Genomic DNA, 144,179 nt, shown 5'->3' with positions numbered 1-144,179 from the left:
AGACGAACTCGGCGTGGACGAGGCGGACGTGACGGGTGAGGGGCTTGAGGCGGCGGAGGCAGAAAACGAGGAGTTCCTTGGACTCGAGGTCGGCGCGGACCCAGGTGCGCGGGGGATGGAGGTAGCTGCGACACTCGGGGCAGTGAACGACGGCACCGTGGCGGGGGAGGCCCTCGGTGATGTCGACGCGGGAGCGGAGGCAGCGCACGCACATGTTGGTCGGGTTGGGGGCCATCGTAACGCCGCAGATGCAGCACAGCACCGTCCCCACCGTCTGTGCCGGCACGAACATCCCCGAAGCTCCCAGCTCCATCGACGACGGCGTCGTCTTCTCTGGGGTTAGGATTAGGGTTAGAATCCAATTCAAGTATTACCCTACAACAACTCCGTATGTACTTCTATAAAAACCCAGAAATCAAAAAGCTTTTAGAATAAAAAAAAAAAAAATCCAAAATCAGGCATCCGATTCTCCTCTCCTTGCTTTTTAACCCAAGATATCAGTCCAACAGAACCTCCGGAAGAAATAAAAAGCTAATAAAACCCCACAATTTAAACTCGACATAAAAAGAAATCAAACCAAACCTTTTCGGATCTCAAATATATACTAATCCCAGTCTAAATCACTGCAGAAAATCAAATAATCGCATCAAATCACATCAAAAACGCAAAAAAAAAAAAAAAAACGAGTTTTCCCTCCTTACATTCAAAATACCACAACCAAAACCAGAACAAAGAGACCCTAGAATGATCCAGCTCCAAAGACGAAGCAGCGCGAAGGTCCCCGCCGGCTTCGAACGGGGATCTGAGATCCGATCCCCTTCCGGCCTCCGCGGCCTCCACTCGGTGTTCCTTCTCTGGGGATCGCTTCCCCAAACGTTTCCCCCAGCTCGGCGCCGTGGAAGCGAGGCGGAGAGGAAGACTGGTCTCGGGAAATTGCGTCCCAGTCGCCGCTAAGAGAGGGAAGAGAGAGAGCATTTTATTATATTATGCGAACCGTCGGATGGAGATCGGATGGATCAAAATCTCGTAGGTCCCATCTCGCACCGGAAAGGGCCCGATTGTTTATATATATATATATATATATATATATATATATATATATATATATATATATATATATATATATATATATGTATGTATGTATGTATGTATATGTATGGGTATGTATGCACCTCGGATTTTTCATATTTTTGAGTGTTTGAATTATTGAATTGTGTCAAAAACTTGTTTACTTTGCATGCTTCTGATGAGCTGAAAAAATAATCTTGGGGACCAATATGAAATGGGCATTACTACCAGGTAGATCAACCCTATCAATGTGCCCTAATGAGATCCCTTTTAGCAGGGATTGATTGTTTATTTTTTCTGCAAAAATTTTACCTTGAGTGGCCTAATCTTGCCATGGACCAACAGGTTTTCTTTTCTATTTTCTGACATTAATGTATCAAGAGATTGCCTTCTTACCACATGTATAATGAACCCAGAATATGAACCTGTACAATTACTGTACGAATTTCTATATTATACAGAAAGTCTTCCAAGTTGTATGTAGTCTGAATTTAAAACTTAATTAGTCTAATCTAAAGATTGGAAGGTGTGATCTTTGAAAGTCGTCTAAGATAATTAGAAGATTATTCTCATTTTCATATAAATTTTCCAGTATTGCAAGTACATGCTGTGCATTTCACCACCCGCCAGCCTTGGGAACCCATGAATTTTACTCTTTTGAATAAACCATTGGCTCATGGAGCTACAGGGAATGATACTGACAGAGAAGGGTAAACTCCGGCCATATTTGTTATGTCCCATTTTTTGATCATCCGCCCAAGCTCACATGGAGTATATTACGCCTTCCAATGGATAAAAGTATGGGTGGATCGACATGTTGTCCCAATGATTGACCGATATATCGGGGAGATAGTTTGGCTAGTAAGATCTTCTACAGAAAATCTAGCTGTCTTCTACGTTCTGGTGATCTATTATCTGTTTTGTTGTTATGAGGCATTTATCTTATTTCTTCTTCTTCCTTATCCTTGCTTAGGGTTTTTATGTGGATCTCATTTTGAAACACATAGCCTGCATTCCAACAACCTGTAGAAATTATCATGCCATCAAACTCAGTTGGCAATTTGCCAGAAAAATTGAGTAAATCATCATCGGAATTTCTCTATCTGTGCTGCATCCAGGTACAACAAGTTTTCTATTGACCTTATGAAGTAACAGAATCTTTGTCTAGCACAAGTAGTTAGGTGCATGATGCTATCCTTCTCTCACATCATAGAATTCAAGGTATTATTTAGAGGGAAGTACCATTGGTGTCGGTTTAATTTTATGACTTTGGATTCTTCTTTGTGAAATAGGTCTAGGATATTCACAGTGATATTAACGTGTGCTCAGCCACTGTCTCTTGTGGGCATTTCCCCTATGTTGCTATTCATCATGCCATGCCCTTTCACCAGTTTATGACAGTAGCCAGCATTCATATGAGTGATGATTTCACATATGTTTTACAAATAACAACATGCATACGTTACATGTCATTGAGGAATAAGATGGCATTTTGATAAATCAAAGTCCAACCCATGTTTCTGTCAGCAACAACCATAGGATTGTCACATTTCAACCCCAATCTCTCAACTATCAAGAGATGCTGTGACCCTGCCTTTATCCTGTAACATTTATGGTCTTAGTGTTAGTGGTAACAATACATTGGTGTAAAATAACGATAGGATGTTTAGCTGTTGCAACTCATACAAACACTTCGCCACCTTTGTTTGCCATCCACCTCTTAAGGCTTTAGAGCTGATAAAGAGGAGGCACTGTCATTTCTTTATTTACTTCACGTGATTTCTGGTCTTGAACTTTCCATAAACACGGGAGATTATCTGGTTGACAATCCCGAGAAAGGTTCCATTCCCAAGCGGTTATTCAATATACCAATATGCTTTCTCAAGCTTATCTCTAGTCAGCAAACTTTCTTCATTGCGTCATTTTATAGTTGGTTGGCATGACAATTAGAGTTTTCTTATTCTTTCCCCCTATTTATCTGCATCCTTGACTTCCTGATCTTCTGTTTTACCCTCTGCAGATTCTTGTCTTCTCCACAATACTGCTTTGTGGTTCCATGTGCCTAACTTTATATTTCTTTTACACTTTAAATGAGTTTGGCAATTGCTAGTGCCACTTGTTATTTGGACCAGATTGATGTAAATTGTTCATTCCTAGAAAGAGCCCGGTGAATAAAGAAAAGTTTGGGCTGCTAGCAAGGACACACAAGTTCACTTAGGAGGTCCTTCAATTCCTCCCTTTTCCTGCAGCTGCTGTTTTTTATGCAGCTTTTATTGTTGCTGGAACTATAAGGTACGGTTCAGCAAGAAATACATCTCATGATGAAATAGGGGTTAAAGACAAAGCAATTGTGCATGATGAACCTACTACACAAGAAGTACACTGTAAACTTGGTTAAATTTGTCCTTTCAGATTGACCCTTATTTGTGACATCTTTGATATTTTATGTTGAGTAGCTGGTAGGCTGTTACTTTTGTGGATGGGATAAAATAGATGGAATTCAACTTGGGAAAATGTTCTGAAAGAAGTATTACCAACTAGTTTCTAGGAACCTGTTTGGTTATGCACCTGTTTGCTAAAGCCTGTCCCCACCAATTGTGAATCAAACCTGTCCAATAACAGTGCAAGTCCTTCTAAGTTATGGGTCTTTTGGAAAGTTTTTCACTTCTGTCAGATCATTATTGTAATTTAATTGGCAGTCTTTGACATCATGAAGCATCGTCTGACAAAGCCAAGGAGTTTCTGATGGCAAGTGACATCAAGATCTCATTTATAGGGATGAACTGAAATGGAGACAGAGCTTGAAGCCCTTTGGCTTTAGGGAGATTTCCAAACATTTGATCTTTTTACTTGTTGGGGGATGCCCACCGACCGACCGACCGACTGTCGGAGGGCCCGACCGACTGGCGGTCCGACCGACCGACCGACCGTCGGTGGCCCGACCGACCGACTGACAGCCCAACCGCCTCCGACGGACGACTCCGACTGGCCGATAGACCGACCGATAGTCGGTCGGGGCGACCGACTGACGGATGCCATCAGCGGTTGACTACCGGCCATTCTACGGCCCATCGCCGGCTGGGGGTATGTCGGGCGTAACCATCCCGACCGACTGAACCCGGGGGTCTGATGGCCGACTTACATGATGCTCGCCGACCAATGGAGGGACCCGACACCACTCAGCTGGCTACCGACTTTGGGTCGGTCGGCTCCTCCAACCACCGTACAGCCGCCAGACGTTGTCAGCTCTGACACGAACATGCGGCTGTACGGTGGTTGGAGGAGCCGACCGACCCAAAGTCGGTAGCCAGCTGAGTGGTGTCGGGTCCCTCCATTGGTCGGCGAGCATCATGTAAGTCGGCCATCAGACCCCCGGGTTCAGTCGGTCGGGATGAGGAAGGCAGAAGTGTCGAAGCCCTTGGACCAAGGGAAGCTGGCTCCCAACTGGGAAGGACCCTACAAGGTTGCTGATACCTTCGGGCCGAGAGCCTATCGGCTGGAGTCCCTCGAGGGGAAGCCCATTTCCCGGACTTGGAACGCCGACAACTTGAAGCTGTATTACCAGTGAATTTTGTAATTCGATAGTCGGAATACGAGTTCAGTTTGAAATCTCGGAGTCTTAAGATCTTCGACTAGTGATCGGCGCTCAGCCACAACGTATCGACGTGAACCGAGCACCGACGACGCATCGGACTCTTGCGAGCACCGACGCATCTACAATAACAGGAGTTGACACTCCTTCGACGACTCGTCGGACCTTCACAAGGGCCGACGGACTCTTACAAACGGGAGTTACACTCCTCCGGCTTTCGGCAACACATCCGTCCAAAGGCCGGTGCAGCTGTTGCGACGGGAGTTCATACTCCTTCTACGGTCAAATTTTCGGGCAGAATCCATCGGCCGACAGACCGATCGAGCCCCGACCGGAGAAAGGCTAAAAGCCCACGCGACTATTGTCGCGACTTCCGACCAGGCTACGGCCGGTCGAGGGATATTCGGCTTACCACCGTCTATCACACGACGCGACCTTAGTCGCGCCCACGACTTGCCGACCGACCTACGGCCGGCTGAACGACATTCGGCTTGCCACCGTCTGTCAAAAGACATAGAACCCGACGCAAGAGCATGGGAACCCGACTTACTATCGTTCCCCCGACACTGCGCCGGACGACGATCAACTAAATGCATCTACGAAAGTCCGGCTACTGAACCTTCGCCAGGTTCGGTCGGCTCCCGACTCAATAGATGCACCCGACCGACGACTTCGACTATTGGAAGCCGACCTAAAGTCGGGACCCATTCTACTTTCGGGGCTGCGCAAGCTGTCGGAGTCCTACCGACTCACGTGAGTTAGTGGCTTGCTTAAGTTAGCGACTAAAGTTCGACATCACAGCTATAGTCGGCATTACAAACAGGAAGAAAGAAGAAAAAAGTTTCATTCATTGATAAAAAGAAATTACAAAGTCGGGTCGAAGCCCGATTACATGTATTTTCAGAAAACGAAAAGTAAAGACAGTCGGCAGGACCGATCATCCGTCCTAGTCGATCTCTTCGACCGACGGAGGATCGACGTCTCGGCCATAAGCGGCGCTGGGTCGGCCGCCGAAGGATGGGCTTCGGTCGGCAAAGGAACTTCGGTCGGCACCTGCTCCGGGACGGCCTCCTCCACCACGATGACGCCTCCCGACGGCTGGTCGGCCATCTCTTTCGTTCCTTCTCCTTCGACCCCTTCCTCCTCGGCTAGCGGCGGGATGATGCAGCTGACGTCCAACTCCGGGTACAAGGCGTGGACGGCATCCCGACCGTCCTCGAACCTGACCCGGTATGAGGCGAAGCCCGATTCGAGCATCTCCTCCCGGTATCGATCGGAGGACCGGAAGTCCTCCACCGCCCGATCGGCCGACACTCTCGCCGACATTGCCTCGTCCTCAGCACGGGCGAGCTCCTGCTTCGCCGACTCCACCTCGGCCTTAGCCATTTCGGCGTCGACCTGGGCGATGGACAGCTCCTCTTCGGCTTCAGCGAGCTTCTCCAGGCTGACCCGAAGTTGCTCGCGTTCCCCTTGAAGTTCGGCAGTTGCACCGTCTCGTTCACGCCGAAGGCGACGCACGGCCCGACCTTGGTGCTTGGCCTCCTTCTTGGCCGACCTGAGTTCGGACTCAAGCCGGGAGACCTCGTCGATTAACTTAGCCTCCCGGTCGGCCGACTGCTGGAGTTGGTCGGCCAACATTGCTCTCTCAGCCTCGGCCGCCGCCGACTTCTCCTTGAAGGCTGCCCGAACGTTGCCGAACCTTCGGTACCCGGCCTCAAGTTCGGACATTGTGAAGATCAGCTGCCGATGAAAAAAAGCTTCGTCAGAATCGCATGACAAGGAAAATTTCTAAGTTAAAGGAAAAGGTGATGCGAAGCTTACCTCAACCATCGTCGGGTAGAACCGCGACAGCATCTCGGCCACCTGCCGAGACCGCAGCGATTCTACGTCGGCTGGGAGGAGGATCCCTTGGCACAACCTCCTCGCAAGGTTGTGGTCGGCCAACGCCGACGCACCCTCGGGGTAGTATGCGCTGGGAGGCATAGAACGGCTCCCCGACCTATCCTCCTCCGCGGGCTCCATCGGGGCTTTCCCCCGATCAGCTGCCCTGACCGACGGGACTGGCAGTGACGGCACGCTGGAGTTCGACCCGGCGCCCCCCGTTGCGCCAGCGGACGCCGCCGGATGATGTTCGATTTCCCGAACGACATCCGGCTCCACCTGCACCGGCGAAGCCGCCGATATTTCTTCGGCCGCCTCCTCAGTCGGCCTCTCCTCAGCTTGGACCGTCGGAGCCACGAGGGCTATGACCGGCTCCGACTGGTCGGTCGCCGACGCCTCGATGGTTGGCGGAGCTGGGGTTGGTTTCTTTGCAGGGCGCGAAGGGCCGGCCCCCGATGCTGGCCTCTTCCTCTTGGCGAACTGCCGAATCTCGGCATCCGTCGGCCTCATCCTCGGTGGTATCCCTGCAATACCGACAAGAGAGTTAAAGGCTGGACCAAAAGCCGACCAAAAGATGAACAAAAAGAAAGGCCGGAGGATCGGGCGATACCTATTCGGGGGACCAGACTCAAGCCAGCGTCATAGAGAGCTTGTTCGGTAACAAGCTCCCTCTGCTTCAGTACCGACATGTCCTTCAGTCGGTGGAAGTCCTCCCGGTCGTCCGCATCCACCCGACTGTTGTCGTTGGCCTCGGTTCGGAGTATACCCCAACGAGAAGGAAAGCCCCAAGAAGAAGAGGAGGAAACAAAGAAAAACTGGTTCTTCCATCCATGAATGGACGACGGAAGACCAGTTATGAAAGCGAGACCCTTCCGGGGGTTGAAGAGCCACCACTCTCAGGCTTTAGGGTGGGGTCGGAGCACAAAGAAGGCCCGGAAGAGTGAAACGCGGGGGTTGGTCGGCAAGAGCTGACACAACAGCGCGAAAGAAATGATTAAACGAACAGAGTTCGGCGCCAGTTGCACCGGACAGAGTCCGTAGTAATCAAGTAGATTCCGGACAAACTCCGGAATCGGAAGTCGAAGACCCGCGCGAAGGTCTTCAACGTACAGCGCCAGATCGCCAGGCGGAGGGTTGTTGACCCGACCGTCGGCCCCTGGAGCGGAGAGCCGAAACTGCTCCGAGATGCGATAGTGCTCCCGAAGCTGATCGACATTCGGCCCCGAAAGCGAGGAGGCCTCATCTTCCGGAGCCGATCGGGAGTCGTCGGTCGGGTTCCCCAACCGAGCTCCCTGAGTCGGTTTCCTGGTCATTATGCAGGGACCGAAAGAGAAGAAAGGAAGGAAGAAAGAGAAGGGGGGACCACGAACCAGATGGACCCTCCCGAAGCGAAGAAGAGCTCTGCCCGCGACGACTGAGAAATCGCCCGGACAGAGTTTCCCCCAGCGAAATGTTGCAAATGTGGGTCAGGGGTCCGGGAGGTCCTATATATATAGGGCCGACCGACGGCCGAGATCCTTCCGCGCCGACCGAAGACCTGCAGATGCGCGACGCGTGGCGCCTGCTGGTTGGCGGAGAATTCGGCGCGCCCCACCCCGGGACGGCCGCACCGCCCGCATTAAATGCCAGAGGGGACGCCGGCCAACCACCGCAACACGCGGCACGCGGGGAGTGGCTCCGCATTCACGCGCCCGCGCCGATTCGCGTTCCCGATGGGACGCCCGACAATGCCCCGTTCTCCCGCGATCGGCGCCGAATATCCGATCGACTGACGCCGTATCGTCCGGCGCCTGATCTTCTGGCACCGACGCAACGTCTGGCGATGACGGGACGTGGCATCTGACACCTGACGCCGACGTGACCTCTGACATCGACTAGACGTCCGGATCGCTGGACATTCATGAGGCGTCTGACATCGGATCATCCGGCGGTACGGTCGGATCTACATGTGCGACAAATCCACTCCCAGTCGTCCGGGATCGCTGCCCGAATGGAAGCATCGGCCTGCTCACCGCCCGACTTAGGAGTGGAGGGGGGCAACTGTTGGGGGATGCCCACCGACCGACCGACCGACTGTCGGAGGGCCCGACCGACTGGCGGCCCGACCGACCGACCGACCGTCGGTGGCCCGACCGACCGACTGACGGCCCAACCGCCTCCGACGGACGACTCCGACTGGCCGATAGACCGACCGATAGTCGGTCGGGGCGACCGATAGTCGGTCGGGGCGACCGACTGACGGATGCCATCAGCGGTTGACTACCGGCCATTCTACGGCCCATCGCCGGCCGGGGGTATGTCGGGCGTAACCATCCCGACCGACTGAACCCGGGGGTCTGATGGCCGACTTACATGATGCTCGCCGACCAATGGAGGGACCCGACACCACTCAGCTGGCTACCGACTTTGGGTCGGTCGGCTCCTCCAACCACCGTACAGCCGCCAGACGTTGTCAGCTCTGACACGAACATGCGGCGCAGTTACCTAGGGACATGGTCCCGCCGAGAGCCGGGTCAATCCTGGTGATTGGACGGCCACACGGCGACATGACATTTTTACGGCGACTCTGACAGTCCACAGTGAGTTGACAGTTCCTCACTTGTCCGCGCCATTAATGACGGCGCCATACCTAGCTCCACTATATATACCGGGGAAGGCAACAGTGCAAAGGAGGGATCCGTCCGTCTCTCCCACTCACGCAGGCTCGCTCCTCCCTCTCTCTCTCTCTTTCTCAGAGCTTTCTGTCTGCATTTCACTGTTGCCCAGTCACCTCTCTGACTTGACCGTCAGAGGGTCCCCGCCGGAGCCGCCTCCGGTCAGTGCGGACTTCCTTTTGCAGGTGCACGCTTTCCGACGATCGGACGACGAGGCGATTGGCCGCAACATTACTCATCATCATAATATCCTTAATTAAAAAAGCACTAATTTACGTTAATAATAAAGGTATACGTAGAGTTTATTTAAGCTTAAATTATTGCAAAATGTACTTTGCTTCTTATTGAAACTTTTTAAGATTTGTGTGCTTTTTTTCTACGTTCCATTTTCTTCATGCAACAATGGGTGTATTAACTGACTGATGTAAGACTTCAATGAAGAAGAGGTCCTGGACAAAAAACAATCTTGATGCTCTTTGTTTTCCAATCTGTACCCATCATTCCATCCCAGAAGCTTTTTCCAAATTCGCATTTAAGCTCCTAATGAGTTCGTCATATCAGAAGGATTGTGAATTGATAAACATACAAAGACTATTGTCACAAAAAGAATAGCACTATATATATATGTGGAATGTCGGATCCTCCGATACCACCCTTACCCTATATATACGCAACCCATGACCACACATGAACACACAGCATTTTGCATTCTTGTCATTGAAGTATTTTTGAAGACATGTTCATTGTTTTTTGAATGGTGCAATTATGAAAGTATTTCCTATTTTATTGGATGAACATCATAATCCTTTCCCAGTGTTGTCAGTAATATCAATATGCCTCCTCCATTAAGTTCCATCTTTATCCTAATATGGAATTTTCTTTTTTCAATCTTAAACCAGTTTATAATATGCTTGCTGATCTTGGCAGTTGGGTTCTCAAAACAACAAGCATTTTGTATACTTGAAAGTGAATCATTGGTTCATGTGCTTGAATCATTTTATGGATATTGCGTCTCCCCAACCGCTGCACCATTCTTATGTATGATGTGTGTGTTTTATTACCTGAAATACTTGATGCTGATATTGACATTGCTATTATGTATTGAATTATCTTGTTTCATTTGCAATTTTCGTGCACCTTGTCACTTGAGATTATTGTTAGCTTATATGAAACAGATCGTGGTGTAGCATTTTTTTATATGTATATGCAGTGATAATTCTAAAGGTGGAAGTGGTGGTCTTCTTGTAGGCTTCCTTTTAGGTGGAGCAATGTTTGGAACACTGGCATATATTTTTGCTCAACATGTACTTATCTCTTTTGTAGAATTTACTTCATGGATTTGTTTGAGAATCTCATGTTTGATTGGTATTGCACATGGATATGATCCTCAGCACATTCCCTTTCTTTCTTTTCTTTTTTTTTATTGATATTAGCACATTCCAATGTTATATGACAATTTCCACTACACGCTGCTTCTCCCACCCATGCTAGAACACTAGTACGCATGTAATACAACTTTTCTTTCATCTTGCTTGTTCATGATATGTTCAAGCTCTTGCCCCCATCCTAGTGTTTAAAATGCTTCGATATGCATCCTGACATGTTTCTCATGACCTCCTATTATAAAGGTACTAGCTACTGTGCAGGAAATGCATGTTCTCAGGTCTTGAATGTTTCTTGATGTTTTTGGTGCTTGTAAAATAGTTTCCTACTGGAATATACTATTCAAAGTTTCAAAACGTAGTTATTTAATATTGTCATGCACTGCAGCATGATTTTAGATCATGTTTACTAATAATTAGGTCCGTCAAACCTAGCTTTTTTTTTTTTTTTGCTCTCTCTATTTAGGACAGCCTGATCACAAAGCGCTATTTATCCCACAGATTAGAAGATCAATGCTAAACGAAGATGAATATGCTTTTGAAAGATGAAGCATCTTATATATTATGATGATGGCCTTGACGTGAATAACCATCTGTATTCTATTGTGCATTTAATAGTCAGGTGGTATTTTTTGTTCCTAATAGAATTCTCATATGTGGACTTTAAAGCAGAGAACTCAATCAAATGCTGAATAATAAGATAAGCCGGCTGAATTCTCCAATCGGCTATTTTTCTTCACGTTTGAGGGGTTTGAGATGTGTGAATAACGTGGCAACAGAATTGCTGAAGCTGAATCAGTAGAAGCAATAATGTAGAATCTGCAGTGTGGTTCATAAAGTCTTTTATATTGTGTCTCCATTCATTATGGCTATTTCTATCTTCTATTGATAATAAAAATATGCACCTAAGTACTTTTACATGTTGCATAGCTTGGATTTATAAATTCTGCAGCTGTTTTAGAGCCATGACATTGTTCTACTATAAGCCTGTTTTCTTCATCTTATGACCGCCAGGTGGATTCCTATATATATGCATGTACATACTTGCATACATATGCATATGAGGAAATCAGACAGCTGATTCCTCCAAAGAATGGCATTTCTTTTCTTGCAAATTAAATCTTGGGTATCAATTGAAATATCTCAATAAAAGTTCTTGATTGTTATATGTGAAACTAAAAAGATCTTATTGAAAGAAATAAAAAAAGGAACACCAAAACAGAAATAGTAGCTTAAGACCCACTATGTAGGCGACTCTATGTATATATAGGTACACACATACATATGCATATGAGGAAATCAGACACCTGATTCCTCAAAACAATGGCATTTCCTTTCTTGCAAATTAAATTTTGGGTATCAATTAAAATATCTTAATGAAAGTTCTTGATTGTTATATGTGAAACTGCAAAGATCGTATTGAAAGAAATAAAAAAAAAAACGGAAATCATAGCTTAAGACCCAGCATGTAACGTTCTAAACAAATCATGAAGCTTTGCTGGTACCACCACCACCACCACCACAAGAGGCCTCCCCTAAACAAAGGCATCGTACAGACACCATACGAAGGTTGAATCCCCATGAAAGTAACTTGACCTGCAAAAAGTAACTCAAAACACCTTCCAAGCCAGCTTTTTCAGCTAGTAAATTTGAAGCCAAACAAAATTAAGCAGAGCATGCATTATTTTGATCTAAGCGCAGGCATCGCTAGACCAACAAGACTGATCTGAGAATTGGGTTCTCTGTGGCCAGAAACCTGTGCACGGCGCGCATCACTCTTGTAGCTCAAACATGCAAATACCATGCAAGCTAGTACTACATGGTCTAGATGCCTCGCTGACAATTTTAGCTCATCAACTGCTGTGTCTAACAGACATTCCGTGAATGAAAAGAAATTTTCTAAACATGAAAGTCCTTTTTAAACTTATACTATCAATATCGTTAAACAACAGTCGAATTATCGATCATCCATCGGTGAATTGAATGTCGATCAATAATCGTAATAGAGTTTGTCGGACTTAGTTTGTATATTTTTTAGATATTTGATAGGCGGTGATAAGTCGAATATTCTTCAACTGACTGTTGTCAAGTCGGTGTATTTCCTAGTCGATCGGGATCGAGTTGGCATAATATTTCGCTTAGCTAAAACTAAGTCGGCATGAGTAGTCATTTAATTTAAGTTGATTTTTATAATGAAAAACTGAGATATAGTCGCTACAAGCTGACCGATTATTTATTGATACTGTTATTCAACTTAAGTTAATTTTTACAGTAAAAAATCGAGATATAGTCGGTAAAAATTGATTGATTATTTATCAGTTTGATGTCATTTTGTAGATAACTTGTAGATGACTAAAACTTTAACGATTCTAAATCCCAATATTTCATTCCGAATATATCGTATATATGAATAATTTTATTGACAGAGTATCTTCAAATTATCAGCATTTCAAGTCTGAGAAATAATCGTTCCATCGAGAGTTTCTAGCCGATATGTACCTGGATGAAGTGTCTCGGTTATCTTATAAGGTCTTTCCCGGTTTGGAGATAATTTTTTTTGATCCAGAGACTTTGAAACTTCTGTTTTTCTTAGGACCAGATCTTCTGGACGAAAGACCTTCGGCTTGATCTTTGTATTATAATATCGGACTATTCTTTGTCGATATGCTGCCATCCGAACTTGAGCTTGCTGTCGGACTTTCGAAAATAAGTTTAGATTTGCTCTTCGACATTCAGAATTGCTCGACTCATTATATTATTCAATTTTTACTGATAGCAATCCGATCTCAAATGAAATCATTGCCTCAGTTTCATAGGCTAGGTTGAATGATGATTCTCCTGTCGGTATACGAAGAGTTGTCCGATATGTCTATAAGATCGGATATAATTCTTTCATCCAGAGACTGTTAGCTTCATTCAGTTTGGACTTGAAACCGTGTAGGATTGTTCGGTTTGTTACTTCCACTTCACCGTTGGATTGTGGATGACCAACTAAGGTGAGCTTGTGCGTAATATGAAATTTCGCATAAAACTCTTTGAAATTCTGATTGTCGAATTATCGATCATTATCGATGATGATGGTGTGTGGTAGACCAAATTTTTATATGATGGACTTCTGAATAAAGTCTTCCATTTTACTTTCAGTGATTTGCACCAAGAGTTCAGCTTCTACCTATTTAGTGAAGTAATCAATGGCAACCACTATAAATTTTTTCTGACCAAATGCCGGAGGGAAAGGATCAAGTACGTCGATTCTCCATTATGAGAAGGATCATGGTACAATAATCGATGTCAGTTGGCTGGTTGGTTGATGTTGTATATTAGTATATTTCTGATATGGTTCACATCTTCGAACAAGTTCAACTGCATCTTTCTTCATGGTGGGCCAATAATATTCTTGTCGCAAGATTTTATAAGCCAATAATTTGTCCCCCAAGTGATTTTCATAAATTTTTTCATGAACTTCTCGGAGCGCATAGTCGGCATTCGTTAATCCCAAGCATTTTAGTAAGAGAAGAGATAATGACCTTTTATAAAGTTATCCATTCATCAAAATATATTACGAGATCATCCACCATACTCGTTTGGCTTCTGAAGGATCTACAGGTAGAGTTTTATTAATCAAATATTGGATGATCGGATCCATCCAGCTTGGCTCGTTATTGATTTGTAGCACTTTTTCGACTTTGTCAATACTTGATTGTTCAAGACATTCAATGAAAGTCCGATCAAGTGAGCTGAATGAAGTAGTTGCGAATCGAGAAAGTACATCAACTCAAGCATTTCTGCTCTTGAAATGTGAGAGATCTCAAAATATTTCAAAGTTGATGTAAGATCTTTTACTTTCTAAAAGTACTTCATCAAAATAGGATCTCGGATTTCAAACTCATCCTTAACATGTCCGATAATCTACTGTGAATCGATGAAGACCTTCAAGTTGTTAATATCAAATATTTTGATAATCTTCAAGCCGACTAAAAGTGCTTCATACTCAATTTGATAATTCAAAGTTTTAAAATTAAATCGAAGAGCATATTCGGTTACAATCCCTTCAAAATCGGTAAGGATGAGACTGGCTCTACTGCCTTGTGCATTGGATGCTCCATCAATATATAGCATCTATACTGATGCTAAGTCGGTCTCAGGAGTTTCAATCTGCTTCGAATTATTGTCGAGTTTATCTTTAAGATTATTATCGAATATAGTACACTTGACGACAAAGTTGACCAAAACTTATACCTTCATTGACGGTCGTGGATAATATTGAATATCAAACTCATCGAGTTTTATGGTCCATTTTATCATTCGACCTGAAGTATCAGGTCGGTATAGAATTATCTTCAATGATTGATCTATCAAAATAATTATTGGATGTGCCTAGAAGTATGGATAAAGTCATTGTGATGATATGATCAAAGCATAGATCATCTTTTCCACTCTTGAATATCTTATTTCATCGTTATGAAGCACCTTACTGGTGTAATAAATCGATCATTGAATTCGATTTTCATCTTTCTGGACGAGTACTGAACTAACTGTCTCTATCGAAGTTGCCAGACAAAGATACAAAGTTTCTCCCACCTTCGATTTTGTAAGTAATGGTGGAGATATCAAATATCTTTTTAGATTCTCAAAGGAATGTCGGCACTCATCTGACCATGAAAAGTCTTTTGCTTGTCTCAAGATCTTGAAGAAGGGTAAACATCTTTCTGCCGATCTTGACGGTTGAGTGCTGCGATCCTTCTATTGAGTTGTTACATCTCTTTCTTGGAGCTTGGATGCTTCATATTGATGATAGCCTTTATTTTCTCATGATTGGCTTCAATTCTTCGTTGTGACACAAAAAATTCAAAAAAATTTTCGAAAGTTACTTCGAATGCATACTTAATCGGATTTAATTTTCATCTGATGTCGTTGAAGTCTGTCAAAGATTTCTTCCAAGTTACGAACATGATCAGAAGTTTGGAAGCTTTTCATCAGCATATCATCAACATAAACTTCCATGTTACATCTAATTTGTGCTTTGAATAGTTTGTTGACCAGCCGTTGATAAGTAACTCCGATATTCTTTAAACCGAATGGTATTACTTTGTAACAATCGATACCTTTATCGGTTATGAAGGCAGTGTGTTCCTCATCTTCGGATGCCATCCAAATCTGATTGTAGCCCGTGAAGGCATCCATAAAGCTTAAAAATCGATATCTCAAAGTCGCATCAACTAGTTGGTCAATCTTTGGTAAGGAGAAACTGTCCTTCGGATAAGCTTTATTTAAATTTGTGTAGTCAATGTAGATTTTTTATTTTTCATTGACTTTTATCACCATCACTATATTGACAAGCCAATCAAGATAATTAGCTTATCTGATGAAGCCAATCGCGAGGAGTTTGTCGACTTCTTCATCGATGACCTTCTACTTTTTAGAAATAAAAGATCTTTTCTTCTGCCTCACTGGTGTAACTTTAGAATCAATATTCAGTCGATGAGTTATTATCTCTGGAGAAATTTCTAACATATCGATTGTCGATCAAGCAAAAATATCGATATTTGCTCTTAGTAGATTCACCAATTGTTGTCGCTCCGAATCAGATAATTACGATCCAATTTGGACTGTCTTCTCATGATCTTCTTCTTTTAATGGGATAGAAATCAGTTGCTCGATTGGTTTTCTTCTTTTTTCATTTTCTCTTTGATCCAACTTATCAACGAATAAAGAGTCTTCAGATTGATTATTCTTTGTACAGACCATGAAGTAAGGTTGAGCAAGTTGTTGATCTCCATGTATTTCTCTGACTCTATTTTTTATTGAGAATCTGACCAATAAATGATATGTTAAAACTATCGCTCTCAAGGTATTAAGTCCAGATCGTCTAAGTATGGTGTTGTAAGTCGAAGGGATTCGGATGACTGTGAATATCAAGAGAATGGTACTTTATTATGGATCTATTTTCCTGATTAGTGGGAGAGTAATTTCTCCTTCCATGATAATTGCATCTCCGATAAAACCAACTAAAGATGTTGGGACTCTTTTGAGTCGATCAGTCGGTAGTCGCATTCGGAAGAAAGTCGAATAAAAAAGAATATTAGTAGAGCTTCTATTATCGACTAAATTTTTTTTTATATCATAGTTTGCTATCGTCATTGAGACGATGATAGCATCATCATGGAAAGTTTGTATTCTTCGAACATCATCTTTTGAAAAAAAGATTACATTATCAAGTCATCGTTTCTTTGCCGACTCTTCTTCAAAAGATGCCCCCCAATCCTTCGGTCGCCCAAAGATCATGTTGATCACTCCTGTCGTCAGTTGATTGTTGATCATTTCCTCAGCTTGTGGGCTGTTGGTCGGTGGGAGATTGAGTCGGACGATCTTATCAGAATTTTTTGAGGTAGCCACGTTGGATCATGACCTCTATTTCGTTCCTAAGTTGAATACATTATTCGGTATCGTGACCGTGATCATGATGAAACTGATAATACTTTTTCTTGTCGCGACTTCTCGATGGCACTTTCATCAGCGAAGGATGTCGAAGATACTCTTCTCCTTCGATCTCCATTAAGATCTGCGTACAGAGAGCAGAAAGAAAAGTATAGAAGTCATACCTACTGCTATAGTTGTTCGGCCTTGAACTTCATCGACGGGGTGAAGCTCCTTTACCAGTTGTTGATCGACTTAGTTCGGTCAGAGCTTCATCTTTCTTTTTTTTTTTCTAACATTTTTCTTCTGTTTGATGCAGATCAGAAGTGCTTTCATCCGTATGAATATACTTGTATGCATACTCCAAGAGTTCAGCATAGGTCCGAGGGAGAGTCTTATCCAGAGAGTAGGTAAATATGGATCCCCTCAGACCTCTTTTTATGGCTGAGATAACCATATCTTCATTGAGATACCTGATCTCAAGCATGGCCGTGTTGAAGCGAGCCACGAAATCTCTCAATGCTCTGTCTCACTTTGCTTGATGGAGAAGAGACTATCTGATGTCCGTGGCACCTTTTGTCTAGTACTGAAATGGGTCACGAAGGAATGCTCGAGCTGTTTGAAAGAATTTAGGCTTCTGGACTGAAGTCCAAAATATCAGGCTCAAGCAACCTTTCGAATAGTTGTCGAAAAGCCAATACATAAGAGGGCATCGATCACCCCCTGGATCATCATGAGAGCCTTATAACTCTCCAAATGATCAATTGGATCAATGGAGCCATCATATGGCTCCATCTGCGGTATCTTGAACCAAGACGGGATCAGCTCATCCAAGATACGTCGAGAGAGAGGTTAGATAATATGGAAGTCAAAGTAGTTGGAGGACCTTCGACTTTCCACTTGAAGTCGGACAAGTTGGCGGTCGATTTTTTTGAATTCACGCTCGTAGTCATCAAGCTGCCGTTGTTGAAAAAATTCGAGGTTAGAATCCTCTGAAAAATTTGAGGATGGAGAAAGAGAAAGTGCACGCGGTCTTTTCTCCTTCTTGATACTATATATATGAGAAGGAGAAGGAGATCGCCGTGAAGGATGAGCAGCGTGATGAGAATGCCAAAAATGCGGTTGCTCGACTCGATGAAAGCATCGAGACGATCATCATTCTGGAGATGAAGAGGATGAGTGCCATGGAGGACGGTGGCTATACCTGAACGATACTGAATAAGCCATCGGCTTCTTCGCCAGCAGCTGCTGCTGTTGCTGTGTCTGTTGTTGTTGAAGGCTGTGTACCACCTCCGTCAACACCTTTATTTGCTGCATTAGGACAGCAATTTATACATCTGTAGTGATTAAGGGATGCGAAGAGCTGGACTCTGTCAATAGAGGTGGAGGAGGGAGATCTTTTCGATGGAAAGATTGTCTTGCAGATTCTGTAGCATGATTTTGAGCTTTGATCTTTGCCATGATTGCTCGTATTCTTCCCTTCCTGATGCGCCAACCTGTTGCGGTCAATCTTCTGTTGCGTCTATTATCAGTGAAGAGCACCTATAAAATGAAGTCCACATTGATCGAAATTATATCCGACAAAAATCCTTCGATGCTTAAGTCAGTGAAAAATAATGAATAGTAGATGAATATTTAGAGAAGCAGAGTTTCAGCTCCAAAGAGTCCTTACCAAATACTGTTCATTTACCTTCTTTTATAGATGAGTTATTGGTAATCGTTTGTAACGATTAGACATGTGGGTTCCGTTTATCTCGGTATTATGCGATCGTGGGATGGGTAGTTATATCCTACCACTGATCATGTTCTGACCATTATGCATTTTTCTGCGTTGATGGTTTCTAATTTATCGACTATATATCGGTAGTCTAAAGATATCGACTGTATGTCGGCAATTGAGGAAGTTCAAATGACCATCGGTCGACAATTCTAATATATCGATGGTCATCAGTCTGAAATCAGTCGAGTCGTCATAGTTCGAGTTTGTCAAGGATGGTTGAGGATAGTCTGAAATCAATCGAGTCGTCATAGTTGAAGTTTGCCAAAAATGGTTGAGGATAGCTGACTATTAGTCGGTCAATCGATTGATAGTCAATAGTTCGTGCTTATCAAACCGATTGAAAGTCGAAATTAGGGAGTAGGCTGAATTGTGCATGTGAACTTTTGCAAGTATCATTTTCACAACCTTCTGGGATGAGTGTAAATATTTTGTTACCCTCCTCTTTTAGGCTTTGGTGGTATCGGCTCACCTTTCTTCCTGAAAATGAATATTTGCTAGGTCGAATGTACCTTTCACTGAAATCTTTCTTGTGTCAATTCGATGTCCATCTTACAAACTTCTGTAAAATAAATTACAAGGTTAGTATGCCCATCACATATTTACAAACTCTTATTTATAGTTTTTTTTTCTTGTTTTACATAAACTATTGCATAAATTATACTAACCTTCTTGGGGTTTGGGGAAATTACAAATTCGCATCCAACATTGAGAAATATATATTCCACTATCTGATTTTTGCTATGTGCATAGCACATAACCCCCTAACCTTATCTTTTTATTAAATAAGCTAATGGAGTCATCGCTTTCTAACCTATTTTAAGTCTTAAGTGGGTCTTAGCCAATTTTAGACAAGGTTAAAAAGATTAAATCATTCAAAGTTAGTTAATATAATCTTAGTTCTTTAAGACTAAGTAGGTCTTTATAAGATATTTTATAACTTGAATAGGTTAGAGAGTGATGATGTCAAATTTATTTAATAAGAAGATAACCATAGAGGGTCATATGTCATACATATAGTAAAAATTAGGTATGTAACACCCGACCCAATTGGGCCCAGAATCAACCCACAGCCCATACAAAAAAAAAAAAAGGGGAAGCAAACGAAGAAGAGTCCCGTTGGGAGTCTTCTTCCACTCAAATACATCGAAAGAGAAGCTGAATCCGAGGGAGATTTGACCTCCCCTCCACCCTATAAAAACCCCCTCTCCTTTCCTCTAAGGTTGGCCACGACGAGCACCGGATTTCTCTTTTTATGTTTCTCGAATTTTTTCGTTGAAGCTGCGGATGTCCTCATCGTGTTCATCTCAAATACTCATCGGAGACCTCACCGTAGTCGGAGGTAAGCCCTTCTCCTCTTTTTCCTCTTCCTTTTTCTCCTTTCTATGGCTTCGTGCACCCTCGTCGGCCGTCGAGATCGTCGAAAAATCCACAAAACATCATGATCCTATTTTGCTCTGTTCGAATGAGCCATCTTCCTCTCTTTTCCGGCCACCGGCATCGCCGTTTGCGGCGTCTCATCCCTAGGATAGGATCCTCATCCTTTTATCTCTCTTTCTTGAAGGTATTGGCCGTCGGTGACTAGCCAATGATCGAAAAATAAAAAAAAAAGTAGTGGTCCCCTATTTTTTCGATCTCTTCTTGATTTCTTGCCGGCCGAACCTTGCCGTCGGCCATCTCTTGCTTCACCGCCGCCTCCACCTGCTGCCGGACCTCCGACGAAGCTGTCGCCCTCATCGGAGCCAAGCTGGAGCCCCCTCATCCGTCCCCTGTTTCAGCCCAAGGGAGGCCGTGGGAAGAAAAAAAAAAGAAAGAAGAAGAAAGAAGAAAAAGAAAAGAAAAAGAGAAAAAGAAAAAGAAAAAGAGAAAAATAAAAATAAATTAAAAAAAAAGAAGAGAGAAAAATTTTTTCTCTCTCCTCTCCCTCCTTTCTCTCTCTTTCCTCTCTCCTCTCTCTATATTTTCTCTCTCTAGATTCTCTCTCTAGACTTTTCTCTCTCTTTATGGATTTTATCTCTCTAGTATCTTTCTCTCTCTGATTTTATCACGAATTCTATGATAAAATTGATATGAAAATATGATGATCTGAGATTGCTTCGAAATTCGTGCAGTAGATTAGATTTCGATCCAATCTTTATTCGAAATTGATAACATCAATCATGGTTAATCCATATTGAGTCACCCTGATATGACCTCTGATGATCTCGACCATGATTGCCTCATCGAAAGGATACGAAGATTCTCTCTCAATTTTCTCTCTCTACTTTCTCTCTCTAAAATTTTCTCTCTTTTCATGGATTCTCTCTCTCTAGAAGTCTTATGGATCAGTGGAGGATCCAGATACTTAGACAAATCTTAATTTTGATTAATCCTGAGAGAGATCCTAGATTTGTGTTATTAGGATTGATTATCGGATAATTTTCTCCATATATGATTTTTATATTTGATTAGGATTATGAAGAGATGATTATCTGCATATGATATCGAGTGAAATATGGTTTGGACTGGCCTTGTCATGTGGAATAGCCTGCCAGGAGCTTATGCCTGGGACAGTCCCCACAGGCTTATATGTGGAAGAATCTGATCCGAGAAAGATCATGAATGATTTGATCCGAGAAAGATCATGGCCACTTTGATCCGAGAAAGATCATGAATATTTCGATCCAAGGAAGATCACAGAAATCGATCCGAATAAAAGATCGTCGCATGATCCTGGTAGTCCAAAGCCAAAGCCAAAAAGAAAAAGATTAAAAACGATGTGATAATAGAAGAAAATAGAAAGATAAGACATGAAACAATCACTGAATAAAATTGTTTCACTTATTAACATATGATAATGCATCTCTTTTGATAAAACAGATAATTTATAAATGTTTGCAGTATTCTGTACAGTGAATATCGGCTTTTATGTGTTATTGCTTATCTTTATTTTCAGATTATATTATTATATTGGTGTGATATGAGAATTTTTATTGGGCTGTAAAGCTCACACTCCTTCATCTTTCTTTTCTTCTCAGAGCTACAAGATGTCCATGGTTGGCTATGGTATGGATTTGTGAGTGAGCGGATGCATAGATAGAGTACCGTTGATACCTGATCAGAAGATTGAAGGAATGTTAATTATAACTATGCAAGTTTTATGAATTATTATTGAAATTAAATATTATAGTTGATAAGATTGTAATGATTTAATTTGGCTTTGCATATTCTTTAGGGCTTGCTCTAAGGAGTGTGCGGCCATCACGTATCCGATCCGGATGTTGGGTTTGGGGTGTGACAAGATAACGAAATATATATTTCCTGAATGTTGAGTAGAAATATGATACTGAAACAGTGGGAGGAGTCGGTGTAATTTACTCGAACCCACTATTGCCACCAAATGACTCAAATTAAGCTGATCGTTGAAACAACCAGGAGGAAGAAGGTGCGGTTGTCAAGTTCAAATTATGGAAACTCACCTATATAACCAGGTCAAAAGAAGGTGCAGCTGTCAACTTCAATCATGTAAACTCACCTTTGGGTGGGCAACCTCCCTTTCATTCAAAAAATCATCTAAACTCACCCCGTGTTCTTTTGGTTGTCATCTTAACTGCATGAGCACATTCCTTGCAATGGACGTGGTGTTTATAAGCGGCACTGCCACAGTGATTATTTCGTTGCTCTTTTTCCCCTTCTCCACAACCACTTCTTTCTTCTCACTTCCAATCATTTGAACCAAAATCAACACGAAGGGAGAAGAGAACTTAAAGGGAAAGAACAGCGCGGCTGCAATTCAATCGATTCATAAACAAGAAAAAGGCATGGATGCTGACTTCTGCGGACGAACATTTTGCTCTTTCCATTAACTGGGTTAAAGAAGAAGGATGGCGTTTGTGTCGAAGATTGATTCGGACAATGGGTTGGTGTGATTTGCTGAGGGTGTTTCACTTGCTAGACATAAGTCGTGCAATTGTATCAAAGGACTTAAATTAGACCATTTCTTTGGTACTTTTCACAGGAACAACTTGACATGGTGTTATGATGTGTGAGTCCACTACAAGATTTTATAAAAACATTAATCGTTGTAATTATGCTGGGATCGATAATACATCAACGAGATCATCGAATTATCAAAAAAAAGTTGAGCTCATTGGATCATTCAATAACTGAACTTAAGATTTTTATTTATATTCTGTTTCTCCAAGTACAATGAGCAGAATTTTTTTTGTAAGCAAAATGATCGGAATTTTCTTAAAAGTCGCCTGGCTAATTTGGATGCAGGTAGCTTTCCCTCTCTTTATTTTTTTTTTAAAAAATAAAATAAATATTTATTCTCGTGGTATTTCTTGGGCAAAGAGTATTGACTTCTTGCCTGATTAGAAAATGAATAATGTGATGTTCTCTAATAATAATGATGATGATGATGATGATGATGATGATAATAATAATAATAATAGTAGTAGTAGTAATAGCAATAGTAAGAATAATAGTAATAAGAGCCACATGAAGCTTCAGATTTTGCTCGAGGACTAATTGTTGATTCCCAGGTCTCTTTGATCTTATTGTTACTTTGTCCAATATTTTTCATACTCTAATTTGCAGATTTTTCTCTTTCCCGGACACGCTACTTTGATTAATAAATATTGGGGGAAGAATTTTATTTCCTCCACCATTCCTCAAAAAATAAAAATTCAGAAAAAGAAAATGAAAATGAAAATCCAAAATGGAAACTAAAAGGGTAACTAAAAAAAGATTGAAGTCCCGGACCAAAAATTTAGATGTGGCTACAGTGACTATTCCTTCCTCTCTCTTAAGAAAGAAAAAGAAGAAGAATTTGCATACTCTGTTGTTGGTCCCATCTATCATGTTTGTAATTGGCGTCTCTTTTTATTTTTTTGGTCCTGATACTCTTTGCTTTTATGGGAGGCAGTTGGTCTCTGTGTTTGTTATTGTTGCGGCCAATCTCCTCGTCGCCTGGTTGCCGGGAACGAGCGCCTGCAAAAGAAAGGAAGTCCACACTGACCGGAGGCGGCTCCAGCGGGGACCCTCCGACGGTCAAGTCAGAGAGATGACTGGGCAACAGTGAAATGAAGACAGAGAGCTCAATCGAGAAAGAGAAAGAGAGAGTTAGAGGGTGCAAGCCTGTTGCTTTCAAGGCCCCTGCACTGTTGCCTTCCCCGATATATATAGTGGAGCGTGGTATGGCGCCGTCATTAATGGCGCGGACAATTGAGGAATTGTCAACTCACTGTAGACTGTCAGAGTCGCCGTGAAAGTGTCACATCGTCGTGGGGCTGTCAAATCACTAGGGTTGACAATGCCCTAGGCGGGACAGCGCCCTTAGGTGGCAGTGCCGCATATTGCTGTCAGGGTTGACAGTCTCTGATGCCGTACGGCGATTGGAGGAGTCGACCGACCCTAGGTCGGCGGCCATCTGTGTGGCGTCGGGCGAAGATTCGGGCCCCTCTGATAATCAGCCGGGCATGCTGCAGGAGTCGGCCATCGGACTTCCCGGTTCAGTCGGTCGGGAGAGTGGGAAAGGCCTGCCCGACCGACATATCCTCAGTCGGTAAAGGGCCGTTAATCGACCGGTGATGGCACCCAATCGGTTGGTCGGTCGGTCTGTCGGTCGGTCGACCGGTCGGTCGGTCGGTTGGTCGGTCGGTCGGGTATGCCCGATCATAAGCCGGTGTGAGCGGGGTCGATCGGTATTCTCCAACAGTTGCCTCCCTCCACTCCAGAGTCGGACGGTGCGCTGGCCGATGCCTTCGTTTGGGCAGCAACGTCGGGCGAAAAGGAGTGGAGTCACCGTGTGCCGAATTCCGACCGTACCGCGGGTTGATATGATGTCGGGCGTCTCATAAATGCCGAGCGATTCGCTGGCGTCGGGTGTCCAGTCGGGGTCAGGTGTCTCGTCCCATCGGCATCAGGTGTCATGTCGGCGTCGGACGTCCTACAGGTGTCGGATGTCCCGCCGGTGTCAGACACCCTGTCGGTGTCAGACGTCTCGTCCCATCGGGAAGGGGAACCGCCGTTCCCACCGTCCCTTCGGGGATACGAAACGTCGCGACCTTTACGCCACGTGGCGTGTGGCCATTGGGACGGGCTTGTTGGAGCGGATGGAGGTGACGTGGCTCGATCTGAAGGTGGGTGCGTCGAACCGTCGGGCCGACTGACGGCCCGGATGATGCCGCGCGGCAAGATCTGGGGAGTCCTCGTCGGTCGTGCCTTCATCTCGACCGTCGGGGGGTACTATATATACAGTGTCGCCCCCATTCAGTTTTTTACCCTCCTCATTTTACTGTCGAGACTCTGCCCGCGTGAGTCCTCGTTCCAGGTACTCTCCCGGTCCTCTTTTCCTTTGTAGTTCCTTCTTCTTCTCCTAAGGGCCATTGTCGTCTTCACCATCTCCTTCGTCTTCTTCCCTGCCATCCGTCTGAATCCATGGCTAGGACGTCTTCACGAGGTGGTCGGTCGGGAGAGCCGACCGACGACACTCGGTCGACCCCGGAGGTGGAGGTTTCTTCACTTTCGGGGCCGAACGTCGATCGGCTCCGGGAGCAGTACCGCATCCCGGGGCAGTTTCGACTGTTCGCCCCCGGCGCCGATGGTCGGGTTAACAGCCCGCCTGAGGGCCAGGTGGCCTTCTACTTGGAGGACCTCCGGGCCGGCCTTCGATTCCCGGTTCCGGAGTTCGTCTGAAATATCCTCGACTATTACGGGCTGTGCCCGGCACAACTCGCGTCGAACTCAGTTCGGCTGATAGTCAGCTTCGCACTTTTGTGTCGGCTTTTGCCGACCGAACCTCGGATCTCCCTTTTTCGAGCCTTCTTCATCCTCCGACCCCATCCTAAAGCCCGAGGGTGGTGGTACTTCGTTCCTCGGAAAGGGCTCTCCTTCATTACTGGTCTTCCGTCGTCCATTCACGGATGGAAGAACCAGTTCTTTTTTGCATCATCTTCTGTTCCTTGGGGGTTCCCTGTTCGTTGGGGGAACCCCCGAACTGAGCCGAACGAGAACAGTCGGGTGGAGGCTGAAGATCGGGAGGACTTCCACCGGCTGAAGGACATCTCGGTGCCGAAGCAGAGCGAGCTTGTCACCGAGCAGGCCCTGTACGACGCCGGCCTTAGCCCGATCCCCCGTCTAGGTCGATTTTTCATTTTTCTTGCCTCATTTTTTTTCTTTTTGTTTTTTCTTTTCGGTACTGACCATCCGTCGTTTTTTTTTTTTTTCCAGACATGCCACCGAGAACACGACTGACGACAGCCGATGTACGCCAGTACGCCGTGAGAAAGAGGCCGGCGCAAGGCGCTGGACCGTCGCAGCCTCCCAAGAGGCCTCATGCGCTCCACCGAGCGAACCGTCCGGGTCGGGGGCGGAGCCAGTCATCGCACTGTCGGCGCCGACAGTGCTCGTCGAAATCCCGTCCGAGGGACCGTCGGGCGAGGGCGCCGCTTCGCCCGAAAGATGGGCTGCTGAGTCCGTAGACGGCGCACCGACCGCCCAGCAGGCGGAGGAAGACCGGGAGGAGGCTCGCGAGCCCGAGCGACCGGCGCCTGCTGCCGTCGCACCGTCGGTCGAGACTCGGTCGGGCTCGAGCCTGCCATCGATTTTCGACATTAGGGCCTGGGCGTCCGACCGAGGGAAGGCCCCCATGGCGTCGGGTGACGAAGGACGGTCGGCTGGCGGAGGATCGACCGACTTCCCGCTCCCCGAAGGCGCGTCAGGCCTGGCCAACCACGACTTGGCCAGGAGACTGTGCCAGGCGCTCCTTCTTCCTGCCGACATCAATGCAATGAAGAACCAGCGTGTCTCCGACATGCTGTCTTCATTTTACCCGATGATGATCCGGGTAAGTTTCTCCTTTCCTTTGCCTTTAACACAGTTTCCTAAGCCTGGTCTCCTGACGGTCGGTCCCGTTTTGTGCAGCTGGTCTTCAACATATCCGAGCTAGAAGCCGGATACCGAAAGTTCGGCGATATGCGCGCGGCTTGGAGAGACAAGGTCGCGGGCCTTGAAGCCGACAAGGTCATCCTGGTCGACCAGCTGCAGCAGTCGGCCGACCGGGAGGGCCGACTTGAGGGGGAGGTCTCCCGACTTTCGGAGGAGGTCTCCCGACTCAATGGAGTCTTGGCGTCGTCGGAGTCGGAGCTACAGTCGGCCAGGGACGACGCGAAGAAGAAGTCCCAGACCGTCCGTCGACTTCGGCATGAACGAGACAGCTTCGCTAAGGAGCTGGAGGCCGACCGCGAGCAGCTCCGAGTAAGTCTCAAAAATCTCGCCAAGGCCGAAGAAGGCTTATCCATCATCCAGGCCGATGCAGACATCGCGAAGGCCGAAGCAGAATCGGTGAGGGAGGCCTTGGGTCGGGCCGTCGAAGACTTTCGGGACTCGGAAGAGTATCGAGAAGAGCTTCTGGAGAGCGGCTTCCTTTCGTACCGGGTCGGGTATGAGGATGCTCGGGAAGCCGTTCGAGGCCTGTACCCGAAACTTGATCTCAGCAGCGTAGTTCTGCCAGAGCCGGAGGCCCCAGCTGCGGAGGAGACGGCCGAGCCAATATCGGAGGGCCTTTCCACCAGGGTGGAAGCCGAAGAAGACGCAGAGCCGGCTACCGAAGATCAGTCGGCCCCGACTGTCGAAGCCAGATCAGATCCGCCGACCGTCCCCCATCGCTACCCAGTGGAGGAGGCCGACTCCGATGATTAGTCGGCTTTGTTTTTCCTTTTTGCTTTTGCTCCGGCTTGTACCCGGGCTTCAGCCCATCTTTGTAAAGCTCATTTTGATCTTTAATGAAACCAAAGTTCTTGGACTTAAACTTTTTTTTTCTCTGCCTGTTTTTCTTTTTTCATGTGTTGTAGAATGCATCCGAACGCGTAAGTCGCTAACCCACATAGGTCGGTTAGGACGTTCGACAACTCGTGCCGCTACGAAGGTAGAACAAGTCCCGACTTTGGGTCAGCCTTCAATGGTCGAGGTCATAAGTCGGGCGTCCTTCCCCCGACCGTGAGTCGGGCACTTTCGTTGAGTCGGAAGCCGACCGACCGCCGGATAAAGGTTCGGTAGTCGGGTCTCTTCCGACGTGTTCAGTCGAATGTCATCGGGCGCATTTAGTCGGGGGAATGCCGATAAGTCGGATCCCGATACCCTTGTGTCGGGTATTTATACCGTGCCAAATGATATACGGTGATAAGTCGAATATCTTCCGGCCGACCGTAGCTCAGTCGGTGAGTTATGAATGCGACTGAGGTCGCATCGTGCGATAGACGGTGGTAAGCCGAATATCCTTCGACCGGCCGTAGCCAGGTCGGTAAGTCGCGAGAGCAGTCGCGTAGGCATTCCGCCTTTCTTTGGTCGGGGCTCAGTCGGTAGGTTAGCCGATTGTCTGGCCCGAAAGTACAACCGTAGAAGGAGTGCCAACTCCCGTCAATATAGATATATCGGTCCTTGTAAGGGTCCGATGTTTCGTCGACCGTCGAAGGAGTGTGACTCCCGTCCATGTAGATATATCGGTCTTCGTGAGAGTCTGATGTATCATCGACCGTCGAAGGAGTGTGACTCCCGTCCGTGTAGATATATCGGCCTTTGTGAGAGTCCGATGTATCATCGGTGATGGTGCCGTCGGTCTCAGGCGGACATCAAGTCCGAGTCGGCACGTCGGGGATCGATCCTGGTGAGCGCCGATCATCAGTCGAAGAGTTAAAACTCCGAGATTTCAAACTGGATTCGCATTCTGAATGAACAAGTACAAAGTTCATTGATGATACAACTTCAGGTTATCGGCGTTCCATGTTCGGGGAATGAGTTTTCCTTCCAGAGTCTCCAGTCGGTAGGCCCTCGGACCATAGGTGTCTGTCACCGTGTAGGGCCCTTCCCAGTTCGGAGCCAGTTTCCCTTGGTCTAGGGGCTTCGAGACCTCTGTCTTTCTCAGGACTAAGTCCCCAGGCCTGAAAAACTTTGATCTGACCTTGGCGTTGTAATACCGGGCTACCTTCTGTCGGTAGGAAGTCATGCGAAGTTGAGCCTCGTTTCGCAGTTCGGGGAGGAGGTCTAAGTCGGCTCTCCGGCAATCAGAGTTGTCCGGCTCTTGATACCGCTCAACCCTTGTAGACGGCAGCCCAACCTCGAGTGGGATCATCGCCTCCGTCCCGTAGGCCAAACCGAAAGGCGACTCCCCGGTCGAGACGTGGGGGGTCGTTCGGTAAGCCCACAGAACAGAGCCCAGCTCGTCGACCCAGAGGCCTTTGGCTTCGTTTAGTCGGGTTTTGAGCCCGTGTAGTATGGTCCGGTTGGTCACCTCGACTTCGCCGTTGGACTGTGGGTGCCCGACCGAAGTCAGTCGGTGCGTAATGTGGAATCTTGCGCAGAAATCTTTGAAATCTTGGTTGTCGAATTGCCGCCCATTATCGGTGATAATGGTGTACGGCAATCCGAACTTGAAGATGATGGATTTTTGGACAAAGTCTTCCATCTTTCGTTCGGTAATCTGCGCCAGGGGCTCGGCCTCCACCCACTTGGTGAAGTAGTCGATGGCGACAACTATAAACTTTCTTTGACCCGACGCCGGAGGGAAAGGACCGAGAATGTCGACCCCCCACTGGGCGAAGGGCCATGGAGCGACGATGGGAGCGATTTGGCTGGCCGGTTGGTGCTGCACGTTGGCGTAATTCTGGCAAGGTTCGCACCTCCGGACCAACTCAGCCGCATCCTTCCTCATGGTGGGCCAGTAGTAACCCTGTCGCAGGACTTTGTAGGCTAGAGACTTGCCCCCCAAGTGATTCCCGCAGATCCCTTCGTGCACTTCTCGGAGAGCATAGTCTGCATCGATCGGTCCCAAGCACCTGAGCAAGGGAAGGGAGAACGACCTTTTGTAGAGTCGGCCATCCATGATCACATATTGGGAGGCCGACCATCGGAGCCTCTTGGCCTCCGTGGGGTCTTCAGGGCCGGTCCCGTCAGTCAGGAACCGGACAATCGGATCCATCCAGCTTGTCGATCTTTGGAAGTGAAAAGCTATCTTTTGGACAGGCCCGATTCAGGTCGGTGTAGTCGATGCAAATCCTCCACTTTTCGTTGGCTTTTTTGACCATGACAATATTGGCGAGCCAATCGAGATACGTGGCTTCTCTGATGAAGCCCGCCTCGAGCAGCTTGTCCACTTCTTCGTCGATGGCCCTCTGTCTTTCGGGAGCAAAGGACCTTTTCTTCTGCCTCACCGGCCTCATCGTCGGGTCGATGTTGAGTCGGTGGGTTATTGTTTTTGGAGGGATGCCCGACATGTCTGCTGCCGACCAGGCAAATATATCGGCGTTGGCCGTTAGCAGCTCCGTCAACCGTCGCCGTTTTGGGCCGGGTAGTTGAGATCCGACCCAGACCTTTCGGTCGAGGTCCTCCGCAATCGGGATTGACACGAGTTGTTCGGCCGGCGAGCCCCGTTCTTCCTCCTCTCGTTGGTCCAGCTTGTCGATCGTCAGGGGGCCCCTCAAGTCGTCGCTCTGAGCGGAGATCTGGAAGCATCGACGAGCGAGCTGTTGGTCTCCGCGCATCTCTCCGATTTCGTTCTCAGTCGAAAATCGGACTAGGAGATGGTACGTCGAGACGATCGCTTTGAGGGCGTTAAGTCCGGGTCTTCCAAGTATGGCGTTGTAGGCCGAAGGCACTTGGACGACCACAAAAGTCAAATGAACCGTGCTTTGTCATGGTTCGGAGCCGACCATCACGGGCAGGGTAACTTCACCCTCCGTTGAGACGGCGTCCCCGGCGAAGCCTATCAAGGGCGTAGAGACCTCCTTGAGCCGGTCGGTAGACAGTCGCATCCGGGAGAAGGTCGAGTAAAACAAAATATTTGTCGAACTTTCATTATCTACAAAAATTCTTTTTACATCATAGTTTGCTATTGTTGCCGAAACAACAACAGCGTCGTCGTGGGAAGTTTGGATGCCCCGGACGTCTTCTTCTGTAAAAGTAATCACGTCGTCCGGGCGCAGCTTCTTCATGGACTCCCCTCCAGCAGACGTCCCTGGGCCAAGCCGTTTGGAAATCATATTGATGGCCCCGGCCGTCGGCTGATTGGTGGTCGCTTCCTCAGTCGGCTGGGGTCGTCGGTCGGCCACAGGTCGTGTCGGCGGGTTCCTCCGAAATTTACCGAGATACCCTCGGCGGATGAGAGCTTCGATCTCATTCTTAAGCTGGATGCATTGCTCGGTATTGTGGCCGTGGCCCCGGTGGAATCGACAGTACTTCCGTCGGTCGAGGCCTTTTGCCTTCAAAGGCGGAGGCCGTCGCAGGTATTCTTCCCCCTCGATCTCCATTAAAATTTGCGCACGGGGAGCAGAGAGAGGAGTGTAGGAGTCATACCTGGGGCGTGCCGGCCTTGGAGTCTGCCGTCGGGGCGACTTTTGGCTCCGTCTTGGTGGCGAGACCCGACCATCGGTCGGGGGCTTGCTAGGTTCAGCGGGGTCCCGACCCTTCCTTCGTTTTTTCTTCGGACCCTTGAACTCGGTCGAGCGTCGGTCGGAGGCCCCTTCATCTGTGCGCATATACTTGTACGCGCGCTCCAGCAATTCGGCATATGTACGGGGGAGGGTCTTGTCCAGGGAGTAGGTGAATCGGGACGCCCTCAACCTCCGTTTCATGGCTGAGATAGCCATGTCTTCGTTGAGGTCTCGGACCTCAAGTGTGGCCGCATTGAATCGCGCCACGAAGTGTCGGAGCGTCTCATTTTCTCTCTGTTTGAGGGAGAAAAGGCTGTCCGATGTTCGCGGCGGCTTCCGGCTGGTGCTGAAGTGAGCCACGAAGGAGTGCTCGAGCTGTCCGAAGGAGTGGATACTTCCCGATCGAAGATCGAAGTACCAGGCCCTGGCAGCTTTGCGGAGTGTGGCGGAGAAGCCGATGCAAAAGAGAGCGTCGGTTGCCCCCTGAATCGTCATGAGAGCTTTATAGCTCTCCAGGTGATCGATTGGGTCGGTGGAGCCATCGTAGGGCTCCACGTGCGGCATCTTGAACCGACTGGAGATCGGTTCGTCGAGAATGAGTCGGGAGAGAGGTTGGGCGGTCTGAAAGTCGACGTCATTCGAAGACTTCTGCCCGTCCACCTGCAACTGCGCAAGCCGACGGTCGATTTTCTCGAATCTACGTTCGTAGTCATCCGTCCGTCGGTGCTGGGAGACCCCAGGAGTGGAGTCTCCGAAAGATTTCGAGAGGGAGGCGGAGGGCGTTCGCGGTCGCTTCTCCTTCCTCGCCCGTTCCAGCAGGGAAGGAGAGAGCTGTCGGGACTGACGAGCATCACGCCGTGGCCGCCCCTCCTCCTCTCCGTGGGAGCGCTGCGGCAGGCGCTCGCACGGAGACGACGGAGATCGGCGCGGGCGTCGGCGGCTGCTCTTGGAGGGCATCGGATGTGCCGCCGGTTGTTGCTGGAGGCTCTTGATCGCATCCGTCAGCACGGTCATCTGCCGTACGATTGCTACGATCTGCGCCTCCGTGGTCACCGCGGGGTGCGGAGAGCTAGGTTCCACCGCGGGGGGTGGCGGAGAGGCCTCTTCCCGACGGGAAGAGCGCCTCACCGACCCTGTGACTCTCGATCGTTGGGCTCTTATCTTTGTCATTAGCAGCTACTGCTTGAGAATGCCTGCGTTCCCCCTACCTGGCGCGCCAATCTGTTGCGGCCAATCCCCTCGTCGCCTGGTCGCCGGGAACGAGCGCCTGCAAAAGAAAGGAAGTCCACACTGACCGGAGGTGGCTCCGGCGGGGACCCTCCGACGGTCAAGTCAGAGAAGTGACTGGGCAACAGTGAAATAAAGACAGAGAGCTCAATCGAGAGAGAGAAAGAGAGAGTTAGAGGGTGCAAGCCTGTTGCTTTCAAGGCCCCTGCACTGTTGCCTTCCCCGATATATATAGTGGAGCGTGGTATGGCGCCGTCATTAATGGCGCGGACAATTGAGGAATTGTCAACTCACTGTAGATTGTCAGAGTCGCCGTGAAAGTGTCACATCGCCGTGGGGCTGTCAAATCACTAGGGTTGACAATGCCCTAGGCGGGACAGCGCTTTTAGGTGGCAGTGCCACATGTTGCTGTCAGGATTGACAGTCTCTGATGCCGTACGGCGATTGGAGGAGTCGACCGACCTTAGGTCGGCGGCCATCTGTGTGGCGTCGGGCGAAGATTCGGGCCCCTCTGATAATCAGCCGGGCATGCTGCAGGAGTCGGCCATCGGACTTTCCGGTTCAGTCGGTCGGGAGAGTGGGAAAGGCCTGCCCGACCGACATATCTTCAGTCGGTAAAGGGCCATTAATCGGCCGGTGATGGCGCCCGATCGGTTGGTCAGTCGGTCGGTCGGTCGGTCGATCGGTCGGTCGGTCGGTTGGTCGGTCGGTCGGGTATGCCCGATCATAAGCCGGTGTGAGCGGGGTCGGTCGGTATTCTCCAACAGTTATATTGTTTATTGCATGGACGTATGGAACATCAGAGGTGTTAAGAACTTTATTACGGAATCTAATTTTCCTCGTTACGGAATCTAATCATGATATCATTTAAAGCTCTTCAAGAAACGAATATGGAGCAGATGAACCTTTCACACTTTAGATTACTGGATGAGTATCCTCGAAAAAGGAAAAATGGACTTCTGGAGGGGGCATGTTTGGTAAATGGTGCGTACTTTGTGGGGAACCTCTTGATGACCACCGTATAGACTACTTCATGAAGAAGTCCTCAATCTGCAGTTTGGAGAATATAAATGATAGAGAGTGTCCGAGCAACGCAATGATGTTGAGTGAAATGGCATCAATTTCCATATATTTGGTATGCTTATGCAACACCGGATTGGTAGGTACTAAACAGCACTTTGATTGTCACGATGAAGTGGGGAAGGCATGCTAATTATAAGTCCCATATCAGCAAGCAAGTATTTTTTCGCTACTAACAACCTTTGCAGTGTTGTCAGCCATGGCTCAATACCCTGCCTCAACACTCTAGGGTGCGACTGTGTCCTATTTCTTAGCGTTCTAAGATATAAGAGTCTCCAAGGAAGGCAAAATAGCCGGTGATAGAGTGGGGATAAGATATAAGAGTTTCCAAGGAAGACAAAATAGCCGGTGATGGAGCGGGGATTATTAACATCACCAGCCAAATCATTGTCCTATATTTAAGCAAATAAGAGGGAAGAAATAAGCTCCAAGTTACGGTGCCATGCTAATAGCGAATAAACTGTAGAATAGTGAGCTATTCTCGGAGAGGCAACTAATTGACTGACCATACGAACAATGTAAGCGATATCCAGTCAAGAATTCATTAGAACAAGCTCCCAATAACCTAAAGATAGCAAGTAGGATTAAGCAAGGGCTCACCATCATCTGGACTAAGCTTCAAGTGAAGCTCGATAGAGGTAAGATAGATCAGTATTTGTCAAGTGAGCACAAGCAATAATATCCTCATTGTACACTCTCTAAGAGAACAGATAATCTCGAGGACTATTTGCAACCTAAAGCCCCAGAAAATAGCAAAGAGAACCAAGATCTTTCATTTCATTGTTGCTGAAGAAAGAAGTAAAATGGTCCAGCTACGGAAGGACGAATGGACAAATATGGCATAATCATGCTCACTTTGTACATTGTACAAAGCCAAATGAGATGATCACGACTTAACTTCTCAAATCTGGCCCAAGAGGCCTGCCTGATCCATATATAGATTGGGGAAGATAGGAAAAATGTTGGGAAGGATGTGAGCTGAGGAGAAAGCATAGTGTAAACCTCCTAATGAAGATCATCATGAAGAAAACCATTTTTTATCTTTGGCAGATACTGACAAAGTACAGCAACTGCAACTTGCGGTCATCTCGGTGTTTTGAGTGAAATTCTCCTTACAGTCAACTTCATACTCCTGAGTAAAGCCATGGGCCACTAAGCATGCCTTGTATCACTTTATCGAACCACGTGAATGAGTCTTCATTTTATAGATCCACTTGCAGGAGATAGGATCTTTCCTAGGAGGAAAGGAACAAGAAATGTCTGTCCGTGCTCAAGAGCTGCCAACTCAACCATAGCTTGCTTCTGTTGAGGAATTTGAATGGCCTCCTACTATGTTTTTGGCCCATGATAACCGTATGGCTGCTAAAAAATATTGAAAATGATAATATCAAAGATGCTCTGGCACATGATGGTTACCAGGGGGATTGTGACACTTAGAAAAATGGAGCAGGATCGTCCACCATAGAGGGGATGAAAGGGCATGTACACTCTAGGAGATGTACATATGTAGGCATAGACATAGGAGGATCATCAACCATAGATGGGATGGCAGGGTGTGCTCACAAGAGAGAGACTACATAAGTACACTAATAAACTGCATGCAACATTTATATGCATCTGCACATCCATGTATGCACACATAAATGTATTTACAAGTTTTTCTTTTCTTGTGTGGTCATGTATGCATCTAATTTTGTGTAGGAGTGCCATAGTTTTGATAAAAAAAGAATTTTGAATATCCAAATAAATGTGAGACACTCTGTTACTTCTTCACTTTACATTGTTTAGGTATATCCACTGATGTATGCATAATTTATTATTAGTTGGACCTGCAGCCTCAAAGCTCAATATAGTCAACAATGCCCTAACTTGATATAGTGTTGAACTTGATGCCCACTGCTGTAAGTTTCATCCTCATGTAAAATATGATGTGGATAAAATTTGATAATAATAGAAGAGCCGGTGAATTACATGAACCATCATTGAGTGCCCGAAGCCTTGGAGGAATGTTCATACATTACAACCTTGGAGCTCTATGCAATACAATATAAAACATAGTAATGAATTGCTCAAAAAATATTTCTTATTGATATAAAGCTGGCGAGAACCAGTGATATATGTAAATTCTCTCTGAAGCATATTCTTTGAGCTGAAAAAGGTACCTGATTTGCTATGAAATACTTCCCAAAGTTTTGATCTTATTTTTTATTTTTCAATTCTTGGGTTGCATTTGAATTTGTTTCTTGGTTCAAAGTGCTTAAATATGAAACTCAGTTTGTATTTCCTCCAAATAGGAAAAGGTTATAAGAAATCCTTCTGGTATATTTGTTCCTGTACAGATCGCCAGTCCCATGTCGCAAGCCAATACATATTATAGTGGGAAGACCAATTGAGATCAAGCAAAATTTGAACCCCTCAAGAGAAGAGGCAAATCTTTGAATGATTTAAGTTCTGATTTTCTAAATATCTGTATTTGTAAATTTGGAAGGCGTACGGCTAGACCTGCTAGTCTATTGGTATTATGTCCTTAGTGTCTATAAACAGATTACTCGATCAAGTTGGCATGCTGTGATCTACAAGGTTTAAGTATTCAATTTATCAGCTAGATCTTTGACAGGATAAGCTAAGAACTGGCCATATTTTAGTACTTTGTTTAGATTCTGACCTTCGCATTGTAGGCCTGACTCAATATTTGTTGGACAAAAGTTCGGTTTCATTGTTATTAATGTGCTGAAATATAGTAATTTATTGAAGCAACTGATTTAACTTGTAATATTATGAAGCAACTCAGATTTGCAAACTTAAGTGTTATCATCAATTTGTGTTGAGCACTAGCAAGATGAATCAGAATGTCTTTATGGCATTTAGAAACTTCTGCCCAATTTTACTCCCCCTGCTGAACAAGGAGGATTAAAAAGAACTAATAGATTCAAAGGAGTCACATGACTGTGTACCACTATTGTTATTCATCGAGATATTTATATCAAATTTATTTTGAGAAAAAAGTATTAGTTGGATTGCATACTTTAAGCCAGAAGCCTATTACTTGCTTAATTCTAAGGTAGTGTTTTTGTCATGTCTCACGTGTCTACTACTGATTAATTCAATTTTCACTTATCTGAAAACAATATCATCACTAGCTTAGGTATCCAGAGTCCGTATCTCCATTAAAAATGACCATTCAGATGTACTAGAGCAACTTTATGCTTAGTTAAAGATGATTCAGTTAATACGCTGGCTTGAGCTGCGTGGTGATAACCCCCCTTCTCCCCTCCTCTTTTGCATTAAAAAAAAAAGAAAAAGAAAAAGAAAAAGCTGGCACGAGCTTGGATAAAATCATAGTCTATGCCAGTGCTAACACCTCATAGTTTCATTATATGTGTTCTCATGTCTTACATGATGGACAATATCGATGCCTTATCTCACCTTTCTCTCGAATTCCTTACAGGTTGCGGAAGTCCATGCCCGCTTTATATCTGCTATGGAGAAATTATTTCTAAGGTATAGAGAGGTTGCAGGACATAATGACACTGAATTAAGAATTGTTTGAGTAATCTTCTTTTCGTTATCTTTGTTAGGGATATTGAAGAGTGACAAAATAAAAAATAAAAATTCTAGATTGTGTTAGAAAATTTACTGCTGTTACGCGTCAATATAATTCACTTGTACGGTGATGCTCTAATTTCCTTTTGTTGCTTGTACTCCTAAGACATGGAGCAATGGAAAAGCAGACTGCACTTTTTTCAAGTGGTCGCTTCTCAGTACAGCAACTCCATTTTATACATGGAAGTTTGACGGTATCGTCTGCTAGAAATTCTTTAGGTTGTTAGTCCCTTACCTTGTCATATCGATATAAATCAGCATTGTTTTTAGGAAGGTTTCCTTTATAATTTATATTCTAGCTGTTCTTCAAACGAACCATTAGGTTGCGCATATCTTCCCACTTTTATAGAAATACAATTTCTAATTCTCAATACTGATGCTATTTACACAGACTGCAGCATCGCGGAACACTCAAAAATGCTGTCCTGTGCTTGTATCAGAATTTTTTAAGCCAATCATGAGTCCCCCTGTATGTTACTAAATCATTTTTGTGGTCAAACCTGTAAGTATGCTATTGTTGCCTATATGTTTATATCGTTTTTAGTTGAGTACCAATCATGGAAAGCACTTAATTTTAGTTTTATAGTCCTTTCAAGGTTCACGTCAACTTGTAAATTCATGGTATTTTATGGTTTTTAGTATATATCATAAATAAATATTCTGACAAATAGATGCCATTTGGGCGAGAGATCGCGTTCGATTCCAATCCCACCTTATGACAGTATAAAATACTTTTACCTAGATGAAAACTGTAAAACTATTTTTTTTAACCATATATGCAAAAACCGAGGCATTAATCATGAGCCATTACTAGGGAAAAAACTGTCGGGATAAATTTAAGAAGATATCGGGACAAGCCAAACCAAGCAAAAATCTGTTAGGTAACTATTATTGATTTACTTCTGCGTCACAAATTTTTCATGATTAACGATTCTATCAATTTTTTAACCGTATGCAAGCTCTAAATATTAAAAGCATCACTTTTCTTTTTCTGATTAAGCTGCAGTAAATCTTCCTTATTTAGTTTCATTATGTGCAAAACGAAATAAAAGTTTGTGCTACATGTTTATGCTTCTTTTTTTTTTGTGAGAAAATGCCAGACGTTTATACCTGATTTGGATCCCTAACATAAATAATTTCTAATTTTTTTATTTTTCTTAGCTGTAAAAAAATTTTTATACTTATTTAAAATTTTTCAAGTTGCAAAAATCTTTAACATTTTCCTTTTGCATAACTGCTATCTTCTTTTCCCCAGCTTTTTAAATTTGCATATCAACCGCCAAATTCCACGTATTACCCCCCTTCCTTTTTTTTTTTTCTTTATAGATACAAGGGAGTACTCATACATTATGAGTATAAATATAATAAAAAAAATAAAAAAAAAATATTTTGAAATGTCTAAGACATCTCGGCCATCTCAATCTATACAATCTATCTAGTATGTTTCGCCACAAAGAAGACAATCTAGTCGGTTGTACTATTGGTTTTGTGGTAGACATATCTGATCTCGATCGAGGAGCATCTCCGTAGAAGATGTCAAATATCATTAAAAAAAAGATGAATATCATCAATCTTTTGCTTTTTTTCACAACCAGTCAATAACCGTAATCGAATCATGCTCGACCACCAACCTCTCTGTCTATAACTGCAGCCTCGCAAACAATATACCAGCCCATACTACTCGCAACTCAGCTGCAGGGATGGTACTGTCTAGGAGATGATACCCACTAGCTACCATTAGTCTAGAGTCAGGATCGCAAACGATGAAGCCAGCACGATCTTTAGGGCCTCTCACACTATCATCAAAATTGATCTCAAAAAAATTCAAGAGTAGAGGCTCCCAAGTAATAAACACCACGTGTTGGTGTCTGAAGAATCCCAAGTGTCTCAAGTAATCGAGGTCAAGTTAGTCGATAACACATCCATAATCTCCCTACTCGGCATCAACGCCCTCTCCAAGATGAATCTCACTGGCTTCCAATATGCCTCAAAGATAGCTCTATTCCTAATAAGCCAAATACGATAAACGATGTATACCGCTCTTATCTCTAAACTCCTGGATAAGTCAGCCTGCAAGCTCCGTCGAAACCCCTTCAAAAAAATATTGAGCTAGCTCCATAGAGGCACCCGCCTCCTGGGAGAAGTGAGAGAACCTTGCCAAAGTCCAAACACGTTGGACCCTAGGCACAGAAACAAGACATTGTCCGGCATCTTATCATTTTTTCATCCCCTCGGATAAGATAAAGGAATGTCTATACCCCTACATATTAGCCTTTCAATTTGTTGGTAAAGCTATAAATATCATTTTTTCTTTGTCCTTCTAAATCAAATATTTTTCCCTGTTCTCTCCCACCTATTTCTTATTTTCCATGGCTTGAGGGAATGATCTAATATTTGGCATGCACTCAGTTGATTATATAAGGCATGAAGATGTACAGTGGTTTTTATTTATAATATTCCCAATTATATCTATATATGTTTTGAAATTAAAGTTTTTAAACGAAAATTCAAGTTCAAGTTGGCTTTCTTTAGTTTTTAATTTTTTTAGTAAATTATTTTTTATTATAAATTACTATTTTTTAGATATAAAATAATAACTAGATGCATGACTTAAATTGCAAACCGATTTGATCCAGTCTTAAACTGTTGCTCTAATATTTTGGATGGGGTCTCCATCATATCTGATTCTCAATCTGACCTCAATAACTCGTTAGGTCTAAATTTTTTTTCTTAATTCTAATCCAATCCAACTGAAGCAACTATGGTTAAGTTTGGATCTAAATCATGACCCAAATATGAAATCAAGTTGAGATGAGGTCAATCATGTCCTGATCTAAATCATCCCATTTGCAACTCTAGCCATCAAAGAATTGTATATGCAACAACCACAAGCAACCTAGTTGCTACATGGATCATCTCCCTTTAGCTTTAGCTGTAGCACTAGCTACGTGCATTGAACTAATTTAAAATTTTACCTTTTCCTCCCCTTTTTTTTTCTACGGCACAAAATTATTCAGAATAAGCCTTGCATTTTAGCATGACATATCAAGGAAATTGGAAAAGTAACCGTATCAAAGCAAATCCGCCAGATTGGCACAACCCAAATCCAATCTATATTTTGTTGGCATCTAAAAAAATAATAATAATAATAAATAAAAAAAAAATCGAGCCTCAACCCCATCCAGTTACCTTCCAACGTGATTATTGTATATAATATTGATTTTATCAATCCCTAGAATATTTTTGAGTCAAATCAGATGAAAGCCAACACACACCATTATTAATATACATAAATTAATTACTTAATTATATCATAAATATCATATATAATAAAACAACAATAAACAATATATATAACAAACATAAGATTCTATCGGCAACTAACTTAGTATAGTAGACAATTACTGATAGAGTAAACTATTGAAATAAATAAATAAATAAAAACTAGTTTCTTATATGCCTGAAGGGTTCTGAAGCATATAGTACAATTAGTTTTGGATCAGAATTTGCTCAGGATTGATGGGAATATAATCATCAAAATTCCATGACATGTACATGCCAATAATTTTCATCAAGGTCAGGACCTCATTAATTTCAGATAGTGCTCGGTTGGGAGCTGGTCTATCTGATCTACTTGCAGCCTGCCTTCCACTTGGTCTAATACGACATTGCTCCACCATTGCCACGTAAATAACCCATGTTCCAAACCCTCACTAATAAAAGGAACCAAATCATACCTAAGCAGTTCCATGTCATGTTTTCTCCACTATTATAACCCAAACACCTTGAGCAGCCTCTCTATCACTCCTATCATAAACATAGTCTATTCTTCTTTTTTTTTTTGGTAAAGACAGATTATTCATCCAAGTTTTGTGTGATCTTTAACATGCATATTTAACTAAAACCCCTCCTTTACCAACAAGAGAGGACAAGAGAAGTTGGTGCTGTGAGCAGGGAAACGAGTGGTTCTGGAAGCAGCGCTCTTAATAAGAGGATGGGAGTAGGTGTAACAATTTTCCTTCAAACATTCTGTCACGCCTCCGATCCGAGATTTTGAATCGAGGGTCATGGCAACCGTCGCATACTCATAGAAAACTCTTCCCATAAGCATGCAAGGCATCTTATCATACTATCCTAAAACAACAGCAAAATAATTAGTCAACAATTAAAATCTAAAATATAATGACCTAAATTTTTTTTTCTTTAATATCTCAATAAATTCAACAACAATTCAAAGGCTTTGCATCAAATTCAATAAGCCTTTCAACCTAAAATAAAAGTACGAAGATTCTGCTTCTGATCACTCTTCTATTCATATCTTGTATCATCTTAATTCCTCAACATCTGTAAAAATAGTAAAATAAGAGGTAATGAGTTAGACAGCCCAGTAAGCAACGATCACTTCTCAACAGATTTCATCAGGCATATAAGTAAATAATCATTTATAGAAAATAAGCATATAGAGTTCATCAATTCGAAATCAATTTCAATTATGCAATATAATTCATGCCAAATTCATTTTTTTTTCGAAATTTCAAGTTTCTTTCAAGATTTCAATTTCTTTTGTTCTTCAATTTCTTTTCGTCAACCATGAGCTATGACCACATTTTTTCTGTGGCAGGATCATAATACCGCGTATCTGCTTGCGGTAGGCTGCGAATCATCTGGCAGCCATATCCTTTGAAACCGCTGGTCTCGCTGGCGGTTTGTCGCTGGTCTCTCTGACGACATGTCGCTGGTCTCGCTGGTGATATAAACCCTCAGGACAATCAATTGCCAACGTACATGTCCCCATTGGCAGGGTCCTTTACATAATCAGGTTGTCAATTCTTATTGTTTCTTATATCATAATTCTTCATAAATCATGTTTCATATTCTAATTTCGATAATAAAACATATAATCATGTAGTATCGAAATCAATCAATATAATGCATCATGAAATCAATATGTTCAATCATGCTACATCATAACATTTCAAATAAGATATTTTCATAACAAAATATCATTCATCCAATTCATGCATCGTTTCACAAATCATGTCAGAAGAATATATTATAATTTACCGATAAATCTAGAAAAAGTGAAACATTACTTATCTCGAACGCATTCCAATAAATCAACATAATTCTATAAATTTTCTTTCAAAAATTTTGTTCGTAGATCATATCGCGATATCCCATGATCAAACATCCACAATCCTATACAAAATCAATTTCAATAATTAGAAAGAATACGAATACCATATTTCAACGGTTTAGATTGGGTCCGATCATCTAATTTCATCTAATTAAAATCTAATTAGGACCTAAACGATCCAAAGTTTGACTATCAGATCAAATCGGATTCGAAGTGATAGGATCGAGGTTTCTTCATCGATTTCATAAAATCAAGTGGAGAGAAAAAATCAGAGGAGAGAGAATTCATGAGGTACAATTCGAATTGATCAGGTGACACAATCCAACATTACGATTGATCTAATATCTCGAGTGGTGAAATCAACATGATCAAATCAAGTCATGACTAAATCGGAATCATGGATGATCAAATCTAAAGATTCATGGTCTGATCAAGATGGGTGCCAGTACGCTGTCAGACAATCATGGATCAGGATTCTTCATTAGAGTCAGATCAGAATTATTAAAAGAAATTTCTTCATTCACTAACCTTTTTAGAGAGAGAATCAATCAAGAGAGAGAATATTTTAGAGAGAGAAAATTTTAGAGAGAGAAAATTTATCTTGAATTCTTCAGACAATATAATTCAACAAATTCGATCGATCAGATCAAATCATGCTAAGATTATCATGTGGATAATTTAATAAAATTATAGAAATTAAAATCTTAAAAATATCTAATCTGATCAAAGTGGGTGTCGGTATACCGTCCGACGATCACAGATCAAAAATCTATCACGAGGATCATTTAAATTCATCATCATTCATCTCAAAATTTTAAAAATCTTAGGAGAGAGAAATAATTTAGAGGAAAGATTCTAGAGAGAGAAAGTAGAGAGAGAAAGTCTAATTCTAGAGAGAGAAAATACTAGTTCAGGCTGAAGAGAGAGAGAAAAGAGAGAGAAACTCTCTTTCTCATATTTTATTATTTATCTCATTATTTATTAATTAATTTTATTTTTCTCTTTCTTCTTTTCTTTCTTTCTCTCTTTTTTTTTTCACGAAAGAGAGAGGAGAGAAAATCCTATTTATTATTATATTATTATTATTTTATTTTTCTTCTTCTTTTTTTTTTCCTTTTTTTTTTCTTTTTTTCTTCTTCTTTCTTCTTCTTCTTTTCTTCTTTCCCGTGGGCTTCTTTTGGACTGAAACAGGGGACCTTGAGGTCCCCTCGTTGGGTGGCCGGCCGGCGGCGCAGCCAGCGTGGGGCGGCCGTCGGCAGGAGGGGGTGACTCGCCGATAAGAAGAGGGCCAAACCGGTGGTCGGCGGTGACCACCGGCGACGGCAAAACGGCAAAAAAAGAAAATTCTTCCGCAACAAAATCCGGCGACTTCGGTCGCCGGCGAGCATGCACATCGGCACGGGAAGGAAGGGGGAGGAGAGAGGAAGGGGAGGAAGCTTACCTCCAACGCCGGCGAGGCTTTTCCAGCGAGAAATTGGATGGCACAAGGACGGGTCTCCATGAGGAAATTTCCGGCGATTGCCGCCGTTTTGCCTCGGGATTCTTTGGTAGGAAAAAGGGAGAAGGGTCTCCCCTTTAAATAGAACCAAAGAAGAGGAGTTTGACTCCTCTCCGGTGAGGTTTCCGACTCCGATTAGGAGCCGGTCAGGAGAAGAAGACTCCCTGCGGGAGTCTTCATCATCTTTTTTTTTTGGTTTGTTTGGGCTGGCTGGGCTATCACATTCTTCCCCTCTAAAAGAAATTTCGTCCTCGAAATTTTTCTTGCTTGAGTCTTCATAGTTTCTTACTTGAATCTCATTCACAAATATTCTAATTCTTGATATAAATTCATTCTTAAATCATTTCATAAGAAAAAATCGGTACATCAAATATCTATCTGAAATGGAACCATTCATTTTCTTATTTATCAAGATCCACGTCTCAAAGATTTTCAATGTTTCAAGATTTCAAAATTATGATCTCATTTCCTGTAAAAATTAATGTTCAATATCTCATGACTCAAATTAAAATCAAATCTATCTCTTGTGAATAGAAAAATATCAATGTCTCTATTCTTGCATAAGAGCTTCATTCATCATCATTCATTCATTTATTTATTTATTTCAAAATATTAGCCACCCTTAATTTTAACCCATCATAAGATACGAAAATATACTTTAATGAATCATTTGATGACATCCTAATCAATCAAAATTCAAAAATATTTTCTCTTATTCGTACTTTCAATGGTTGAAGATTTATCATTTCAATCTCATTCTCGAACTTTTGATATTTTAATTCTCGATACAACTTCATCATTGAGTCATTTCATAAAGATCAATATCACCATTGTTGATTGAATCAATATCACTATTTCTAGTCATCAAAATTTTCTTATTCAAACCCTCAAACTCTTAAATATTCTAATTCTTGAAGTAAATTTTATCATTAAGTCATTCCATAATAAAAATCAATAACTCAAGAATTGATCTAAATCAAAACTATATTTTTCTTATAATCAAAATCAATGTCTCTATTCTAAGTAAGTATATCAATTTTCTTTATCTAAACATTAACAACTCTTAATTAATCGATTTATTATTAAATTATAAATAACTCCAATTCATCTTTTGTAGAACAATCATCAATATCAATAGATAACCTCAATCCTTTTCATTTAGTCAGAGAAATAATAATGATCAAAAGAGTTCTAACTTCAAATTTCATTATACCCTGAAGATAAATATTTGAGCATAATATTCTAAGATCGAAATCATTATTCGATAAACAATCTCCAATTCTTTCTAATAAATAAAGAATTATAAAATTCAATTTTAGAATAGAAAAAATTTTTCTCTAAGTATTCTAAATCTAAAATCAAAAATCAAAGGTCCACTCATCCTAGAATTATGATGCTAAATATTTTTTTGTAGCATAGTAGGTGGAAGCACTACTTTTTAAAAAAAATCACATTAGGATATCCAAAATAACTCAAATAAAATATTATTCTTTCTAATATCAATAAATTTTTTGTATCAAACAATATCATCTATCATAATTCTTTGACTCAAAGAATCAACATTCCTGACTTACTCAAAGTAATCCAGATTACCATGCTTCCGCTGCGCACTCTGATCTAATAATCAAAATTTCTTAAGTTCACAAAAAAGTTTGATCAAATTATTAACCATAATGCACAATACAATTTTATGTCAATCCTTTTGTGATTACTTTCGATCAAGATCTAACTAATCATATCATGATCAATAGATCATCCATCATATTTCAAACTTCATATGTCATAATCTCTTACGATCCTTTTATATATAATCTCAATATTTAACCAAAAATTTTAAATATTTCTCCCACTACAATCATCAAAGATCTACACTATAATGTCCCTGGTGTCTATCCACTTACATCCATTCTATATCTAATTCTATGTTTCATAATTCATCCACTTATGCTCTGATACCACTATAATTGTCACGCCCCCTACCCGAGATTTTGAATCGAGGGTCATAGCAACCGTCGCATACTCATAGAAAACTCTTCCCATAAGCATGCAAGACATCTTATCATACTATCCTAAAACAACAGCGGAATAATTAGTCAACAATTAAAATCTAAAATATAATGACCTAAATTTTTTTTTCTTTAATATCTCAATAAATTCAACAACAATTCAAAGGCTTTGCATCAAATTCAATAAGCCTTTCAACCTAAAATAAAAGTACGAAGATTCTGCTTCTGATCACTCTTCTATTCATATCTTGTATCATCTTAATTCCTCAACATCTGTAAAAATAGTAAAATAAGAGATAATGAGCTAGACAGCCCAGTAAGCAACGATCACTTCTCAACAGATTTCATCAGGCATATAAGTAAATAATCATTTATAGAAAATAAGCATATAGAGTTCATCAATTCGAAATCAATTTCAATTATGCAATATAATTCATGCCAAATTTATTTTTTTTTTGAAATTTCAAGTTTCTTTCAATATTTCAATTTCTTTTGTTCTTCAATTTCTTTTCGTCAACCATGAGCTATGACCATATTTTCCCTGTGGCAGGGTCATAATACCGCGTATCTGCTTGCGGTAGGCTGCGAATCATCTGGCAGCCATATCCTTTGAAACCGCTGGTCTCGCTAGTGGTTTGTCGCTGGTCTCTCTGGCGACATGTCGCTGGTCTCGCTGGCGATATAAACCCTCAGGACAATCAATTGCCAACGTACATGCCCCCATTGGCAGGGTCCTTTACATAGTCAGGTGTCAATTCTTATTATTTCTTATATCATAATTCTTCATAAATCATATTTCATATTCTAATTTCGATAATAAAACATATAATCATGTAGTATCGAAATCAATCAATATAATACATCATGAAATCAATATGTTCAATCATGCTACATCATAACATTTCAAATAAGATATTTTCATAACAAAATACCATTCATCCAATTCATACATCGTTTCACAAATCATGTCAGAAAAATACATTATAATTTGCCGATAAATCTAAAAAAAGTGAAACATTACTTACCTCGAACGCATTCCAATAAATCAACATAATTCTATAAATTTTCTTTCAAAAATTTTGTTCGTAGATCATATCGCGATATCCCATGATCAAACATCCACAATCCTATACAAAATCAATTTCAATAATTAGAAAGAATACGAATACCATATTTCAACGGTTTAGATTGGGTCCGATCATCTAATTTCATCTAATTAAAATCTAATTAGGATCTAAACGATCCAAAGTTTGACTATCAGATCAAATCGGATTCGAAGTGATAGGATCGAGGTTTCTTCATCGATTTCATAAAATCAAGTGGAGAGAGAAAATCAGAGGAGAGAGAATTTATGAGGTACAATTTGAATTGATCAGGTGACACAATCCAACATTACGATTGATCTAATATCTCGAGTGGTGAAATCAACATGATCAAATCAAGTCATGACTAGATCGAGATCATGGATGATCAAATCTAAAGATTCATGGTCTGATCAAGATGGGTGCCAGTACGCTGTCAGACAATTATGGATCAGGATTCTTCATTAGAATCAGATCAGGATTATTAAAAGAAATTTCTTCATTCACTAACCTTTTTAGAGAGAGAATCAATCAAGAGAGAGAATATTTTAGAGAGAGAAAATTCTAGAGAGAGAAAATTTATCTTGAATTCTTCAGACAATATAATTCAACAAATTTGATCGATCAGATCAAATCATGCTAAGATTATCATGTGGATAATTTAATAAAATTATAGAAATTAAAATCTTAAAAATATCTAATCTGATCAAAGTGGGTGTCGGTATACCGTCCGATGATCACAGATCAAAAATCTATCACGAGGATCATTTAAATTCATCATCATTCATCTCAAAATTCTAAAAATCTTAGGAGAGAGAAATAATCTAGAGGAAGGATTCTAGAGAGAGAAAGTAGAGAGAGAAAGTCCAATTCTAGAGAGAGAAAATACTAGTTCAGACTGAAGAGAGAGAGGGAAGAGAGAGAAACTCTCTTTCTCATATTTTATTATTTATCTCATTATTTATTAATTAATTTTATTTTTCTCTTTCTTCTTTTCTTTCTTTCTCTCTCTCTTTTTTTTTCACGAAAGAGAGAGGAGAAAAAATCCTATTTATTATTATATTATTATTATTTTATTTTTCTTCTTCTTTTTCTTTTTTTTTCTTTTTCTTTTTCTTTTCTTTTTTTCTTCTTCTTTCTTCTTCTTCTTTTCTTCTTTCCCGTGGGCTTCTTTTGGGCTGAAACAGGGGACCTTGAGGTCCCCTCGTTGGGTGGCCGGCTGGCGGCGCAGCCGGCGTGGGGCGGCCGTCGGCAGGAGGGGGTGACTCGCCGATAAGAAAAGGGCCAAACCGGTGGTCGGCGATGACCACCGACGACAGCAAAACGGCAAAAAAAAAAATCTTCCGCAACAAAATCCGACGACTTTGGTCGCCGGCGAGCGTGCACATCGGCACAGGAAGGAAGGGGGAGGAGAGAGGAAGGGGAGGAAGCTTACCTCCGACGCCGGCGAGGCTTTTCCGGCGAGAAATTGGATGGCACAAGGACGGGTCTCCGTAAGAAAATTTCCGACGATTGCCGCCGTTTTGCCTCGGGATTCTTTGGTAGGAAAAAGGGAGAAGGGTCTCCCCTTTAAATAGAACCAAAGGAGAGGAGTTTGACTCCTCTCCGGTGAGGTTTTCGACTCCGATTAGGAGCCGGTCGGGAGAAGAAGATGCGGGAGTCTTCATCATTTTTTTTTTTTGGTTTGTTTGGGCTGGCTGGACTACTTCAACCTCTTGATATTCCAGTTTGAAAGTGGGAACATATCACTATGGATTTTGTAACTGGACTACCAAAGACTCCCAGTAAAAATGATGCAGCCTGGGTGATTGTGGACCGATTGACAAAGTCTGCACACTTTCTTCCAATTAGAGTTGGATTTACCTTGGAAAGACTAGCAAAGTTGTATATGAAAGAAATTGTAAGGCTACATGGAATTCCAGTGACCATCGTATCGGATCGAGACACCAGATTTGTATCACAGTTCTGGAAGAGCTTACACAAGGCATTAGGAACAAAATTGAACTTCAGTACAGCTTTTCATCCACAGACTGATGGTCAGTCAGAGAAAACTATTCAGATCTTAGAAGATATGTTGAGAACCTGTATTTTGGATATGAAAAGTTCATGGGATGAGCATCTACCTTTGATTGAGTTCGCTTACAATAACAGTTATCAGGCTAGCATTGGAATGGCACCTTACGAAGCTTTATATGGTAGAAGATGTCGATCACCGATTCACTGGGATGATGTTGGTGAGCGAAGAATATTGGGTCCCGAACTTGTTCAACAAGCAGTCGAGAAGATTCAATTAATTAAAGATCGACTTCGGACAGCACAAAGCAGACAGAAAAGCTATGCAGATAACAGGAGACGAAAATTAGAATTTCAAGTCGGTGACCATGTGTTTCTCAAAGTATCTCCTTCAAAAGGAATCTCAAGATTTGGCATTCGTGGCAAATTGAATCCTAGATATGTGGGTCCGTTTGAGATTTTGGAAAGAATTAGTGAGGTGGCTTATCGACTTGCCTTACCCCCTTCACTTGCAGGAGTACATAATGTTTTTCATGTTTCTATGTTAAAGAAATATTTACCAGATCCAAGTCACATTGTGGAACTTGAACCAGTACAAGCCAGGAAGGATCTAACATATGAAGAATACCCGATACGGATCGTAGACCGTAAAGAACAGGTGCTGAGACGTCGCAACATTTCTTATGTCAAGGTACAGTGGAGTCGACATTCAGAAAGAGAAGCTACTTGGGAGCTAGAGGAAGAAATGAAGCAAAAATATCCCCAGCTTTTCGAGACTACAGGTATGAAAAATTTCGAGGACGAAATTTCTTTTTAGGGGTGAAGAATGTTATAGCCCAAAACCCATTTCAGCCCACAAAAGCCCAAAACGAAAAAAAAAAAAACAGAGTTAAACCGGGAAGAAGACTCCCGGTAGGAGTCTTCTTCTCCGGTGAGACCCAGGCACTTTAGGAGTCCTAGGATTCCTCGAAATCCTAGGACCCTCTATAAGAAGGACTCCCCTCTCCTTAGAATCGATCGATCGGCCTCTTTTCCCTCTCTTTCTCTCCGTTTTTCCCGAAGAAGAGCCGCGGGCACTGTTGGATTTCTCGCCGTGTTTTCTCACCGGTGAGGTCACCAGAGGCCGGGGGTGAGCTTTCTTTTCCTTCTTCTCTTCCTTCCCTTTCTTTTTGTATTTTTGATTGAGGCTGCCGGCGACGAGTGTCGCCGATCTACCGATGGGAAAGAGACTCTGTTTTTGAGTCTCTTTTCCTTGAAATTTTCGACGCCGGCGATCGGAATTGATCGTCGGCCATGTTTCCTCCGTGACCGCCGACCCGAGATTTGAATCGAGGGTCATGGCAACCGCCGCATACTTATAGAATACTTTTTCCATAAGCATGCAAGGCATTTCATCATGATATCTTCACAAACAGTTAAATAAATTTTTCTTTATTCAATAATCAAACCTTGGTTCAAATAACAAATCAAAACTAAGTGTTCAAAAGAAAGTAACTGTCTGACAAAGTCAATACTAAAAACAAAACTAAAAGTCTTGAATCAATTCTGAGAAAAATCCTAAATCAATGAGTTAACTCCATCTCTAATCGCTCTCCCAACCGAAATCCCGCATCATGCTAATTTTCTGGATCTGTAAGAAAAACATAAAACTTATCATGAGCTAAATAGCCCAGTAAGCAGTGTATACCTTTAACTGAATAATCAGACAAATAATACTATGCATAACAAATCAATATGTAATTTCATGAAATCATATTCATACTGTCAATCATATATAAAAGTCAATTCATCATAATTTTCAATTATACTTTTCTTCTTAAATTCATCAATTTCTTAAATTCTTCTTACCAACCATGACTATGACCACATTATCCCTATGGCAGGGTCATAATACTGCGTATCTGCTTGCGGTGGGCTGCGAATCATCTGGCAGCCAAGTCTTTTGGAACCGCTGGTCTAACTGGCGATTTTGTCGCTGGTCTATCTGGCGACATGTCGCTGGTCTCACTGGCGACATAAATCCTCAGGACAGTCAATTGCCAACGTATATGCCCCCATTGGCGGGATCCTCAACACAGTCAGGTTGTCAATTTCATATTGTCTTCCAATTCATATATTATTTTTAAGATAATAAAATTAATTGATATTCGAGTCAAATCAATTATAACATTCTTTGAGATCATATATCATCATAATAATTGCTCAGCAAATAACATCAATCATAAATAATTTTCTACAATTAACTTTCATCATAAATAATTCCAACAATTATTTCAATAAATAATTTCAATCACAAGCATGCATAAATTTATTTAATTCATAATTTACCAGATAAATTCAGTAAAAGTAAACACTACTTACCTCAAAAGAAAGTCCAAACTAGAAATTCTAGGGATCTCGAAAATCCTTCTCAGAACCTGATACGTCAAATATCATATTTTAAATCAAAATTTCATCGAATTAAAAATAACTAAATTATTAAAATCTAATATCCCCACTAGGATCAATTCGTCGACAACATCTCGGTTTTCGAATTAATCCATAGACATCCTAATTTTTTTTTTATTTTTATTGCTAATTTTTTTTAAATTAATTCCATAAATCCTAAAATCTAAAGAGAGAGAGAGAATTTCTCTCTCTCCGCCCCTTCTCTTTTTTTTTTTCTTTTTTTTTTCTTTTCTTCTTTTTCTTTTCCTTTTTCTTCTTTTTCTTCTTCTTCTTCTTCTTCCCGCGCCGGAACAGAGGACTCTTGGTCCTCAGGCTTTGATCGGCCGTTCGGGCCGCGGCCGCCACGGCGGAGGCCGGCGACCGACGGGGCCATGTTTCCTCCGGGCCGCCCCACGCCGGCTGCGTCGCCGGCCGGCCACCCAACGAGGGGACCTCAAGGTCTCCTGTTTCAGCCCAAAAGAAGCCCACGGGAAAGAAGAAAAGAAGAAGAAGAAAGAAGAAGAAAAAAAGAAAAGAAAAAGAAAAAAAAAAGAAAAAGGAAAAAAAAAAGAAGAAGAAAAATAAAATAATAATAATATAATAATAAATAGGATTTTCTCTCCTCTCTCTCTTTCGTGAAAAAAAAAAAGAGAGAGAAAGAAAGAAAAGAAGAAAGAGAAAAATAAAATTATAGAAATTAAAATCTTAAAAATATCTAATCTGATCAAAGTGGGTGTCGGTATACCGTCCGACGATCACAGATCAAAAATCTATCACGAGGATCATTTAAATTCATCATCATTCATCTCAAAATTTTAAAAATCTTAGGAGAGAGAAATAATCTAGAAGAAGGATTCTAGAGAGAGAAAGTAGAGAGAGAAAGTCCAATTCTAAAGAGAGAAAATACTAGTTCAGGCCGAAGGGAGAAAGGGAAGAGAGAGAAACTCTCTTTCTCATATTTTATTATTTATCTCATTATTTATTAATTAATTTTATTTTTCTCTTTCTTCTTTTCTTTCTTTCTCTCTTTTTTTTTTTTAACGAAAGAGAAAGGAGAGAAAATCCTATTTATTATTATATTATTATTATTTTATTTTTTTCTTCTTTTTCTTTTTTTTTCCTTTTTCTTTTCTTTTTCTTTTTCTTTTCTTTTTTTCTTCTTCTTTCTTCTTCTTCTTTTCTTCTTTCCCGTGGGCTTCTTTTGGGCTGAAACAGGGGACCTTGAGGTCCCCTCGTTGGGTGGCCGGCCAGCGGTGCAGCCGGCGTGGGGCGGCCGTCGGCAGGAGGGGGTGACTCGCCGATAAGAAGAGGGCCAAACCGGTGGTCGGCGGTGACCACCGGCGACGGCAAAACGGCAAAAAAAGAAAATTCTTCTGCAACAAAATCCGACGACTTCGGTCGCCGGCGAGCGTGCACATCGGCACGGGAAGGAAGGAGGAGGAGAGAGGAAGGGGAGGAAGCTTACCTCCGACGCCGGCGAGGCTTTTTCGGCGAGAAATTGGATGGCACAAGGATGGGTCTCCGTGAGGAAATTTCCGGCGATTGCCGCCGTTTTGCCTCGGGATTCTTTGATAGGAAAAAAGGAGAAGGGTCTCCCCTTTAAATAGAACCAAAGGAGAGGAGTTTGACTCCTCTCCGGTGAGGTTTCCGACTCTGATTAGGAGCCGGTCGGGAGAAGAAGACTCCCTACGGGAGTCTTCATCATTTTTTTTTTTTTTTTTTGATTTGTTTGGGCTGGCTGGGCTATCACACATTCTCTTGCAATCAGACTCGTGGATCCACATGACCAGTATTAACTTGGTGCGATCTCATCAAGCTAGCAAAAAGCCAAAACAGCGTAAGAAAGATAATCTTAAAGATGTAATGCTTGTTTCCTAACAAATGCCTAGATGTAAACACACAATTTAACTTCTCATTACAGTCCCAAAGAGTCTATTACAAATCCACTTACAGAACAACGTACATGAGCCATAGAACACAATATTTACCGCTTCAACGTACCCTCGCTTTGGTCACCAAAAATAATACCCTCGCTTTGGTTTTAGCTAGAAGCCCTGACTAGGTCTGAGGTCAGCCCCATCCAGTCCCTATCCCATTCCGAAAGACGCCTCTCAAGCGAAGTTGGGCTTCACTCCCCGGGATTACTCCAAAGAAGGCTCTTTTATAGCTCAATGTCTTTGTAATAATCCAATTGCAATCTAGAAGTTGGCCATAGATAGAAAGAGATGCTACAAATGCAAGTTCAAAGACGATTGTCATTTCACCAATCAAAGCACAGATATAAGTCGCATGAAATCCTTCCTGTTCCAAAATCTATCCTTCAACCATGCATTCATTACGATGCACGCACAAGGCAAAAAACGTTGGATTATATATATATATATATATATATATAATCTATGTGCACCTTAATTTATTCCATTGTCTCTATTTCTTAGCTCCGCAACTGCTCCTGGATTTCCCAAATTAGTTAGATTTTATTAGCTTAAAACAGAGATCTCTATCCATATCTACTCCAAATTCCCAACTGGACTTTTTGCAGAATTTAAAATAACAAAAATATGGATACGCTTTAACTAATCCATGGATTTTATTTTTCTCAACTCTCAATTTTTTGAACTTCTTATTAACTTACTTTTAATGTAGCACATGTTCCTCGTCCGTAACAATCAAAGCCATCATTAACAACAGAATATTTCCTTTTTTTAAAAAAAAAAAAAGAAGAAGATTTCTGTTATATTTGGAAGATCCACAACATAAATTAATGCCTTGAGTGCAAGCAGTCGACTAAGGTAGATTTTCCAAAATTCTCAATGGTGAGATTTAGGGCCAAAAGGACTAAAAGTTTATTAGATATTTATACAAGCAACACTTGCCACACTACTTATTTGAAAAATGAATACGGACGAAACCTCAATCACATTATCAAACGTAAAAAATTGATAAAAGATACCAAAGCATCCTACGCATAGAAAAAACAATCATCCTCACCCTAAAGTAAAGATGGATAAAACATGACTACATAGAACAATATTTGATGAAAGAGGGACCAAAATATCAAGTCAATCAAAACAGGCCATTCCTCTCACCATAGTCTTAGCATTCGATTTTCAGATGCAGCATTGAGCTTTTCATCAGCTTATTGAAAACATTGGATGAATCAGATTTTTTTTTTTTTCCCTCCAAAAGGTTGAAATTTCTTGACTCAGTGAAATGTCACACATCATCCTTCATAATCCTTGAATACTTAATATGACAAAAACCGATCTAAAATTCTGAAATCCTTCTTATGAATGTCCTGTATCAACTTTCTGAGCTTCTGGAGACATTTTAGAAGAGCTTGCTGCGTGGTCTTGTTCTGGTTCATATTTCTAACATTCTTGAAAACCAAAAAATTAATAATATCACTGTCTTTCATTTCATATCAAGCTATGATCCATAAATGCCAGCCATTATGCCTTAGCACTATTATGGTGAAATGCATAGCAGGTCAATTTAATTAATTATCACGTTGCAAGTATTTATACTATCACTACTCTGCCACCCTTATTCTGGTCAGAATGCTAGTTTTAACACATCCTCCCAGCTTTGTAAGCTTAGTTTTTAGAGCCTTCACTTCTTGAAATACACATTCCTCTTCAGGAGAAAAGCCTTTGAGACCCTTTCAGTTAATAATTATAAAAAGAAAAAAAATAACAATGTTCTCATTTCAAAATTCATTTTATGATACAACTGCCCCTTGCCCCACTATATCATAGTCATAGCGAAAACTAGGTTTATTTTCAAATCACATTGCCTTCTGTTTTTTTTATGATAAAAATTAACCACAATATCTTCATTCTTTAAGACAATATGTTGCTAAAATTTTAATTAGTGAAGGAAAAAAAAAAAAAAAGGGAATAAATACACAATTATAAGAAATATTGGCTGTAGTTAACATCTATAACCTCATTTGAAATCTTAATACCTTTTTTTTTTTGGTTAATATAAGAGAAAATGACCCTTCTCTTATTGCATTTGTAGATAAAGCTGACAGGGTAAGGATTTGGTTCAGATCAGACGAGTCGGTCCTTAAAAAAGACACAACAAAATATGCTTATCATTAAATCAAGTAGGAATTAGCAACATAGATGAGAGAAGAAGCAAAAGAAGTGCTTACCTGTGGTAGAAATCTGGCACATGACAAGGAGAGATGATTGCCACAGAAAGATAAATTGGACTAAATTTTTCCCTTGAGTCATGAATAGTGTCAGTCAGTCCAATCTAATTTATTCTGAATGTAGTCTATATCCAATCCACACCAATTGGACCACAGACCAATGTCAAAGAATAAGTCAACGATTATGTTTCTGTGGTAATGCACTTTCCATGAACTTTTTAGCCAATTGCTAACAGCAAATCTTAGGAACTACTAACAGAAACAATCACACAATTTAGGAAGTCACCCTAAAATATTCTAGGAGACAACTAAGCAAACCTTTGTTGATTTTATGTCAGTAGATATTAATTGACGACACATATTTACCTCTCCCACTGATGGTGAGATTTTTCTAGCTCATACTTTCTCTCTCTTTGGATGCCAACCATGTCTTCTCCATTGTATTTTTATCTTATATTTGTGTGTGTGTGTGTGTGTGTGTTCTTCTGAGCAGCCAAAGACATCCCAATTAGCCTAGGACATCACCAAGAGAAGAAAAGTAGCTGACTGTGAAAATTGAGCTGCCTTACCAGAGAAAGATGAAAGAAACAGAAAAAAAAAAAGAAAGAAAACTGATCGGTTACAAAGAATACACGTGTTCGTGCAGACACAGACAGAGAGGTGGGGTGTGGTGTGGGAGGGACCGATGGATGTGTTGCCAAGGCTAGAGAACCAACCTATGCATCTAGCCAGCTGTTTATACCAACATTATTTTTACTTTTTAATGATATTTATTTGCTATCTCCTATATATGTAATAAGTGACACCAAGCTTTATTTGGTGTACGACCATCCAATGTATACAAACTTCTACCCCCTGGCACACAAAATAAAACAACTCTCCCAGACCATCACTCACTGTGAAAGGTATAAAGTCCAACACAAAAGTCTCAAGCATCATCCAAACCTTATTTTCCCAATGAACATCATTCAAATCTCATTTTCCCAATAATGTTGTCAAGAAACTTTTGATATACCCAGTGACAGATAGAGTCACGAGCGTTTTTATCCCATACAGTCACCAGACTCACCACACACACCAAACACTGATAAACCCCATCAGCCCAAGGAACAATGAGAATACACATAAGAGCTGCCTCTATCTTCAGAATAGCATGGACTTGTGGTAAAACCTCTATTCTACATAACCAACACCCATGACAGAAGTTGATAAAATTATCAAATTAAGATGCAAGGAGAACATCCATTAGGACCACCTCTCTCTCTCTCTCTCAAATGGGATCTCTCTCTCTCTCTCAAATGGGATTCATTTGTAACAAGGCCTTCCATTTTGAAAGATTCACCATCCAGAAGTTTTGCAGTAATCATATCTCAAAAGTAATCACACAAACTATGATCACAAGTTAAAGCTATGAAGGACTAGACAAACTAAAATTTACACAAATTTTGTCAATTTCCTTCATAGATGTGTTTGTGCATTTCAAAAATTACAACACCCTTGTGCAACAAAACAGAATGGATCTCACGGTCCAGCACAATTATTAACCCAAACAAAAGGAAATTTAGCTACGACCAAACATAATCAAGTTCTTAAAAAAAAATTAAATTAAAGAGTATTAAAAACAAAACTAAACTTGTTTTAAGCTTAGGACCCAACATCTACAAGCTAGACTCATCAACTTCCAAAACTTCCGGGGCAAAAAAGCATACATAATATAAGAGAAGACCCAACTCAAACCTTGATCGATGATGTAAGGATCAAGTGGTATGGATGCGATCAGGTAAGTCACTCCATCATGCTACCAGCATCATCATTTTCCTCCTCTCCATCACTTAGCTCAAGATCAGCAAGCAGCTCGTCCAAAGGCACGGAAGGAACATCATCCCCACCAGCCGTTGATGCCATCTCCGACGTCTCCGACGGCTGATAATCTTTGTTGCGGTACAATGAGATATTAAACCTCAGCTCAGGGTTCTCCTCCAAGTCCCTTAAAAACTCCTCATACTCGGTATTCCTCTTCTCTTCGTCAGCTCTGCCCTTAAAGGTATTGTCCACGTCCATGTTCAAGCTCTTGAGTTTCCAAGGTCGAGCCTTTCCACTTCTGTTGCGGTGCTTCTCCTCGTAGCTCTTCTTTATCAGAACCGCATCTGGCAGGTCAATCTCGAGATCGCCGCTATTGGCCCCATAGAGGTCATAACCTAGGGCATAATCGACGGGATTCAAGAGGTGGCCGAGATGGGTTCGGACAGTGAAGATGTTGTCGTTCTTTCCGAAATCCGACAGCCGGGCGACCTGGGCATAAGCCAGGGAGTACCTCGACCCCCCAACGGTCACCTCCGAGGACTCCACCTCGATGTCGAGCACGATGTACTCGACGAGCTGGCGGCTGGAAAGCAGGGCCTTGAAGGGGGCCCGCCAGTACTGGCTGGCATCGAGAAAGGCGGAGCGGAGGGTGAAGGGGTCGAGGAGGGCAACGGAGTTGGAGATCTTGGTGCAGATGACGAGGGGGCCGAGGTTGCCGAGGGCCTGGGCGACCTTGGGAGGGAGACAGATGAAGTCCTCGCGGCAGATGGGGCAGATCTCGACGGAGAAGGTATGCTTGTAGTTGTAGATGTTGCTCTTGGAATCGTGGGAGACGAGCTGCTTATCGGAGCAGGAGCGGACGGGGACGACGCCGGAGATGAACTCGACGAACTTGACGGCGTGGGAGCGGCTACCGAAAAAGAAGTCGAGACCACGGTCGGCCTCGGAGATACGGAGGGCGCAGGCGGCGGCGCCGTGGCGGAGGATGAGCTGCTCGAGGAAGAAGAAGGTGCGGCGGTGGGCGACATGCTGGCGGAGCTGGACGACGGCGGACCATTGGTCGGGGTTGGCCTGGGCGCGGGAGCAGGCGGGGCAGAGCTGGTCGTGGACGGTGAGCTCGACGAGGTGGGACTGCTCGAGGATGGCGCCGTGGAGGGCCTCGTGCTGGATGCGGAGCTTAAGGCGGAGGCGCTTGGAGTGCGGCTCGGTCCAGACGAACTCGGCGTGGACGAGGCGGACGTGACGGGTGAGGGGCTTGAGGCGGCGGAGGTAGAAAGCGAGGAGCTCCTTGGACTCGAGGTCGGCGCGGATCCAGGTGCGCGGGGGATGGAGGTAGCTGCGGCACTCGGGACAGTGGACGACGGCACCGTGGCGGGGGAGACCCTCGGTGATGTTGACGCGGGAGCGGAGGCAGCGCACGCACATGTTGGCCGGGTTGGGAGCCATCGCAACGCCGCAGATGCAGCACAGCACCATCCCCACCGTCTGCACCGGCACGAACATCCCCGACGCCCCCAGCTCCATCGACGACGGCGTCGTCTTCTCTCCTCTCCTCTTAGGGTTCGGAGAACCCGATGGTGATCGAATAGGCGGCTGTAGATCAGGGTCCGGAGGGAGAAGAAAGAGCAGTTTATCAGGGTTTATAAAAAACCGACACTTTTTCTACGGTGCTCCAAAGGGCATTTACGGTATCTCATATTTAAAAAAATTCTAACTGTCCGATTTATAAAGGACGGCAAGAGATGGTTTACCGGAAAGTTCCCGTAGTCAGTCACGATCGTGGCTGTGCGGGTAATTTCTTCAAAATCCAGTGGCATTTTCAAAGTTCGAATGGGTAGTGCTGTAATTGTTGAGAACTTTAGGGATGTTTTCAAAGTCATCTTCTTCCTCATCTCCCAATTATTTTCAAACCGGTGTTCTTCCTCATTTTCCGATCCATATCCTGTTGGCGATTAGCATGTGAGAAGAGGTAGTAGATCATGTGAAGTGACAATTGGTGCTCGTCGACGGTCGTGGAGGATGTCTTCGTCTCGTTGGTGTTCGTCGGTGGCATGCGGCGGCAGCCATGATGTTCTGGATTCATGGGATCATTGCCGTATTTGTTTTCTCCACCAGACATTTGATCACTGTTCCGATCGACCGTTCATCCAAGGAGTACCCTTTCCTATTTCCCGCACACGATGAAATTCGGAGCCACCTTCCAACAAACATTTTCCCCCAGTTGTTTCATGAAATGGTAAGTGGTTTGTTATGAAATTCTTTTAATTCATTTGATTGGTTTAATTCATCTAATAACAAAAGTTTTGGAGTTCCAGTGAGATACAAATTTCTCGAATTTTTCAGTCCTCACCTTTTACAAGCTTCATGCTTTTCAAGCTTGCAGATTTTTCTAATGTTATATATTATTTTTATGTATAGTTATTTAAGTTGCTTTCACGGTATATTTGATTTTGGTCAGGACTTAGGGCATTGTAATCAGGCTATACTCTTCCCGCCCAGTTATTCCCCAGACGAAGTCTCCAGCCTTGAAATCTGGATGGCCAGAATCAAGGACTTTGGCCACACCATAACCATTAAGGACCTGCAAATGTATGACCCAATTAGATTTATGTTCTGGTTCAGAAGTAAATGAAAGACAATTATATCATCAGATTATCAAAATTATGTGCACAATTGTTCAATAACTTATATAATCTTTTGACATACAAGCAAAAGTTAGAAGTTTAAATGGCAACTCAGACTTGTAATGTCTGAATATTTTCAGAAAATTGGATTTACAAGGTTGAAAAGGCTATTCAAAGTAAGGATTTATATCTGTATGTCTGTAGGTCATGTTTCCCATGAATACCACTAGTGACCATTGGTGGCTAGCTGTAATGCATGTACGCAAGAAGCCATTTCAAATTTTGAACTCTCTAGAGTGAGTCTCCATCAAGTATCCAAGCATGCTTTATAGTTGGGTAAGTTTCATACTTGTTTCAACATATTGTATATTAGGATGGTTATAATTCATAAATTTAATAATCTTTATTAACATTATCATGATATCGATGCAGCGGTTAGGCATATAATGTTTTATGAATATGACAGTTAAATGTTCACATGATTTGGGGATAGATTTGGCTGATTTGGATGTTACATTATGGCCTTCTGATGTAATTGATTCTATCCCGAAGCAGACAAATAGGTATGTTTGTGTTAAATATATCTATATATACATATATATATTTAAAATAAATTTTTTCATGAAATTTTTATGAAAAATAGAGAAAATAGATACCTTTGGAGCATGCAAAAATCAGGGAGAAAGAAGATTGAGGCGTGGAGATATAATAGACACAAGACTAGGTGTCTAGGTGAGAGAAAAGAGAAGAAGAAAATGATCTTCTTCTAAGATTGCTGTGTTCACCTCTTTCCTTCCATCTTGAGTTTTCTGAGAGTGTCTCAGATCTAAAACTCATCCTATTTCTCATCTTTGGAAGAGTCCTAATCAAGAAGAAGGAGGCATCTGATCGACCATCGAAGAAGGATCAACGCAGTACTAGCATACTGTGCTGATTTTCTGGACCAGGACTTCTGATCGTGATTCATGGGCTTATGTGGACGACTCCATCAAGTATCCAAGCATGGTGGTTTTTAATTGGCAGCCCGCTTATCTGGTCATTTCTGATGGTATCTAAGATAAGCTTTGACAGACCCTCCCACCGATCGAATTAAATCAGAAATTAAAATATAAAGAGCAAGAACTACATGTTGATCATATCAACATATTTCTATACTACATCTAATGTATGTAAAATATAATAGATCAGATCTATTATCTTGCAAGTTAGACGTTCTAACTTTTTTGATCTAGGCTTGAGGACGATATTGCGAGCCGTACACGCGTCCGGCCTCTAGGAGTCGTCCACATAAGCCCATGAATCACGATCAGAAGTCCTGATCCAGAAAATCAGCACAGTATGCTAGTACTGCGCTGATCCTTCTTCGATGGTCGATCAGATGCCTCCTTCTTGATTAGGACTCTTCCAAAGATGAGAAATAGGATGAGTTTTAGATCTGAGACACTCTCAGAAAACTCAAGATGGAAGGAAAGAGGTGAACACAGCAATCTTAAAAGAAGATCATTTTCTTCTTCTCTTTTCTCTTACCTAGACACCTAGTCTTGTGTCTATTATCTCCACGCCCCAATCTTCTTTCTCCCTGATTTTTGCATGCTCCAAAAGTATCTCTTTTCTCTATTTTTCATAAAAATTTCATGAAAAAATTTATTTTAAATATATATATATGTATATATAGATATATTTAACACAAACATACCTATTTGTCTGCTTCGGGATAGAATCAATTACATCAGAAGGCCATAATGTAACATCCAAATCAGCCAAATCTATCCCCAAATCATGTGAACATTTAACTGTCATATTCATATAACATTATATGCCTAACCGCTGCATCGATATCATGATAATGTTAATAAAGACTATTAAATTTATGAATTATAACCATCCTAATATACAATATGTTGAAACAAGTATGAAACTTACCCAACTATAAAGCATGCTTGGATACTTGATGGAGACTCACTCTAGAGAGTTCAAAATTTGAAATGGCTTCTTGCGTACATGCATTACAGCTAGCCACCAATGGTCACTAGTGGTATTCATGGGAAACATGACCTACAGACATACAGATATAAATCCTTACTTTGAATAGCCTTTTCAACCTTGTAAATCCAATTTTCTGAAAATATTCAGACATTACAAGTCTGAGTTGCCATTTAAACTTCTAACTTTTGCTTGTATGTCAAAAGATTATATAAGTTATTGAACAATTGTGCACATAATTTTGATAATCTGATGATATAATTGTCTTTCATTTACTTCTGAACCAGAACATAAATCTAATTGGGTCATACATTTGCAGGTCCTTAATGGTTATGGTGTGGCCAAAGTTCTTGATTCTGGCCATCCAGATTTCAAGGCTGGAGACTTCGTCTGGGGAATAACTGGGCGGGAAGAGTATAGCCTGATTACAATGCCCTAAGTCCTGACCAAAATCAAATATACCGTGAAAGCAACTTAAATAACTATACATAAAAATAATATATAACATTAGAAAAATCTGCAAGCTTGAAAAGCATGAAGCTTGTAAAAGGTGAGGACTGAAAAATTCGAGAAATTTGTATCTCACTGGAACTCCAAAACTTTTGTTATTAGATGAATTAAACCAATCAAATGAATTAAAAGAATTTCATAACAAACCACTTACCATTTCATGAAACAACTGGGGGAAAATGTTGGTTGGAAGGTGGCTCCGAATTTCATCGTGTGCGGGAAATAGGAAAGGGTACTCCTTGGATGAACGGTCGACCGGAACAGTGATCAAATGTCTGGTGGAGAAAACCAATACGGCAATGATCCCATGAATCCAGAACATCATGGCTGCCGCCGCACGCCACCGACGAACACCAACGAGACGAAGACATCCTCCACGACCGTCGACGAGCACCAATTGTCACTTCACATGATCTACTACCTCTTCTCACATGCTGATCGCCAACAGGATATGGATCGAAAAATGAAGAAGAACACCGGTTTGAAAATAATCGGGAGATGAGGAAGAAGATGACTTTGAAAACATCCCTAAAGCTCTCAACAATTACAGCACTACCCATTCGAACTTTGAAAATGCCACTGAATTTTGAAGAAATTACCCGCACAGCCACGATCGTGACTGGCTACGGAAACTTTCCGGTAAACCATCTCTTGCCGTCCTTTATAAATCGGACAGTTAGGATTTTTTTAAATATGAGATACCGTAAATGCCCTTTGGAGCACCGTAGAAAAAGTGCCGGTCTTTTATAAACCCTGATAAACTGCTCTTTCTTCTCCCTCCGGACCCTGATCTACAGCCGCCTATTCGATCACCATCGGGTTCTCCGAACCCTAAGAGGAGAGGAGAGAAGACGACACCATCGTCGATGGAGCTGGAGGCGTCGGGGATGTTCGTGCCGGTGCAGACGGTGGGGACGGTGCTGTGCTGCATCTGCGGCGTTGCGATGGCTCCCAACCCGGCCAACATGTGCGTGCGCTGCCTCCGCTCCCGCGTCAACATCACCGAGGGTCTCCCCCGCCACGGTGCCGTCGTCCACTGTCCCGAGTGCCGTAGCTACCTCCATCCCCCGCGCACCTGGATCCGCGCCGACCTCGAGTCCAAGGAGCTCCTCGCTTTCTGCCTCATCATCAACAGATGATTTATTGTCAGATGCAATGTCCTCTAATACTGCATGCTGTTCCACCTGTATGCAACTCTGCTTGACCTCATCAACCACAGCCTCTGTACCAGCCAACTGTTCTTGAGCCACAATTTGAGTATGAGAACTCACAACATACAGGCTTTGGCTATTGCTGGCCAATTTAGTGCCCTCTTCAACTGGAATCTGAGATCCACCAACATCAATTTCCATGGCTTTGTTCTCAGCTGCTCCAGTGTCAGGTGAAACTGTTTTGTTAGTGACAGTTTGATTCTCATCAGTTTGTGATTTTGAGATGTCCATACCTCCAGCTATAGCTTGTTGCATGCCACAAGCAGTATTGTTGATGATGTTGTTGTCATTCTCACCCACATCCAGGCTCAGCAATTCCGTTTGATGGCTCTGTGCTACGGCACCATCCAGTTCCAACTCATCTGCATCTTTAACCTCTTCAGCCAACAACTCATCAACATCAATGGCTGGGATAACAGGGAAAGCAATATCACTATTGCTCTCAGCAATTTCTTGTGAATCAGCAGGTGGCTTGGATTCTGACAATATTGGTGGAGCTGACAAGTTTGGTACTGCAGCACAGCTGGTCAGAGGATTACTTGTAGTTCTTTGAGAGGAGACTTGCAGTTGCTGCATTCCATGCCTGGGCATGGTCGAAGACAACACTGAACTTGCTACAGCTGGTGCAGGCATGGTGACTGCTGGCTGAGCATAGCGGACACTTGGTGGCTGTGATCCCACCATATTAGTGGCAGGTGATGATTTAGCAGTCATAATTGGAGATTTTGGACTAGAGCATCCCCCAGGTCTGATATGAACAGCACTTTTAGATTGTGCAGCTTTGAACAAAGAGGCAGCGGTGGAAGGAGTTGCAATGCGTCCTCCAGCAGCAAAGGCAGCAGCTTGTATCAAAGGATTGGGACCTACAGATGGCTTGCTAGGGGCCGTTGTTTTTTTGGGGATTGTTCGAGGCTTATTTGAAGTGTTTGATGCTACTTTTTGGGATGTTGCCTGGGTGGAAGCTTGTAGAGGAACAGAAGCAGGCAACGCCTCAGATACTGAAGCTGAGAGTGGAGCAGAACTGGGTGGTGTGTTTGATTGTGTAGAACCTGTTCCATATTCAAATGATGTCTGGTTAGTCTGAGTAAAATTAATTTTTTACCCATTGTACTGTGGATCACAGATGAAACATAAAATTGATGCAGAAGAGTGGGTGTGGGCGCGCGCGCGCGTGAGAGAGAGAGAGAGAGAGAGAGAGAGAGAGAGAGAGAGAATCAATCTCGCCCAGGAATAAAATATAAAGAAATCAGAATGAGAATATGATCTTTAGCTATTAACTTTCCAAAAATCAGAATCAGCATATGATCTTTAGCTATTAATTTTCCAAATTACACATTACATGGCACACAATAGGATCTGGATTTCTTGTAAGAGGTGAACAAAATGCCTATTTATTAAAATGGTGACAAAAATATCCTTACACTGCAACAAAGAATGGATGTGATGATAACTATTCTAAAAATTTAACATTAAATATGGTATCCAAGTAGTTTGGTCAAACAATCGCAAACTGGACAATATCGAAAACAAAAATCAGGAAACACCTGATAGTATAGCTGATATTGATAAGCTTCCAGTCATAGGCATATCAACAGCCAAGGAAAATGCCTTTTGTGCTGCCAGCCTCTCCTCAGACCGTGTTGAGTTGACTGTTTTGTTGCTGGAACCTGCATTTAAGTTGGCCTGGCGCCTCTGAATGGTGGCCCATCTCTGAAGATATTTAAAAGACATAGATCATTATCCACTGAAGCTATGACGAATATTGGAAAATTGAAGGCAAAAAGTATTAGTTACATGTCATCATATTCTTAGCAGTGGTTCTGCATAACTTCCATTCTCACATCCAGATCAACACACTTTTTTTATGTTGCAGCTTTCCTCTTGCTAAACATTTGTTAATTCATAACCAGAACCGAAACTCAGCCAAATACTTTTCCCACACTAGCAATGCCAATGGCATTTACAACGTGTTCCTAAAAAAGCACATGTCAAAATTTACTTGTTGAGGTTACTTTAGAATTCATCAGTAAATAGGTTAGCCACCATGTGGTTATTTTCATTGGTATCGTCATCTAGTAGCAAAAGGAGATCAGGTAGAAACAGATAGCTATGGAAAATGAAGATCATGGGAAGGAACGAACCTACAGATCTTGACAATGAAAAACGGATCTTAGTCAACAACAGCATATGACTACATTCGTCCAGATTACATGTGCCATGTACATTCTCAAGAAGGATAATAAGCAAGTCATTTAGATCACAGAACACTTCAACAAGGAGAAAAAGAAGCCCAATAAACAAGTGATAAAGTTCCAAGAGGCATTTCTTTCCTCTCAATCCTCCAATAAGTGAATGACGCATACACATCAGCACCAAAGCGAAAACATGTGGCCATTAGTACTGAGAAATGTCAAAAATCAACAAAAAGCAGGAAAAGGAAGAAACCTATCAATGTCATCTTAATATAAGAGCTTTTTGAAAGATATAAGCTAAATGCATGGTAAATATTCTGTGTAGTGGTACCTGAGATAGCTGTGAAGCAGTTCTGTCGTGCTTGAAGTCTCCTTTAAGAATGTTTGACCAATTCCCTTCACCACACTTCTGCACAGCAGCTATTAATTCCATATCCTCCTCTTTAGTCCATGCTTGCCTTCTCCTTTTAGCACGCAAGCCTGAACCAGCTGATCCATTTCCATCAGACACTTCAGCAGACCTTTTTGTTGCTAGTGGCTGTTTCTGGACAGAACGAGGAACCACAGCATTTGTTCCGCCGGCGGTATGAGCCAGCTGTTGTTTATCTGAAGGGTCATGTGGTGTCTGGTTATCAGGTAAGTTTCTGGTCAAAGAAGCTTCTAGGTTTGTACGACTTATTGGGCCTGATTCACGTGAAGAGCCTGACGAGATCAAAATCTGGCCATACATTTAATAAAATAATTATGTTGCCATCATTCTGATGTAGCAAGTCAGGAGATTTAAAAAAATATGTGGAGAGAGAAAATTCTTCTCTTCTATTTGCAAAGCGTGCATTTACTGACAGAATGTGGGAACAGTTTCAGTGAGTTAAAACTTTCTCAAAGCAAGCATAGTAGAAGCATAAACCAATGCTTCAATTGTGCGCACATTCACTGACACCACTAACTCATATGCATGTTTATGTGAGCATGGAGTTCAAGACACTTATCATTGTAAAGGTAATCAAAACTTCCTAAGCACTGCAACATGTTTGATACCTCTTGACCCAAACTTTTTTCTTTGGAGAAATCACCAAAAGTGTACTCAAATGACTGCCTATCCAAAGCACAAATCCTTACAGAATGAACGGATAATATAAAGAGGTCACAGGTGCATTAACAAGAAACTATGACAGAAATGCTACAAAACTTAAGAACACATCATTTAGTAGAAAGTAGGAACCAGATGTGACCAAGTTACACTTATCCCCATGAATAGAGAGACAAGGTTACAAAAATCAACAAATTAACCACATAATATGGGCCAAAGAGAAGTTACAACTTGATCAGTGTGGTGTGAGGCATATTTACCCAGTCATAGTTTGTTCCACCTGCTTCAAGAGAAGTTGATTCAAGTCCTTTACATTCCTATTTTATTTTCCCCATGTGAATCACATATACTGATAGCTTGATGCATTCACTTCAATCAAGCTTGTTAGGTAAATATCTGCTGAATACCACATGCTGGTCCTCATGTCTTTTTCTCTTCTAGAATTGTGCATTTTCAGAATAGCATCCATACACTGCAACTATAACAGGATGTGAAAGTCTTTTCACAGCAGTAGCATTTTACTTCACTGGATTCTGATTCAAGTATAATTTCTCAGTTCTTAGTTAAACAGGCACATGACTGGAAAGAATCTGGTCTCAACAAATGTGAACTGTGAGATCCCAGCATGCATGTGTCATTAAGAATCAGCAATTCTGAAGAATAACTTGTTTGACAGGCATATTAAAATCACACTAGATATATTGGTGATTGGTCATTTATAAGATGAGAGACAAGTATGGTAATCACTTTCTATGTTCAAGGTCAAGTGCCTTAGCATGGAAATACATTATTGATTTTTAGAGAGGAAAGGAATATATTCATGTCAACTATTTGGGCACTATCTATTACAGCCTCAAAGGACTTGTCACAGACCGGCTAGCAGAGTTGTGGTCCGCTGTCCACCATATCACCAAATGCATATCGAAGTTAACCAGTAACATGGCTAGATCATGATTCCATTATAGTGGTAGCCATTATTCTTTCAGCAAATGATAGAATGCAGATAGATATAAGCCCTTTAAAATAAGTAAAGCAATCTTCAACTGTTGCAGATCAATCCCTGAAAAAGTTCTCGAAAAGCCACTGAAAAATCAAAATGCCCTGCCACTAAAACAACATGTGAAAGAACAAATCATGACAGATGGACAATCAATACAGTAATCGATTTAAATGTCCATGCCTTTCACTAGTGGCAGGTCACCTTCTGAAGGTGGTCAAGAACAGTCGCATGAAGGAAAGATATCAACAAACATAACAAAATGAAGAACTGGATCCAAAGGAAGCAACTAAACCATTAGGCCTTATTCATGAAAACTTTACACATGCATACATGTCACCTCTGCAAATAACATAAAAAGAAAGTACTATATTCAATTAGCTCATATGTCCAACATATTGATGATTACACCTTAGCACAAGTTGTGGCATCTGATACTGCTTCAGCACTTGCAGCAGGAAAAGCTTCTAATTCAAATTCCAAATCACTGTCATCATCCTGCAGTTTTAATTGCATCAAATACTACTAGTTTTATGATAAAGCAACATAAAACAGGAAAAAAGAAAATGTTTTACTATAGAAGAGGGTAACCTAACATATGAGTAAACAACCACCAAAATTGTTTTTCCTTGATGGTAATAAGCACGATCAACATGAAATATGATTTTAGTGGGTAAGTGGAGAGGAAAGTGGAATCCTGGTAAGTAGTCTGCCAAATGGAATGCAGGCCAAGTTATAAGAACCAAATACATCAACTTAAACCATAAAGAATATCATTGGTCCTAGAGGTGAAACAACCAGCTTTTAAATGATGAAATCTATGGCTAGTTTTTCAGTGGGGATGTAATTGAAAACTACCATTCTAACAGTACAGTAAGGGGGCTTAGGCTTTGTAATAAACATTGACAGTTGATCATGATTTGTGAGGAATAATAGATCTTGTCTGCAATATGGGTATATGCTGGTTTAAGATGTTCTACAGCTTTCATTGGCAGGGGAATTCATGTTTTATGATAAATATCAATATTTGGCAATTAGTTATTATTACATTGGATTTGTTTACTGTAGAGGCAAGACTGTCGCATAAAGTTTTAGAGTCCTGACTCTGGCTTATAGTTGTAAGAGAGTCTTCACGAGAGTTTATAGCAAGAATTTGCATGCTGAGAATAGGAGTCAGGCTTATAGTCATAGAAGATTCCTCATAAGAGTTTATAGCAAGAATTTGCAAGCTGAGAATAGGTTAGCTTCCATTGAATATAAGTCATTGATCCATCTATTGCACAGGCAAGCTTTTGTTTATTCTATAGCTAAAAGAGGCTTGCCATCTATTAAGTAGATCACTTTGTTATACCTTCATATCTCGAGGCTTGCTTTCCTTTGTGATGCATTCGATGCTGATAAGTCTGGACAGCAGTTGATTGAGTTCATGTAATGTAAGCACAGAGAGTTCATGATATTTTGCCAATGATGGAAATCTTAGCTAGTTGAATGATGGAATTGGCAGATATTGTTGATGAATTGTAGCTTTTTCTTGGACAGAATTAGAAGAAGAAATGGGTGTTTTGAAATATCCTATAGCATTATTTGCATCTTCTTTTCCACCAAAAGAAGTGTCATGGAGGGGAGAAAGATAAAAATAAAGCTCAATGGAAGGAAGAACAAGGATTTTTGAAATGAACAAGCCAATGATTTTTAGGAGCAAGTGTTTTTTCTTTTTGTCTTTTTGAGAACAATTGTCTATGGTGATAGTTCTGTTTTTAAGATAAAACCAACTATTTTCACACTAATACAAATGCTCATTTGTACACTATTCGAATGAGATATAACATCGTGGATAGGAGATGGGTGGTGGGAAAAAGGATTAACAGGGAAACAGTTATGTTCTTTAAATTTTTGTCCAGTGCTATGACCAACAAAGTGCTTGTGGTATTAATAGAAGATAATGCATGCACTAAGTTTAGTCCACACTCCAGGTCACTATACGAATTCAATCAAGAGATGTGATATAAATAGATAGTAGGTTCGCTGAACCGATGGTTCGGGGCATGCCAAACCATACTGGTGGCTAATCGATACGGTTCAGGTGTCCTATTCGGAATACCGATGAAAACAAAGCGAGGGAAAAGGAAAGAGAGGAAGAGAGAGGAGAGGAAGGAGAGGAGAAGGCCGGCGGTGGCCGATGGTGACCCGTCGAGGCCGCCGGAGGGCCGTTGAGACTCCAGGTCTCCACGGTCCTCCAAGAAAGAGTGAGAAACTGAGAAGAGAGAGAGATAGAGAGAAAGAGGGGAAGGAAGAGAAGAGGAGGGAGGGGAAGGTGATGGGGAGGCCGTTGGGTGGCGTCGTGACTGTCGGGCGGTCCAAAATCCCTCGCGGCCACCATAGGTTTGAAATAGAGGCAAAGCCCCTGTTTCATCGGGTTTTTCGAAACAGTGACGGCCGTGAGAGTGTTTTGGGCCCCAACGACCTCTAACGGCCTCCCCGCCGCCTTGCCCTCCCTCCTCTCCCCTCCTTTCCCCTCTCTCTATCTCTCTCTCTTCTTAATTTTTCTTATGGAGGACCGCGAAGCCTAGGAGGCCTCCACTGCCCTCGATAGCCATTGCAGGCATCTCTGTCGGCCTTCCATTTTTTCCCTCCCTCCCCACTCTTACTTTCTCTCTCTTTTTCCTACCAATTCATCCTCTGTTTCTGTGTCAATTAGGGCCGATATGGTCCGATACGGAGGCATACCAACTCGTACCATCGGTTGGTTGACCAGCATGGTGCCTGGTTCTGAGTCAGCGATACTTGGTAGATACATTACTAAAGTTTGCTCATTAAATTTTTTTTAAAAAAATATTTACTAAAACTTTTTTTAACTAGAGTTTGTTTATTACGAGTACTTGTGATGGTTTGTCAATGGCACATATTTTACAAGTGGCATGTAGCGGATCATGAAGATTGTTGGCATGTTACTCTATCCTGTTAGCTATAGCATGAGGTAGTTTCCTAGAATAGTTGAATGGGGCAATAACGAGAACAATATTGCACAAGTTTGGTGCAACTGAGATTGGAACCAGATCCTTGATTTGGTCTATCAGAAGCATGCCAAGTAATAAGCAAAAGGAAACAAGAATTTTACTTAAGGTGGGTGGTTCTAAGAAAGCATAAGCAAATTTATTCCTTCATCATGCACCCAGTATAATGGGTTCAAAGCCACATAAAAAGACGGATTCATCACTATTAGTTTCCAAGTGCTGATATTCTCAAAGGGAAATAGGGAGGATCTGAACAAGTTCCATATGGTTAGATGAAGTTAAGTTTCTTTAGTAATATAGTCAATACTCAATACAATAACTAATGATATGTAGAGCAGCGCTAATCAATATATACAAAACCAACATCTGAACAACTAGTAATACCATCTTATCTGAAATGTGAGAACCCAGATTAGATGGCTATCACGAGAAGAAGTGGAAGGTTGGAACTGAACAAATCTATGGTAAAAACCTAAAAGTGTTGCAAATGCTCCTAATATAATGGAAGTATCTGGTAAATGCAACTCTGACAATATTTGATGTTTTATGCACGAGATAGTCAACAAACCAAAGGTTCACTCCTGTCTTCCACTTTGTCCAGCAATTTGTCATGGTAGGCCAGATGTCGCCATAGCATCTGATATTCCCGAGCATTAGTGATCCCAGTTGAAGTTCTCTTCACGAGTGCATTCCAGTCTATTTTTGGACCAGCAAACTGAGAAATCTCCTGGAGAAGAGAAAGAATTGATGTCGCAGAATACCTGAAAAACAAAAGTTGATGTAAGCAAGAGCAACGGATGTCAGCCAAATATACAACCCAAAAGGTTTATACAGTCAGCTTCCTTTACTGAAGACTGGAATATACAGAGCTTTATTTCCGTTGAAATATAACATATACAACACAACCTTGACCTTCTAGAAGGAAAATTATTCAACAGTTCTCTCTATTGTTGATTTACATAACAATGACAGTAAATACATAAAAGAAATCATAAATTGTGTTTTGGTTCAGCTCTTTTAGCTTGTCTTCTAAACGTGAATGTGATTCCCCATATCAAATCATGCCTTCTTTTCATTTCATCTATACCCTTCCAAAGCTTAACACAATTGTTAAGTCATTCCCTGGCTGCATGAGCTTAACTGTGTAAATAATATGGTCATCCTTCTTCGTATTAACAGCCTTGAAGAAGAATACACACCATTCCAAAGAGGCTTGAAATTCCACCTAGATCAAGTAATAAAAGGTTCTTGAAATCAAAGGGATCGTAATAGACATATAAAATCAATGCCATATATGTGCGATATGTCTTGCAAACGATGCAAAGACATTTTATCCATATGTTCAATAATTCTGTGGTACCATTCTTTCTTTAAAAGCAAAACTTAATGAAAATATTCACATGCACCTAATTGAATATCTGAACATGTGTATGGAGACAAGGAGTGCATAATACTGAATCATGGATTGTGTCATCTCTTAGCCTGTCATAACGTGCATCATTACCATATTTACACCTAGAAGCCAATGAGCTCATTGAATGTCTCCAAATGTTTGTTTGGGAATTCAAACAATGATAACAAAGTGATATCATTTATACTTCAGTAATAATCAGGAAAGAATTAAGACAATTTTAAAAAAAATTTCTTATGAAGTCTTTTTTTTTGGTGTGTGCGTGCATGCATGTGTGTGTGTGTGTGTGTGAGAGAGAGAGAGAGAGAGAGAGAGAGCGAGAGAGAGCGAAAGCAAGAACAACGCATATTTTAACATATGGACTGTATCTGCTTGGTTTTGCAGTATGGAGAAGAAAATGCTTTTTTGGAATCTATATCATGAGAAATGAGTCTCAATTTCATAAAGATTTTGACAACCAATTTTCCTTCCCAATTTATCATTAGCTTCTTAACAAGAGTAACATAGAATAATATACAATACAATGGCATGTGATTATTACTAAAAAATAGCATGCTTGTTTTGTCTAAACCACTTATTAAATCATTGTCAGCCACAAAAACCACTAGCAACTATTTCCCTTTCTCTCTCTCCAGTGGGAGGGCATGTGGGACGCAGTTGCCATAGCACACTTATTTCCTTCCATTATTTCCCCAGAATCAACCACCACCATTACCCCACATAGTCCTCTCCAACATAATAAAGTGCAATTTCCCTCCAGCTATCTTAATATGGAAATCTCGCATGAAAAGCAAAAGAACTAGGCTGTAGTTTTCACAGTGAAGCTGCACATCAGCTGCATAACCCTTTTGCATGACATTGTCATCTTATAAAAGTCTTTTTTAACTACCATGATTAAGGTGTAATTAAGCTGATTGCGGATCCCATCTGACCACTGAAATGGAAAAAAACAGCTATAACTAGCTGATTCGATTTAAAATAACAGCCATTATGACAGCTGTTATTGTCTGTTGTAGCAGGAAATAACAGACAGTGGTGGGAGAATAACAGTGTTTGAACCGTTCACAGAATAAAAAGCTTGTCTCGTACATATTGTCTGGAGTTTTGAATTTGAAAAAAGAATGAAAATATTTAATTGTATGAACATGAAAATATCAAATAATATCAATTTCCATAATATTCCAAAGTGTTCAATTGATATACAACCATTCAATGACAGCTAAAGAGAAGGGGCTAGCAGATTATCTAATAGAATTACGAGCATTCAAAGAGTCTTAGTTATTTGACTCGATGGTTTTCAAGGAGTTCTGCTTCCCCCAAATATCATTAGCAGTCGCCATTTTGAACAGCTTTAAGACATAAGGGTGTCTTCAGCAGAGAAACAAAGCAACAGATTGAGTTTGCAGAATCAACTTGTACAGAGCCAATAGCAATTTGAATCCAGAGCTTGCATAATATGTAAAAGCTGCTAGTTGAGTAAACTTGGATTAGCAGGAAGTCCATATACGTTGCATCTGCCTCCCTGAAAGATCAAACCAAAGTATACCCAAAAGGTATTTTCTGGAGCTAGATAAAATTGCAGCAAGATTACCCCCTTTGCCTCTCCAAAACCCTAATGTGGAAAACAGTAAAATCCCAAACATGTCACAGTTGGTGAATCCGTGTCCAAAGTGGTACCTTCAGTTGAAAATTCCAAAAATTCCAACGAGATCTTGTAAAAACCGCCACATTAATCTTCTCACACAAGCAATCCGCATGATAACACAGAAAACAGGGGATTTATATAAAAACCAAAACCCACAACAAAGGGATTTTAAAAGCAAAACCCGGTTCCAACCTGGTGTCCTAAATTTTATGATTATTATATAAAGTAGGGCTTTTTTTTTTTTAAACCTGGTTCATGAAAAATATCATCCAAGAACAAAATCGCATTTTCTTCAACCTTCTACAACTTCACGAATAACACCCAAACTTCTTCCATCAGAGATTAGTATCTAAGAATAAAGAATTCGGCAGCTATCCAATCCATGCCATGGATCGAAATCTCTCAATAAAGAATCGATACGACGCATGAAGACTCCCTAAAATCAAATTAAATGATCATTTAAGAAACAGAAAAACCTTTGGAGAAGGATCGAGACATCATCTTCGCTGATGGAGCCCTTCTTCTTCGATCCCATTGTCGCATTTCCGACTCGAATGAGCGAAAGATTCGAATGTTCGGATCCGCTGGGATCGAAAAAGGGGATGGAGAAGATTAAAGTATCATTATTTATGAGAATTCTTTGATTAACGAGTGAGGAGGCAAGGGCAAGGGGAAGCGGAGTGATTCCACAATAGTACAAGACAGAACACGGGAGACATCGAGATGGATTTGGTCTTTTCTCCTTTCCTATATTTTGTCTCCGGGTGGGGCGATGTTGCATAAGACGAAGCGGAATACGCGCAGCCATCTCAGCAGGACCTTTTTTTATTATTTATTATTATTATTTTTTTTTTTTAGGCCGGCTACGTAACATGAAGCATTATCATAAAAATAACCATAAGCATGAAATAAAATCGTGTGATGGAGACGGAGTAGAATGTTGATTGTAGATGCCCAAATCAAATTACCCATGCGCTCACCGTAAGATGCCACCTAATCAACTGCACTATTTCTCTCCTTATAGATACGCAGGAGTATCATAAGCCTTCTAATACAATCATTTGGTGAAGATAGCTATCGAAGAGCTGAGATTCATTAGATAACCATGAAATCATCATCTTGGAATCCCTCTCCAAAATAATTTTGTTAATCTATATGATAGAAATAGCAAAAATCAAACGTTCCTATGCTGCTCTCAACTCAACTTGAGATACTTATGAGTCAGAGAGAAAGAAGCCACCAGCTATAACAAGAGAAAATCTCTCATCACAAATCACAAAACTAGCTCCAACGTGTTGCCTATTGTTTTTAATATAGCTATCGAAGTTGATATTGAAAAAGCTATGGATGGAGATTTCGATGAGAAGTACATCATTTGAAATGCAGAAATCATAGTAGCGGAACCCCAAGTTTTCCCAACTATCTGGAAATTTTTTTGAATCTCTGGCCCTCCTGGAGTTAGTAGCATTAATTATGACTCTCGTCATGATCTTAGTAGGGATATCATCAGTGCTATCAAAGATTCTTCTATTTTTAGTTACCAAAATGTTGTTGGGTGGATGTCTGGCTAGGACACCACCTCCCAAGACCCTTTCAGTACCACGCGATGCAGCAGGAAGAAAGAAGAAACAAAACAAAAGGAAAAACAATCAAAATACGTGGATCAGCCACAAAAGGGCTCGCCTCCACGGGGCATGCAAACTTCACTATGAAAAGAAAATTTTACAAGAGGAGACCTCACCCTCAACCCTTGTACACCCAATTATCTCTCACATGAAGTTTCCCTCACAAAAGCTCTCTCTCTCTCTTGGAGACCCCCTGAACCCCTGAAGAGCCTGGCGACCGCTGTCCAGGAGCCTCCTGCTCCTCTCTCACTCACACTTTTCTCTCTCTTCTCGGTTCGTACGGCGGCTAGAAACCAAACCTCTCGTTCTCTACTGTGTCTCAGGCTTTTTAAAGCCTTAAACATAGGTTAGAGAGTGATTAGGAATCCTTAATCAAGCCAAATCACGTCCCAAGCCGTCCGATCAACACCGGAAGCTCTCTGGACCCTTAGATCGCGCTCCGGTCCACGGAATAGGGCCGTGGACCGCGAGAAACGAGTGAGAAACGTCCACGCGGTCCACAGGACGCGCCGTGGACCACCAGGTCCACGGTGGACCGGGGATGGGCCAGCAGGCTGCTGGGTCGCGCGTCCCGCACGGGCCTGGGCCTGGGTCGCGCGTCCCGCGCGGGCCTGGGCCTGGGACGCGCGTCCCGCGCGGGCCTGGGTCCCGCGTCCCGCCCGGGCCTGGGTCCCGCGTCCCACGCGGGCCAGCGGGCCTGGGACGCGCGTCCCGCGCGCCGCCGCCTGCGGCCGCGCCGCTGCCGCCCGCCGCCGGCGGTCCTCTGCCGCCTCGGTTTTCGTGCCATCTTCGAAAGCTCGTATCTTCTCCATCCGAGCTCCGATTCAGGTGATCTTGGTCTCGTTGGACTCCGTTTTTCGCCGCGAACCTCGCTGTGGGCTCAATGTGGGCTGAATCTCGAGGCGTCAAATCCTAACAAATGTAATAAGCATTATAGCAAAGACAAGTAGTCAACCCTTGTCACACAGTCCTAGTTCGGCTCGGCCAATCAATGAACTAAATGAAGTTCTTCTTATCCCATGATTGGATGGAAGAGCCAACCAACTAAACAATTGACCCCATGTAAGTGAGGCTCCTGGGTATCTAAAGATGACACGGCCAATCGTTTCCTCTACGTCACCACATTGATCATAGTATTGGAGAACAATAACACTACGATGGTACAAGAAACTCCTACATGGTAATCAATTCCATGTTACCTTCCAAATGAAGAGGGCCACCTTAGGGTAATCCACAATCTCCACACCTAAACCAGGTCCTATGGTCACATTATTGGCTTCTTGAGGAGGAATTACAGCTCACTAACTTCCACTCTCCAAGAGCTGACCCATTCCATAGTAGTCTATTAAGATAATCACCCAAAAGATTTCTATAGAGAAGACTCGTGGACTAAGCTTGCCAACAAAGCATGCCTCGATGAGCCCTTGGTCCCACATCCTCACTCCATCTAAGCCCATTAATCGAAGAGCAAAGGGAATAGTAGAAATCTAGGGGTCACTAAGCATATTGATGGAACTTCCATCAGCAATCAATTGCCTAGATCTAAAGGAAAGCTTGGGGGCAACCGAGTGTATAGATAAAGGAGCAACGACTGCTAGACTTGATTAGTCCCTCAATTCCGTATTTTATCTGCATTGAAGATGCTCATAAATTCTGAGAGTCGGTCATGAACTTGACCCCTATCTAATTGATGGTGATTAGATACCCAACTCACCCTCGTGCATTGATTGACACACTCTAGGCTAATAAATAAATTCTTCCGAAAAAATCCAAAGAGCCTTCCCGACCAACTATTCCATCTCGTTGAGCGTCCTCTTAAGTAGCCTAGAATTCATGATCATATAGGTAGGCATGGAACAAAGCACCGATCTAACCAAAACAAACCTCACTTGCCAAAATATAATTATAACTTTTTAATATATATCATGTATATATTATAATCTAATTTTTATGTTTGAAAAGTAAAGATAGTGGTTCAGTGGTCAAGTAGCATTGGAGGGGGACTCAACCATCGTGGTTAGGTGGCTATTTGCTATGGCATTCCACGACAAATATTCTCATCCTTTGGTTCTTGATTCTTGGTGATTGACTGCTCTGTCCGTAGAGGAGTAAATAGCATTGCTGATTAGGAGGCTACCACTATTTTTTTATTTTTTACATACCACTGTCCATTTCTAGTAATCGCCTATTGGTAGAAGTTTATATTATTATTGGAGATACTATAGTAAATACCTATCAAGGAGAGGAAGAGAATCATAATAAATTACTAACAGATAATGGCAAGTTAGCCTCCAGATATGTTGCTACAAATATCGTAACTCCCTATGCGTCTCATGATGTGTCCTATTTTAGCAAATTTAGAAGCCATTTTGTACCTGTTTTTTCGCTACGAATGATGATCCATAAAACCCCTTCCACACACATTTAGACTCGTGACCTGACATAAATATATACAATATCTTGGTGTTTAAAGCTCTTTTACATATATATATATATATATATCAGTTCATTTCCGTGCTTTTAAATCTACCCTTTCAAAACCTTGCTATTCCCTCCGCTACACCTCTGCTCCACTCTCCTCCCTCCTCTTTTGCTGCCCTTCACACGCAGTTTGGACTCTGGTCCAGTCGGGTCCCAAACCGGGCTAGGGCTGACATGGCCCGCGCTCGGGCCCATCTCCGGTCGAATTTTTTAGTAAAAATTGGCCTGGTCCAAATCCCGGCCTCTCGAGTCCCGACCCTGCGCTCCGCAATACACCCTCTTCTCTCCGTCTCTCTTTGCCCCCCATCCCACCGCCGGCGGCCGTCGGCCGCCCCCTCACGATCACGCCGAACTCCGACTCTGCCGGCGACGGTCGCCGACCGCCGATTTCACGAATCGCGCGCTCTACCCAAAACCCTCTCGCGGTTGCCTCGGCCGCGCTTCTGTCTTCGCGGCGGAGGAGAAGATCCCGTAAGCCCAACCTCAGATCCCTACTCATGTTAGATAACACAACCTAAGCCAGCCGCCCTTAGCACTATATAAATCTCATAGCCCAAGGCTCTATCCCTAATTCCTTAATTTATATCTGCTCCAAACTTTTATAGTTGCTAAGGTCTCTGTTTTTAAGTCCTAATCCCTTTTTCAGCTGGCTAAATTCCCAATTTGAGTTAATAAGAAGAGAGAACACTCTTTTATTACTAATCGCTGGTATAATTCTTAATTATTTCGCGTAATTTATTGTGAATCCTTAAAATTGTCTCGACGACATTGTTGTTTTCTAGATTTATTGATGGTTCTTTTGGTATGTTTTTGTTTTTGTATTCATGCTGCTGTGTAGTTCTTTGCAGGAAAAGTGCATTTGATATAGCTATGGATAAATTGTTGGAGTTTGGGAGGAAAGCGTGGTTTATGGTCAGGGTGCTCTCGGGATATGAAGAAAGAAGAATTAGAGCATACAGATTACAACTCCAAAGGCGTATCGAAAAGGTTCATTATCATTTGTAGCACACATATATGACCATTAGTATTTATTCCGAGGCCACCTTCTGCTACTGTCGTCTGTGCTATTCTTTCGTATCATAATTATCCACATATTTGTTGCGATGCACATACATTTGCATGGATGTGTTTGTTCTAAGGCATGTGTGTTTAGATAATATGATAGCAGGCACAACTTTTATATTGAATGTTGTTTTCTAGAGGGCCTTATCAGGCATGCACACAGATACTTGTAAGCCTTTTGTGCACTAATTTGATAGGAAACATGTTTGTTGCTTCATTTTTATGTGGTAGAACTTTTTCTTTTTTTCTTTTCTTTTTCTGGAAGAGAATGCATGCTTATGTTTATAGCTTCGTGCATTAACAGAGTAACATGTTTTCCCTTTAATATTTCTATGGAATATCATTTTCTAGAGGAGCTTGATGTGTGATCAGAGTCCAGGGCATCCTTAGTGAGCCATTTGTCCAAAGTTGTCGCAAATTAGGGAGGTTGTTGAAACTGATGATTTGTCCTGTAGGTGGTGTATAGATTTTGTGAGGGCACTACGGGAACTAGAAGAGGCCAGATAAAGTGCTCATTTTCTGGTAAATTGCTAATTTTCCAGCAGAAATTGTGGTTGTGCAGACCAGAGGTCAAATGGAAGCCTCCACAGAGAATATTATGGAAACCAAATCCTTTGGCTATTCTGATTATTGTAAGAGCCATATGACGGGGCACGTAAGCCCTGAAGGCCTTCGAAATTGTATTCAAATTCATGGACGAAGACTTGCATGATAAAAGCTAGCCAATTAAGATTGGTTTACATTCACACCTACTTATGGAGATTCAGTGACTAACTAGACAACATAAACTTTCATGCTAAGTTGCTAACAAGCTGTACATCCATTTCTGGAGGCAGAAGTGCTTGTGGTCTTAGGTCTAGGTGAACATGGTGACTAAACCATGATTAAATGAAGAGGGTGAATGGTCCATTTTTGATAATTAATTAGGTTTAAAAAATGAAGAAAAAAGGTCAAAAATCATGTATATCAGGAATTTAAAGACAGAGAGAGGATCATCATAATTCCATAGGCTTTTCCTATCTGAATCCTCTTCCACATATATATACCTTAAGTAATGCACTCATGGAGTTGAAAGCAATACAAGCTCGAGAAGATACTTCTGAAACACGGTGAGAGACCTCGAATAGATAAGTTTGTTTATTTGTTGTGACATCTATCAGTTCATTGCACAAGATCCACCAATTTTTGTCACCTTTGATATGTTCATTACTGTTTGGGGATTACTGTTCAAAGAGCCTTGGACTGATGTTAGGTTATTTCTACTTGAAGCCTTGCACATCTATTATTATAGTTATCCTTGTGTATGAACGGCATAGGTTTTTTGAAATATGCATTTGTTGCTGCTTTAGGACTATCTATTTGTTTTGTTTGTTAGGTATAAGCTAGGAAGGAAGAATTGAGAAGGATTCCAGAACAGGCTATTTTGGCAGAGGTTCGTCGCATGGTTGAGCAGATGCAAGCACTCAACCATCAGCTGGAAGAAACAGTAAGCCCCCTCTCAAAGTACCTGTTCTCTTGAATATCTACGCCATTCATCTCTACTTAAAAGTATGCATGAAGCATCAGCAGATAGAGTACACAATTTATATCGTACTCACACAAGTGCAAAACTTAATGCATAGTACATGTTATTAAGAATTTCAGATGACATTCTCATTGAAAGAGGGACAGTAGTACCTATAATGTCCATGCTAGATGTATCAGACAAAAAGTATGGACATTATGAGTTATGCTGCCACATTAACAACAAGAAATAATACTTCATCTTATTAGAAGAAGAAGAGATATAAGAAGATGTATATTGTTAAGTCAAAAATCAGTTGGCTAAAGAATAACAGTGTAGAGTGAAGCATCCGTAGGTTTGTTCTTGAAACCATGGAAGAAATAACTCACATTAGCCAAGCAACTTTTTTTTGCGCACCCCCCCCACCCCACCAAAAAAAAAAAACTCTCTGGTAACAAAACACACACAAACTTCTGGCAAGATATATGATGTTAGCTTAGTGCAGTGAACAACCTGAGCATCTTTTGCCGATGAAATAAAAATCTCAAAAAATTGGCCTCTTTGGAGTTCTTTCAACCATAGTGGCGAATGATTGGTTTTGATTGGCTGTGCAATCTATTTATGATTGTTAGCAGGGGAAATCAAGAATGCTGGTTGTAATTTTACTCTGTTTCAGTGTGTTACCTCTCCCTCCAAAAGCAGTGACTCTAGGGGGTTCATAAAATAGAATTCTTTTCAGAGGGATGGTTGCTTTTGTCAGTCTGATGTCTGATGGCACCAGCACTAATGCTTGCCAACTTGTGTCTTCTTCTGCAGGAAGCTGCAATCGAAGAGTACTTCAAACCAATTGATAAGAATGCAGAGATCATAATGAATATGCAACTTGAGAAAGAAGAAAAACAAATGAAGGAGATGGTGAAGGCAATGCATGAGCAGGCTATGCTACAAAGAGAGATGGCAGCAAAGAAAGTTGTTGACAGTGATGTAATCCATCCCCCTCAACAAACGACATCCACCCCATCAAACCAAGAACAGGCCAAATAATCATAAACTAACATTTGGCACAGAGTTGAGTGTATTAATTATGTTTATCTTTAATTTTTGGTAATGCACATCTGGCTGCATAATAAAAATATTACTACTGTATCAGTAATTTTGTTCACTCATTAAAAAGTTTTAAGATGCTTCAGTTTTGGCAGTTTCTGAGTCTAATGCATGCTTCACTTTCTCCAAATAAGTTGCATATAATTAAGCCCACAAATTCTGTATGAACTATTGACCACTAAGATTTCAGTTCTTATGACCAACTGAAAGTAAATTCCTTGTGTACCTATGCATCACGACCAACCTGGAACAGCCATCTCATACAAGCTAAAGCATACAGGTACCTCCTAGCCAGCCCGGTGAGTGGGTTAAGAAGAATGTAAAACTTCAAATCCAGGCTCGGAGGATTCCAGCTGATGGTTTAGCATGACAAAGATATCTTGCATCTGATGGTTACAATTATTTCAACAAGGTTTTTCTGAACCCACAAGAAGGCCTTTTGTCTTTTTAGATGCAATAGAACAGTTTGTAAGCTCGTTATGAACGTGGTGCTGATGTCAAAAACTCAAAAGTCTTTAGTTCTATATTCTCCATAAGTTCTGTGTTTTCTCCATTAATTATGTGCTGACTTGATTCATCAATTTGAAATAGGATGATGAGGTGGTGTGTGCGTTGTTTAGAGCCTTTCTTGCTCCATAACATATTTGAAAATAGCTGTAACGGAGGTGGTTGATATTTGCATATGAGAAGTTAAATAAGAGAGATTTCCATATATGAAGCTCAGAAAGCTCCTCTTATTCATAAATGTACATAGTCTATATGTATATTCCTGGAGACGCATTGCATTGGGTGAGCATGTAAGCTCCATTACCAGCCATTAGACCATACTGTAAATGAATATGATTTATTATAAAGCCTGAAATTTGTTCAACATGAAGATATTATCTATCCATTCCGAGCAGAGGAAGTTGATAACATGGTAATAGATGTTACCCCAAGACATCTATTTCTCTCCTCTTCGGTATTACTTCTGAAAAGATGGGCTTAAAGCAAGCGTTACATTAGAGGAGGCTTCCTTTGTTGCTAGGCTTGTATAGAGCTGAACCTACAGCAACTTCAGTCATGGCAGCTTTAGTTGTGGCTGGCTGCAGTTATGATGAGTATCCACCGCTGCCCTTAACATCAACTACTACCTGGCTTTCAACTGTTTTGACCTCAAATCAAGTTACAATTGCTGATTTACTTTGAAGCTCCAATGAGGTTTCTATCACTGCAACAAAAGAAACACTAGAAACTCAAAATTTTGATTTCTGAGGTGATAAAAAAATCTTGATACACATCTATTATTTTTTCAATTATTGTGAAATCTTCTTCTGCTACTTACACTATCAGCAATTATAGTTCTCCTATAATGGCAGGAAGATCACTGGCTACTTATGGCCCAAAGTTGGTTGCCTGAAATACTTAAGGTCATCATCCATTCTACTCGTAGAGTTGATAAATATCTTCAGTTCATGCTTCCCCGGGTCTGCTTGGTCATCTAAAAAATGAAATGAAGCTCGTGTTGTTTCTCTTGAATCTACATGCACTTCTAAAGTGTTTATGATTTTGGTAGTATGTGTTTGTTAAATTTAACTGCAATTGGTGCCTACATTATGACACCTATGACACTCAAATAAAATATGGTTTTTTTTTTTTTGGTAGAAAATAAGAGGTGGTAGTTATTGGCATCTGAGGTGCACGTAGGAGAAAATGTGTTACTGTTTAATGTAATTTTATTTGACTGGCATACCATAATGGAAGCCATCATAGGATTTTTATCAAAATACTCAAAGCTTTCGCATGAAAGCATGCTGCAAGATGTTATTATCAAATGATGTTAAAAGAAAAATGTAGGTTTCGAAGCAGTGGTGAGGCCTCGTGAGAAGCTGAGTCTCTTTGGTGAAATGAAATCAAGAAAGCATAGAACCAAACAATTTGGGGATGACTTAAATATTCGGGATTTAGCCTTGGATGTCTCCGCTTCTTCGAGCATTTCCATTCAATAATTAATAAGATGATATAGATTTAATTTGATAAACTGGTGGCATGGTGGCAGCTTTTACTGGCAAGTTAATAAAAACAGCAGGATTTCCACTGGTTCAATCACCAGGCGCTAAGAAAATACACAGCAAACTCCCTTAAACCAATTTGCTAAAAAAAAAACTGCCTTAGACCAGGGGTTAAAATTGACATAATCTCGATCTAGCATAATATATGAGAAATTATATCTTATACCATGGTGCACTATGCTAATCAGATTTTTCATCTCTATAGCTCTCCTCCATAGATTTTATAGATTCTCTCTTTAATTATTCCTGTGATGCACCACTGATATGGTATATGTGAGGTAGTGTATAATTTCACACCAGCCATGGAACGTGCTTGCCTCGCATCATGCTAATTCCACCGAATGGATCCCAAAGTGGTACCAACTAGTTCCAACACTTGCGTCTTGCCTCGTGGCACCAACCATAAAGTAGTCTTGGTAATAGAGTTGGGCCTCTTAACATTTATCTCACCTTTGCCACAAAAAAAAAAAAAAACAACAACAACAACAACAATTTTTTCTCACCGAATGATGCACCACGAAACGGATGCACCCACCAAAGGACCCGTCATCCCAAAAGACATAGCTTTGTGGCCGCTCTTTGGTGACCGATCCTTATCCCCACCTTCTTTTTGTTTCTTTAACCACGCGATGCCCAACATGTGTGACACGAATTTCTTGTCCTCTTTTCCCCAAGCCTCCAAAATCTCTGTCACTTTCGTTTGACAAAACAAAACCCGCAGTGGTCAAACGTTTCAAATTAGACCCAGCACCGCTCACGGCGTTCCAAGTTTCAAACTTAACAAGAGCCACCCCTTGGCCAGGCCTTAGAGTAACTCCCACGCCACCTTCTACAAATATCTACGTGATTTATTATGTAAAATTAGTAGTTATAGACGCAATAATTTGAAATCCAAACAGCTGGGAATCGAGTGACGGCGAGAAGAAGGCAGTCAAATTAAAGACACTCGGCCCCTTCTCCTCCCCACCTTTCGCCCCAATCTAGGGTTTCCGATCCGATCCTAATCCCACCTCGAGGATGAGCACCCACTCCGTCCCTCCGCTGAGAAGGAATCACTTAGCCGCGCGCCGCGCCCCGTCGGCCGGGAGGAGGACCTCCGCGTCGGAGAATGGGAGCGGAGCCGCCGCCGCCGTCAACGGGAACGGGAACCCCGCCAAGCCGACGTCCCCCAACCAAGCCTCGTAAGAAAGTCGATTCCTCTCTTCTTGATTGTGTCTTTTATCGGAGAAAGTTTGGATTTTAAATTGGTTTTTGGAGCTGGAGCAGTGGGGAGAGGACGGTGAAGAAGCTGAGGTTGTCGAAAGCTCTGACCATTCCTGAGGGCACCACCGTCTCTGATGCGTGCCGGAGGATGGCTGCTCGGAGGGTGGATTCTGTGCTGCTGACGGATGCTAATGGGCTTCTTTCTGGGATTGTTACTGATAAGGTTGTTTTAATGATGTTGTTTTCCCGTTCTTGGGCTGAAGTTTGATCTTTTAATACGTTTTGCGCTTTTCTTGGTTCGAGAATGACTGACTATGGAGAGCTTTCGGGTCCTTGTGTGGATAGGATATATCAACCAGGGTTATAGCGGAGGGGTTGAGGCCGGAGCAGACGATTGTTTCAAAGATTATGACCAGGAATCCGCTGTTTGTAATGGCGGATACTCTGGCTATTGAGGCATTGCAGAAGATGATCCAAGGTTAGCTTGTTCAAGATTTTTTTAAAAAAAAATATTTTCTTTTTTGAGAAAAGGTTATGTGTTGGTATGTGCTATGGTATTGCTGTGGGTTATGTTACTAGGCTTTATTGCAGAACGTCTTTACTTCAGTTGAGTGATTATGAAGTGAAAAGGCTGTAGTTGTTCTTATTTCTTGGGCACTATAAGGCTAACATATCTAGCACGAACCAAACCCCATCCTGGCAGATAGAGTGAGCTTTCTGGGGAGCTGACAATGCAATTTCTCATACTTCATGTTAATAGTAACGAGCGCTCACGTCATGAAAGGAAATGTGAATTTCTGGGAAGAACTGTTTTATTGTTTCATTTACTTGATGGGAAAAGAAAGTTTAGGGTATCTGGAAAATGGGAGGTCATCCCATGTGTGCATATGGTGGATCTTTGATTTGGATTGTTTAGGGAAGGAAAAAGAAACGGAGAATGTTTGCTTAGAAGAGAGTTCTATCTCAAATTGGGTGGAGGGTGCCATGCTAGGTTTATTGTATGATCATGATATGAACTTTTTTTTGGGTGTGCAGAGATAAACTGTTTTCCTCTACTTCTTTGTGAGTTTTGTCTGATCAATGATAATGCTCATTTTGCCATGAAAACTTGTTATTTTGGTTACATTTGCTAGCGACCAGCCTGAGCGTTTATTAGTTCCACCAATCCTTTATGTACTTATGAGGTCGAAATGACTTTGGCAATAAGTTCTGGTTTCAGCCTTTCAGGCAATCAAACTCACTGGGCCCCTGAAAGATCCTGTTAAACAATGCTAGACATGGAATACTTTGTCAATAAGAGTCTAACAGGGTTGAGCATGATGGTCTACAGAATTGACAAGCACAATAAATATGTGCAACATGAAAGTGCATTATTAGACACGGCCACAGTATCTTTGGTTTTTCCACTTAACTAAGTTTTATTAAACTACATTTTTCCAAGCAGGAAGATAACTGGGAGTAATAAAACTAGTGACCAGAGATACATTACTCGAATGATGTATCTGGTCTCTGCATCTAATTACATGCATAATAAACCTTTTGAAAACTTTGAAGTTAGTAACTACCGAAAAAAAAAAAAGAAGTTACTAAGAATATAGATGTATTGTTGATCACCCAAATAGAGCTGCAGAACTTGGAAAGAATTCATTGCATATAGGTGGGGAGGCCTGGTTCATCTCTGAGTTCCTTTTTTTTAAACAAAAAAGAAAAGAAAGAATTGCCCTCTTAACATCTAAGGTCTTTCTCTGCCGCTGTTTGTTAACCCTTTCTACAGAAACTTGACAGATACTCAGGATCATCATCTATATGACTCATAGAATCCTGATTTGTGATGGTAACAAAATTTTCTACCTTATTAAAAGAAAATTATATCTTATTCTTCTCAACATTCTAGGAAAAAGAAGTGAAAGATCTAGACTTTCTTGAACATTTTCATGCAAAATATGTGAAAAATGCATGTGTACTGTTTTGTTGAGTTCAAAAATGGCATGTCATCTATTTTATTTTATTGCATGTAGATGATATGCAAATGCTATTTATATAGTTATGTTACAAAATTGTGGTCTTACTTGCATATGTTTATGTATTTTCCCCCCTCCTTACAGATATCATGAAATCATAAAGTTTTCATGACATGCTAATTTCATATTTTAATGCTTGCTCCTTTTCTTCTGTTACTAAACATGGTTTCCCATTATGACTCATTTATTTATCTCTGTCAGGCAAATTTAGGCACCTTCCTGTCGTAGAAAATGGTGAAGTTATTGCCATGCTGGACATTACAAAGTGCCTGTATGATGCTATATCGAGAATGGAGAAGGCTGCAGAGCAAGGCAGTGCCATAGCAGCTGCTGTTGAAGGGGTTGAACGTCAATGGGGAAGCAACTTTTCTGGTTATTACTTGTTCAGCCACTTTTGTATTGTCCACTCTTTTTTGGATCACTAGATTGGATCTTTGTTAATATTGTAGCCTTTTAATGTCACATGAAACCATGCCTTTCAAAACAATGGAAATTGATTGGGTAAATTTAGGAACAAGAACAGGAGCTTGAACTGTCAAAAACATATAATTTCTAATCACAGGTTGCTTTTACTTTGTTGACATGGCAAGCTGTCTGTCAAGGACTACGCAATCATTTAAGCAAAAATATAATGTCACGCAGAATAGCTATTTGGATTAAGTAATAACATTAACTCTAAAATATGATAAAAAATAGAACCACTAGCTTCATGTTTACCTGCAGATATTCATACTAAATATGTTCGTAACCTAGCATTTGTGGCATTGTAGTTTTGAATGGTCAAAAGTAGACTTTTTTTGTTTTCAGTTAATATTTGTTAATGTAATTGGTCTTCATCCTATTTAGTTTATTTATGTTAAGTATCATTCCTGGCTGCAGCTCCTTATGCTTTTATCGAGTCTCTTCGAGAGCAGATGTTCAAGCCTTCTCTGTCAACTATCATCACAGAGAACACTAAGTATGGTCAAGATTTATGTGCCAAATAGCTGGTTTTAATGATGTTCTAATACTGTTTCTAATAAAGAAACAAGTCTTTTTTTTTTTTTTTGGTTTTATAATTATCTATGTTTGCAGAGTTGCAGCGGTGTCTCCTTCAGATCCTGTGTATGTTGCCACCAAAAAGATGCGTGAACTTCGAGTTAATTCGGTGATTATTATGACTGGAAGCAAGCCACAAGGGATTCTAACGTATGTTTTTTGCTTTGAATAATTTGTCTTTTGGAGCTCATTTGCTGTAAACTTGCTAGTTAACTTGCTTTTGGTTGCCATTCTTGTTATGTAGTCACTAATGTATGCTCCATCACAATATTCTGCAGCTCAAAGGATGTACTCATGCGAGTAGTGGCTCAGAATCTTTCCCCTGAGCTGACTCTAGTGGAAAAGGTTTCTTTATGTGAAATTCATTTTACATTGTTTTTTTTAGCAATTCAGATCATATACTCCATAATTTTTTCTTCCCTTGAATGTACTTATCTATCAGGGATATGGTTTTTGTTTTGTTCTACTACACTAACAAACTCTATGTATATGTTCACATGGGCAACTCGCTTTTGGATGCTTGATGCTTTGCTAGATAAGCTTGGTTGACTAAAGGCCTGCCAGACTAATCTAGTTCAAGCACTCTTGCCGGCATGTTTCTTGACACCCAAAAAACTAACAGAGCAATAATCAATCATAGTGCTTTCACATCAAGCTTCATGCATTGCTTCATCTATAATGCACTTTCTAGTTGGAGGAGTACATAAGAAATGGAATTTTATTTTTATTGGAGGAACAATTAGGAATTGCAGTATATCCTATAGTGCAGATGGTGGAATTTGTTATGGCAAATACTTCAAATGTCAGTCTTTTTGAATAAGTACCCTTTTGAAGCTATTTATTGACACTGTAAATATGACCTATCACTTTTTATTCCAATACATCTTGTGAATGGAGCCTAGTTAAGACCTTTAATGAAGAGGGCATCTTTCATATTAGCTGCTTAGGTGATAACAACCTCTACTTCTTGATGTTTAGACACCTTTGTCTGCAGCTCTTCTTTGGACACATGGATGTGTGTCTTCTCCACATGTTTAATTTGCAGCAGATCATTTGCTAGTCCTTTTTACTTGATTATAATATAGCATTATGAGGAGGCGTCAATTTCAATTACACTTTTGTAGGACTTACACTGCATGCTTATCTACATGTTTTCTGTGCGTTGAGCAAATTCGTTTTCCAAGTGATAAGATACAGGAGTTTAAAGATTTTGTAGTAGTAAGATATGATAACCTGATCCACACTAATCTAATTACCTGTGGATTCAGTGATACATGTGGCCTTTCTCCCAACTTGGCAATTGCAACATGTACTGCTGGGTTGTTTGCTGTACTTGCATGCTAACTTCTAGGTGGCATATAGAAAATTGCATAGCTGTAGGTTTTGGTGTGCATGTATATTTATGATGTCTATTAAGAAGTTACTATCGGAGTTTCAATGATTGGTTTCTGCATAAAGCTTTAATTTGCTTTGATCACATATGGTGATTTGCTTGGAGAAGTCAATGTGGTAAATTGCAAAATGGCTGATACTTTAAAAGTCTCATTTCTTTATAAGGTGTCAGTGTCTAAATGTCAAATATGCAACATGCACGTATCAAGGTTGCAGAGATATATGATTTCATATATATAACATTAGGGCCGTCAATGTTTCTATTTAGAATCTGCTAATTGATGCAACCACACCTATATCAGGATTTCTTTGGTTGCTGCTAGTTTATGTGTTCAGATCATTGTGCTTTTCGCCCTCTGGATTCTTGCTTTTTCTTGGGCATGTATCTTGCACCATGTCCTTTGGAAAGACTGTACGGTGTCACTGCAAGCATGCATCCTGCTTGTTTCTTTCTTTGATTCACAATTGTTTATCAGATTTGTTCTAATGTTCTTATTCTCGTTTTTCTTCATGCTTCATGTCTCATTTTTTCTACTCCTACTCCCTTGGTATATGTTTTCAAACTTCATTATGGCTTTATTATGTATAACTCAAGTGGGTGCTTACGTTAGCCAGTGCCCCCTCCCTCTTAGTTGATGAGTCTGGCATGATTTTCTTGTTAGCAAACTTCATGGTTCATGTCTCATTATTTCTTCTCCTACTTTCTTGGTATATGTTTGGAAACGTCATTATGGCTCCATTATGTATCATTCAAGTGGGTGCTCACATTAGCCAGGGTTCCCATCTAACCACTAATATACTTTTCTTACATTAGTACCTGATGAATCTCCTTCTCCTGTTTACTTTTTCTCAGATGATGAGTTTGGCATGGTTTTTTTGTTTATCTCAATCTTCTCCTTTTGTTTGCTTGATCAAGATCGATGGAAAGTACATTGATGAGTCCTTAAGTTGGTTTTGCCAATTGGTTGTCCAAGTGCCTGATGCATTAGTAGTTTAACTAAGTGCACATGAGCAAATCTATTGTCAATTTGAGGCTTCAATGAAGGCTAAAAATGTTATACAAGAGGAAAGAGACAATGAGCATACATATTTTCTATATTCTTATACAATTTTTTATTTATTCATAGCTCATAGACTTCTTTCTTAGGTACTACTGAGCTTCTCTTTGCAATCTTGCTCTAGGATCTGTATCTTTTTAGGCTTCCTTTAACTCTTACCATCATCATTAGTTTAGGTGATCGGTATGGCATGGCATATAATGTACTATGCCGGTGCCTTATTGGCTTACAGCATTGGCGTGATCCCAGCTGAATGTTAGTATTTGGCATATGCCAGGGTAGTGTGTTCCAAGCATGCATGCACTGGAACTGGTATGGAATGGTTGTACTTGCTAATGCTAGGTTGGCATGTCATCGACAGACATTATTTCAATCCTTGCCATGAATGCTTTTAGGTAATCATGAGCTTCTTTTTGCTCCTGTTCCATCAATTTTGTCAAGGGATGTCACCCTTTGGTCACCCATTCACTCCCATCTCATGAGACTATAGTTCCAATCTTTTCTTGCTGTATTGTATCTTGGAGTATCCACTTTGAGTGAGAATAGAAAATAGTTGCTTCAGTCTTGCCAAGCTCAAGGTTTGCCATGGCTATATTTCTTGCTACATATCACTATAATCACTATCTTTATCAACAATATGGTCATCATGGTTACCATGAGAATGATAAGTGTTCTGGAAATTCTTCAATGCCGAAATTGTAACTTTTCTTTTATATGCTGGTCTTCTGTAGGCATCCAAAGATTGGTGACTTCTAGCCATACTCTTGTACATGGTTACACTATTACATTTTAATGGAATACCTATACCATCAATGCCTGTATTGCATGATCGTAACAGATATTTATTTTGGTAATATTATATTACCAGAAATATCATTGTACTGTCTTAAACAATGTGTCTTGATACTGGTATGAAAATGTGCTCTTATGATGTTTCAAAGGCTTCATGACATAATTTTTGTGTGGTCAGTTTAAACATTTCTTTTCTCATTAGTTTTTGTGATATGTACATTTTTATGATTATTTTTAGGTAATGACTGCAAACCCTGAATGTGCGACACTGGATACAACAATTCTTGATGCACTGCACATAATGCATGATGGAAAATTCTTACATCTTCCAGTGCTGGATAGAGGTAAGTAATGTACACTACAGTGGACAGCAAATCTCTTTGTCTTCGGTTAACTGACACAACTTCTCAGACAGATGGCCAAGTTGCTGCTTGTTTGGATGTTTTGCAACTGACACATGCAGCAATCTCCATGGTAAGACCACTCATATTTGAAATGATTTTACCTGAATCATGTACTGTTTAAATTTTGTAGGATTGCTCTTGAATGTGGATGTGTCCACAATGTAAAGAAATTTTTTCAATGTTCCTCACTCTTTGTTGCATAAGAAAGAGTGTAATCAATGTCTATTTAGAGATATGCTAAGCTAACAATTTGTTTCAAACCAATAGATTGAGGTTGAGATTTACTCGTGATGAAATAACTCTCTTCGATTCTACGTAACTTGTTGGTGCCTTTTGCATATTGCTAGCACAGAGATTTAAAATGCTGCTAGAGTTTATTGATTGTGAGGAGTATTGTGTTTAAAGTTGGGTACTGCTGCCAGATGGTGTCTTCTTTAGGTGTTGCTATCTGATTATTCCTTGCATCTTTGGCTGATTAGTCTGATTGACACATACAACACTGAATTGTATGGCTTAGTGAAAAAACTATATTCGGACTAGATAAAATCTACATGTTGATCATATTAAACCCATTCCGTAGCCAGGTCACAAGCTTTTTCAATTAAACTGAATTTTGTTTTCCTGATCATGAAAATGCATGATGAACCGCAATATTTGATTCATTTGACGTTCAACTGAACTGGTACATGAGTATATCAGTATTTTTTTGTCTTAATTCTTTATGTGCTTCTTGAAGGTTGAAGGAGGTGCTGGAGTGGTAAATGATGTGGCAAACACGATGATGCAGAAGTTTTGGGATTCTGCCCTTGCTCTGGAGCCATCATATGAGGAGTTTGACACGCAAAGGTGCTATGTCTGTTTTATTCATGCCTTTTTTTTTTTGGTGACCAAAATGTTCAATGCCTCTGAAAATTGTGTATCTGCAGTGAAATGTCTGCATTGATGGCATCAGAGTGCACAGAAAATGGGAAGTATATGTACCCACCTCTTGGTCTTGGAAACTTGTTTGCTTTCAAGTTTGAAGATCGAAAGGGACGACTACATAGATTTGATTGTGGTTAGTGTGATACTAAGAGCTGTTTTCATATCAGAATTTGGGTTGTGATTCTTTTTTTTTTTTTTAATTTATTCTAAAAATTATCGTGGCTCCAATGTATGACCATTTTCTCACTATAGGTACAGAGAGTCTAGCTGAACTTGCATCTGCTGTAATGCAGAGAATGGGGCTTGATGGTGACACAGACAAAATCCAACTCTTGGTGAGGTTACATTCTTGTGTTTCTATTTGCAGCCATGGATTCCATTTGCTAGAATTGAACTTTGACCATTCTGCTTCATGCAGTATGACGATGATGAAGGTGACAGAGTACTTCTGGTTTCAGATAAGGATCTCATTGGAGCTGTGAACCATGCCCGATCGGCTGGGTGGAAGGTGATTCTTTCATCTGCTTTTCTTTCTAAGCTAGGTTCTGTGAACATGCTAAAATAGCAAAACACTGAGAGACAACCCTGAAAAAAAAAAGGGTTAGCACATAAGTAGTTGAATTTAGGAGTGAAGGGCCACATGCATCCCCACCTATAATCAGAAACTTCATGCAGCCTGTTCCTGTTTCCTCAGGGTGTTTGTGAGAATTGTCTTTTGGCCCAGCATTGATCTGAGGATTAAAATCACTTTCATCATTAAGAAAAGGTCAAAACAATGCCTTGTACCAGGCTTTCTGCTAGTTGTGGGCGTTGTGCATATATAAGTTAGGAACGGATTATACATAGAATTTGTTGTGATCCAACATAATTCTGCTGCAGACCCAAAGCTTGATACTGTTGCTGTTAGTACTGTCAGTGTCTAACCATTCTGACACTTGACATGCATCAACACAAAAAATTACTCAACACTATCATCTAAAAGGAAGCAAATGTTGGAAAATTTTTCCCTTAAAATACATTACTCTGGATAGCCGGTCTATCCTTAAGTAACAATTGGCTTGTAGATAGTGAAAATGGATTCTGCATTGATACTTTGGGGATAACATTGGACGTATCCTACCAATGCAGATGGTCCTTGACACAGATTCATGACACAGAAAGCATACATATGTGACCCTTGTAATGAGGCCATTATTGACACAGTTTATCTAACTTTGTGGATACTCTTAGATGCATGGTTCACTTTTAAAGCAATTTGGGGTGTGTTGAACTGTACCAGTGGGGCCAATCGGTGCTGTTCGGGCATTTGATTTGGAATACGGGTGAAAACAGAGCGAAGGAGAAGGAAAGAGAGAGAGAGAGAGAGATGGTAAGGCCAATGATGGACTGCCGAGACCGTTGGAGAGCCTTTAAAACTCCACGGTCTTCTGCGAGAAAAATTAGAGAGAGAGATATAGAGAGAGGGGGGAGAGAGAGAGGAATAGAGGGAGGGGAAGGTGGCAGGGAGGGGAAGGCGGCAAGGAGGGTGCCGGAGGGCTGCCAGATGATTGTCGTGGCCACAGGATGGCGGAAATCTACTTGCGGATGCCGAAGGTTCGAAATTGGGCGGGTCGCCCTTGTTCATCATGTTTTTGTTCGTCACGCCCTTGTTTCGAATATGTGGCATCTGCGGGGGTGGATTTCTACTGTCCGATGGCTATCTGGCGGCCTCCCTGCCACCTTCACCTACCTCTAGTTCTCTTCCTCCTCTCCCTCTCTCCAATCTATCTCGTAGAGGACCGCAGATCTTCGGAGGCCTCGGTGGCCCTTCGAGGGCCTTTGCGGCCTTCCAATGGCCATCATTGGCATCTCCGCCGGCCTCCCTCTTCCTCTTTCTCTCTCTTCCCTCCTCTCTCTCTCTCTTCCTCTTTGATTCTTCCTTGTTGCCGTGTTGTACTGGACCTATACCGACTCGTACCATTGGCCAGTTGGCATAAGGTTCGGTTCTTAGTCGGTGAATCTTACTTAGACTTTTTCAACCATATTTTGATTTTCTTGGGATGTTTGGCATATAAATAGCACTAAGTGCAACATTCTTGAACAAGGCCTTCACAGATAGAATTAGTGCGTCTTCATGGATTCTCTTAGGCTATGTCCTACCAATGTTTCCTTTGCTCTTTCAAGAAGGGATATGGCGTGTAGACATCATATGGATATGAACCCTGTAAATGTGACCATCTTGGACACAGCCAGCTGAACTTTTTGTTTACAAACTAAAAAGAGAAGTAAAAAGTTTTCCAGTTTCCCTTAAAAAAAAAAAACATCAAGAGCATTTTCTTCTTCTGAAAGTCTTAACCTACCATGGGTACCATTTGATTACAGCTAAATGGTTAGAGGAGACAAGGCCCCATGTGAGATGTGGCTTATGTTCTGGTCCTGCACCAGCAGATATATGAATTTGAAAGATGCTGGAAATGTTGTATTCTTTTATACAGGAATAGGATCTCTCAAAAGTGGTCAATCTTTTCTTATCACCTTTCGATCTGATGTTTGTCGAGATTGAGAATGGGCCTAATTCATTTCAGCTGTCATCATTTGCTTATTTCAGGTTTTAAGGCTGCATATTGATGACTCGGATACAAAGAAGGAAGCTGCAGGATCAAAGTCAGATCTTCCAACAGTACAAAGAAGAGGATGGTCACCTCTGCAAACTGAGATCGTGGCAGGTGCAATCGTACTGACAGGTATTGGAGTAATGGTGTACTTGAAACGATCCAAGGTGTGATTTCTCTTGAAGGCAAGGAGAAATATTTGCATAGTAGCATATACAGGTTCAAGCTCCTGTATAATGTGGAAAGCAACATTCTAAGTTAAAAGCTCCCAGAATTCAGAGCAGTCATCAAATGGCTTAAACCTAGAAAGAGTCTTGTTTTTATTTTTGGGTGATACCACATCATATAATACAAACGATGCAGTTGGCTGGGGAAGGCACAGTCAAAGAATGTAGTGAATGATTTTCGCAACCAAGTAACGCACGAAAAGGAAATAAGTTACAAGGTACAGCCATTCTGCAGCTTTTTACGCGACCTTCAAGCTGGCATGTCGCTAAGTGCTGGGCATCTATTTTCTTCACATGTTTTGCATCAATTGCAGCAGTTTTTTGTCAGTTATATATCTGTCTTGTACAGATAAAAAGACATCTAGAAACTTCTAAGATTCATACATTGAAAAAAAAAAAAAAAAGAAAAACATACAAAGAACATCGAAGGGTGTGCAATCCAGCTCAATGAAATTGGAGTAGAAATTTTAATGGTGTTTTTTTTCACTGTTTAATGATTATTTCATTTTGTGAGATTTACTCTTTTCCATTTCCATGGTGGAAGGCAAATCGGTTTTCTTTTCTTTTGCTGTATCTGCCATGGTTCTTCTCCTGTCAGTACTACAGAATCCATCTGATTTTTTTGGACCACATTTGGAGACAATTCTGTTCAAATGTCTCGTAAACAGCCTTGGGTGTTCTCCAGCTCCAGGAGGAAGTGGGTCCTGGTGTCATATCTTATCTGCCCTGGTATTTGTAGTGGCTTGCATGTCCTGTTTCTTTGGGTGACAAAAGCAGGGTAGATACACTGCCTTCTTGCCTTTTCTTCTTGACCATTATTTGCTGATATGTTACTGCATGGTTGGTGGAGCAGGAGGGCCCCTCTTGTGCTGCCAATCATGCACTGTTAATGCAAGCGTGTGAAGGAAGGACATGTGGGTGTTACATTGCTTTATAAGCCCTTGTATTAGTATTCTGATCATTTTGATCTGTGGAGACTATACAGGTGGTTGAGGTGTCCTTTGTGATGCAAAACTAGAATCTTTGAACTAACTTCTGATTAATAAAAAATCTTTAAAATTTGATCAAAGTTGGTGCGATTCTTTTGCTGCATGCATCCCATGCTCTGCCACAAGGACTGTAGTTTTTGATTTAGACCTAATACTTTAACTACCTTAAGCTAAATTAGCAGGAGAAGAAAGATGTGTAGAGGAAAGGTTTTGCTTCAATTCTATTTGCAATTTTTTGTTTTTTAAACAGATTTTTTTACTGAAGCGGTTGGTGGCGCATGGATCCTTGCTGTTGCTTCTTGAGAACTGAAGTTTTGATAATATTATAATATGGGTTGGGGATTGACTATGCCGCGAAGTAGAGATCAAGCTTCCATTAAGTTGAATGTGCTTTAATGAGAATTGTGAGACTCATGTTAAGACTTCAATTGGATCCATGAACATCTCTCTGGAGATTTTCATACTCTTGCATTAAGATTATATGCTTTTCTATATATCTCAAGGTTATGATGCAATACATTGCATCTACATACTATCCAAAATATCATGAAAAATATTTATTTAAAAAAATATAGATTCAGAAAAAATATAGATTCGGGAACTAAGTTTTTAAGCCTGCCCCTCTCTCTCTCTCACACACACACGCACACAAACATAGGGTGGCTTCATGGCCAATAATTGGCCCTCATGCTCTTATGTGAGCCACGTCATATAATGCTTCGTGCACGCAAAGTGGCTAACATATCAACTGTTAGGATATAAAGGTGAATGCCCTTTTGGTGCCTACCTTGTCATGCACCCATATCAACCCATACAGAAACCACCATGGAAGCCGTAGAACAAGAGGGAGGCCCCAAACTGGTAAAAGATCAATGTCTAGTTTATGCCATGGAGCCTCTTGGCTAAGTGGTCCAAAGACACTAGCCAAACTTCTGTGGCATAGATCACGGGTTCTTCTACTGTTCTTGTACTGTTTGGGTCTTCTCCTGTGTACTGGTTGCACTAGGGAATGCACGCCAAGAATAATATCTTGCCTGAAATCACTTATTATCCTCTAATTTTGGGATTAGACAGCTAAAATTCATCTAGAATCACTATTCTTTTGTCTGAGCCTATATGTTGACGTATCATAAATTATTCCTCAATAATTGATATATAAGCATGCAAGGGAACATAAATGATAAGGAGATTCAAACACATGACTATAGGTTAGAGGGGCATGCAATCATGGTAATGAGATAAATAATTGCATTCCTTTTTCTAGTGGGGTTGTGTCATCAAAACCAACAAGTCAAGGACCATATCCACCCATGTAAATTATATTTTCTCAAAATTAAAAAAAACAATGCCCTTAGTACTTTTTAATTCTGTAGTTTCTTTGATTATGTTTTACTCTACTCCTACCCAGCTTATCGTCAACTGTTTCGTAGTTGGGTCCAAGCAATCAACTATTAGCTGGAGGGCATGAGTGTGCTGGGATTGATGTTTTGATATCTTACCTTTTCTTATAAGAGGTTTCTAGGCTATTAGCTACACAACAGCAATGGACATCTCTCAAAAAAAAAAAATTTTACCTTTCCAGTGATTGAACTGGTTTTTAACACAACCATCCAGAGACTTTACCACACAGACGTTATAGAAGGTGGTCTAAAAAGGCTAGATAGGAACATAACTCTAGAGAGAAGAAGTCAGTTAGATTTCAGGCTTCTAATCTGTTGAACTTGTCTTATATACTTTTTTCTTTCTTTTTTCTTTCTGCATTGAAGAGAGATAAAGTTGGTCCATCATCATTCCGATTTGGCTATATACTTGCAACTAACGTAGCAGTTAACCCCTTTTTGTCTTTAGAACATAATAGTTATATATATATATATATATATAATGTATGTATAATGAGGAAAATGCTTATATGAGTTTATTCATGATCATGCTCCAATATAACAGGCAATTATTGCATAATGATGTCAACATTTCTGAATATTTTTTTATGTTGGATGATCATTATTGTTTTTACACCATTTCCAAATCCTTTACTCCACTAATTGCTGGCTGTGGAATCAAAGAAACCTTTTTTCTAAAAGTTAATGAACTTTCCTAGATTTGATACATATACTAGCAATGAACATGGACATGCATGTGGGGACAACTATAGCAAGCTATAGCACAAGGCACACTACCCCAAGGCATGGAAAGATGGCCGGATATGTATCAACATTAGACTCAACTTTCCTGCTGATTCCTGTGACCTCTGAGACTAACTTCCCCTGCTAAGTTTGCTCCAGATAACATCAGAGCATAGATATAAAACATTCATTGTCACTACGAAGTCCAAAAGGAAGTGAGCCTCATGGAAGAGCATGATATGGGAGGGGGTGGACCAGAGGGCTACGCTTCCCGTAGGGCTTACCCTTCCAAAGTGACTGGTGGTTTGCAGAGAGGGAAAAGGATGCAGGAACCACCACATCCTTGCATTCCACTAGATAAAATTTATAAAAAATTGGATGGAATATTGACATCCAAGCAAGAGCACAACTCCCCTTCAAGTATTATCCTGAGCAAATGACTAGTTAGGTCCATTGTGACATATCCTAGTAAATCAGAAGGTGAGTTGTCTGATTTCCTATGCATAAAAGAACACAAAGTTATTCACTTTGCAAGTGAAACTAGATATCCCACATTTCTTTTTTGACTGAATAGATATCCTACATTTCAGTGGCTGGAGATTTTTGTTTAGAAAATTTTTGAAGCTATTGGATGAGACCATAGCAGTGGATGGCTAATGCTTAGAGGTTGAATTTGTAGGGAAGGGCTAAGATGCTTCATAGTACTATGATAGCAATTGCTTGGTCTTTCTATTTGCTCTTGCCTTTCAGACACTGATGAGTATTGTCTCTTTTCCAAACCACAATCTTTGTGATTTTTTTTTTTTTGGGATTAAAATTAAAAGAAAAAGTTAAATGAAGATTAAACTTTGCAAGTATTTCAACAGATATGAAATGGAAATTTTGCTAAGAAAGCGGCCTATCATCTAGACATGTGACCTTTCATTCATGTAGGTGGCCTTTCATCATAAAGGTGGATTACTTTGGCACCACATGTGATACTGGGATGCCACTCTATTATTTGATCCTGTCAATTTCTATTGTCAAGATTAATATTCATTGTTGTATGATTAAGACCAAAATAGCTCCATGTGGGACTGTGAGAGCAACTTAGCTTCTCTGATACAATGTTATCTGAGCTGATGTGTTCCCCAGGAGTCACATAAGGTGGAGACATGCACTTTCAAATTCTTACTTCCGTATAGCTATGCGACATGTCTAGGGACATCACCTTGTAGGGTCTAGTAGGATTCTGACATCGCATCATACAATGCTATGTTCCATTTTGTGTGAGAGCCAAGCTAATCACAATTGAAATCAATATACTGGAATGCAACAAAACAAACAGTCCACTATAAGGAAGTAAGAGAAGCAACTTGTCGGCAGACGGCCACCAGTGGAGGCTAAGGGTTTGTGTTTGGTATCCTGCTTGAATAGTTTGTTTTTTTTTTTGGTTGGTTCCATAAATATCTTTTCCCTGCTTCTAAAGTTAATCAAATGGATTACTTCATAGTAAAGGCGTGTCATCATCATTTGGATGGCTTTCAAGGCAACTGTAGTCACTGGACAATTTGCAATTTAAGAAACAAACAAAGAGTTACAATAGTGATGAGGTCCATTCTGTTTTTAAAGATCTCTGAACAATTTAGAAATTAAAGATTTCATCATCTTTAGTTCTCAAAAGGGATCTCATCATCTTTCATTAAAAAGGAATTTGCAATGATTATTTAAAATGTGAATATGCTCCTTACCTTTTAGTAAAACATTACTTATCTTAAAAAGCAGAGCTCAAGTACCAAAAAAGAACACATTTAAAACTCAAGTTATGGTTGCTTGGTTGTCTGGATCCTACTTCATGACCAATTCATCTCAAAGCAAAGGAGATCAAGTGGAGGCCACAACTACAAAGCTTTAACTCCTACGTAACCTAAATTATGGATTCAGCTCTCTGCATATTATATATAATTGCAGTTGTATGTTCTTCTAGCACCATCAACTAAAGTAGTTCATGAAGTGAGGACCCAGCAATCTACAATGGGGACCAAGAATTTTTAAAATATACTTAGGCTCAAGGCCACGCTTTCGCATTAACCTTAATGGCCTTGGTCTTCAGCTTCCATATGAACAAGAGAAGATGCAGAAAGATCCATTGTTTGACTGTATGCAACACCAATATGGTGACATTTCCATGTTGAGTCTATTAGTTCAACGTTATCTCCACTATCCACACCTCACACCTTATCAACTTCAACTGTTACATCCTTACTGGTTAAGCTTCTTGCTCTTCCAGAAGAGAGACCATACAATGAGCTAGAAATAGCAATGTGTCTCTCAGATCATCTTGCGTGATCAAAAAAATTAATCTACTCATCTAGACAAATCACAATCAAACAAATCATGTTACCTTGCTCCTGCTTCACTGCAGTGCCCCTAACATTTGCACACGGTGAGCACACATGATAGACTGTTGAACAATTTTTTTATAGTTGCATCTACCACTTTGAAGCAAGTTAGGGATCCTTATTTGCATTTGTCTCGGCAGAGAACCGGACAAAACTATCCATCCAATAGAGTAGGTTGTAGCTTTTGCGTGAAGGAATGATTGATCTTCATTAGCAACATCAGCTGTTGGATCGCACCTGATCCTTCCATCCAGCTGCACCGATCTCAAAGTGGCTATCGTGCATTTATTGGCTGGCATCGTCAAAAAGAAGATGAATCATTCTTTCATGCAAAAGATACAATCCAAACCCCCGGCAGAGACATCCAAAATGAAGGAACTTATGTTAATGTTAGAAGGCAATTCAGGAGTCATAAGCCATTACAAGATCAAAATGTCAAGCAATCTTACCAGTGGGACCCACATCATCTCATCATCTAAACCTTTCTATTTTATTGGTAAAGCATCGAAACCATGTGTAAAAGAGCATAATCTAAGGTTAAAAGTAAAAATCATTAGCACCTGTACTTTAATGCTAAATTAATCAATATAAAACACTCGGGAACAGAGAAGTAGCTAAAAAGAAAAAAAAAAACATGGGAACAGAGAGCCAAGAGGAGCTCTGAGTGCTGTCTCTCTCTCTCTCGCAAAGCTTGATTATTTAATACTAAGAGGAACTGAGAAAATACTCAGCTCTGTAGCCCGCGGGCGGGAATACGGCCGGCTCCGTTTCGAAGAAATAAAGAAACGGAGTCTCTGACAAACCGAAGAAAAGGCTGAAAAGGGCTTCCAAGGAGGCGACTTTTTGCTTTCCATCACATGCATTCGCTCCAAAGAGGTGAGATGGATCGAATAAATTAGTGGGCAAACGGCAAATTATTGTTTCTTTGGATAAATGGTAGCGAAATTGGGGAAAAATTCGAAAAGAAAGCATTTTGGATTCAAGTACCCCACGCCGATCGTCATGTCTGCCGACATTCCCCACATCCCTCACGCATTCCTCTATTTCCGGCATTAATGCCCTCTTTTTGGTTTAAGGTGATAAATTTGGGTTGGATTTTGTTGTTTTTCTTGAAAATATGGCTTTTCTGGTTGTGATTCTGTTGGGTTTTCCACGGAAAGATGAGATTTTGACGTGATGAGTAGGTTTCTTCCAGGGTTTGTAGACTTTTGCTCTTATGGGGTTTTCTTTGGGGTTGATGATTAAGTTCTTTCTTGATCAGTGAAATTAAGGGTTTTTATTTCAACCTGATCTGGTGACGATTTCTCGTTTGAAAAGGTGGGATCTTTTTGGGCATTTGCTGGCGGTGATCCGTGGAGGAATTGAAGTGGTGGTGGGTATGGAGCAGGAGTCCAAGTGCCATTTATGTGATAAATGGTTGAGGTAGCAAGATGGATCGCCGGAGTTGGCTTTGGAGGCGGAAGTCGTCCGAGAAGAGCCCCAGTGAGTCTGAGAGCTCGGGATCGTTGTCGTCTCATTCTGAGAAGTACTCAGATGATCAGGTTTGTTGGCTGCCCTCTTTTTTTCTTCCTGTTTGGTCCGTCTTCCTTCTTTGCCTCCTACAAACATTTATGCAGATGACCACTGCAAATCCAAATCCACTTAAAGTTTATAGCATTGCATTGTTATTTGAACTTTGGTTGATGCTAAAGATGTTGGTCCTGATTGACTTAGAATGGTAAATTTCTCTTTCTACCCTAAAAATGGATTCCAAAAAAGATGAGAGAGCTTGATGAAATTCTCTCCAGCGGACTGAAGCAAAATGCTTGAAGTGGAAAGGTGCCTTTTGAATGCCATGTTGTCATCTAATGCCATTGAGACCTAAAGGAAAGTCAATTAAATGATTAAAACCTTGCCCTGAGTTATGGATCACAATGATAAGTAGTGAGGAGATCCCATCAGTGTAAGATGTATACAGGAGAGATGGCAATGTTGAGCTGGACGTGTGGCAAATGAGGATTTTGAACTCGATATGGTGATAAACTAGGAAGTATTAAATGAGTAATGAATAGGATGCTAGAAGATTTGAAGCTGCATTATAGAAGACTAGTGAGGAAGAACTGGTTTGGTTGTATGTGGCATTGGCTGTGAAACAGCCCTGGCAAGAAAGGATCTTGAATACAAAGGGCCTAAACAAGAGGATTGGACACAGAAAACAATTGAATGGATAGACTTGACTCTTTAATTTAAATCTCGGTGTATGCCAGCTCTCACATATAAATGTTGAATATAAATTGGATACTTTTCTCCCTCAAGGTCAAAGCTTGCTTTTAAGGTGCCATAAATTGTTAATGTGTAGCTCAACAGCTTAATTTCTTGCAGCAATTTGACGATATTGTCTCTCTCTCATTATTTCCTGTAACTATCTAGATGTACTATTCTACAGTGCATATTGTTCCTTTTCCATGATGATTATGATGCTCAAGCTTGCCTTTAAGTGCATAAATTGTTATGTGTAGCTCAACAGCTTAATTTCTTGCAGCAATTTGACGATATTGTCTCTCTCTCATTATTTCCTGTAACTATCTAGATGTACTATTCTACAGTGCATATTGTTCCTTTTTCCATGATGATTATGATGCTCATGCATTTTAAGTAAGAGTTCTCCACTTTCACCATGTGGTAACGTGAGCCTTTTTTTAGGCTTGTGTTTTAATTTGGTTCTTCAGATCATTATCTTCTACCTCAATGATGAATGCACCAATTTTCGTGGTGAACATCTGTTTATTCTTTAATGATGATTGCACCACAGGTATAAATTATGGAGAGCTTGCTGTTACTAGCATGTAATAATGTCTTGATCTTATTTTGGTGCTTGTGTTCGAAGTTGGAACTTTGGACTCTGACTTTATTCCTTAAGAACGCTTGCTTTCCCGTATGTACGATCCCTTCCTCTTTGTGTAGACTCTTTTCACGTCTTGGAGGTCTCAGAAGGTTGCTCCTTCTTTATCTGAGCTTAATAACAACATAACCACAATGTAAGACCTCCTTCGACTGAAACTAATCATCCAGCTAGTGTTACTACAACATGCGACTCTCCTGGCTAAAGATGCTTCGTTCAGAATTCCAAAAAAGTTTGTGGGTGGTTACTGTTAAGTGTTGATTACTAAAAAAATTTCAAACTTGATATATAATGTTTTAACATATCAAGCTATCCCCACACATGACAGGCTTGCTACTTAAGATAAAGTTGAGACATATAAACAACACTTCTTTACCTTTTCTTTAAAAAAATTACTTCATCAAAAAGATAAATGTGTCAAATGTGCTGGAAATGAAATGGAAAGAGATAATTTTAAATTTAACCTCGTGTTTAGCTATAACTTACATGACCTGGGAGCGTCATAACATGGTAAACTGATTGTTAAACAGGAGACAATGAAGGGACCTCCAATTAATGCTTCTCCAAATCATGCCCAAACAGCAGAGGTTTCATCAAACATTGGTGATCGTGAAGTCCATGAAACTGTGAAGAGTTTGACTGAGAAACTTTCAGCTGCTTTTCTGAATATCCATGCTAAAGAGGAACTGGTCAAGCAACATGCAAAAGTTGCAGAAGAAGCTGTTTCAGGTTAGTGGTGCTATATGTACCATTTCATTTCTTTCAAACTTGGGAAGGATAGGTATGTTAGTTGTGCATGCTGAAGGTAAGGAGAAATACCATGCCTGAGACTTCATACTATGACAGATGGCTTCCTTGAATAGATGTGCATGAATGCATGTTTATATGAAGCAATTTATTAGGCTGATTCTATTAGTAATAGCTTGCATAATCTTTTTTCTTAAACTTATAACATAATTTCACAAATTATATGCACCGTAACTTTAGACAATTGTTACCAAATTTGATGGTTCGCTTGATTTAATTCAGTTTCACAATTTCCCAATACATTCTTTTCCATTCGATTTGATTTGCTTGTGTTAGGATGGGAATTTCATTCTTGTTGTTTATGTAATGTTATATCATATTTTTTTCAAAGTAAAATATTTTTTTCATAATTTTTTTATTCATTAAGGGTACCATCTCTGTAGAGAGATAGAAGGCAAAGGACATGTAGATCTAATGAATAAGGTTTGATATTTTAAATATAAAATATAATGTGCTTGCCTTTGCATATAAGAAGGAAGCATACTGCAAACCTGTACATTCCAGAACAATCCACAATTTGCTTATGACCTAGCAAATTAAGTATGATCTGGATTTTCATCTATCTTCCTCGTTTGGACTTCTCTCCTACTTACACTCCTGCTGCTCAATGATTCCAGTTATGTGCCTATCCTTAGTATCCTGATGGTCAACTTGTGTGAGACAGTAATTCTATTATGATTTGTTGCTGATCATTGGTGCTGTTGAAGCTCTATCACCAATGAGCAGTTGTATGCTTTGTTGGGCCATTCAGTCTGTGGTGGTTGCTTCACCTGGCTATTTGTGTTCTCCAATCTTCTATAGAAAATGTCTTAGAGACCTTTCTTCTTCCCTTCTTGATTGTTAGACTCTATAGCGGCTGACATGACCGTGCTATTTAAACTGTGAGTCTAGAAGTTAATCTGTTGAACAAATAAGATAGTTTCTCCATAAGTTCAGGATGTGAAGTTCTTACATTTAACTGGAACAATACTGAAGAACTTATCAAAATTGCCCTTTTACCTTTATATGGTTGCATCTCAACATAGGCATTCTAATTTTTCCTATGACTCCTGTCTAACGTCTTAATGCAGCATGCCTCGTTATCACTTCACATCATAATGCAACTTTATCTCCTCAAAACAAGAAAACTATAATGTCGTGTCTGTTGCTCATTAATTATGCAATGTAATATATCACCATCTCTCTCTCTTATGCACATGCGTGCACGCACACACACACATAGAGAGAGAGAGAGAGAGAGAGAGGGAGAAGTCTTAACAGATATGCATAAATCATATATAACAAAATAACAAATAATTCTTGTTTTTACTTCAAAAAACACAAATATTTACCGTCTTAATCAAAATTTTCACTATTATCACTCTCTCTACATGTGCAAGCATATGTTCCTTCTCTGTGCAGAAGAGAATGCATGTTGATGCAATTGGTTGTTAGGCTAACAATATTTATCCATTAGTTTATCAACAACGAAAAGTTTACTAAGTATTTTTAAGGAATACTTGCTAAAGCTACCTACTATTGATAAGACCTAGATGAACTTGTTTGAAGAACTAGATGATGTCTTTGGAATCTTTTCAACCCAAGATTCCTGGTTATGTTGGGCTTACTACTCTACTCTATTTTCTTTAGATAAAGTGTCTGTCAGTTAATGAGTTGTAACCTCATACGGATGTACAAGGTTTTTCTTCTTCTTTTTTTTTGGCTTTGTTCAACTTGCATTTCATAATTTTTTTCATTTGGTTCTTTGTGAATATTCAAACATTATATTTTGGTAGGCTGGGAACAGGCAGAAACTGAAGTTTCAGCTCTGAAGCGGCAACTTGAAGCTGCAAACAAGAAAAACTCTTCTCTTGAAGATAGAATTGGTCACCTTGATGGTGCCCTCAAGGAATGCGTCAGGCAGCTCCGCCAAGCAAGAGAGGAGCAGGAGGAGAAAGTCCATGATGCTGTCATTAGAAAGACCCATGCGTGGGAATCAGAGAAGGTTGAGCTTGAGAAGCAGCTTGATGAGCTCAAAGTGCAGCTGCAAACTGCAAAATCTGAAGCTGCTGCAGCAGTTGACCTAGGTCTTCGAGCAAAACTCAAAGCTACTGAGAAAGAAAATGCAGCTCTCAAGGTTGAGATATTCTCTCAATCTGAGGATCTCCGGATGCTGACACTAGAAAGGGAGCTGAGTAATCAAGCAGCAGAGACAGCCAGCAAGCAACATTTAGAGAGCATTAAAAAGGTTGCTAAACTTGAAGCTGAATGCCGTAAGTTACGGTCTCGAGGACGTAAAAAATCACTACCTGTAAATGACCACAAGCCTATTGCAAATGCAATTTGTGTGGAATCTGTCACAGATAGCCAATCAGATAGTGGAGAACGGTTGCTTTGTATGGAAAATGAGTCAGGCTGCTCAGATTCTTGGGCATCAGCTTTAATTGCTGAACTTGATCAGTTCAAGAATGATAAGGCCAGTGAAAGAAACCTCACTGCTTCTGTAGAGATTGATCTCATGGATGATTTCCTTGAGATGGAGAGGCTTGTTGCTTTGCCTGAAGCTGATCGTATAAGTTCTAACATGGAACTTGAAGCTGATTCTGCCCGAGTTGGTATGAGAGAGAGCCCATTGAAAGTTGAAGCTTTGCATCAGCAGTTGGCTGAATTGGAAGAAAAGGTTGCAAAAATGGGAAGTGAGAAAACAGAATTGGAGATGGCTTTAGTAGATTCACGAAATCAGTTTGAGGCTTCTTGCAATCAGCTCGGAGTTGCTGAGGATAAGTTGCTTGAACTGCAGAGGCAGCTAGACTTGGCCAATGAATCAAAACAAGTGGCCACAGCAAAAGTTGTGGCTGTGGAGGCAAAGAGGAAGGCACTGGAGTCTCAGCTAGAATCAGCAGAATTGGAAGTTGGAAAGCTATATGATAAGGTGTGCTTGTTAGAAGGAAAAGTTGAGGGCGAGAAGGCACTGTCTGCAGAACTTAAAGCTAGGGTAGAGGCTGCAGAGGCTGCTAAAAGTGTATTGGAGTCTCAGCTTGAGTCAGCTCATCTGGAAGTTGGTAGTCTGAATGAAATGGTGGGTCTATTAGAAAGCAAGGTGGTGGAGGAGAGGGCATCATCTACAGAATTTGCAGTATGCATGCAGGCTGTAGAGGCTGCGAAAAAGGCATTAGAGTCTCAGCTTGAGTCTGCACATTTGGAAGTGAGCAAGCTTCGTGAGAAAGTGGGTTCCTTAGAAGTGAAAGCTGAGGAGGAGAGGACAAAATCTGCTGAATTTGCAACTAAAATAGATGCTGTGGAGGCAACAAGAAAGGCATTAGAATTCCAGCTTGATACAGCACATTTGGAAATAGGAAAGCTGCACAATAAGGTGGATTTATTAGAAATGCAAGTTAGTAAGCAAAAGGCATTAACCGCAGAATTTGCTGCCAAGTGTCAGAAATTGGAGGGTGAGATATCAAGGATAAAGCGAGAAGCTGAGCTCTGGCAAGTTACAAGCTATGGAGACCTGAAGATTAAAAAGGTGAATCCTAATGTTCCTTTCACTGGGAATTTGGATTGATATCTTAATTTTCAAGTAGCTTTTATGTTATTATTATTATGACCATTCTAATGCATTTTTGTCTTTTAAGTAGCTTTTATATGATTACTATTATAAGTTTATAACTATACTAATGCACTTTCAGCTTCCTTAATCATTGAATGGTTCAATGCTTTGAGTGGCCAATGGACATTACACTGCATAGTTCAAGACTTTCTTTTGACAAAAAGCAAACTAGAATTTGCTATAGTCCTTTAATTTTCTTATACTTGAGGTTTGGTGGTGTCCTGTTATAGACCAGTTAAAGCTGTCCATCATGAATGTTTCTTTGACTGCTCATTTTAATGATTGTCTTTATCACAGGAGAGAGAGCTTGCCATGGCTGCTGGGAAGCTGGCAGAGTGCCAGAAAACAATTGCCTCTCTCGGCCAGCAGTTGAAATCACTGACAGCTTTAGATGACTTCATGCTTGAAGCCGAGAAGCTAGAACCTAATGGAGGCTCGCCAGATCTTCTATTTCATTCTAGCAGTTCCTCTGGGAAGATATGCAGCTATACTCTCCCCAGTGGTAAAGAGAGGGGGTCTCCACCGTCTCCACTCTTGTCCTCATCCTCGACTCTTTCTGGGTTTACAAGCTTCTTGTCTCGAAGTAGGAGCAGCAGTTGTGTAGAAAACTAGTAGATTATAGAAAAGCTAAATGTTTAAATGGTTTTGGTGTTCACTGTATTACAAATGTACATTGAAAAGTAGTGCTGTTAGATTACTGGTATTTATTTATTTATTTATTTTATTCCATAACATTCTTTTTTTTCTTTTTTTTTGGCGGTTAATGGTTAGCTGTACAATTTCTTTTGTTCTATTGGAATCCTAAGTTAATCAGCAGATGAGAATGAAGATTGGAGGGGTTTTAGCTTTCTACATTTCTTGAAGATGTTATTGTTACATTATGTAAAGAAGGGATGATAACTTACCCAACCAAACTTTCTCATCTCTTTCTTACTCACTAGTAGAAACTTGACTTAAATTTTTTTTTTGGTAGAACAACTTGACTTAAGCTTTGCTTTCCTAATCGGTCCAACATTTATGCCTTGTTGTTAGATTCCATGATGGCAGATTCTATCTGGCCACAAATTGAACTCTATCTGGCTACAGATTGATATCTTACGTTTAGATGCGCAACCTGTTAGCCAATATTTTGGTTGCACAGCTGGATTATAAGCTTAAAACATTTTACCTCAACCTTTGTTTCGTTCTGCATGATGAACTTTTATTTTGTTGATCAGAAATTGGCTAGGCCTTTCGCTCCAAATATATGAAAAAGCTAGGTCTTATAGAACAATCTGCATACAAAAATAAATAAGGAATTAAGATTAATTCTTTCAACAACTTACAAATTGAGAGGTGATTCTAACTTTTGATTGAGCTCCATCTTTTAAATCCTTTTGGTGGAAAAGCAAGACATTTCCCTGGGGTGGCTTTCTTGATTGTCACCGACCACTATACCTAATCAGTAAGGCCAGTGAGAGGGTGGGCTCCAGAATCTTCGGCCATGACTGCAACTTGGAAGGAAGAAACTGCGGCGGCCTCAGAATAAATGTTGGGCTGGGTCTCAGAGTCTTGAAGATATGTGCCAAAGGTTTAACATCTTCGAACCGGACATTGCCTTGGTTCCATGGTGTAGTGGTTAGCACTTCAGACTTTGAATCTGGCGACCTGGGTTCGAATCCCGGTGGGACCTTTTTTTTTTTTCGTTGATTTTATAAATGGAAACAAGAGGTTTTTTTTCTTTCTCCTTTTGACATTACAATCTGACGTTTTAAAAAAAAAACTATATATTTTTATGAAAAAAATATATATTTTCAGATTGATAGTTGATTTTTATGAAAAAAAAAAAAGATCCGGACATTTTGTGAAAAAAAGTGTGCTACAACATGTATGTGTCCGTATCCATCAACCTTGAAATTATGTGTTTAAGATTAAGTTAGAGAATGCTTGATTAGGAGGAAATTAATGGAAAACAAAAGAAAAATCAAGATTTTTTCATAAAAATATAAAAATTAGAAAATAGTTATGAACTTTCTAAATTTATAAGTTGTCTAATAAAATAAATAAATAAATAATTATATTTTCAAAAAAAATAAATTTTATGCATGTAAACATATCCTGAGTGGAGCTTTTATTTCCAAATTTTTTGTAAGAATTAGGCGCTCATAAAATTTATAAGAAACTTAAATTTGTGTTTGAATGATTGGGCTTTAATGTAGAGACATTCTCTTTTCTCAAAGGGACTTGTGGCAAGTTGATGAAAAATCAAGCAACAAGATGATCAAAATATAAAGATCTAGTTGAAAATGGAGTCAGAATGTTCTACATGTCATGTTGCTGGAGTTTTCTCTACATGATAACATGAGTTATTGCAAGTTTATGAGAAAAACTCTCATATGCATATAGATAAAATGTATAGGCAACTGTTATAAGATCATACTATCACAATTTTTATCCTTGGGACTAATCTTCAGAACACACTCATTGGCTGATGGCTGACTATAATTGTGGATGTCTGAACGTCCTGATAACAAGCATCACCTGGATATCCTGCTCCTGCACCGAAGAGGATTTCGACAATAATCATCATGTGGATGTCCTGCTCTTTCAACATCGAGAAGACCTCTGTGGTAAGCATCATCTATATGTCCTACTCCTTCTGAAGAGAGCCCTCATTGCTATGGTCCTAACTCAATCCCTTAGAGCTAGAAAGAAGCGGACGATCATATCGGATTTTGTCTCCTGACATTATCCTCGATAAGTCTGAAGACCGTATTGTCTACTATTGACCTCATGATCAAACTTAAGCCGATGGCTATCGAAGATCTAGAGACAACATTATAAGAGAACATGGGCCAGCATCACGTCCCTCAAATGTTGGACAATTACTCTCGCAATTACAACAGAACGTGACACATGAGTTAGTACCATAATCACCCACTTTCTACAACAATATTGGCCTATGATTTTTCGTAATAGTTATCGATAATTTACATAATGTACACTTCTCTCTTACGGAAGGAGATATAGAGGATTCTTCTGTAGATTTTTTTTTAAATTTAAAATTATTTTTTTATAAAAATTTTTATTATTTTAAAACTTGATTGATTTAAGTATCAAAAATTTTTCACCGAAAAATCTCCGAATCAAATTTATCCTGTGCAGATTGTATGGAGCACTCAATCTCTACTACTGCTCCCCGGCCCAGAGAAATGCGGCAACGGCACCACAATAAGGTTTGTGGGATCCTTTCATCCGATGTAAGATAGAAATGCATGCACATGAGGGAGTGCGATAAGCTCTTCACGATGTAGCATTCGTTGCCAAAGAAAGTCTGGTTGATTTCATGACCTTGGTATTGGTGTTTCGGACTCTTGCTTCAGCTTCTACATGGCAGAACAATGTTCGGAAGCATATTCGCTGTGAAACACGCCAAAGGAAATTCTGGATTCCTTTGCAAATAGATTCACGGCTGATATATTCTTCCTGTTCCATCAAAGAGCAAAACTAGAAAAGTTACCAAAAAAAAAAAAAAAAAAGCAAAACAAGAACCATCTCCCATCAAGGAAAACGGACGGTTGTGATACGCCATCAAGGCGCTCTATCATATCTTCGGAACTCAGTCCGGATTGGTCCAAACCGAGGTGGCAAGATGTGGAGGTCCACCTAACAAGATAGTGGAACCCACCCCCCCCCCCAAGGTGGGGTCCATGGGAGCTTGTGGCTAGCGGGAGCGCCACGTGAGCCGCAGAGTCCTCCCACGCTCGCGCACGTGGCAGGCCGAGGGAGGCCCCGGTCGATCGCGGGCAACGCTCGCCCTTATCGGCAAGCTGTCCGACATCAAAATATATAAATTCCCGCAAGTGTTTTCGATTTACATTAGACGTGTTTTTCTCTCCCCCCGAGATCTTTGTCTTTGGATCTGATCCCTTCCATGACCACGGCGGTGGCGCTGTCTCTGCTCCCCACCTCGCTTTTCCGGCCGTCTTCTAATTTCTACTTGAAAAAGGTGAGATTTTTATCGATCTTCGAGATGTTAGTTTCCGACAAAAAATATCCTCTTTCTAAAACTTCTTCTATGGAAAGCTATAATCATTTTATCAGATCGTTAATAGAGCTAGTTGTGCTCAAAAAGTTCAATTTTTTATCATGTTCGAAAGTGAAAATTTTAGCTAATTTTTTAAATGGGAAATGTGACTTCAGAACAAGCCAGAGAAGAATTCCTGAATCATGTGGTTGAGTTAGGCATCGCAATTTCCTGATCCAAGAAGGCGAGTTTTGTTCATGTTATAGTGATTTAGAAGTAAATATAGTTAGTTTTAGGCAAATGTGGTGATTAATAACTGGATAATTACTGATCCTTTTGGCCAATTCATTAGCAAAAAGTTCTCAAATAGTTTTTTTTTTTTTGGTTTTGTTGAAGAAGGCAAATGAATCATCTGCCTAAATCACTTGAAAATGTACCTAAAATAGTTTGTTGCATTTAATTCATAGTTAGTTTTAGGCAAATGTGGTGATTAATAACTGGATAATTACTGATCCTTTTGGCCAATTCATTAGCAAAAAGTTCTCAAATAGTTTTTTTTTTTTTTTTTTGGTTTTGTTGAAGAAGGCAAATGAATCATCTGCCTAAATCACTTGAAAATGTACCTAAAATAGTTTGTTGCATTTAATTCCTTTTAGAGAAAATTCCAAATCAAATACTTTTGATTATCTAACCAATAAGCTAGCTTGGTTATCTTATATTGTGGAGCAAATTTGAATTCAAATGGAAAAAACTGAGCCTATTTTATGTATTTTCTTTTGATGATCGGATGTATCTTTTTACTAGTCGCAGAATTTTGGTGGTAGATATGGATTCAGGGTGTTGGCTGTGATTGGAGAAGAAGGGAGTGGTGGGTTGATGAAGAATACTTGGGGAGCAATATTTGATGTTGAACACCCTGGACCAAGGGTGCTACCATCTAATGGGAAGCACTTAGATGTGAACCAAGCTTTGGAGGTGGCCAGAATGGACATCCAGTACTGTGACTGGAGGGCTCGTCAAGACCTGCTAACCATCATGCTCCTTCATGAGAAGGTACATATAATCATACATCTTAACAAGAAACCTACTTCTACTTTGTGTTAGAGGAATTCATACTAAAGATTGTTTGGCTAATGAACTGGATCTTTTGGGTCCATGGTATGTCCTTATCTCTTTGTCATGCTATATCTAAGTTTAGGAAGAGCTTATGGCAAAGCAACTAATAAATTACACTGAAGTAGTCATGTAGATAATCATGTTCGCTGGTAGTGTTAGCCACTGACCTCCTCTCTTTAAGTTAGAAACTGGTCATTTTTCATTCATGCGTGTAATGCAAAATGTCATAGGCATATCACCAGGACATAATTTGACCTTATAGGTAGATGACAAAGAAAGAATATAGCATATGCTAATTTGAAGACCCCAGAAAGGATACATAAAATAGGACACAAAATGCTTATCTTGAGAATATATGATAACAAAAATGTCTGTATGAGAATAATACTTGTTAAATGCTTAACTAACTAGTTTAGAAGTTATAAGCATGATAGAGACAACTTTCCATATAACCATCAAGCACTTCCCAACTGGACTCCAGATTTTCTGTTGAGTGGATAAGAGACATTTTTCATGAATTATTTAACATTTTTGGTTTTTAGCTTCATGTCAGAAATAATTTAGGCTTTAGTAGGTTTTTTCCTTCAATATGTTTTCTTTTCTGTGATCCAAAAATTTTTAATTTCAAATTTTTACTGTAGATTTCTGTTTGTCTAGAAAGGAGGCCATACCAGGATAGAGAGAAAACCCACTAAGGATAAAAAGTTCGAACTCCAAGTTTCAAATTGTTAGTTGAATCTCTGGAGCACTTGCATACTTTTGTTCAAACTAAATTTGACTTTTCAAAGGCACAAAAGCAAGAAACAAATGTGATATTTAGCCTAGTGCATCATGCCTAAAGGTCCAATATAATTCTATTTCAGAGATATTTTTCTTCCTAAATGCAGGTGGTAGAAGTTCTCAACCCTTTAGCACGTGAATTTAAGTCAATTGGAACCATGAAGAAAGAGCTCGCTGAGTTGCAACAAGAACTAGCAGAGGCCCATGGAAAGGTCTAGATACATTTTAATTAAAAGAGGCCAAGTCAAGATCCTTGTCCAATTGTGAATAGATTTCTTTTATAGAAAACCAACATGACCCTTCTCTGAAAATTTAATCAGGTTCACTTATCAGAAGCAAGGGTAGCAGCTGCACTGGACAAGCTGGCATACATGGAAGCACTGGTGAATGACAAACTCCTACCAGATAGAACCTCAAGTGAATCCACTGCTGACAGAACATCACTTACTCCAAGCACTTCATCAACATATGCAGATCCTGTGAAAACCAAGTCCTACCAAAGCAGTCTGAATGTGTCTGGTCCCATACAGCCATATCACCCCAACTTGAAAAATTTTTGGTACCCAGTTGCTTTTTCTAATGATCTAAAAGATGATACAATGGTATGTAAGCTTTTCTATCTCATAAGGAAAAAGGATGAATCCATTATGGTACTTTGAATTTGCACTTTTTTAACATTTACATTCGTATTTCTAGATTCCTATAGATTGTTTCGAAGAGCCATGGGTAATATTTCGGGGCAAAGATGGGAAGCCAGGTTGTGTGCGGAATACATGTGCTCATAGAGCTTGCCCCTTCACCTTGGATCTGTGAATGAGGGTCGTATCCAATGCCCTTATCATGGTAAGCATTATTTTTCTAAATGGTGATAGATTTCCAATGAGTTCTCAGTATCCGTATTGCATCTCTTATCCTCATTGAACATTAACTTGTTTCAATATGAGCTTTGCATGTTTTGCCTCTTCTTTGTTAATTTTCATACTTTAAAAATTCCTGTACACGTAGATTTATCTATTTTTCCTAAAATTTCCTCCTTCGCCATTATCGGAATTTAAATGTATGAACACTTGTTCTGACAAACTTTTGGTGCAGGTAACCATGTACTACAACTAAAGTTACTTTTTCCCTCCTTTAGTAATTTGACACTGAAGCTTTAAAAGGGTTTGTCAATTAGATTTCACCATTTTACAATTAGACATTTCCTTTTTACGAACCCGTTCCTTCTATAGCTATACACATCCACTTGCACAGTCTTACTGGTGGCCAAACTCTTCAGCCCTCAGGGATATCATTTCATTATTTATCTTGAATCTGTTATTATGGATTTCTTTCATGTACTTAGAGTAGAAAGTTTAAATGTAACTTCAATCTAGTGATTGTGAGACCAACATAGTGCTTATGTTGTGATGCATTTCAAGCTCAATACCACCATATAGAACTACATTGCCATACTACTGATATGGTAATGCATTTCATTTCTCCAACCAATTAGAAGCCAGTAAAGAAACATGATTATAAAAAAAGAAAAAAAAAAAGTTATGGTGCCTGATATCATATTAAGAGACAACTACGCATTCTTTTTCATGAAAAATGATCATGCTTCCACTGTCAGCAGTCACTTTTAGACTCCATGTGGAACCTTTCTATTGTTTTTGGGCCTAAAAGAGTCAAAAAGTTTTTGCAAATCATGATCGGGGTTGGAATATATTTCAGGTTGGGAATACTCAACTGATGGAAAATGTGAGAAAATGCCATCCACACACATGCTAAATGTGCGAATCCAATCTTTGCCATGCTTCGAGCATGAGGGGATGGTCTGGATCTGGCCGGTGATTCACCCCCTTTGGAAACGCTTCCTTCTTTGCAACCTCCTCCAGGATTTACAATTCATGCAGAGGTAAAACCATGTGTTATCCATCATACCAAATGGTCAAACAATAAAATATGAAGTAGACATTTAGCATGTTATAAAACAATTTCCATAAGTAGACATAAGCTTTTAAATGGTATTGATCCTAGTAGAAATCAGTGGTGTTTAAATTTCTTTTTTTTTTTTTTTGTTTTTGAATATACATGTTGTGATTATATCAAATGCAACTCTTACATTGTTTACATGCACACAGATTGTTATGGAGCTCCCAGTGGAGCATGGGCTTCTTCTGGACAATCTTTTGGATCTTGCTCATGCTCCTTTTACTCACACATCCACCTTTGCCAAGGGATGGAGTGTTCCAAGGTCTGTCCTTAAGTATAATACTATATATTCATGCTGCAGAAACAGCATCATTTTTCTGTACTAGTACCAGGCAGATGCAATGAAAACCCTGACCATTGGGTGGACATTAAAGAAATAGTATTTGCAAAATCTCCCCCAAAATGGGTGGCCCAGTGCACAACACTCCTTCCATTGCAGGGTATGGGGAGCATCAAATATATGCAACCTTACCCCTGCATGTGGAGAGATTGTTTCTGTGTTTCGGACCTATGACCTTAGATCACTATGGAGCAACCTTACCATTGTGCCAAGGCTCATCTTCATTTGCAAGATTCCTGTTGTCACTGTGTAATATAACCTATTTGTTCCTTTTCATCAGTCCATGTAAATATATAGAAGAAGCCACACATCATCCTTTTTTTTTTCTTCTTTTCTTTTTTATGAGCCGGCGGAGCAAAAATCCTAAATGAGGAGGTGGATTCAATTTGTTTTGACATGACACTAGTTAATACCCTTAAATAAAGAAGAACATCATGCATATCATTCTAGTCCTTTCCAGAAATGGAAACTGTAACATCTCCTACCCTCTTTGGCTCATTTATATAGAGCTAAGATTGTCTTTTTTCCCTCATTTTTTCCAGCGTAGTGAAGTTCCTCACTCCTGCATCAGGCCTTCAGGGATACTGGGATCCCTACCCGATCGACATGGAATTCCGCCCCCCATGCATAGTCCTCTCTACTATTGGAATCTCGAAGCCTGGAAAATTGAAGGGACAGAATACTAGGCAGTGCTCCACACATTTACACCAACTGCATGTTTGCTTGCCCTCCTCTCGACAGAAAACAAGATTATTGTACAGAATGTCTCTGGATTTTGCCCCCTTGCTTAAGCATATGCCTTTCATGCATATCCTTTGGAGATATTTTGCAGAGAAGGTGAATAACTTACAAAAAGCTTTTCTTATTTTATTTACCATTAGCATATTGCCGTATCTCCACTATGTTAAAGCAGGAATTATAGATAGAATCTACAAATATTGTCAATCATAGACCTGAAAATATTTGTCTTCCATTGGTATCTACTATTTTGTGATACCGACCAGAAAACCCCTTTCCATCAGAAAGTATGAATGTGATTCCTGTAGTTTGACTAATAGTTTGAATCATTATGAAGGATGTCACCATGTTGTGCTTTCCTAGAAGACAACTCTAATCATGACAGTTGATGATCAGGAAAAAGCCTATGGTCTTCTATTGTTCTAGACGTCAAAAGTGGTCAATCCATGTCATTTGAAATTGCGCTAATGAAACTATTTTAAATTTAATATTCGAAACACTAAGATGAGTAAAAATCTGTTGTGCTGGTAAGAGTTTTTTTTTTTTGGGGTGGTGGCATTCTGTTTGATATAGGTATTTATGCTAACCCTATCATCAGCAATGCCACCATAGAATTCTCCCTTATATATAATCTGGAGAAATCCTGTTCCACCATTTTTTTCACATTCACGGGAATATCTCATAACGTAGATCGCACAATTACTTAATGTTTGTTCTTGTGCATAGACATATTGTCAAACCATAAATAGAGAAAGTACAAGAGAACAAGCACACAAATGGTTTGTTCTAGATCTGTGAACATATAAGGCTGTATTTTTAGCTCATTCTAACAGGCATATTTAATGCATGCAGCATTTGAAGGAGTGAAATTGAGAAAGGTTGCACATCTGTGCATCTTTGTCCCTGTCATTATAATACAGTATGTTAATATTACCAATAATATGGCCAAATGAGGAAAAATTTAAAAAAGAAGTTTTAAGGTCAGTGAAGACACTTTTGAACCAACCAATTCTATGTTACTCCCATACCAACCATTCTATGTTACTCTCAAAGAAGCTACACATTGCAATTCCTTTGAAAACTTCCGATGGCAGCCAGAGTTGGCTTCTTAGCCAGCAATTCCATGCAACTAGCTTTACGTGCTGATGACTATCCTTGAATGCAGGTCTTGAATGAGGACCTACGGCTAGTGGTGGGACAGCAAGACAGGATGATCAATGGGGCAAACATTTGGAACTTGCCAGTGTCATACGACAAGCTTGGGGTAAGGTACAGGCTATGGAGAACTGCACTTGAGAGGGGTGCTGAGCATTTGCCGCTCACCAAGCAAGACAAGTAGCCCATGGTCCGCATGTAATACAGCTACATTTCAGCTCCTGTATCATCAGTAACTGGATGGTGTTGAGGTGCGATGCCCAGGATATCTCTACAGCTCTTAATGATCATGAAATTATCGGCAACCACAAGCTGTTGGTTCAGAGCTGGGAAAAGATGAATAGGTTGTTCCTCGTAATAAGTTGTAAACTAGCCAGGGTACCAAGGCATGCAAAGTTGGCTGCCCTATCCTTTTTTTTTTTTTTTTTTGGCCCCCTAATCGGTCCTTTTTTGGGCTTTCCTATTTTTCCCTTCATTCTTCAATTTGGTCAGGCGGCTGTCATGCGCTTGGAAACGGCACGGTTATTTAATGATATTAGTGAAGCTATGGGAAGTAGGCTTTTTGCACTCCAAGCATCTCGAGGTGGTCCTTTTAATAATAGTCCACCCCCTTTGATCTTTGAAAACAGTTCGATGTTGGTTGTAGAACTACCAGCTACTAGTTAGCAGAAATCCCTTTTTGTACCGGGGATTGAACTGCCATGCCGGTAATGGGTCATATACTTACAAGGTATCGGTTTGGTAAATGGTGTTTAATGAAATTAATCCTGAAGTTGCAGTGATTCAATAAGTGGAGCATTTTTATCAGTTCAAACCAAATTTCTTTCCGGTGTTTTTGGGTTCCTCGATGGCCTGCAAGAAAGGATTAGAGATTACCCTATCAGCTCAGTCTTCTATTTGCAGGTGAGAGACTGAGTACGTGCAACAGAAGAGTTCACAGCCGGACGTTCTGCAGAAAGTTTGAGCACAACATCCGGCTTCATACGTGATTCCAAATTGCTCACAATGTCAGTGGTGAATTGTTTATGCATGCATACGTGGACAGAAAATAGCATTTCTTTGTTTCAAAATATAGCGAAATCGAAGGGCTTATCCCCCATGACATTTTTGATGAGAAATTTCTACAAGTTGATAGGTCAAAACCATCAGCGATTCACAAAATGATCTTTAATAAAGGAAGCATTTATAAATTGGTGTCCTGCTTTCTCAGAAGGGGGTGGCTGTGGATATTCGTATACAGTGGTTGACAACAACAATGCCTCTTATACTGTATTAGATGACAATGTACAAGTTGCTAAAGAAATATCTTCAGTGAGGATTACTGATGTATGATTTATGCCATCATGTTGGAGTTGAAACTGCAGCATACTCGCAATCTAAGCTTGCCTCCTTAAATCGACTTTCTTTAACTCTTACCCAATAAATCCGCCAATGCTGAAACAAACTTCTCCTGCATCATATAGAAAATCTGTCAAATAGCTGAATAGCACAAGGTAACAACTGGGAAAAGATTGGGATCTACCTAGGCCAAAATTTGAAGGATAGGACCTGTTACAGGAACAAAAATGCAAAAATAGATTGTCCAAACACAGACTCCACATAATTTTTTCACAAGCAGGCAATCATCACACCATGACATGTTCGGTGTATGTTGTATCTAATTATAATTCTGCTGCACAAAGTACGTGACATGTGGTTGTGCTTTGGAAAGCTTTTACCATGTGAGAGATGAAGTAGTTTGACAAGACATTGTCGCTTTATCCCAGCAACTTTTCGGTTCAAACAGGCTCACATTTATAGGACATGGAGAATAATATCTGGTAAAGAGATCAAAGGAAAGGCATACCTATCAGGTTCAATACTCCTTTTTGCGAGCATAAGTGTCAAGAAAACAGGAACCATTGCAGCACACAGATGCTTGAGAGTATGCCCACTGACAATGTGATGAGTCCATTTATATATCACTTTGTCCATGGCTTCTTCTACCTTGGCCAAAAGATAAAATCCTGCATTTACCGGATAACAATGTCATGACGATTAAGGTGAGAGCATTGCAAATTACCTATTCACATCAGCAAGAGAAGGAAGATTTAAAACAAGAACAACAAAAACAAATTCTCTACAAGATTTCCGTAGATGTTTTCTGATGTCAAACTAAGATTATCTTGAACAAACAGAAAATTAGTCTTCGAAATATTGTAATAAAAAAAAAAAAAAGTTGAATTCTTCATGCTATGCTTTAGGTTTGGAAAGAGCCAAATTCTGAAAATTGAAATATTTTCCAGCCCATACGATGCAATACTCGTTCAAGTCAAGAGAATGGAGAAGTGCTGGCTCCTATTATGCCACTGCACCCATATGAGACAGAAATGGAAGTTCTAAATATGTTTTCACACTAAATTTCTGGTAATTGAACACAAATGCTCCTTGTAGAATAATCTCTAATTAAAGAAATTAATAAGATTATAGAAGAATTGCAGATGGAAGGCTTCGCTCCCGCCATCTCAAAAGTAATAACCATGGTTACATTAGCAATGAAGAGGAACTAGGCATTCCTACTTGAAGATTCAAACAGTTTCTGCAAATCGTCATATGGAAAAACAAGAGAACATAAAATAGACAGAGATAACAACTGCAAAAGGATTCCAAGTATTGCTGAAACCGAACCTGCTGCCCACAGCCAGTAAGCAGAATGTGTATACATTGGTGGAATTAGAATAGCCATCAAAGGTATAATGATGCAAGGAACAAACTGAACAAGTGCATATAGGCGTAAATCATCAAAGAATCTGCAAAAAGTCAACAAAAGGTTTAAGTCTGATTCAGATATTCAAGATTCATTCAGTAATAAATGCACAAAAATACGTTTATAAGATGGCATAGATCAGAAAGTAGTATGCTTGCCTCCAATATAAAATGCTTATTATACCCGCCAAAACGAGTGGTGCAATTGACGTCATTCCAGTTTTTTCATCAATCCTTTCAATGATGAAGATTGCCATGATTGATGTGAATGCAATAGTCATCTATGTACAGAAAAGTTAAGATATCAACTTTACTGCTATTAGCCAAATTGAAAAAAAGTCAAACCATATGCTAATTGCTAGTGAGATATTATAGTTGCACAATGCAGAATGTACTGGCTCATTGCAAGTACTAGCAACAGCCACAGCCCATGAAATCAAGTTTATCATGACAGAACAGCTTATGTTGGAAATATAAAATATCAAATGGATATGTTGTAGATAGCCAGAAAGCAAGCTACTTAAACACCTATCTCAAGACAACTTCAGCCAACAACTCAGCTAACATGCACATTGCACACCATGCTACATCAATGAAATTGGCTTCGCCAATCTCTTAAATTGGGAAAAAAAAATAAGAAGAAGAAGATAAAGCATCCTTGAAAACCTATCCATGAGCTCCACGACAGAACCCAAGTGCCTCAACACATCTGTAGCCTCCAAAACCATCTCATTCCAACAATGGAAAGCATTCAAGTGTCCAAGTAGTTTATCTATTGCTTTTCATCTTATGCTTCACATAAAAATTTGTCAATGTCAATGCTACGCTTGGTTACGTAGCATTTTTTTCCTAGTTAATCAATTGAAACAACTTTCAGCCATTATTTTTTTTTTTTTTTTAAAATCTAGATTGTATGCTGCTTGTAAGGGGCCTAGACATATTAACTAGCTCAGTGTCAACGTTAAATCTTTATTAACATATTTCATTAAACTGACACACTAAAACTGAATGTTGAAAAGTATTCAATGAATCTTACAGGTAGTCGATCCCAAACAAGTCTAGCATCATTTGGCTTGAGATGGTAATAGGAGGAGCCAAAAGCAACGGCAGCCACACCAATAAAGAAGCATGACCAACCCCAGACTTCACCTTGCAAGCTGTCACAACCAAAAGGATCACCTTAGCAAAATGAGAATCCTTCTTTTTACTTGAAAAATGTCAAAAGATCCAGCATTATGAACATCACCTTAGCCTGAAGCTTCCACGAAGGCAAAGTACAAGCCCGATTAAACCAATCACAAGAAAAGGAAAGTTTGAAATCACATTCAGCGTATTCGGTATCCCTGCAAAAAAATAATATTTAAACAAACAACATGAGCATAACAGGTGATAAGTTCTTGAACAGCACCACTGTTAGCTCTAGTTGTGACTTCACCAAACAATCCAGCAGTCATCAAAGTTGTAAAATTATGGAAAGATTTCTATGCCACGGGCACCATATATCATCAAACTGTACAAGTTTTAGGTACAAATTGTGGAGAGAATCCAGAAAGGAAAACTCAAAATTTTCTTAAAATCTCCCTCCAAGTATTTTAATCTATTTTTAAATTTTACCATTTAAATATTTTAATCTCCTCACTATCATGATTTTGATTTCTGACCATTAGGCTCCTAATTATAAACGGTCATGTGCATTTAATTTAGTTTTTATTTTATGACTATTGGACTCCATATTAAAGATTCTGACCATTAGACTTCTTATTAAAGGCTTTGATGAGTCAATAAAAGCACCAACGGTCACAAAAAATCAAATTAGTTGGCTATAAAAAAGAACTCCTTGGGACCTAATCCAATATGCAATCCAAGAGCCTTTCAAACGATTCTTCTTTCTAAGTTTCCTCCGATTCTATTTTCTACTGCAATTCCTCTTGTCTTTTTGTGGGCACTGAAAGAGTCTTCATCAACCTCGTTCCAGATTGTGCTCGCAGACGAAGGATACCACTCGTAGGTTAGAGTGATGTTTCCAGATTTTCTGCACGAAGGACGGAAATACGCTTTAGGATAGTGCCTCGCACGCTTCCGATTTGATCATTTTTTTATTTCTTGTTATTCTGTAAGTTATTTATAATTTTCCTACAACAAAGATCAGTTAATTTTATTTAGTCTTTTAAATTACATCAATAATTCTTAAAGCCCTGTTTCAACACAAAAAATATGGATGAGTGAAATGAGAGGCAGTAGGATAATATAAATCCAATCTTGTCTGGTGTCCTGATATAGAAATTTCTGTAATAATATGCATGAAGCATGACCAAATAGATTAGCTTCACAAAATTAAAACTTTCCTACTTGGCTTCCTATAATTGGCAGGCCTTCACGCCCTCTTGAATGCTACTTTTGTTGCTTTTTTTTAAGTAAAAATTTCTCCTTTCCCCTTTCCTAACGTTTCATAACCTCTTGATTCCATCACTACTTAATTCTTCATGATTTCCGTCATAATAATGCATATAATAATAAAAACAAGAGTGTTAATAATCAAAAAGTCCATCAGGTAACGGAACAAACCCTAATTGCAGAAAATATCAAACTATTGCAAACGGCTTGAAAGCAAAACCCCAGAAGTCAACCATCCAAGAGGAGGTAGAAACCCTAACATCAAAGAGAGGCGATTCTTACCCAAGAACAATTCGCGCTGATCGGCGAAGTCGTGGTACTCCTGAGATTGGGGAATCGCCGGGGTTACGATCATTAACACTGCAAAGATTACGATCGCAGCTCCCCACCCATACAATTTCCTTCTCCACATCGCGCCCTTTCTCCCTTTCTCTCTCTCCCTCCCTTCCTCCCCCCGTGCCTTCTGCGTTAAGCAGCTATGAGAGGTATAGGCGCGTTATTCGATCCGTCTAATTGGCCTACTCAGCACTCGGAGTGAAATTTGGACTACATTGATTAATTAGGCCGGGCTTGGAGTTTGGGCCGCTGGCCGGGCGAAAACGTCAAAGTTCTTCAGGCCCTGCTTAAAGGTCTAATAAAATGAATAGGCCCGAGCCCCGGCCCATAATCAGCCCTTATGGGCCACGTGGCCGTAGAACTTTTTGCACAAATTGATTTAGTTCATGGTCCATGGAGAATTTTGTAGAAAATGAAAATCCATCAATTTTCAGAATTTGCAAGAAATGGTAGGATTTTTTTTTTTTTTTCTTTTTGTGCGCCCGTGCAAGAATGGTCTCAACTGCATTGGGTTGCCACATCTCTATGGATCCATTATGAAATTGTTTGCAAAGTCTGCGGCGAATTGCTGCTACAAAAGTGAATGTTACCCGATCTTTCCGCAAAATATCTATGTATGGCATAGTAAAAGATCTTCTCTTCCTCTAAATTTATCGGTACAAAATTTCTCTCTTTTATAATGAATTCAATTACCCATAATTTACAACAAATATTTATATTATCGAAAGTACATGCACATTATAAACTATTTTTTTCGAGATTTTTGATTCCCGAGCCTTATCCATACTAGCTCCAAGTTTTAAATCCGCATATTTTTCCTATGAGATAAAATTTGTATGAAGTTTCTGAATACATTGATGGTGTTTTTTTTTTTTAAATGTTTAGGAATATGATGAGAGTATTGTAATTCATATTCAAAACAGGGCTCACTCTATGGGAGGAGAGGGGTGCCAACCAGCTGATAAGAGCATCATTGTTGGTCAGCAGAAATGTCACATTGATCCATCTTTTAGGTAATACCTTCACCTCATTTCTATATTTCATAGTTCAGCTCCTTGGACTAGGGGGACCAAAACAACTTGTCAGTGCATATCATGCACACAAATAAAGACAAGGGACAACAGGAACACTCCAAAGGGATGCTAGGAAGAATGCCTGTTGGATCCCAATTGCATCACCTTTCCCCTACGAGAAGACTGCCACTGGGCCTTGCTTAAAACTTCTTTGCTCTTCTTCTAGACCATGGCCTGGCCTAGTAGTTGGGTTAAGCGTACAGATAATAAAGTAACCCCCCTTGGTGGGTTGGGTAGGCTAGAAGATTTTATGTTTCTTCAAAAGTAGCCCGGGGAAAACCTCAGTGAAGTAATGGAGATGGTGGAAGTAGGAATGAACCAAGGTAGTTGGCGTGGTTGGTTTGTGTTTCTAGACAAAGACAACTAGGGACAAGCAAGTGGGCAAAAAGGAGCCCCCCATTCACGGGGAATGTAGGTATCTGTTCAGTGTCCTTAAATTCGTTAGTGTGATGAGACAGTTGTTAGATGACCATGGAGAGGAGGAAAGTAAGCTGAATATAAAACTCCCCACTTTACAACACTCAGAAAAAGGAAAGGGAAATATAAAGCTTTGTCATGAAATGAAATAGAAAACTTTGGCTAATCAAGTGGCCATGCAAGTGTAAATTTGCAGCACACTGAGATTTGGTTGCTATCTCTTAAGATGTGTGGAGCTCATACAGACTTCAATTATGTAAGAGAGAAGCACTGAAAATGATTTAAACCCAAGCTTGTTGGCTTGATTCAATTTAATCCTGTTGGCAGCTTCAGTTTTGAATCATAACAATGCACTAATTAATGTTTTAGCAATACATGATCATAGTTTCATAGGAGGGGCAGCTCTTCTATCATAACTTGAGCACTGCCTGTTTTATTATCTACAAGACTTCAATATGATTACTTTGTTAGAGAGCTTTTGCTTTGTCTTCAAGAAAAGAGAGGTCTAGCATTTGAGAACCATCCTTTCACTCATCTGAGGGTTTTGTGTCAGAAAATTCTCGTTTCCTTTGGAAGTTTTCCATGACAAAATTTTTCCAAGCTCAATGTTTGACTTTTTCACCTGACAAGCAACACGATTTATGTAACCAATTTGAAAGTCATGGAGATCTCCACAAGTCTGGGAATCGGGATGGGGTAAATTTTTTTTAGCTTTTTCACTTGAGACCTTACACTAAATCTTTTGGTATACCATTCTCGGGCTCAGAGGTAATGCCTTTTGGACAAGCACCAATTTTGCAAGCGAACTCTGTTGTTAAAGAAAGTATAGGTTCGGAGTTGGACATGCTGGAAATCGCGAGAAATTTGCAAGTCATTTAATGCAAATTGATATAACTTTTGTACCAATCATCAAGGACATATTGAGTGATACCATTCATGTGACCTGAACAATGAATCAAGAAGACCAGATGAAGTTAGAGGGATTTATAGGGAACTAGGAGGGGATTGGGACGGTGGCCGAGAAAATCATCTCACTCAAACATTGTGCACGAGAGATTTGGATGGATGGAGATAAAATCATATGGAGCAGAGAGAAAGAAATATAGGATGGACTTCTAAATTTATCAAATTTTTTCTAATACTGATCCAAATTTAGAAATTTAAAAATTAAAAACTTCTTCTACTAACAGAGTTGCCAATCTAATAATTAAAAAAAAAATATGGCATTCTTATTTTCCTCATTTTTCGAACATATTTTTATCGATACAGATACATACTACATGACTAGATGATATATATCAAGTAAATTATCATTAACTAAGTCAATACATACCTTTACAGAAGTTATATATAATTTTCAGAATATAAAATTTTCAGTATATAATACACGTTAGGTGATATATATAGCACATTGCTCATCTAGCAATTCAATATATTTTTTCAGACAAATTGATATATAGTTTTCGAGACATCATATCTATAAATATACACTATATAATTAGATGATACATACTTGTCAACTTTCTGATATATATCACAAATTTTTTTATGTACATTTAGCAGTGCTCCAATGCAACCTTCAAGTAAAAAAAATATATTATAAAAATATATATTGATTTATCTGAAGATGTATATTGAATCATTATTGAATATGTATCAAAGAAACTTATGGTGTGCATGAAAAGAAAAGTAGACAGGTATATATCATTTGACTATATAGTGTGCCAATGAATATGATATTGTAAAAATTATATATAATTTATTTGAAGATGTGTATTAGATTGTTAAATGACTAATTTTTTAATATGTATCATTTGATCGCGTATTGTGTATTAATGAATATTATATTTTAAAAATTATATATCAATTTATCTATATGCATATATTACTTGTTAGACGACTAATTTACTTAGTATGTATTATTTAATCGTATAGTATGTATTGATAAAAAATATATTTTAAAAATAAAAAAAATGAATACATATGTAATATTTTTATTTAATTTTTTAATTACAGAACTGACGGTTACATTAATAAAAATAACTTTTAATTTTTTGAATTTTTATTTTAAGATGTAGTCCGTCTCATATTTCTTTCTCCTGTGCTCGCCGCATTATGATTTTTGTTCGGTGGGTGGGTGGGTGATGGAATAATTCTGCCTCACCATTAGTACAAAGTGGCAGCTGGGTTATGAGACGCAACTCTCCCGGCTTATTCCCTCCATCCAGTTCCCGGGAAAAGTTACCGTTAACAACAAGGCAACCACCTCACATTCTGTCCTTGATCAACTCATCCCACGAGATAACGATGTTGACAAGAAATGATACCACCTCGATTTCTTTCTTCCACTCCACTTTTAAGAACGTTCCGATTGTTCTCATCTTCGCATAAGTTATCCATTTTTCTTGCTAACTCCGCCTTTAATCCTTCTATATATACACCAAACTTCAAAGAAGCCGGCACTCTCATCACTCCTCGAAAATTGAAGAACAGATTTCCATTCATGGGCCTCTTCAGATCTGCAGGGAAGGTCTACAAACCAGCCACAGATGTCAATCTTGGCCCTGACAGCAAGGAATCCTATCTGCATGCCAATGTGAAAGGTACACTGTTTTGATTCAGGGAATGGTCTACCTGACTGTTTGGAGGATTTTGGAAGCTCTTTGATCCTACTAGTTTTTAGTGTGATGAGATGGGGTTTTGTGGATGTTTAATTTTAGCTCCTCGGGTGGCTGGGCTTCTTGTGAAGATTTTTGTGTGGATTTTGGAGTCGAGGATTATCGGACCGCTTGTGGTGTATATACTGAAGAAGGATAATCTCATCCACAAGGTATTTGAAAGTTTCCTTTCGTTGGTTCGTATGACTTGCTTGGAATTGTTTGCTTTGGTCGTTCCCTGCTCTCTCTCTTCATTTTCTTCGGGACTAGCATCAAGTCCTTAAAAAAATTTAGCAAGTTGTTTTTTTAAAGAATCGTTTATCTTTTAAAGTTTTGATAGCACATCTACTAATAGCTTTGAAACGAGTGAAATTTGAATTGCATCAAAGTGATTCCCACATAAGATAGTTTGCGATACCAATAGTCACAAGTTTCATGAGAACTCCAACGGCACTCATTGAGTGCTTCCATGAAACTAATAAAGTTGGCCAATATGTTTTGATAACTGATGTTTGTGACTGTGGGTGTCCACTGCTTGCAGCTTGTCTCATTTGCCGTGATCCGGGAGCCACCTCTGTTCACGAACACCCACAATTGGGAAGGTTTATTTTCTTCCAAAATCCAACCTTTTTCTTAAAGAGTTGGTTTTTCTTTGTTTAATTCTTATGATGCTCCAACTCTTACCAAAATGAAGATAATTTTGATTTGTCAACAGTTCATGTGCTTCAAGATTTACCTCTTAACTGGTTTTGAACATTGAGCAGACATAGCAGAGCACAATGTTGTTCTCGTAAAGCATGAATTATCTCCTGCTGAACGAGTTCAAGAAGTCCTCGATTGCCTTCCTCCTAACCTGGAATCTATCCTGACCGATCCTGCTTCAAGCTTCCAGCGTTGGACCGTCCGGGACTTCTCAAGCGCCTATAAATCAGGAGAAACAACTCCTCTTGCGGTATTTCATCTCACCGAAAGAATTTATTGTTGAGTGATGTTTTCCAATGATTATTTAATTCTCCTGTGTAAATGAATACGTATATGTATATGTCTTCCCCAAGACCAAGCAATGTTTTTCAGAATGTTTTCAGTTAATTTCTTACTTCAGAACATCCACCTAAGTTTTTTTCTGCTCTGCTTTGGGTCCGCCAGTGATACGATTTAGATTACTTATATGTATACTCCACCAGCAAAGTCTCTTTCCAGAATATATGCATGTTTTCTCGAAACTTATATATGAAGATATGCAGGTAGCAAAGCGATTTTTAGCTGCTGTGAAGGAGTCCACAGATCTCCAAATGGCTTTCTTCATCAATTACAATGCTCAAGATATTCTAAGGCAGGCTGAAGAGTCAACACTTCGATATAAGAGGGGTACTGATGCTCTAACTTTAATATGTTGTAATAATAATAATAATAATTTGCTGTCTTCCAGTTTTTTTTTTTTTTTTTTCGACTTGATTTTCTTTTTTGTTTGGAATATTGTATCGCTCCTATTGAGGTTTGGTCACCATATACGGTAACTTCTTGCAAACTGCCAATGGTTGTCAAACTTGCAGCATGATCACCTGTGGAGGTTATTAAAGAACAACTTATGATCTAGGTTACATGTTGGTATAGAGTTGGTACGCATCGGGATGGAAGTCGGTATGGTATAACGACAGTCCATATTCCCCAGTGATGATATGATATATTCCCAGTATGAGGCAGTATGCACTGCAAACCTTAGTTCTAAAACTATTTGAGCACACTATGTCAAGAATCATGATATATGCCCAGCAAACAGAAAAAATATCATGAGGTTGCCACCACTGATTCCATAGAGGGAGTGAAATGGGATACAGAGGGGATCAAGCCCAAACAAAAACAGGTGATTGCCTATTAAAAAAATAAAAAATAAATTCCCCCAAGGTCCCAAACCTGTTACAACCATGCATCTACCAGAACAAATCATTCCTGTCTGCCATGGGCAAAGATAGAATTCATCTCGGTCGGTGCAGTCCTTCATGATCTTATGAGAGTTGAGAGGCATGGTACCTGTCCAAGCAATGATGGAGGAGATAGCCTGGCGACAGGTTATCAAAAGAGTAATATCTATCCTTCAAAAAAAAAAAAAAAGAGTAATATCTATACAAGAACGAGAAACCTCATAAACTTGATTTAAATTGCCATAACTTATTTGCGATTGTTACATCAATGGTTATTTGGCTCTTTCTTTCCTCTGTTTTGATTTAAGTGAGGATGTTATTCCATTATTTTAAGAAAGAAAAAAATGTTGAAGCAATATAGAGGAAACATGATAGCACTGATCTAAAACAAAAACAATGAGGATTTTCGATACATTAGGAAAAACTCTTCATAAACTAGCATGAAGATGTATAAACAGAATTGAGACCTTAAGACATCAGTTTACACTAACAAAATCATCTGCCATACATGTAACTTCGATGGAATGGCTAGCTCATATACATCTCTCCATCCTTTTTCCTTGATTCAAAATATTTTTCATGCATTACATTTCACTTGATGCCAAGTGATCTCTCTGTCCCTTTTGCAATTAATGCCAGTTTAATTTTTTTGGAAGTACTTGCTTATTTTATGTGGTCCATAGTACCTTTTTCATTGAAAACCGCAGCAGTAGTTAGTTTGGAAGGTGAGAAGGTATTGCAGCTGAGCTGTGAAACTTAATGTTGTGTTCTTGTGTCTGTAACCGCTCTTATGGTCCTCATCAGGGTCCCCAGTTTCAGCTATGGATGGAATACTAGTTGCCATCAAAGATGAGATTGATTGCTTGCCCTATCCTACTACTGGTACTATGCTCTTCTAGTGTCACCTTTTATAGATCTATGTTCAGTTATTTCTATATATGGTTGTCATTCTTCTTCGGTTTGTAGGAGGAACAAAGTGGTTGCACAAGGTGAGACCTTGTACTAATGATGCAAGATGTGTGAAACAATTGAGATCATGTGGTGCTATATTTGTTGGCAAGACTAACATGCATGAGCTCGGTGCCGGGACCAGCGGTATCAATCCTCACTACGGGTACAAGCATGCTTTTCTCTTCCCCTCGAAGCATCAACTGTTAACATCAAAGATAGTCCTAAATAGGAATACTTGGCAAAAGAGAATTTATAAAGCTGATTTCATATAGTTGAGACAAGGTTCAACAGTATCCAGGCTCCAATATGAAGTTAAAATAGGGGATGGAACAGGGAATAATCCATGCAACTAATATGTTACTAGTGTTGGAATAGTCATGGAACAGCTGTTCTTGTGAAAGCCTTGCTCCAAGCTATTCCAGCACTCAACTGTTCTGAGTTATTCAAGCAAGTGCTTGCCTGGGCAAAAAAAAAAAAATAAAAAATAAAAAATTATAGCTAGGCAAAAAAGGAATAGGTTTAGCTAGATAAAGTGTTACTTTCAGTTTTCTAATTATGGAGCACGGCTTCAATTTATTGCAGGTCTACTAGAAATCCCTACAACATCAACAGGGTTTCTGGAGGCTCCTCAAGTGGATCAGCTGCAGCAGTGTGTGCTGGATTATGCCCTGTTGCACTTGGTGTTGATGGGGGAGGTAAGTTTGCTGTGGATAAATTGACTCAGAGTAAACTTCTATGATTTGTAGTTGGTATGAGAAATATATTTTACCTCTCCCTTCAGATCCACAGCTATTTCTGATTGTCTTCTTAGTTGTCGACCACTTGGAGGGATCAATCTTTGATGGCCAGTCTCTAATTCAGAGAAGGCTGTGAGGGGTCCACAACATACACAAAACAGACAATGCTGCAATTTCCTTCCATGCCTTTAATGTGCACTGTTTGTAGGTTAAGAAAATAATGTCTTTGAACCTCCCAGGTCCCCGCAAAATAAAGGTAGGTATCTTGCTGACTATAAGACTGGCCTGCAACATGTCCCTCGCACGTGTGACATTGAACACAATGCCATTCACCAGTCAGCACATTTTCCATTCCCAGTCACTACGATCAGTAAAAAGTACAGATGAAAATGGCTGCAGTTTCAAATTGCTTCTGAAATACCTGCCCTTAGAGATGACCTCAGATGGCTCAGTGGAATATTAACCTTTGAAATTGCTACAATAAGCATAATTGAGGACATTTTTCTCTTGAGCCTGGTGCAGAAAAAGTTGTTCAGCTATTCAAGGAGTAACAGTCTTTAATCATCTAAGAGACTCCGAAAAAAATTGATGGACAACTTCCAATACCCCTTTAAATAGCAATTCATTTGGATGTTGCTGGCAAACTTTTTGATTACTTAATGATACAAATGACTGTCACCCGCTTTCAGTGATATGAACTATATGGTCAGATAAGTCATACACCATCTTTGAAGCTAAAACTGGATAACAGAATTCGTCGATCTCAAGTTCACTATTACCCATCATGCTAAAGGATTACAAAGACGATCTTCATCAGCACTGCATGATTATAATATATGTGCTGATTAACTCTAGCACACTCATTAATCTTTGGCTGATATTTTTTGTCAAAAATTCACCTGTGAAAACCCTATGGATCTTATCAATGTTCTTATACCTAGGATCGGTGCGGATGCCTGCTGCTCTCTGTGGCGTAGTTGGTTTCAAGCCAACCTCTGGGCGCTTGTCTAATTCTGGGTAAATCAGCTGGCCATCAGAAACTTCTCCACTATCTCCATTTCTTGTACACCATATGACCCCCCCAATCCTGATAGGCATTTATGTTGTTGTTCAGTGTTCTTCCACTGAATTGGACGGTTGGAATGCCAGGCATATTAGCAGCAACTGTTGAAGATGCACTAATAGTGTCAGTATTTATTTCCATAAGATCACAAACATATCTTATTTTTGTAAGGTCCTGATGCGATTACCTCAATAAATATTCTTGTTTGTATCAGTTATGCAGCTATTTCTGGTAACCTCCCAGATCAACAAGCATCTTTGCAGGTGAGAAAATCATCTCCCATTCCTAATATGTCAGACATATAGAAGCAGTGCTTTTCTTTCATTTTTTACAAATTAAAGAAAGCAGGAAAAAGTTCTCTTCGTTGTGCTTGGTGCTGTAAAGATAATCTGTTACTAGTTTTGTGAAATTCATTTTTCCAGGAGTCTGATAAGTTGATTTTTTTTTTCTTCTTTTTTTTTGGATAATCCTCCAGCCTGAATTGAATTTTCCTCTGCTGACATCCACACAATCAATCACAAACATCAAATTAGCCAAATATGGGGAGGTTAGCTCTGAATTACCACACGTGTCAGAACTAAAGCATTCTTACAATTTCTCCAGTTCAATGGATCAATTCCATTTTATATAAACTCTTTCTTTTTATTGTATGTTGGAGATAGATGCTAACATGATGTGATTCTTGTTTGGAAAAATCAGTGGTTTAATGACTGCACAAGTGAAATTAGAAATTGCTGCGACAAGCTTTGCAAATGTTGTACAAGCATTATGGGTGGAAGGTACTAACATTTTATTTAATTACCTTAGTTCACATAGTGAAGTGCTTTTTTTCCTTCAACCATCCCAGTAAAAGTTTCAGCATCCTCTGGCTTTCTAATGTACACAAAAAGTTCCATAGGCTAGTATAAGTAAATCTTGAAACATCATTTTCTAATCAAATTGAGCCTTACTACCTGTAAGACTGTGGCTGTGACTGTACCTGAGATAGAAGAGATGCGTTTGGCTCATTATATAACAATTGGATCTGAATGTACTGCTTCATTGGCTCCACATCTCGAAATACTGTAAGTACTTTACCTGGATACACTTTAATTAGTTCTTCCAGTAGGTGTTTAATTAGTTCTGCTAGTAAGTGTTTAAATCATGACCTTGTATTATGATAGGAATTTTGCGGAGATAGGGTGGGATGCAAGAGTAGCTCTTCGTGTCTACGGTTCATTCAGCAGCAAGGATTATTTGAATGCTCAGCGAATAAGGTACTCTCAGCATAGCAGCACCAAGAGAACTATTAGTTTTTGCAGCATTTTTACTTTAAAGATGTTCATCATTGAAATGTCAATATCATATTAATCCACATAAAAGCTCCAGTTCCATTGTCATTTGCTTATGAGGTAAGGCAGTTGAATATGTGTACCAGCTTGAAGCCTCCGATCAAGATCCGCTTATGTCCTTTCTTAATTTTGCCCTTCAGCATTGCTGCTAATTTAGAAGAACATAATGGTTATGAGCCTTGCAAGTTTATATAAGAGATGTACAATGATTTAATGCCTTAATATTTAATTATTCATTTCTGTAGTGTGTGAAAAAAGGCAAATCTATACGGCCTTTGAAATGGGAAAGTGAGGAATTTAGATGGAAAGGCAGTATCTTATTCTTTGAAGCAGAAGGATAAGATAGATATAAGAAGAATATGGGCTGATGAATAGACATTCATGAGTGATACAATAAACAATAGCAATTGAGCTATGACTCTCAAAGCAAACTATGAATTGGAAAAGATGTCAATAGTTAGGCCCTTAACCCATTTTTAGTACCTTATCATTATCGAGAATTCTAATAGTCTGGAGTATAACAGATAAAGGATTGGTTCTTGTCATGACAAGCACAAAACAATCCCTGACAGTCAAATGCCGTCTCATGTTAGAATGCAAGTTTAGTTATATATGGTTGCCAGGGCCTTGCACTTGGACATTTGATGCTAAAATCGTTTATTGGATTAACCGCTGTCCCATGTTTATTGTGACATATATTCATTTAACAATGCTTGATATTGGTAACTTGAAACATTAGTGATATGAATATCATATTTATTTATTGAGATGGTAATCTAGCCAATAAATCTTCATTCTTTTATTTGTAAATAGCATGTTTGACCTACTCTTACATAGACAGCAAAACCTATGCCTATCACCATCAGTACATAGATATATACATACATATCCACCATGATTTATTATCGTTTTTCATTCTTGTCTTTCAGTTTGTAATGTCACGCAAAATATGTAAAACATTGTTTTGGTTGTGCATAACAGCATGGTCCTTTTTTACAATATATCTCCAGGAACCGTCAGATGTACTTCCATAAGAAGATTTTTGAAAGGGCAGACGTCATCGTCACACCTACAACTGGGTATTATGCTTCAACCATACTCCTGTTAGCAATATATGCAGATAAACATGTTTACGTAGGTTATGGTGTTATGGATATGTTTGAAGTTTCTTAAGCCTCATAAATTGGAAAAGTCTGTTGAACTCACTTACAATCTGTGTAAATCTCCAATCATGCATGGTCATTGTGAAACATTTTCAGTTTTGACACAGACCATTCCAACGACACACATGCATGCACACACAGAGCACATACCATGCCATCAGATGACCAGCATGGGTTAGTGGGCAGGTGACCAGGCAAGTATATTGGTACCAGTACTAATATCCTTGGTTATAGTAACCTCATATGGATACAGTTATCATCTCTGCAAAAGCACAGACAGATAATAGGAATAGTTACTGTAATTTTTTGTTCAAATTGAGCATGCCATTACATTTTGTTGGTTAATTTGCTATTGTATTGTCTGATGCCTTCATGTTGTCAGTTAGCTCATTTCTATGCCCTCATGTTTGGTTAATATGTTGCACAAAATTTGTCTTCAGTAAGATATATAGTTCTATCTTCAAACTACCAAAAGAAACTAATTAATAAAGAAGTCTTTGCATCATCAAGATGGCCAAGATAAGGAAAACAGAAGCAGCTTAAAAAAGTGGAGCACCACTATAATAGAAAGTTCTATAAATGGAACCAATGTTCAAAAATCCGAACTGCAGATCCAATATTCTCCATCACTTAGTTTTATTTCCCATCCACCTCTAAAGACACTTGTTGGATTTTTCTACATGTGCACATTTACTGGACTTGACAACATTCTCATAAAGTCGATTACTAAAAATTTCATATAAGGAAAGACAGTAGGAAATTAGGCAACATTCTTGTTGATAGCAACCTGTAGGATTCTGTATATTGATCGTTCTCTACAAATATGGTGTCTGAACAAAAAGAACCACAAGAATACATTTCCCTTTGCTTATTTTTTGAGCATTGATTTGGGAGGGTATGACAACATGAAGTAAAGCAGTGAGCAATGCATCACCTTATAATCAGATAACAATGCTTTAAAGCAGTACACATGCACACCCAAATTAATATCTTGATACCATAACACTATACCTTCAAATAATTTGATCGTGTTCATGCAGAAGAAGAGAAACACAAGTTGATTGGACAATAATTGTCCTTGGGGACAGATAAAATGGCATTACTATACTGATCGTTTTTGTGCATCTTAAGTGACTATTTTGTTGTAATGATCTGATAATTGTCAGCAGAATGGCAATTTATTTTGGAGCCAAAGCTCGGACATAGTATATTCTTAAAAATCAAAAAGTGCAAAAATAGTAGGGTGGATCACTATATTGATCACTTTTGTGCATCCTAAGTGGCCATTTTGTTACAATTATTTAATAATTCTCAACTGAATTGCAATTTATTTTGGAACCAAACTTCAGTTGCACATATATTTTTTTTAAAATAAGAGGTATGGCAATAGTAGGATAGATGCTCATAGTATGCCTCCTACATAAATTTTGTTTCTTATATGTAAGATGTTTATTCTTTCTCATATACAGTGTCACTGCATACCCATTGCTAAGTGATGCTTTGACTAGTGGAGAACTTGATTACATAAATGGAGGTATTATGAATCTAACTTGAAATCTTGATTGTGGAGTTTGGATATCCTTTTAAAAGCTCAAAATTGTGCTTCATCATTTTCATATGTTTTTCTAAGATTTTAGTGAAGTGATTTGATCCTTGTATCTTTTTCCAGCGGCACTTGTGAGGTTCTCAATAGCAGGAAATTTTCTTGGATTGCCTACAATAACTGTTATGGTATATCTTTTCCAACTCCTATTTGCATTAGATCCATACTCTATCTTTATTCTAATGGCTACGCTACTTCAAAGGTTGGGTATGACAAGGGAGGCTTGCCTATTGGCCTTCAGTTTATTGGGAGACCATGGTCAGAAGCAACCTTACTCCATTTAGCATTTGCCATGGAGGTAAACATTAACTTTACAACATCAAATAGTTTGTTGGTTTATTCATGGCTCTAGAGGACCTATATCTTGATGCATGATGAACGTCTGGCACTTAGAGAAAGACCATTCTTCGGTTTGGATCATTTCGCAATCCTAATTTGTTTGGCAAATGAAAAGATAACGAATGTAAATTTTAATATAAAATTCGAAACATACAACTCTCTCATCTACTCAGCATTGGTTGGTTACATGTAAAGCACATCTACTTGTCCATGCATGTATACAAATAGCATGAATCACATAGTTTATGTTAGAACCAGAAAGGACCAATGCTGAAGCATCTAAAATCATGCTTAGTTTCAGTGTTTGCTTACACACTAAGTTCAAATAAATTGATTAAACTTCGGTGTTTACTTTTAATGGCATTAAGACTAAGGTCTGTACTATTTATTACTATGCCCTTTTAGCATAGTTGATATTTAGCTGAAAAGACTATAGGCACCCAAAGAATGAACTAAAATGTGCTTCATAAAATTTTTTGGATCCCAGCTCTCCGCAAGTTTAAGACCAATGCTTCATTTGATGACCTTGCTTGAGAAGGATGTAATATGCTAACTTTCAAGACTGTAGTTATGACAATAATATTCATGTACTGAGAGGGATAAGCCCATTTTTACTGTTTCTTGCAAGTCCTATGCTCATTTCCTAGAGATAACTGATTTATTGTATTTTGTGGTGACAGGCTCTATGCATTGGTAGTTACAAAAAGCCACAGGTGTTCTATGACCTTCTGAAGAAGGAATAGACAAAGCCGATTACATTATATTTCCAGAAAATGTTGGCCTAGAGCAAGGCAGAAAGTTAGTTGAGGCATCATTAAACAAAAGGAGTGGCATTTTGATCTGGGTAGTTATCATGCAAAGAGGGCAGCGCCTTCAACACCATATTATAGGATGTTAATGATTCCAGTAATGTAAAGTTGTGATTGGCCATATATGTGAACATTAGTAAGCTTTGTTCCTTTTAATGTTTCCCAATTATATATTATGCAATGTCTTACTGATTTTTTTTCTGAATTCACCACATTTTTCATGAATTCTAAACCACTATTCATAGCCAAATTGTTCCATATGCAAAATTGGTGAATAGGATTAATATTAATATTCCCATGGCTATAACCCACCGGATAAAGGATACATTACACTGCAGAACAAACATGTAAAAGATCTTGTGCGGCTCTAATGCACACCAGATGCCAATAATTTTCTATGCAAAATATGCATACAGCTTGAATCATCACCTAGTCTAGTAAACTTTCCAGAGGAATCTTGTTTCTTGAATAAAGTGTGGATTTTTCATGTCACATAACCTCCCAATCCATCTAATAAGCTACTAGACCACAAGTTCCAATCCAAGAGTTCGAACGAAAAAGATCAATGCTTCTCACTAAATAAGAAAAAAAATCACTCCTTTCCGATTAGACACCAAAAACAAAAGGGAGGAACATACTGATTAAAGCAGCCATTGTGGGAATGACCTATTCGGCATTCTGGCGATCGCCAAAGCTTCAAACTCGTTGTCGGCCTTTTAAGCGGCATCCAACATAGCAACCAGAACAGGGGAGAGTTAGGGTTAGAGATTATGAGATGAAAGGCATTTGGGCGCCGAGTGGAATCGAGGAGAGTTAGGGTTCGCATCGGTTTCCAGATCCCAGTTTGAGACCAGGGGGCTGTAGCACTTGGAGGCGGATCCGGATCTGGGGAGAGCTATGAAACCCTCTCCATGGATTCGATTGGAGAAGAAGAAGAAGACCAGGGTAGAAAGGAAGATAGATAAATGAACATATAATAATTTCTTAGTTCTTAAATTATAAATCTCTCGTAAAAAAAAGTACGTGATTTGCAATATATTAAAAAAATGATAAATCCCGCTATACATGTATAATTATTTTCTTAAAAAAAAAAAAAGACAAGCCTTTGGCCAATAATAATTTTTCTTATCAGATTAATATTAATTTTTAAAAAATTATCAAAATAACAACCTCTTAAAATTATTTATCACAACACCGTCTAAAATAAAATTATCTTATGATAGGGTGATTTTTTATACTAACTCAATCTAATTATCAGTTAAGAATCAGATGGACCACAGAATGAGTCGTCCTACAGTAAAGTGACTTTATGAGCCGTTTTATAATAGAGCAATTTTGGCCCTCACCCTCCACTTAATCATTTTAAATTTGAATTTTGCTCTTTAATTGAGTTATATAGTATTCCTTTAACACTTTCTTCTTAGTCATTTATTTAGGTATCAATTAGTTATCTTAATTGCTTATTCAGAACAGTATGTAGTGTCTTTCAATTTAGATTTTAGTTTGCAACAGCAATTTGACACGGGCCGATCCATGGATTCTTCAAGCATCTCTAACTTGATGAAATGCTAATTTTTGCATTCTCCAAACATCTTTATCTATTAAAAAATTTTAATTTTTTTGAGATATAAATTTAAATTTATCCAATCTTGTTTTTATTAATATAGCAGAATATCTTAAAAATGATGGATAATTTCAAACTCCAACCATATAATTTGTATCAAGATCAATAATTAATTTTTTATGCAGCTAACAAAAATTATAACATGCGTTTTTAGATGAAAAAAATTGTAACATTAGTTTCAATCTACTCATTCATATGGCGAGAGGAGAGTGACCCAGCATAGAAAATCATCCTATCATAAGACGACTTATTATTAGATAGTTTTTTAGTAAAAATTTAAAAAATATATTATTTTAATAATTTTTTTAAAAATAAATATTATTTTGATAAAATTATCTCAATAAATAGATAGTGATTACAGATTAAAAAATCAACAATCCGTTGATAAAAAAAAAAGAGGCTGTATAGACCAAAACGTAGAGGATAAATATATCACAAGAATACAAGTAACTATTAGGGCCTATAAGATACATCAAAATATCAGTAATTATTAATTATTAATAATAAGAAGAATCGATAAATGGAAGAAAAGTGTGAGTAGATAAGAGACCAAAAATTACTTACAAAAGCATGAGTCCACCGATCAAGATAAAAGATCCTCGGAGCGGAAGCATTGCAAAATCAGCACACAATCATTATCAATAATTTGGATTCCATTCTTCCAGACAATATTGAGATAATTGATAATATCAGAGGAGATTAACATGTTCCATGCATGATGTGCTTGTCATGGATGGTCACCTTGTGCACCTCATCATCTAAGCTTATTCTCATGATACACCATTTATTTGATATATCTAGCAAAAAATTTAAAAGGTGTTTGGTTCTCAATCGGAATGGGAATAAAAATCAAAATGATTTGAAATCGGAATCAGAATAACTAAATTTTTTAAAATATTTGGTTCGTAACCGAAATTAAAATTGAAATTAGAATTGAAATAGAAATTTAAATTCATAGAGGAAATAGAGATTGAGTTCTATATAAATTGAACCATTCCACTTCTGAATCGAAATCGGAATGGAACTCATCCCAACCAAGTGGTTGAAATGGAAGTCACTCATTTCGATTCTGATTCCAAACCTTCACTCTCCAACCAAATATCTCTTTACCAGTTTGATAACTCGATAAAACTTCAAATCAAAATTAATTTTAATTTTAAAAATAAATGATATCATGTTGAAGCCCAGATTTAACCAAAAATATTCTCCCCATCAGAATTAGAAACTTGGCATGTGATACATGCGAGAAGGAATGCAACTCTTTCACAATATGAGCAGTAGACCTGCTGTTGACATGGAAACTCCAAATCAATTATTCAACACTGGTACATGCCTGAATGAATCCAAAATGCAAATGTACTGGCACCCAAAAGGCCAGCCCTGGACCAGGGTAGAACGTTCGCAATCTTATCCTACGTGCCAACATATGCCACAGTTAAATAAAGCCTTCCCACATGATTATTATTTGTCCACGCAACTCACGGATACGGAACACAATTCACTTCCACATTTCCGAAATTCTCCCTACATCCATCTCCGATAGTTCTGGTTGAACTTGTAAATTAATCAAAACCTGGGGGCACTCCCATACCTCTGCGATCACCAGAATCCATCCGATCTCTTCCAACCCCGCTCTCCCCCCCCCCCCCCCCCCCCCGGCCTTCCATATCCCCAATTCTTTCCTCCTTCTTCCTCGCCGAAAATTCCATAAATTTTGCGATCAGGGTTCGAAGGTCCGAATCGAGGTTAGGGTTTCCCAAGATATCAGAGGTTTCTTCTATCTCGGCGACGATGTCGAGCTTCAGCGGCGACGAAACCGCTCCCTTCTTCGGATTCCTTGGCGCCGCGGCCGCCCTCGTCTTCTCATGTGATACCCTGGTTCCTCTAGGGTTTCTTCCGATCTCCGATCTCAGGTTTTTGCATTTTGATGAGGTTTTTCTGGTGGATTTCAGGTATGGGGGCGGCGTATGGGACGGCGAAGAGTGGGGTGGGGGTGGCGTCGATGGGAGTGATGCGGCCGGAGCTGGTGATGAAGTCGATCGTGCCCGTGGTCATGGCTGGAGTGCTTGGGATCTACGGGTTGATCATCGCTGTGATCATTAGCACAGGGATAAACCCTAAGGCCAAGTCGTATTACCTCTTCGATGGCTACGCTCATCTTTCCTCTGGGCTGGCTTGTGGTCTTGCAGGGCTCGCCGCGGGCATGGCTATTGGAATCGTTGGCGATGCTGGAGTCCGGTAACGTTTTATTGCCTCTTTTGATTTATAGATCTGGATTTCTGGATTCCTAGATTCATTATGATGTCTGCTTAAGTGGTGCCTCTGTAATCTGTATACTTTGGCTACGTCTTCTATGATGATTAATTCATGTTAAAAGACTGATATTATGATTTTAGTTAATATATGTAGGGTTAAGTACTATCAGTCTCATCACGCTGCAAGGCCAGATTTTTGATACATTTTTGTAGTGAATATATGCCTTTCACTATTGTCAGATTCTACAAAAAAAAGTTCACGTGGATGAAAAAAGTTCACATGGATGATGATGATCTTAAGGATGATAAGGTGATGGGATATGGCTAGTATTTTTGGGCCATGGTTATAGGTGATGAGATGAAGGATTATGAGAGATCTTCATTTTAGGTAGGATAGAGGGTTGTGAGAGAGATTGAGAGAAATTAGATGGAATCCATAAGTATTCTGATTCTGATTTAATTTTTCATATAATCAATCTTTGAGTCTTTCTACTGTTGTCGGGTTCAAGTTCCAGTCTCTCTACTGTTTCTTTATATATTGTTTTTTGTGGTTGCAGAAGATGGTGTTATAAAATTTGACTGATTTTACCTTTCTATGTTGTCTTGCTAGCTCTATGGATCCAATTATGATCCATAATAGTTTGTGGATTTTTCATGACAGGTTTTTGTAAAAAAGTGTATGTGTTATATTTGAACAGAGATCAATTAGTACATCCGATTCTTTAATTGTTGTTTCAGAGAGATTTTTTATCATTTTCTGTCTGGTTATTTGTTATTTAACAGTTCCCTTTATCTGTGATCACTCACATCTAAGATAAGACGTAATTTGTTTATCATTATGATTTTAGGTTTCTGCTTCTTTAGATGATCATGGGCTTGCATGCTTCCTTCATTGCTACTTGGTTGATGTATACAATTCATATTCAATTTGTGAATTCTTTGCTTCATTTTACTTAGAAATTAATTAATAATGGTATGTGTATTGTTGTAGTATCAGAGTTATTTGTTCATTAGTAGATTGATGGTGTGCTTATTTCTGCTATAGCAGCATACTCTTGATGTTAGTTTTTGGGAAAGAATATTTGCTTTTTCATTATTACTTGTCATCAGCTGTTCTTATTGCTTCCACTTGTGAAAATTGTTTTTTGGTTTGGAAGTAAAGTTAATTTCCTTCTTCAGAATATGACCTCACCACTGCTGGCTTTTCATGAACTTTCTTCCGTGTATAAATCAAAGTAGAACTTATATAATGTTTTGGCAAAAGTTTTATAACTGTAACTCATTTGTATATGGACATAGATCGCTGACTTTGAAACTAAAGCACCGGCTGTTTTTAAACAATATTTGAAGAAAGTGGAAGGACTTAAGTGCCATCTACATGATGGCAAACCAAGCTATTTCTAGGATGAGTTAACCTTCTGTGGAAATTTTTGTAGAAACCAGATTCAGTTGATCAACTTGGTGTTGATGTGATTGTGTTGAACAAGAAAAATTTCCCCTCCTTCTGTAATGTGTACTTGTAAGACATGTAATGAGTACATGTGTGCTGGAGAAGGTGCTGAGCTGTTTGCTGTTTTTGAAGAGTTGATGAGGCAAAATATGGTTTGTACGTGTAGTTGTGGATATGATAACTAGAACTGCAGAACCAATTAGTAACTTGATGCGTGGGATGAATCTCTGATTTGCAAATGGAAATTGTAACAAGTTTATGGCCAACACCAATAACCAAATGATGCAAGATTGGCCGTTCCTACAATCTATCTAATTTACAAGATTGTTGGATATAACTGAGGCTTTCTATTTCATAAGATGGCACTAAGTTGGAGTTGTTATATGATCGCGATGTTATAAAGTAGAGAAGATCAAGTTTCACAAGATTAGTGTCTTTTGCATGAGAATATGGAGTCGTCATGCACTAGCACTTAAAAGATAATGTTGTAATGAATAATAGGCATAGATGTCCCACCAAATCAGTTTAGCGGAGAAGTAACTGGAACAGTGTTGCACATGTATCGAAGGCCCCACTGATGATGGATTACATTAAAAGATTTGGAAGGCTGCAAGCCAACATCACAAAACATGGAAGTTCGACTTTGGTAAGGATTTTGTAAAGCTTGTGCTGGTAGAGGATGCAGGTTTAATAGGAACACATTGCAAATGAGTGCTTGTTCAACTGGCCTCAAGTGTTTTTGATTTCAAATGTTGATAATGGTCATAGTGAGGTGTGGAGGTGCAGAAATTAAGCATGATGTGATGCTTGTTTCTTATGGCAGGTCAGATGTCTGAAGTAGCCTATAGCCTGATAGGAGCATTTTGCACCTTAACTTTTCATTTCTGTAGAATGGATGACTTGAGCCTTCTCATATAATGATGGCCCTAATGTAAAAAAAATTAGCCATTTTCTTATGATCTACTTGGTCACTTTATTTAGATGAGTAACTATAATCTCTTAGCCATTTTCTTATGATCTACTCTGTCACTTTATTTAGATGAGTCACTATAATTTCTGCA

General features: G+C 40.1%; 9 protein-coding genes and 1 non-coding gene across 13 annotated transcripts in view; 6 read left to right on the top strand and 4 right to left on the bottom strand.

Moving 5' to 3' along the window:
- Positions 1-970, bottom strand: part of LOC105051885 (uncharacterized) — a 2,532-nt gene extending 1,562 nt beyond the window's left edge. Inside the window, exons 1-2 of the mRNA XM_073243487.1 lie at positions 702-970; positions 1-333 (exon numbers count right to left, since the gene is read on the bottom strand). The exon at positions 1-333 is cut by the window's left edge and continues 1,562 nt beyond it. Coding sequence (XP_073099588.1) covers positions 1-313 — 313 coding nt within the window. The 5' untranslated portion in view covers positions 314-333; positions 702-970. The remainder of the gene's footprint in view (positions 334-701) is intronic.
- A 52,347-nt stretch (positions 971-53,317) lies between these two features.
- LOC140851732 (uncharacterized) lies at positions 53,318-58,836 on the bottom strand. The gene is made up of 2 exons (XM_073243825.1): positions 57,151-58,836; positions 53,318-53,482 (listed from the first exon to the last, which is right to left on the bottom strand). The coding sequence occupies exon 1, from the start codon at positions 58,738-58,740 to the stop codon at positions 57,199-57,201; it is 1,542 nt and encodes a 513-aa protein (XP_073099926.1). The 5' UTR covers positions 58,741-58,836; the 3' UTR covers positions 53,318-53,482; positions 57,151-57,198.
- A 4,087-nt stretch (positions 58,837-62,923) lies between these two features.
- On the bottom strand, positions 62,924-74,687 carry LOC105051919 (uncharacterized). Of its 4 annotated transcripts, none has more exons than XM_073243080.1 (6): positions 74,370-74,687; positions 71,406-71,598; positions 68,235-68,321; positions 66,068-66,454; positions 65,089-65,254; positions 62,924-64,593 (listed from the first exon to the last, which is right to left on the bottom strand). In XM_073243080.1, exons 1-6 carry the CDS (start codon positions 74,672-74,674, stop codon positions 63,143-63,145), a joined length of 2,589 nt encoding a protein of 862 aa, XP_073099181.1. In that variant the 5' UTR covers positions 74,675-74,687; the 3' UTR covers positions 62,924-63,142. The 4 variants fall into 4 exon arrangements, with proteins under 4 accessions (XP_073099181.1, XP_073099182.1, XP_073099183.1 ...); XM_073243081.1 differs by having other exon boundaries at positions 62,927-64,593; positions 71,406-73,860; XM_073243082.1 differs by having other exon boundaries at positions 62,927-64,593; positions 71,406-73,770.
- Positions 74,688-78,234: 3,547 nt separating this feature from the next.
- Positions 78,235-81,763, top strand: LOC105051920 (uncharacterized; the record flags this gene model as incomplete). The annotated part of the gene is made up of 4 exons (XM_010932563.4): positions 78,235-78,470; positions 78,848-78,986; positions 80,437-80,547; positions 81,382-81,763. Coding segments are annotated over 3 exons (381 nt in total), but the record flags the coding sequence as incomplete, so codon positions are not given.
- Positions 81,764-84,590: 2,827 nt separating this feature from the next.
- LOC105051921 (CBS domain-containing protein CBSCBSPB3) lies at positions 84,591-95,841 on the top strand. The gene is made up of 14 exons (XM_073243766.1): positions 84,591-84,901; positions 84,987-85,146; positions 85,269-85,401; positions 87,146-87,316; positions 87,824-87,902; positions 88,019-88,132; positions 88,261-88,327; positions 91,463-91,568; positions 91,640-91,698; positions 92,365-92,474; positions 92,555-92,685; positions 92,805-92,887; positions 92,971-93,060; positions 95,140-95,841. The coding sequence occupies exons 1-14, from the start codon at positions 84,738-84,740 to the stop codon at positions 95,314-95,316; spliced, it is 1,644 nt and encodes a 547-aa protein (XP_073099867.1). The 5' UTR covers positions 84,591-84,737; the 3' UTR covers positions 95,317-95,841.
- Positions 95,842-101,505: 5,664 nt separating this feature from the next.
- Positions 101,506-137,994, top strand: LOC105051927 (uncharacterized). The gene is given in 30 exon segments (XM_073242992.1): positions 101,506-102,404; positions 104,275-104,473; positions 106,327-108,056; positions 108,438-108,751; positions 118,483-118,627; positions 118,742-118,884; positions 119,023-119,152; positions 120,036-120,173; positions 124,610-124,703; positions 127,533-127,817; positions 127,935-128,044; positions 128,413-128,473; positions 128,636-128,823; positions 129,116-129,239; positions 130,598-130,675; positions 130,760-130,907; positions 131,327-131,439; positions 132,423-132,498; positions 132,596-132,667; positions 132,759-132,807; positions 133,020-133,091; positions 133,244-133,286; positions 133,289-133,323; positions 133,505-133,608; positions 133,708-133,800; positions 134,886-134,954; positions 136,508-136,572; positions 136,708-136,769; positions 136,844-136,939; positions 137,661-137,994. Coding segments are annotated over 30 exon segments (5,010 nt in total). The 5' UTR covers positions 101,506-102,293; the 3' UTR covers positions 137,724-137,994.
- On the top strand, positions 109,741-109,812 carry TRNAQ-UUG (transfer RNA glutamine (anticodon UUG)). The gene has a single exon. It is a non-coding gene; the product is annotated as a tRNA-Gln (tRNA).
- LOC105051924 (chlorophyllide a oxygenase, chloroplastic) lies at positions 111,972-118,816 on the top strand. Its single transcript, XM_029266694.2, is given in 11 exon segments — positions 111,972-112,128; positions 112,951-113,199; positions 114,150-114,254; positions 114,363-114,644; positions 114,739-114,838; positions 114,841-114,885; positions 115,756-115,869; positions 115,872-115,939; positions 116,166-116,278; positions 116,899-117,193; positions 118,260-118,816. Coding segments are annotated over 11 exon segments (1,620 nt in total). The 5' UTR covers positions 111,972-112,053; the 3' UTR covers positions 118,434-118,816.
- Positions 119,402-123,873, bottom strand: LOC105051925 (uncharacterized). The gene is made up of 7 exons (XM_010932575.3): positions 123,671-123,873; positions 122,241-122,337; positions 122,031-122,151; positions 121,154-121,275; positions 120,917-121,038; positions 120,096-120,255; positions 119,402-119,699 (listed from the first exon to the last, which is right to left on the bottom strand). Exons 1-7 carry the CDS (start codon positions 123,798-123,800, stop codon positions 119,591-119,593), a joined length of 861 nt encoding a protein of 286 aa, XP_010930877.1. The 5' UTR covers positions 123,801-123,873; the 3' UTR covers positions 119,402-119,590.
- A 3,051-nt stretch (positions 137,995-141,045) lies between the features above and the next one.
- The window catches only part of LOC105051928 (V-type proton ATPase 16 kDa proteolipid subunit), a 3,642-nt gene continuing 508 nt past the window's right edge, over positions 141,046-144,179 (top strand). The window contains exons 1-2 of the mRNA XM_010932577.2: positions 141,046-141,280; positions 141,366-141,651. Of these exons, the coding sequence (XP_010930879.1) occupies positions 141,205-141,280; positions 141,366-141,651 (362 nt within the window). The 5' untranslated portion in view covers positions 141,046-141,204. The remainder of the gene's footprint in view (positions 141,281-141,365; positions 141,652-144,179) is intronic.

Source organism: Elaeis guineensis, chromosome 9 (genome assembly GCF_000442705.2).
Source record: "Elaeis guineensis isolate ETL-2024a chromosome 9, EG11, whole genome shotgun sequence".
Taxonomy (NCBI): Eukaryota; Viridiplantae; Streptophyta; class Magnoliopsida; order Arecales; family Arecaceae; genus Elaeis; species Elaeis guineensis.
This window is presented reverse-complemented; position numbering and strand designations above follow the sequence as displayed.

What these genes read in the sequence shown, in the direction of transcription:
- LOC105051921 (XM_073243766.1), top strand. Translation starts at nt 84,738, where the DNA reads ATGAGCACCCACTCCGTCCCTCCGCTGAGAAGGAATCACTTAGCCGCG. An exon ending in TCTTCCAGTGCTGGATAGAG is followed by an intron (nt 91,569 to 91,639) that starts GTAAGTAATGTA and finishes CTTCTCAGACAG; the next exon opens with ATGGCCAAGTTGCTGCTTGT. An exon ending in GAGGAGTTTGACACGCAAAG is followed by an intron (nt 92,475 to 92,554) that starts GTGCTATGTCTG and finishes GTGTATCTGCAG; the next exon opens with TGAAATGTCTGCATTGATGG.
- LOC105051925 (XM_010932575.3), bottom strand. Translation starts at nt 123,800, where the DNA reads ATGTGGAGAAGGAAATTGTATGGGTGGGGAGCTGCGATCGTAATCTTT. An exon ending in CGTGGAAGCTTCAGGCTAAG is followed by an intron (nt 122,152 to 122,240) that starts GTGATGTTCATA and finishes TGGTTGTGACAG; the next exon opens with CTTGCAAGGTGAAGTCTGGG. An exon ending in TTGTTTGGGATCGACTACCT is followed by an intron (nt 121,276 to 122,030) that starts GTAAGATTCATT and finishes TTCTGTACATAG; the next exon opens with ATGACTATTGCATTCACATC.
- LOC105051919 (XM_073243080.1), bottom strand. Translation starts at nt 74,674, where the DNA reads ATGCAACATCGCCCCACCCGGAGACAAAATATAGGAAAGGAGAAAAGA. An exon ending in AAGACAGGAGTGAACCTTTG is followed by an intron (nt 68,322 to 71,405) that starts GTTTGTTGACTA and finishes TTAAAACTGCAG; the next exon opens with GATGATGACAGTGATTTGGA. An exon ending in ATGCCACAACTTGTGCTAAG is followed by an intron (nt 66,455 to 68,234) that starts GTGTAATCATCA and finishes ATGTATGGCCAG; the next exon opens with ATTTTGATCTCGTCAGGCTC.
- LOC140851732 (XM_073243825.1), bottom strand. Translation starts at nt 58,740, where the DNA reads ATGGAGCTGGGGGCGTCGGGGATGTTCGTGCCGGTGCAGACGGTGGGG.